Raw genomic sequence first — 122978 nt, 5'->3', positions numbered from 1 at the left:
CAGGATCATTTCTTCTTCTCCTTTGTAAAAAATGAAAGTAAAACATGCTGAGAATAATTTCGTAATCACAAAACTGCCCTTTCAATTGGCCCCTGCATCCACCCCCTGACCTCACCCCCCACGAGCGAGGTGGGCCGTACCCTGGGCATAGCGCCAAGTTCTTGGCTCGGCCCTTGAGTATCTCCAGAGGAAATCAGGCTGAAGAGAGGGAAGCCAGCAGAGGGAGGCAGCATTCCCGGTGCCCAGCTTGGTCTAAGAGGCATTGAAATTCCTGGGCCGAAGTTCTGAGACAAAGATCATAATGAGACAGGAAGGTGGCATAGGAAGGAGCCTATTTGCATGACAATAATTGAACCAAGAATAGAAAGCTAGAGGGATGCAAGGGTGAGGCTGGCAGCTGAGCCGGGCGAAACCTCACAAATCAGACTACCCAGCTCCGCTCTGCAGGGGGGGTGGGGACTGAGCCCTGTGCCAGGTTTTGCGGGGAGTGAGGAGAAGGACACGGCCCCGGGGGATTGTGGGAATGCTGGCTAGGCTGCACTTTGCCCTACCCCTCCGCCTTCAGCTGGGAGCCCGCCTTTGCTCGCCTTCTCCTTTGTGGTGGGCTCTGTGGCTCCAGGACTGACTCAGTGGGCATCATGGCTGCTCAGAAAGACCTCTGTGATGCCATTGTGATTGGGGCAGGCATCCAGGGCTGCTTCACTGCATACCACCTGGCCAAACACGGGAAGAGGGTCCTCCTGCTGGAGCAGGTACTGTGTCCCCTCTGTACTCCTGACCCAAGGGACTGTTCCTCTCTCCTCCCCTAGAGAGGGGTTTCCAGAGGCAGCAGGCTATGGGGCAAGGCCAAAGGACCTAATCATCACAAATTCTGTGCAATTTGGAGCTTAGCTGCCTGGTGTGTTTTATGACAATGCAAAGAAAGTTCCACCCTCCCTAAGACCCACGTTGGGTTTCTGGGCACATTTCCTCTATTTACTGCGTCCCAGTTTCTGCTCTTGACCAAGAAGTGTCCCAGGCCCTCTTTGCTTCCTTCCTGCCATGCAGTCTTGTCTGGGCCAAAAAGGTTGATCTGGCCCAGAAAAATAATCAGTTCTGCTTTGGGTAACTTTAAGTAAAGAAAATTTTGCCTAGAGGCAAAGGCTGATTTGTCAGCCTAAAAGGTAGGATTCTTCCCTGCCTGTTCTGGCCTCTCAGCTGGAAACCCAGCAGAGGCTTCTGTTTTTTCTGCCACTTCTGGATAATAGCAGCTTCCTTTTTTGATACACGGGAAATAAGACTTAGGTCTTATTTTTCCTTATAAAAAAGATGACTCCATACAGTGCAGTCTACAGTGACCACTGCACTTGTGGGTGGGCCTGTATATCTACAGGGTCCTTCCCAGGGCAGGTCCGCCCAGCCTACCTTCTAGAAGTTTCTACCCTCTCATTCTGCCTACAGCTATCCAGGCTGGTTTTGGTCTATTCCTCTTGGTAATGAGCTGGATTGGTTAGAAAACTTTTTCATTTCTCTATCAGTTCCTCAAAGCCTGAGGGATTCCTGTCCAACCTTGCGGGAAATTCTCCATCTTTTGCTAAATCCCAAGGTGGTTTCCTTGTCCCAAGTGTTCTGAAGTCACAGAGAAATAGTCAGCATCAGCTTCCTTGTCCATAAAATGAAGGGCTAAAGTAGAAGGATCTCAAAGATTCTTTCTAATTCTGCTTCTCTCTGAGTCTAAGGATGACAGGAGACTAATAAAGGGATTTTGGGATGTGAAGGATGTTGGCAAAAAGACCCTGAGTTAATGCTACTGAAGAACTTCTGTCCTGATAGCCAAGTCAGTAACTCGGCCATAAAGGGAGAATATGTGGAAATATTTGAAGAATAAGTGCTTCTGGTTGACAGCCAGGATGAGCTGGGTAGGGGTGGGGGCAGTGCAAGGGGTGACGGCCTCAGTTGGCTCTCTTGTTCTCCACTTCCAGTTCTTCCTGCCACACTCCCGAGGAAGCTCCCATGGGCAGAGTCGGATAATCCGAAAGGCGTACCTTGAAGACTTTTACACCCAGATGATGGATGAATGCTACCAGATATGGGCCCAGCTGGAGCATGAGGCTGGAACCCAATTACACAGGTGAGGGGGGCATCCCTTGAATCATGGGGCCCAGCACCTGGTGGTGCTTTTAGTATATGAGGGGGCAGTGCCGTGAACACTTGAAATGCAGTGGAGGGACACAGGGTGTAGAGAAGTGCCAGACACATGGACGTATTCTGCTCACTGTCATTATGATCACCCCACAGATCCAGCTGGCTCCTGCCAGGCTCTGAGTTCCAGGACTGGGTTAAGACCATGTGTCCAAAGCTGGCAGAAGGTGTACTGGGAAAACCGCTGGAAAGACACTGTGGGCAGATACCCAAAGCTGGAGTTTGTATCTATGTCTCCTGGAGGCATCTGAGACTCTTCCAGGGTGGGGATTGAAATAGAAGAGAAGGCTGCTGTCTTGATTCTTTATATTCATATTAGTGTCATAAAATTCACGCTGGGTCCTCACTCCCAGAGCGACCCCTATAAATCCATTTCATTCTCTTTGAATTCCTCCTCCTGTAGGAACAAGATGGGGGTGCTCCTCAGGCACCACTGCTTGCCAAGGAGTGAGCCTGCAGTCCTTTTGCCCGTAGGACTCTCTCTAACCCTTAAGACTCCTCCCTCACTGACCTTTGAAACACCCTCGGGGAAGAAGGCAGACAACTCTTGACGCAAAGAAGACTTTAACCGTGCGCCCTCTCCCCTCCCACCTTCTCTGTGGCTCTTAACTGAACTTCCTACAAAATTATGCCTCTACCCTACAGGGTGGCAGTTATTTTAATGGCCAGGAACCAAGAGGTTACTGTTCTGTTGCAAAAACACCATTAACTTAAGAACAAAGTGAAATCCATTATGCAAATACAGCTAGGGCAGCTAATTACAGATTTATTCCAGAGGCAGCTAATGCACCCAGCACCCAAATAAAGGAGCACGTCTTGCTGAGGGGTAGCCTGGCAAAGGGACCCCTCCCTGTCAGCCATCTGTGAATACTGCTGACTATCTTGTGCTAAAAGAATTGCCGAGGCCTTGGAGGGCACACTTCTTTCCAGCAGACGAGGAGGCAACTAAAAGATGTTAGGAGGGTGTCTGGAATCTTCCAGAGGGAAGACGATTATAGAGTCAGACAGGCTTGAATTTGACTTTGTATTCTACCTCTTCCCAGCTGTGTGATCTTGGGAAAGTTTCCGTCCCTCTCTGTGCCTCATTTTTTCTCATAGGGCTTTGTGAGGATTAAATGAGACTCTTATGAAATACTTGGCACAGTGCCTAGCATCTTTCAATAAATGGCAGTTCCTTTCACCTATTCTGGGTCAGCTATATCCTCTCTCCATTGAGCCCTGGAGGAAGAAGGGCAGGAGGAGACAGATGAGATGCAGCAACTGTGGACATCAAGGGGAATGGCTGCTGGAGGGAGGGAAAGGGACCCTTGGGTAGGAGATTCTCATAACCTCTTTGGCAGGAGGACAGGAGTTTGGAAGGACTTTGGAACCTGGCAGACCTGGGTCCACACATCAGCTGTGGCACATTTAGCTGTGTGGTTTGGAGCCAGATCTTTAACCTTTGTGAGGCTCAGTTTTCTCGTCGGTAAAGTAAGGGTAATAATATCTATGCCATTGGGCTGTTGTGAGGATAAGTATGTCAAGGGCTTAGAATAGTACCTGATATGGGGTTGGCCCCGTGGCCGAGTAAGTTCGAGCGCTCTGCTTCGGCGGCCCAGGGTTTCGCCGGTTCGGATCCTGGGAGCCTACATGGCACCACTCGTCCAGCCATGCTGAGGTGGCATCCCACATGCCACAACTAAAAGGACCCACAACTAAAAATACACAACTATGTACCAGGCGGCTTTGGGGAGAAAAAGGAAAAATAAAATCTTAAAAAAAAAAAAAGAATAGTATCTGACAAATCAGCATCATCATCACCATCATCACCACATATTTAGCCCTTGTAATAAGAAACTAAGGCTGTTCTAAAAGTACTTGATGCAGATTAACTCATTCGATTCTCCCCACAACCTTATGAGAGGGTCGCTGAGTAGTCGGGGTCTTAACCTGTTAGTGCAAATCACGGAATTACTATACTCTTAGTTTAGGACAGGGCTGGGCAACCATTTTCTGTAAACGGCCACATAGTAACTATTTTCGGCTTTGCAGGCCACACAGTCTCTGTCGCAAGTATTCAGCTCTGCCTATTACTCAATTCTGCCGTTGTGGCCCCAAAGCAGCCACGGATAACATGTAAACAAATGAGCATGGCTGTGTTCCAATAAAACTGTATTTATGGACACTGACATTTCATACAATTTTCATGCCATGAAGTATTATTCTTCTTTTGCTTTTTATCAACCATTTAAACACCTAAAAGCCATCTTGGCTTCTGCGACAGACAATAACAGGTGGCAGACTTGACTTGGCCTCTGGGTTGTCATCCGCCGGCCCCAACTTGGAAAATACCACAGCCTGGTTACCTCGTCCATTCCCGTGTCTCCAGACAAGTTCCTGCCTAAGCCATCCCAGGTCAAAAGACTGCTAACGTACATTTAAAGACGGGGACACGTCAGCACCCCTCTTAGCAGACCATCCTGCTGCCTCATCGCCCCAAGTGTGAACAATGAAGAGTGACGCGAATGTGCTTTGAAAAGCCTTTAAAGTTTGTCAGAGTGCTAGGTGTTATTATTATTGTTAACAAGGCCTTTCTTATGGCTAACCTAATTAACGCAAGCACACTAATTTATTGGGTTCTTTTACTTAGGACACAGTACAGATACTTCCCATTCCAATTCCTTTAGCTTTTGTTCTTAATTCTGATTTTCTAAACGATTCATCATCTTTGTGATTCTTATTCTCCTAGGTGCTTCTGGAAGAACTAGCACAATATCATAACCTAACTGATAGATATGAATGTATTTACTTAATGTTTTTTGATGATGATTAGAAAAAAACACCTTCGGGAGTTGGTAGTTAAGGTGGTTGCCCAATGCTTTTTGTTCTGTTCCACTGCTTCCTGTGACCGTGGCATACTAAACATGGGTGGGCTCAGGATATTTGCATATATTCTGGGAACAGACAATGATACATGTCCAGTCACAAGGTCTGAATCTTTTGTGATATGTGCAGCCAGGATGCTGATACCAACAGAAATCCCAGCTCTGTGGCCCATCTCTTTCCTGCCCTGCCTTCTCCCTTTGAGTCCTACTATCTAGCTCCTGACCCGGGCTGCCCCTGCTTAGCTGACAATATCAGACAAGATCACAGCCGTAGGCAGTACAGCTGCTGGCAGAACCTGGTGGCCCCCTCCGCAGCTGCTGCTTCCTGAGTCTGCGAAGTGTCTGGCTTGTCAGCCACATCCCCTCCCTGGAGCAGTCTTTGTTAACCAATTCCACCTCGACCCACTGAGCGGAAGATGAAATGCCAAGAGCTCCTCTGAAACCAACAAAGACAGCAGCCATTACCATGTCCTGATTCCAGTCCCTTCTCCAAGGTGACTCTGAGAGCTGGCTTGCCTGGCACTTTTAACCCAGAGAAGGGAGAGCTGGAGCCTGGGATGGGAGATGGTAGATGCAGGGAGAGGTGTCTGCCCCTCCCAGTTCCTCCCCACTGCCACTTGCCTCCTGTCCTGCTGTAGTAACTGCCGGAAATCCCTGATCGCCAACTCCCTATGTCAAGTCCAGGCTTTAGTCGGGCCAGAGAGGAGTCAACAAGGCCCTTGGGAGGAATCTTCCACTGCTTCTTCCTAGTGCTGGATGCAGCTAGGGTTGACGGGAAGGCACAGTTCATACCAAATGCTTTGCACTTGGCTGCCTGAGTCCTGGGAATCGGGAGCTGCATGCTTTCCAGGGTTCCCCGACAACCCAGCCTCGCTTCAAGGTGCCTTCTTTCTAGGCCAGCCATGACCAGTCATTTCCTGGATATTTTTTTTCCTGTGATGCCCTTGTCCCTTCTCACTCTTCCCCTCCCCAAACTCTGTATCCTAGGTCTGAGCAAAGAGGAGAGGGAGGCCCAGAGCAGAGGGGTGAGAAATTGATGCAGAATGAGCAATCTGTTTATTGGGATCTAGGAAAAGCCATTAAGAAAATAAGCACTTAAATGATTTTCAATCTGCCCATGGAAGTCATCTATCTTCATTCTGGGGGGAAAAGGCCTGTTCTCCTGTCCCGGTTTTGATTGACTGATTTCCAATTCTCTAGGCATTTCCCACAGGAGCCTCTCACCTATCTCCCATAATGACAGGCCTTTGCATTTCCAGGCAGTGTTTTACATTTATTTCCGATTTGCTCATAATGGTCAAAAATCTCTCTCCAATCCAAGGCATTTCTCCGGCAGTGCACAGTTTCCCTCAGGCCAAATAGCTCAGCTGTGATCCACGGAAAATGAGAATTTCCCAAACACATCTTCGGACTAGGGGAGGGTCCAGTATCACAAATTCAGATGGAAAATTTCCCACTGTTAGATCAATATCTGGGCGAAAAAATAAATGCCACAGGGCCAGAGAGCTGGAGCAGAATGATTACAATCGGCACAATTACATTCACCGGCAGAATCAGCTCGCTGATTACTCCTAGGGATGGGGAGCCCCTGCTTCATCCACCACAGGACGGCTTGGGAATTAGAACGTCGCTCAGCATTTCATAATTCGACAGATTTGCCCATTGTCTTGGCATGAGTTCATTTTCCCCATAGAGTACATTTCTGTAAGAGGAGTTCTTATTTCAAGGAAAGAAGGAAGGAAGGAAGGGAGGAAGGAGGAAGGGAAAGTAACGAAATCTCAGAGTATTTGAGAGACACAGGCAGGGGTGAGAACACGCTGCTCTGGAATTTCCGGGCCAGGGATCTGACATCATGACTGCAGAGGTGAGGGTTAAGCCAGGTCTTTCCCAGAATTCTACCCAACCACAACCCCATTGGGTTTGGGCTCAAGAACATACACTTGGATGACTTCGTAATTATCCTGTTGACCAATAAATTTACTAGGGGAGTTTTCATTACCTAAGAACCAATGTGAAGTCTTTTTGGGGGCCACAGGAAAAAGACTGTCTGCTGGCCATGGGAATTTCTACAGCATCTTTCCTCTGCTGAGCTTTGAAGAGGCAGAGGCGTTCATTGCTTTCTCACCAGTGGTGAATGCTGGGTAGGCGGGGGCCGTGGCAAATGGATTGGGCACGCTGCGCGGCTCTGTGTACTGACACCGGCCCCAGGGCCTGCTGCGTCCCTACCCCCTCCCAATCTTCTCTTTAATCCCCCCAACCAGATAATGTGGGATTTGGAAGCATGTAATATCCATGAGACTCCATTATAGGCTATTACGAGCTTTATATGCAGTACCTGGGGGATATACCAGGCTGATGCTGGTCACTGCACCTGCTGAAACCGAGGGGGACACAGGAGTGGTCCCAAGGGCCGAAGTGACCCTTCCATTATTTAGATCAGTTCCCACAAAAAGGGGGCTCTAGTCTATTGTGACAGAGAGATAGAAAGCATTAAAGAGAAACAGCTTTCACTCCCTTAGGGACTAAGAAACATGGAGGGAAGTGTAGAGAGAAACGAAATCATAGAATCATTGAATTAATTACTCGAGTCCTAAGAGATCATCAACTTGTGTTCTTCCATGAGAGCGCTATTGGCATTTGGGTGAGATCTCCCCAAGCATTGCAGATTTGGCATCCCTGGCCACTAAATGTGAGTGGCAATCCCCAGGCACTGTGACAACTAAAAAAATGGCCCATGCCATTGCCACATGCCCCTGGGTCAGGGGTGGTGCCAGTGTGGTGTGGAACCACCAACAGTCCAACAAGTATGTGATAACAGAGGAGAATCTGCGGCCTGGAGCAGTGAGCAATCGGAGCAAGGCCACAGAGGCGAGGCCGGGAATGGACCTTGAGCCACATCTCCCACTTTGGGACCCTTTCCACAAAATGGGCAGCCCCTGAGAAGGAACCGAGACACAGGCAGACACACAGGAAGGCACCAAACGTTATATGACAAGAAAAGGGACAGGGAAAGGTAACAGCAGACAGTGGGCTAGGGGAAAGAGAGGATAAAGAACAGAGATGAAAATAGTGAATGGGGTCAGGGGACAGGAGGAAGGGGAAGAAATCTTATCAAACTCACAGAACACCTACCACTTTCTGGGTTGGAGATCAAAGAGGACTTAGGATCTCTGCCCTCAAGGGCAGGATGGATCCTGAGGATGGAAGATGGAGGGACAACCAAACCAATAGTGAGAGCCAAGGGCAGACTTGGGAGCGGGCTGGAAAGCAGCGCAGTAACGCTGAGACTCTTAGGACAGAATTGAGGTGACTTCACCTGCATTTTGAACGTGAGGCTGGGACTCTCCTCGATGCCTGCCCTGGGACCCTTATTGAAGAATGAGGAGCATGGCCCAGGGCCCTCATGCATACCCTCATCCAGGTGTCCTTTTTTTTTTTAGGCAGACTGGACTACTGCTGCTGGGAATGAAGGAGAATCCAGAATTAAAGATGTTCCAGGCTACTTTGTCTAGGCAGGGGGTGGAACACCAGTGTCTTCCCTCTGAGGAACTGAAGCAACGTTTCCCCAATATTCGGATGGCCAGGGGAGAAGTAGGGCTCTTGGACAAGTCGGGAGGAGTGCTCTATGCAGACAAGGCCCTCAGAGCCCTCCAGGTGATACTGTGCAGCCCTAGGGGCAATACAGCTTCTGCTCTGGGCATCCTGGGTCCCAATCAGCCATCCCCTGACCCCGCCGTTGGGTGAGAGCCCTTGCCCTGCCGGCTTTAGTCTTGACCTTTGGGGCAGAGCAGTTTTATACACCCTGCTGGGCCTTGTCCATATGGGAGAGGAGGTCTAGCTTCTGTGCTCTCTTTTCTGCCCTGAGGGAAGGACTCTGCCTGCCAGGGTGAATACCATACATAACCAATTCACCCTTCCCTTCTCCTGCCCTTTCAGGATGCAATTCGACAGCTAGGTGGCATAGTGTGTGATGGAGAGAAGGTGATGGAGATAAAACCAGGGCTCCCAGTCACCGTGAGAACCACCTCCAAGAGGTACCAAGCCAAGAGCTTGATCATCACAGCAGGTCCTTGGACCAATCAGCTCCTCCGACCCCTGGGACTTGAGCTGCCTCTCCAGGTAAGGGGAGCTGGAAGCCTGAGAGCTGGCACTGATGAGAAGAAACCTTGGAGCCAGATGGACTCGAGTTTGAATCCTGGATCTGCCACTTGTTAGTGGACAAACTTGGGCAAATTTGTTCATCTCACTGAGCCTCAGTTTTATCACCTGTAAAATGAGGGAGAGGGCTGTTGGAAAATTAAATTAAATGATGTATATAAAGACCTTAGGAGACAGCCTGGCCTATAGTAAGCACTAGTAAATATGAGATATTATCTGGAGATAGAGAAGTACAGATGGGTGCAGTTATGGAAGAAGACTAAGAATAGGGGACAAGACAGAGATTCAGAGATTTTTGTGCATCATAACAAAGTGTAACTTGTAAAGGACATGAGGATTAGGTGAAACAGGATGGATGAGTTAAGCGGGGCATCCAGGCTTGTATTAAAGGGCTACAAGACCTCAGGAGAAACTGCTCTGTTGTCTGTAGAGCTCCATGGCTTTCTCTTTATTTCCTGTTTCCTCTCCCTGCCTCAAGACCCTGCGGATCAGTGTGTGCTACTGGCGAGAGAAGGTTCCCGGAAGCTATAGTGTGTCCCAGGGCTTTCCATGCTTCCTGGGCCTTGGCCTCAACCTGGCCCCCCACCACATCTATGGGCTGCCCTCCGGAGAGTACCCAGGGCTGGTGAAGGTGAGTGGAAAGGCTGAGAGGAGGCTAACAGGGGCCCACACAGATTTGGGGCAGCTGCTCTAACTTTGCTCTCAACAGACTCCCTCAGATCCCGGTAGGGCAGCAGCAGGAGTCTGCTTCACTATTGGCTATCTGCAACGCAAGACCGCCCCCCCCCCCCCCCCCCCCCCCGCCGCTGTCCTGAGGCCCCACAAAGGGAGCCCCTCCTTAGCAAACACATGGGTGGCAGGGGAACGGACAGCTAGGCAATAAGCGGCACCTGTCAGGACTGGGGAAGGCTGGGATGATGGATGGGGGCGTTCTGTGCACAAGCCTGCTCCCTGGGCTGGGTGGGTGTGCGGGAAGGCCAGCCCTCGCAGCTCATACTACTCTGATTGGGAGCCAGGTCTGCTATCACTACGGCAACAAGGCAGATCCAGAGGAGCGGGACTGCCCCACGGCATTCTCGGACATCCAAGACGTCCAAATCCTGAGTCACTTTGTCAGAGCTTACTTACCTGACCTGGAGCCCGAGCCTACCATTATGGAGCGCTGCATGTACACGGTAAGGGTGTGGGCAGCCGGGCCAGGCCCTCCCACAGCCCTGGAGGACAGGGCAGGGGACAGACAGGCCTCGCGCTGCTCAAGCCTGACTCTATTTGACCCCTGACGTAGGATGTGACTTGAAATAAATGAGCTCATTTCTGTGGGTCGGTTCACCTCTACCACAGAGGGCCTATTGGAGGTTATTCATATTCCTTCTCATTAGGAAACCAGGCTTATGCCTGGCAGTCCTTCACTATGTTTCCCAGAAGAGCTCTAAAAGATTTTTTGGCAAGATGTTCTAGTTGAGCAGGCCTTAGGGACAAAGAGAAGAGACAGATGTCACCAGGGCCTGAGGCAACTTGGCTAAAGTTAGTTTACACGCATTAACTGAGTACCTACTGTGTTCATAGCTCTGTAGGAGAAGGGAGGCAGATGGACAAATAAGAAAGACTGGCATACCCAGAGCGGGCACGGGCTTGCAGAAAGCATTCCTGTGCCTCATTCCCATTCTTTCTGGAAAGAAATCCAGCCTTCTGAGCCTGCAGTTCTTCCTCCTCCCTCTATCCTCGGAGGACACAGGTGTGATTGTTTCTTTCTAGAACACCCCTGATGAGCACTTCATTCTTGATCGACATCCAAAGCATGACAACATTGTCATCGGTGCTGGATTCTCTGGTGAGCCTGAGAAGGGGCAGATGGGGTGCTTACCTTAGTGCCGGGCAAGATGGTGTTTTCCACATCCTTGGCTGGCTAGATAGGATGAAAGCCTAGACCTTGAGTGTATAAGGGGGCTGAGCAGGGCAATCAGAGAAGAAAGGGTCCTCATGGTGGAAGGCAACTTCTGGCTTTGGGATGCGACCAAGAGGAGAGAAAGCTTTAGCTGAGGACTGTGTAGTGGACTTCCAGAGAGCCTACCCCTGTCTCTGAGGATGCTTGACAACCCTGTCTCCTTTCCCTAGGGCATGGATTCAAGCTGGCCCCTGTCGTGGGGAAGATCCTGTATGAATTAAGCATGAAATTAACGCCATCCTATGACTTGACACCTTTTCGAATTAGCCGCTTCCCAGGCCTGGGCAAAGCCCACCTTTGACCCCTGGCCGGCAGCCTCCCTTCTGTGCACAGGAGCTGGGAGTAAAGCCACCTGCTGGGAAAGGCCTCTCAGATGAAGGAAGTGGCTGGTAGATGTCATCCTTTTCTCCTGCCTCTCTTGAGTCCCTTGTAAACACCAGATGACTGTATCTACCTTCTTCCCCTGGCCAGCTCCCCAACCCCACTATGTTTTTTCTTCTGGAAGGTCAATCAGATATTCTCTAATCACAGAGTGATAAGGACCTTTGAGACAGATGTCTCAATAAGGAGAGGGCACAGGGACTAGCTCAGGAGACCACAGCAGTTGTTAAAAATCTCTTTGCTAGGACATTTGATAAACTTGGGATGAGTTTGACTCAAGCTGCCCAGGGGAGGATAAACAAGATGATTTGTGGATCACTACCACCCTTAAAGTTCCTTTTCCTGAAACTAGAGCCACCCTTCACCACAAACTCCCACAAAATCTGGCTCATCTTGGGGGCACAATAAATGGTTGTTGAAAAAAAATGTGTTGAACAAACAGATAAATAAAGAAATAATTGCATTGCATTAAAGTCCATGGTGGGCTTTATTTTCCATGTGACCTTATTTCTCACAGACTTTAATTGTCTCAACCAGCACCACAGAATCCATTACCCCAGGAGTCCTTGGGATCTTTATCCCCTCAGTGCACTGCACCCTCTTCCTCTGGATTCTTTGTCTGCTTCTCATCCTCTCTCTGGCTCTGAAAAGATGCTCGGCTCCCCAGTCTCTCATTAAGGTGTATTGTCAGGTCCTTATGAAGATGGAGCTGTTATACCAGAAAGAAAGAGAGAGACACACTCGCTTAGAAACCCTGTTCAATGTTTGAATGTTAAATGTGCCATTTTATTATCATTAGGATTGCTCCCACTTAATGAAATGGCATTAGTGCCGAGTCGGCTGGCCTCCTCGCACTAATTGCTTTGGAAGGGAACAGGCTCATAACCACCCCAGGGTGGGTGGAGGGGCGAGGGTGTAAACAGGGATGCAGGCGAGGCTGAATGTGCTCACACGGAACCCGGGCAGGAGGATCTCCAGACCAGGCCAGCTTGACCCGAGGAACCTGAGTTAAAGGGCTCTGGGGAGAGAAAAACTGGGAGTGGGTGGGGTGGAAATGTTAGGAGGAGTCACTGAGGGGAGAAGAGTGGGAAACGGGAGTAAGAGTAAAAACGTTCCCAAAGGAAATACAACACAGAGGAAATTACTCTTCAACTGCCTTACAGGCCTAGGCACGTGGATTAGACCGATTTCTCCAGGGAATTATAAAAGCCCCATCCCACACTTTACACCAGATCTGCTTTTTATGCGCTCTCAGATGGTTTCCTGAACCTCAGCCTCTATAAAGTGGGAATCACGTCTGTAAAATGGGAATAGTGCAACACGGATGAACTTTGAAGACACGATGCTGAGTGAAATAAGCCAGACACAGAAGGACACATTGTACGGTTCCACTTACAAGAGGTACTTCAAGCAGTCAAATTCATAGAGACAGGAAGTAGAATGGTTGTCTCCAGGGGCTGGGGGGCGGGGGGGGATGAGGAGTTAGTGTTTAATGGACACAGAGATTCAGTTTGAGAAGATGTAAAATGTTCTGGAGATGGACGGTGGCTAAGGTTCACAACATCATGTCTTACACAACACGAACACAAACGTGGTTTAAGCGAGTGTACTTAATGCCATTGAACTGTACACTTAAAAATGGCCAAAGTTGGGCCGGTCCCGCGGCCGAGTGCTTAAGTTCGCGCTCTCCGCTTCGATGGCCCCGTGTTTTGCCGGTTTGGATCCTGGGCGCGGACATGGCACTGCTCATCAAGCCATGCTGAGGCGGCATCCCACGTGCCACAACTAGAAGGACCTACAACTAAAAATACACAGCTATGTACCAGGGGGCTTTGGGGAGAAAAAGGAAAAATAAGATCTTTAAAAAAATATGGCCAAAGTGGTACATTTTATGTTATGTACATTCTACCACAATAAAAAAGTGGAATACCACCAACCAATGCTACAGGAATGTGTGAGGATCAGATAAGATCATTCACCCATTTGTTCAACAGACAAATCTTTATTGAACTCTGTATGTGCAGGCACTGTGGATGCATCCGTGGACAAAGCAGATGAAAATCTCGGCTCAGGGGCTGGCCCCGTGGCCGAGTGGTTAAGTTCGCGCGCTCCACTGCAGGCGGCCCAGTGTTTCGTTGGTTCGAATCCTGGTCGCGGACATGGCACTGCTCATCAAACCACGCTGAGGCAGCGTCCCACATGCCACAACTAGAAGGACCCACAACGAAGAATATACAACTATGTACTGGGGGGCTTTGGGGAGAAAAAGGAAAAAAAATAAAAATCTTTAAAAAAAAAAAAAAGAAAAGAAAATCTCAGCTCTTGTGGTGTTTGCAGTCCAGTGAGGAGAAGACGCATAAACAATATGTAGAAGTAAACTGTATTATACGTTAGAAGGTGGCAAGTGCATTGGGGACAAAACAGAGCAGGGTGAGGAAGGTAGAGAACGATGGGGGAGGGGCCTCCTTTTTGACAGAGGTCGTGGAGCAGGACTCGCTGAGGAGGGGCATTTGGGCAGACTAGGAGGAGAGGGAGTGCGCCAAGCAGATATCTGGATGCAGGTAAGAGAATGTGGTGAATTGCAAAACTAGGTATTGTGTTATCACTGAGCTGGAGAGAAAAAGCAGGTACTGAGAGGCATCAGTGTAAGATCCTGCCAGCCCCGAAGCTGGCGAAGTTGGGGAGAAAGGGTGTTGGGAACCTCTCTGTCTCCTTCCACAGCTGTCCGCAGTTCCCTCTGCCTCTGCTTTTCTCAGTGTCACTCTCCTCCCCCAGCCAGCTGCAGCTCCCCTTCCAAAATATCCAGTCTTATTCAGCTTGCTGGTGACAGCTAAGGAGGAGACCAATGTCTAGAGAAGGCCGAGAAAGGACAAGTGGGGGATGCTGACTGAGCCCTGCCTGAGCTGGATGAGGCCCCTTACAAATGAGTCTGTGTGTCCTAGAAACAGGGTGCAAGGAAGGACAGGGGCAGGGGCATGTGGAGGAGGATGAGTGTGTGTGGGAGGGATGAGGTCAGGGAAGAGTGGAGAAAAACAGGAATGGAGAAGAGGAAACCGGCAATCTGCAGGCCAAGAAGGCAGACAATGACCTCCAGGGATGCTGCAGTGCCCCAAAGCCAAAGGAAACAGTCCGGATGCCCAAATGGGAGGAACTGAGCATTTCTTATTAGGGGTGGGGTGCGGGCATAGAGGGGAAGAGGAGACGTAGGGAATACAGAGTCTACGGGCATAGAGGAGAGGACAGCCATTGTCAAAGGGGTCGGAGGACAACTTGAGGGTGTTAGTAACATTGATGGATTTGCCAAAACAGACCTGCTGGCATTATCTCCCTGCTTCCCTTCTGCTTGAGCGTGGCCAGGCATCGCCTTTCAGGCAGACCCTACATATCTTCAAGATGGGAGAAAATCAAAATAAATGTGGCAGGCAATAAGAGACCTCTGGAAGGGCAGCTGGGGTCTGCACAGGCTGCAGGGGAGAGATAAGGGCAGCGAAGAGAAAGAGGCCGGCATGGTTGCCAACAAGACTAAGGAAGACAGAGGCAGGCTAAAAATAGATTGGGGGGGAGGGAGGCGAGCTAGTCTAGAAAAGAAGGGAAAGCGGAGGCAATCGATGCCATTGCGACTCTGACCCAGTTCTTCATCTCTCAGCTTCACCAAATTGAAAATTTAGGGGGTGATGAGAAAAAGGGTGCACAGAGAGGAGAGTCAGGGGAAAGGAAAGCAATTTGAGTCCTAAGACCTAGGCAACTGTGGGGTGCAAATCAGTAATCATGATGTGGAGAAGAGGAGGTACAGAGGGCAGTCAACACAAGCTAAACCCTCAGCAGAGTTTGGTCTCCTAGAACACATTTTTTTTTTTTTGGAGGAAGATTAGCCCTGAGCTAGCATCTGCTGCCAATCTTCCTCTTTTTTTTTTTTTTTTGCTGAGGAAGACTGGCCCTGAGCTAACATCCGTGCCCATCTTTCTCTACTTTATATGTGGGACGCCTGCCACATCATGGCTTGCCAAGTGGTGCCATGTCCACACCTGGGATCTGAACTGTTGAACCCCGGGCCGCTGGAGTGGAACGTGTGCACTCAACCACTGCGCCACTGGGCCGGCCCCTCCTAGAACACATTTAAGAGAGGAGTGTGAATCTAACTTGGAAGGAGGTTCAGTTGTCTAGAAAGGTAAAAGGAGGCAACAAGGACAGGTTAGTCTGGAGACAGCAGGCTGGAGAGTGACTTGACGCCTACGTTTTACTTCTCAGAGTAGCGACTAAAGAGAATTTGGTTGTTGGATGTTCCATTTCAATGGTAGGCTTCCAGTGCAGCAAGAGAGATTTAGGTTAGACCTCAGGAACTCCATCCCACTAAGTAGATTTGTGAGGTATTAAAACATGGATATAAGCACTCTCATGGTATTCTTTCCTTGAAAATTTTTAAAAATGAGAAGCCCATCTAGATGGGCTTGCCTGAAGGCCAGGGCCTCCCCACAAAACCTCTGGAAGACTCTGGCGAGCTGGGATTTTTATTACCCTGGAGTATCTGGGCGAGCACCGAAGGCTGTGAATGGACGCACTGCCGGGAGGGGGAGGCACGAAGCAGGCTGGATCTGTCAGAGGCTGGGAGAAGCAGCAGGGACAAGGGGCAGGATTCTAACACGCAGGACCCAGTGGCATTTACATAACTTTGAATAATGAATAAGCCGGGCTCTTGAGCTCCTAGTCAGCTTGCTCATCTGCATCTTTATTAAGCTTTATAAATGATTCAGCTCCCTACCCCTTCTCCCCAGCCCCTGCCCAGCCTGCCCCAAGCATCAGGGTAGTTGATTGCTCATTATTTTAGACAAGATTTGTTTCACCAACATTCAGTGAGGCGTGGAGTGGGGGACACAGGAGGGAGGAACAAATCCAAAAGGCAGGCGGAGTGGAGGGGCCAGGGAGCGAACAGAAGCAGAAGCCATGGGCAGGCAGGGGCGAACAGCTGTGAACTCTTAAACGCTCCTGGGGCCAACGTCTCCAAGAGAAGAAGGTTTTGTAGATTCCCCGAAATGTGCTGGGTTCAAGTCCCACTCAGTCTCAGGTTTCCTTTACACCTGCTGCCAGGCCCCCAGCAGGCCCCTCGCACGGCTCGGCGTGGCACTGAGCCACTTGAGCAGCCAAACGAGTACAGCCCCCAGGGAAGTTCTCACTTTTTCCTGAGGCAGGAATTTTGCTATTTTCACGAAAAAAAATCTGCCACGCTTGCAAGGCAAGAACAGGCACCTCGTGTATTAGGGGAGAAAGAGATAGGAACAAGCACACGTGGTACGTGAATTTGTAGGGAAAAAGAATGCTGTGTCTACAGAGACGTGGAGCCCACCTTAAAAAGGAGCCTGGAGAAGGTGGGCAGCCCTCCACCCATCCAGGTAGGCACGTTGGTGCCAACTGCTGTGGGAGCTGCCTGGTCCACTGGCTAGAGGCACACAGAGGTATTTAGCCGCCGGCTGAGGAGGAGTTGGCAGGAAACTGACAGAGGGAAACGGAGAGCATTTCTCAACCCTGGCTGCACATTAAAACCACCCAGGGAGCTTTAAAAAATATGATCCTTGGGCCCCACCCAAGGCCGGTTAAAAGGGAATCCCTGAGAGAGAAGGCCCTGAGCACGGTATTTCTTAGAAAGCGCCTCAATGTTGTCTGGATCCTGATTTGAACAAACTAACTTTACATAAATATAATTTATTATATCTTATATTTATATATTAATTTAATTAGAAATTACTTTCTATTCTATGTATTATTATATTCATATAATTTATTGTTAATATATCAACTAAAATCAGGGAAATTTAAACATTGACTGGCTAGTTGGTGTTAAGGAGTTATTGATAATTTTTTTAGGTGTGCTAAGAGTATTGTGATTACATTTTTTTAGAGTCTTCTTCTGTTTTGAGGGACAGACACTAAAGTATTTCTTAATAAGGTGATGTCATATCTGGGGTCTGCTTCAGAATAATCCAGTGAAGGGAATGGGGAGGTAGGCAGAGGTGTAGATGAAGCAAGATTTGCTGTCTTGACAATTGCTGAAGCTGCTTGATAGATAAAGAAGTTCATTATACTGTTCTTTTAACTTTTTGTATACAAAACAAAACAAAAACAGCTCCTTGAGTGTTTCAAATACACAGCAGGGTGAGAGCCACAGAGCCAGGCACTCAGCAGGACAGGGGACACCCTGGCATCTCTGTGAGCACAGCCTGCTTCATGGAGAACAGGTTTGTGTGACCCTAAATGATGGGTGAGGGCTCTGTCCTCCCAGCCCCTGGGCCTCAGGCAGAGCCACAGGGGCCACTGGCGGGAAACCATATATGGCAGTTAGAGATGCAACTGGGGAGTCCAAAGGCTCTGCAGGCTTCTTCTGTGGCTAGTATAGCCGCTGAGGCCTCAGAGCCCCCACCCTCTGTGCCCCAGACCAGGCGGGGGGACCAAGGGGAGCTGCCTGGGAGGCACCCAGAGCAAAGAGTCAGCGTCCTCTTCTCTCAGTTCCTGCCCTCTCCTGACTGACTCCACGGGAGCCGGACCCCCATCTCAGCCGGCACCGCCCGACTGCCATCACCACTGCTTCCCTGCGCTGCCACTGCCGGACGGGACCGTCTGCCTCTGCCAGGGAACATTAGCCCAGCTGACTTCATCAAGGAGGGGAGGGAAGCTGAACACCAGTCCGCAGAAGTACGGGCACCCAGGCACCCACTCCCAGCTGCTACGGGCAGAGCTGTCTGAGCGGAGGAGAGATTCGCTGGTAGCTTGATCCCATCTGCATATCACTCCTTTAATGAACAAATGCAAATGAATCCCAAATTCTCAGTTTTCTACTACCTCCGATGGGTGAGATCTCCTCACACTTGTCCCTGACATGGACCAACCATTCCCACGTTCTCCACACGCTCTTGAGAAATTGCTTCCCGCCCTGCCGAGGTGAACGGTTCCCTACCGCGCCACCCCGCGCCCCCTCAGCAACGCAGAACTCAGCCCCGCCCCCCTGCCCAGGCCCCCGCCCCCACCCCAACCCCTCGGCACCACCAGCTCGGGCATCATGCTCGGTTTGGGGCTCTATCTGTCTTCTCCGCTCCATTACCTTCCCCTGATGGCCTCTAGGGGCTGGGGAGAGGAGAGAGTTGGAGGGGGTCTATTTAAGAGATTTTTGGAATCTGTGCCTGCTCATCACCCGCTGCCATGAGTTATTTCAGCGCCGATGTTTGTCTCGAGCTGATTATTCCAGCCCGAGAACAGGTGGAGCAGCCTGCGGTGGCTTATTCGTCAGCCAAGGCCATCTGTTCCCAACAAGCTGAGATTTGTAGCTGATTTCTACTGGGGAGCAAGGAGTGGGGGCGGGGAGGGAGATGAAAATCACCCCACGCCCCAGGGGACTTCTCCCAGACCTTCTGCAAGGCCTGAACCGCCAGGCGCCCCCTTCTAATACCAATCCCTTCTCATTTTCCCCGAGAACTCCCTGGCCACTTGACTCTCTGAAACAGCGAAAATACTTTGTCCTTAAGGGGCTAAACCTTCTTAGAGGGAGTCAGGTGTGAGAAGCACAAATCCATCAGCCAGGCACAAAGTCTGGCCACTGAGCCATGTCCACCCTGACAGATCTTGAAAAGAAAAAAGTATAGTGTGACAAAAATATCCCAAATGACCTTCTTGACTCTTGGCTTCGGCTTCTCCTCACCCCGCTGCATCTCCAGTCTCTTCTACAACACCAGTCTCTCCTCACCTGAACCTGTCACCTGCAGGGCTCCAGGCTGCAGGGGAGAGGCTCTTCTCTCCCTCCTCCCCGCTCAATAGCCTGTTCAAGTTCCACCCTCCAATCTGTTCCCCTTCAGCTTCCACTCTCAGCCATGCCAAGAGATGCCTGCGGCTTTAAGAACGGCTTTCCCTGAGCAAGGGATCAAAGCAGTTTCTAGGCAGCTTGGCCACATGGTTTACCCTCCAAGGCTACTATTTCTAAATATGAAATGCTGGGAAAGAAGCTGCTCTTATAGTCACACTAATATGACAATTGGGGGACTTCTTTGATGTTTGGCACAGACACACATCTGTACTGACTTAAAAAAAAAGTAGGAAAACTTTATATTATAAGCACAGATACTTCATCGGTAACGCCACATCCCTAAATAAAACTATTTCTAATTTTCAGGGTCCCTTCTCATATTAACTCATCTGTATTTTCACGTGTACGTTTGTCATGTGCACATGTTCCCATTCTCAGAGCTGTCAGGCTGCCTCACTTTCTAGTTGGTTCTCTAGGCTTATTTTGCCAGTTCATGGGAGCAGAAGATTCTTTTCTATTATTAAATCTAGCCCAGCGGCTCAGTATGTGGTCCCCTGGAAAGAACAGCCCCCACAGATGAGCTCCAGGACCCTCAGAGGCAGGCCATGCGACCTGTGCTTTTAGTGCAGACTTTCTGGCGTAGTGCTGCGCACGAGGGTCACTCTCCTTTGCTCTCCAGAGGACGATATTCCCATGGGGGCCAGAAGCAGCCCTCAAGCAAGGGTGCCAACCTGAATCCGATGCCAGTCGCAGCATTCATTATGAGCCATGAGGCCTGTTTCAACACATACCATTTTATATTTGCCTGGTTATCAGGCGTTGACCTGTCTTTCAGAGACCTAACATTTCTGAAGCTATTGGCTTCATCTTCCCTGAACCAGGATGGGTTTTTTTTTTAACTCCTTTTTTTTTATTCTCCACTTTCAAATTCCCTAGCGTCGTCTTCCCCAAATCCATTTGCTTCTTTTCCTAATCTAGTCAGATCATAGATGTGGCACAAAACATATAAAAATTTATTAAAATGTGGAAACTCTTTGACTCTTAAGCCACCTCAAATATAATTTGCCTAGACGGTGTCAAAACTTAATATCCTTTTTGAGGTTTTTTTTCTTGGTAAAACTGTCATAGCTGACTTTTGATATCTAAAGCAAATTCTATCTGAGCATTTAAGTATTCCACTGGGAGATTTATGTCACTGACTTCACTTGCAAAGCACACATCCTTTTTGGAATCTCCCTTATGTATATGACCCGTCACTGGGGTTTATACTACGGAAAACTCAATTTCTTTGTAAAATTCCTTCTAAACGAATTTGTTTAGAAGAAACAAATCTAAAATTCCTTATAAACAAATCAAATCCTTGTTAACTCCAAAATGGCTACTGCTCTGGAAATCACTCCTCTCAGATCAAATCTCAGAGAATGGTCTGGATTTTTTCTGTTGTACGGTAATGAAATTAGATTGAGGCGAATATAGCTTAAAATATGCATTCCGGGCCATATGGAACTGTTATTCATATTGTTGGCACAGCGCGCGTGAAGCACAAATGTGATAATATACGGGGGATGCTCTGAAAATTGTAAGGAGCAACACACATGTGAGGTTGACATTTACCCATCAAATTGCCAAGAATTGTTTCCTTCCTAAGGCCAGGCCTTGCTGAATACCAGGTACACAGCCATTTGAGATGAGGATCATGAGAGGGATTCTTGGCTTTCTCGCCTGTCCAACTTCTGCCTCTGACAAGGCCAGAATAGCTTGGGGACGTCTGGTCAGTTGCTGGAACCAAGCTGAGGACCCTGCTAGGACAGACGTCAGCTCTCTGTGCCTCAGTTTCCTCAGGGGGACGACATTTCAAAGAGTTGTGATAATGGTTAAATGAGATTATGTGGATAAAGTTCACAAGCACTGGAGACACAGGAAGTGTCAACAAATGGCAACTATTATTGGTTTCATCCTCCTCATCCCATGGGTCACTAGTGACAGGCCAGGAAGGGCCCCATCAGCCCCAGTCGCTACTCAGCCTCAGCTCCTGCCGAGGACTTCCAAGAGCCCTTAAAAGGGCCGGAAACAGTAAAGCAGAGACCGGTGCTCAGCCTCTGGACTCCTCAAAGGGTAACGCCGGCGGGTCCGCTGCTTAAGAACCTCTTAAGGGGCGTGGCTTTCGGGAAGAACCTCCAGGCGGGGGCGGAGCCAAAGGCCCGGCGCTCCAGAGGCCGAGGTCATGCAAATGAGATATGAATATTCTAATATGCTCCATTCTCCCAGTGAACCCGAGGGCGCTTGCCTGAACTGGCAGAGCGGGCGAGGGAAAAGGGGAGGACGTGAAGAGGACTCAGAGGCGCAGCCCGGCTGCTGGACCGAACCGACCCCAGAGAGACCTCGCGCTGGGAGAAGACGGCCCTCCCCTAGCACCGGGATCCAGCCGCCCGCTAGCGCCGCCCGTGGGTCCTTCTGGCTCCCCACCGAGGGAGATGAAGCCGGGGCGGGGCGGGGCGGGGGGGGGTGGGGAAGGTTCTGTTGGTAGCAGTGAGGGGCTCCTGCGAACTCAGGAGCCAAAAGGTTCTTGCCAGCAATTGCAGCTTGTTTTACAGATGGGGAAACTGAGGCCCAAGATGGTAAGCCCCTTCTCCAAGGTCTCAGTGCCTGCGGCAGAAGCGCTCAGTTTAGCAGGTTTTGTTCGTCTCTTTTTGTTTTCACTGGGCACGTGGACAACACTCCGTAGGTGAAAAAGCTGCAGCCCCATACGCGCAGAACTTGGTACATTACCGAGCATGGGACTGCCCACCAGGCCAGAGGATTTAGAAAAGAGTACTTTCTGGGGAAAGATGAAAGGCGTTGGGGTGGCAGCCAGTAGCAGGCAAGACGAATTATCATAGACCGGCCTGGAATGTGTTGCTATGTAAAAGGTGATGAAGTGTTCCACCTTCCCCGAGAACCAGCTCAGAGGAAATGAAAGGGGAACAGAGAGGATCCGGGCTAGATTTAAGGCAGCATTTTCTCCCAGGGATGATAATGGGGCCCTTCATTCAGTGACCAAGGAAGGCTGTGGACTCGCCCCCCTCCCTCCCACTGCTGAGGCCTTTGGGAATCAATCTCCCTGCGGTCACACAAGGGCCAGCCTGGAGGACAGGAATGAAGGATTGACTTTGAAAAGTCCCCTCCATTCAGGTAGGAGATCCTTTCCCTGAATGGGCCTCCTGGGCTCTCTGCTGAGGATGAGGACAGCAGACGTGCTGGCTCTGGGGCCCTGGGGGGAGAAGCTGCAGTCATGGCATCGCTTGCAACACGCTCCCTGCCAAATTGATTCAAATTGGCTTGGATATGAACATATGATTAAAGGAGCGGCGCAATTCATTTATCAGGAGAGATTAAAGAGCGGCATCTGCGCAGCCTAGCTGGGGGACAATTAAGGAGCAAATAGCTAAGTGTCTGTGCCACCAGGCATGGGGGCGGGGCCTGGGGGGAAGGACAACTGGCATAATCTGCCAAGAGGACACAGGACAAAAGGAGGTAGTTCAGGAGTCACTGCATGCCACTGTGGTCTCTGGGCACAGACTTGGTACCTTGGGGAGCCTCAAAGGGCTTTGGTCCCCGCCCAAGCCTCTTATCCAGGAGTCAGAGCCATCCCCAGGGTCTGAGATTAGAGAGGAGGACCTAGTGAGGCGGCTTTGAGCCTGGCACAGGGACAGACTTGCTGCCTGGTTTGCGGGAATCACTTACATGTTAGGGACCAGAGCTACCCCTGTTTACAGGTGAGGGCAGGAGCTCACAGACCTCTGAAGGCACACCCAAAATAGAGATGGGTTTTGATGGCCCTGCAGGCCCCTGGACTCCCCTGGGGAGTTGGTGCTGAGGGAATTGCCTCCGTCTCCCAGCCCGGAGCCCAGCACCGTGGCGGAGGGGCTTTGCTGCAGCTTGGAGAAGCGCTGATCATGTGAGGTGCTGTCTGGCTTCCCCAGGCGGCCTGTGGACTTCCCTACCCCCACCTGTTGTTCTCGGACTCAGGGCCTTTGGTCAAGGTTTGCTTTCTTCCCAGCACACCTGTCTGCAATATCTACCTGTGGAAGTGCTATCCTTTCAAGCCCCAGCTCCAAATACCAGCTCCTTTTAGAAGCCTTCCCAGTCGTCCCCCACCCCCTTGCAGTGAGTGTCTCCCTTCATAATATTCCCAAAGTAACTTCTTCATCCTTCTGTATGTCTCATGTAATTATTTCCACCTGGGTCTGCCCTGGCCCTAATCCACGAGCCGCTGGAGCACAAACACTATGATTACTCCTCCCCACTCACCCCCAGCTTGCACATATTGGTAGGTGTGGTACATATGTTGTGTGTCTGACTCCTCCGCTAGAATATCCACTTTATGATGCACGGGAGCTCATCCATCCCCAGCACTTAGACCAAGCCTAGACCACAGCAGGCAGTTATGAAATATGACTGTTGAGCGAATGGATAAATGAATAATAGAAGTTCTCTGACTCGAACAAAGCCCTCTGCCCCAGGCCAGGCCAGTGGAGACTGATGTTGGACTTTCCAGTTAACCAGACGCCTGTGTCACATGGGTGAACAGAGTTGGGGTCTTGTCTATGGGTAGCAGGGACTATGTCATTACTAGTTCTGGGAGAAACAGAAAATGCACCAAGCTATTTGAAAGCAGGAGTGAAAGATGAGTGACAGAACTGAACACGAGGAGCCAGCGGTTTAAAAAAATAAATAACTTCACTTTTACTACCTTCTCTATTCAACCTTGGGGGGCAGTGGAGAGGGGCGGTCTCTTTCATTCAAGATGGACCCACTTTACACTCTCTCCCACTCATTTTGGGGGTGTCTTTTCTCCTTCCTTCCCTTTCTGGGTGGTGACATCACCAGAGCCTTGGCATTAGGGCTGTCTGATACCCTTTCCCATCTACTTACCCAAACCAGGGGAGTCTGATTGGCCAGCTGTAAACACTATGCAAGCAGGGATTGGAACTGGTCACATTACAGAAGGTAGAGGAGGAGGAGGGACTCATTTGTTTCTTGCCCTTCTGCATGAGCTGCTTCTTAGCTGTCCGTGAGGGCACCAAGTGTGGACTGGGTCACGAGGCAGAGACTGAGCAGGGAAGCCTGCACTCCCAGCCTATTCAAGTGGCCCTTTGGCCACTGGGCTTGGGGGCCAGAGAGAGTTCTGCCAAGTTTTGATCAAAAAGTCATCTGTGGAATGACTACAATTAAACTTAAAAAAAAAAAAAAAATCGAGAGGCCAGCCCTGTGGCGTAGTGGTTAACTTCAGTGCGCTCTGCTTTGGTGGCCCAGGTTCCCAGGTTCAGATCCTGGCTGCAGACCTACACCACTTTTCAGCCATGCTGTGGCAGTGTTCCACATATAAAGTGAAGGAAGACGGGCACAGTTGTTAGCTCAGGGCTAATCTTCCTCAAGCAAAAAAAGGGGAAGATTGGCAACAGATGTTAGCCCAGGACTAATCTTCCTCAGGAAAAAACAAAATAAAAATAAAATAAAAACAGCTTGCATCCATCCCTTAAAAAAAAAGTTAGAGAAGATAGGATCTCTGTAATTGGTGAGATTTAAGAATCAGAGGGACCTCAACATTCCCAAGTGGAGGTCAGGGTGGGAGGTGGCCTGGACGGCTCTGCCAACCTAAATTACAATCCACAGGCTCTTAACATAAAAGGGGGGGGGGGGGTTATGTCTTCTTTGACCAATCCTCATCCCATTTCCTCTGCCTGCCCCAAATGACCTACCAAGGCTCTCTGAGTGGCACTGGTCTGACGTGAGAGCAGGCTGGAGACCAGCGCGATTCCCCTACGTCCCCACTAGAATCCTGACTCTCCTCCCTCGTGACCACCCTGGACTTTACCTGAGCCTGAAGGAAGAGGCAGGAAAATTGGCAGAGCCAGGAGGAAAAGGACATTTATTTCCATACATCAGGTAAACAGGGAAGAGAGAGCACAGCCCAATGAGTACAAACCAATTGCAGGAGAGCGGGGGGGACAGCAGATGGGAGCGGCACCAGGCACTGCCCTTGGGCCCCCAAGTCTGGTGGTGTTGGCAGGATAACCTTTAGGGTGGGAGCTGGGACCGGCAGGCCGCATGTTGTCACATCTGGGATAAGTGTGTGGGAGCAGGGTGATTGGAAGAAAAATGACTCAGGCTCAGAACATAGGGTGAGGACTCATGTCTAATACCCATTAGCACTGACCAAAACTTCCATCTTCAGTTCTTCTGATCACAAGCCCTCAACCCAAGGCCTTCCCTCTCAAGTTGAGCTTAAGGTCCAGGCACCCCGGACAGAGTGGGAGGGAGGCAGTGCTTGGATAAGCCCCGAAGTGGTGTAGGTGGAATGGGTTTACTCTTAAGTAGGTCATTGCACTTAACACACTGATGAGACGAAGAGGGCTGGGGGCTGGAAGTTCCGGATGGTACCCATGCACCTCTGTCTCTGTAGGCTTGTTTAGCCCAAACCCAGAAGCACCTGAGAGCCCCTCCCCACGCAGACCCAGCTCTGCTCATCAGTTTCTCCAGCTGCACAGAGAAAGGACTGCTCTCTGAAGAGTGGAGATGAGATTCCCCTACTCACTCCCCGGGGTCCCAGCTGCCACTGCAGCTCCCTCCCACTCCTCAGGGATGCAGCTGTGATGGAGAGGTTGGGTATTTAAATTAAAAAGTAAAAAGACAGCAGGCACTGAGAAGAGAAAGCCCTCGCCCCAAGCCAGGGGGAAGGAATTGCTGTTCCTGCCCCTAACTCCTCCCCATGGACCCAGCAACCCAGAAAGTCCCAGTAGGCAATCTGTCCACCGTCCCTGAGCAGGGGGCTGAGATGGAGGTCAACTTGCTGGCTCCATGCAGTGCCAAGCCACCTGCCACTGCCCACGGTGGCCCAAGGTAGAAGCCAAGAGTGTGGCGTTTTGGAGGCAGAAGGAGCAAAAAGTTCTCTTTTCAGAAGCTCCTCTTCCCCCCACCTCTTCCATGTGGAGACGTCAGCCACCCGCAGCCTGGGAAGCCCCCTGACCAAAGAGGGTTCGGTGTTTCCCATGCAGATCCGCAGTCAGGTGGGGAGACCTGTGCCCCGCCATTTCCTGCGCCATGGCAGCAGTAGGCCGTGGCGTGGGATGGTGTGGACCACTCCCCTGGGCTATGGGTTGGTTTCCATTGGCTTAGCCTCTGTGTCGCTGTCATTCAGATAGTTGTGGGAGTATCGGGGCCTGGCAGTGCTGTCCGGAGGGTCGTGCTCATCGTCTGACCGGTCAGGGGCAGGGGACTTCCAGTAGCTGGTGGGGCTGCAGGGAGAGAGGAATGAGGTCAGAGAGGACTGACACTCCTACCCTTTGGCACCAAAGCCTTCGGGCCTAGGGAGGCCCACAAGCCCTGTCATAGCGTTCCCCCAGAGCCACAAATGGAGAAGTAAAACCTTCCCTGGCTTTCCCAGAAGACACTCAGGTCAGTAAGAGAAAGGAGCACATTGTTTTGACTCTGAAAGCTTTGAAAACTCTGAGGAAAGTGATGCCGTGGAGCAGTGGGTCTGAGACTTGTGTGCGCGTAAGAATCAGCGGCAGATTCCTGAGAACTTGAGAACTTCCCTTGAGAAAAGTTCCCTTGAGAACTTTGGATTTGATAGCTTTTGGGTGGAACCCAGGAATTCTGCATTTTCAACTCCCTTCCCAGAAGGTTCTGATGCAGGTGGTCCATGGACACACTGACTTAGAGACTGTAGGCTTTGGTGATTATACGACTAGAACTTATCTAAGGTACAGTTATTTCTAACAAGATTCCTGCTAAGAAGAAGGGCCTTTCCTCATGGAATACCCCCAGATCTTAACCCCTTCTCCTAATCAGGTTTTCCTAAGGTCTGTGAGAATTTCTGCCCTTGACCATGGCATCCTCGCTCACCACAAGGAATGGAGACTCAGGAAATAGGACTGGCAAGACCTCTGCTTCAGGGTGGCAGAGCTGTCCCTTTCTTGGAACCGTAACCCAACCTGCAGAGTTTTCATCAGTCACCGGCAGTCCCCAGCTACCCCCGCACCAAGATGTGAGGAAGCATTACCCCTGGATGGAGCAGGCTCATGGCATCGAGCAAGGATGGGACCTCATCCAGCTCCAGTCAACTTCTCTTCTCTTTCTTTCCCAAAGCCTTGGAGCCGCCCTCCCCTGCCCCTCCTGCCTCCGCTGCCTCTGCCAGTTCAAGTGCACTATAATTTTGACACTCTTGGAGAAAATGCAGCCCAGGGTGGCTCCACCCTACCAGTGCCCTGCACTCAGTGGGTCCCTGCCCAGCACATCCAGGGACACAGCCCTACTTCCAGATCCTAGAGAGCTCCCCCTGGGATAAACAGGAATTCTGTGACCCCACTGCCTACAATTCTGATTTCAGAATCTGAGGAGGGCCCTTGTTTCCTAGCTCTTCCAAAGTTCTGAAGTTCTTCTATCCCCAAACCCAAAGAGGAGGAAACAGGACTCTGCAAGAAAGAACCACATCCTTAGCTTTTCCAACTGTGGTGACAACAGGATTTGGTCATTGGGTACTTCCTGTGTGTGCGCGACTGTCCCAGGCACTCGGGATATGCTGTCTCATTCTTCACAACCCCATGACATGTCAGAGGAAGCTGGTTCAAAGAGGTGGAGCATCTTGCCCAAGGCTGCACAGCCAGTATGTAAATTTGAACCCGGAACTCTTAGACCTCAAAGCCTTTTGATGACTCCCCCTTGCCCCTCAGTTGGGTGAACTGAGGAGAAAACAAGCCCAAACCTGAATTCTCCCCGCTGGCCTGGGTGAGAGCCCAGGGGGTGCGTAAAGACAGGGCTTTCTCTCTCTCCCTGGGGAGAAGGAGCCTGATAGAATACATGTTCAATTATGCAAAATGGCTCAGGAATGGGGCAGTCTGGTTAACAGTTATCGTATTTCTCATGAATGAATTACCATTTTTAAAGGAATCAGAATAGCACAAAACACATTTAATACAAACTAGACTGAACATAAATGAGTCTTACTTTGATGGGCCGAAGGCACTTAAGGACTCTGGGGTGTCTCAGGGACAAAATTATAAAGCTCAATGATGACTGTGCAACACAGAAAAAATTGGGGTTATTTTAGCTTTTGGGTTGTTTGAATTCTAAATTAGTGGGAGCCTGGTTTTATCTTCATTTTTTAGACAGACTTTCTGGGCATCCAGTGCTAAGGTCTGCTGTCGGCACAGGACGGACCGGCTTTGTGGAAAGACAGTGGGGTTATCTTGTGGGCAGAGTGGGCCGGCCAGATGCCAGGGCTGGGACCCACATGCAAATGGGGCATGGCTGGAGAGCCCTGGGGTGCTCCTCTCCTCAGAGTGGGGCCACAGCCCCCACTCCCACATTCCTGTGTCTGCCAGGCAGGCAGCCGGATAACTGACAGCCAGGTTTCAACGCTGTCCGATCCGGATGCTGGGCCCCGTGGCGCAGGCAGCTGGGGAGGGGAAACTCCACGCCTCTCCCCTGCTCTGTGGAGCCACAAGACCCCCTTGCTGCTTCCTTGGGTGCTCTTCGGCCAGTCTCCTTCAGGGTTCTACTACTGCTGCTGCCAGAGAGCCAACAGCAGGCAGCCAGTGCCCTCCCTGGGGCAAGAGTCAAGGCTGGCAATTGGAGCATTTTAACCAAATTGTTTAAAAAGCTTTCCTCCCCACAAGCCAGTGTCTCCTGCTCAACGCTGTCACAAACAATTTGGTACATAAGCTAATTCCCGCTGGGCGAGCCCAGGGTGGCAGCCCCCACCCCTTGCCTTCACTATGGAGCTATGGATACGTTCGTGTTCTGAATTCTCCCTGGTCCCCACCACCAGATGGGAAGCTAAGCCACCACTCCGCCCCCGCCCCCACTCTTAGCAGTTTATCCACCCAAAGCCAGTTCATGCTGAGTCCACCCAGGTCCTCCCTCCCCTGTCCTCCTCTGGCTGGCTCTGTGTTGTTTGGCTAGCTTCTGGCTTGGTGCCCACTCTACCCGCAGTGAATCAATCCTCCTTGGAGGTGGTGGCGTGTAGGGTTTCAGGACTACTCCTGTTTTCCTGTGGACAAGAGGAACTGTGCTGGTGGCTGGGGGAAGAAACAGGCTTTACGTTTTTGTTCTTGCTGGTTGTCGGGTCAAGGGTGACAACGGTCTGAGGGCACTGGGGTCTGAAATCCACCAGCCGCTGGTCAGCGTGGGTTGGTTGGCTGGGCCCATGTCTCCCTCTTCAGCTAGAAGTGCAGTGCTCAGAAGGGCCTGGCCCTCTCTGCTTTCCAAACCTCCCCCCACAGTCTATCAACTGACATCCTGCCCTGGGGGAGCAGGACACTCAGTGGGGCTGCTGAGGGGAAGGCTGAGGTGGTAGACACAATATTATGACTCCCTGCTTTTCTCACTGTGGAGCTGACAACAGCTCCCTAGTTCAATTGAGATGCTTCCTGCTCTGCCCAGAGCACCCGGCAAGCATCTGCCACATGGGGGAAGCGACAGAGCAGCGGTGAGCCCAAGAGCTAGAGCAGCTCAGGCCTGAGGAATCTGAGTTGGCCATGAGCCTGGTCTGGGTTCAAGTTCCTCCTCCCTCATCCCATCCCGTCTAATCCCATCCCATCCCCCATCTCCAAACAGCTGCAGGTAACATTCACTTCCTCTTGCTTCCTTCCTTAAAACGTAACTGGTCCTTTTTGGTACAACCCAGCCAGGCAGTGTACTTGTCCAGCTGCTCCACTGCACAAGAAGCCCACAAGCACGCGAATGGTGTGTGTTAGTTCATGCATCTGGGAAACATGGCCCGTACCCCAGGAGGCTGCACTCTGGGGTCAGACCTCCTGGGAAGCAGCAAGCTTGCCCTGGGAGGGTACCACGCAGAAAACAGCTTCACATAACCAGGGTGATCCAAATGTCACCACCCACCAGGGAAACTGCAACAATGTGATTCCAATGAGTCAGTCTTCGCCTTTCTTCTGAGGGGGTTGTGGGCAGAAGGGCCTAACTGCTAGATCACCCTCCCTGCAGTGAGAAGACTGGGGGAGACAGGAGAGCCAGGAGGGAGCTGTCACTCAGCAGCTGCTAATTTCTATTCATTAAAACTTTACAAGACAGCAGAGACAAGGTGACGCCCATGTGTGGGCTTCAGGTGGGCGGGCTGGGGCGGGAGTCAGGCATCTCCAGGTCTGTTGCAGGGTGCGGTGCTGTGGGGGCTGCAGCCCTGTGAGACTTGCATTCCTAGCCTTGAGATCCATGCCAGGGAGGAAGGTGGCATTGCAGGGCCTGGGGCAGTTGAGCAAAAGGCCCCATAATAACTGATGGCCACTGACACACCAGCTCACACCTTGGGGATCAGCCTATGAGGGCTATGGACAAAAACTCCCGCATGGGTGCTACTGGGCACACACAGTGAGCATTTTGCCCACGTGCTCTGCCTTGGGCTGTGGAGGACTGGTTAAGGACAAGTTGCAGAGTCCATTCAGACCTCGGCGCTATCACTTCCCAGCTGTATGACCTTGGCAAGTGACTTAACCTCCCTGAGCCTCAGTGTTCTCTTCTATAAAATGGGACTAATCAGATGTTGTTATGGGGTTAGTGTGTGGATTAAGTAAATAAAGCGTGGCAAATATCCAGAAGGGTCCCTGGCCAGGGTAAGGACTGGGTAAGTGGGAGCTGTGATTGACATCATCATCAAGTTCAGCTGACTGGGCTCAGAGCTCCGAATGACTGACTAGCTTAGCTGGCCCCTGCTCTCCGAGGTAGCCAGGAGGCTCTCTGAGGCCAGGCCTGCCAAGAGGAACACAGGAGGGGCCTAGGTGGTGGCGAGTGGGGCGGGAGCACGTTAGTTCACAGAGTGGCACACGCCATGCTGCACTCCAAACCAGGAGCCACCTACTACGCTAGTCGCTCTCGGGCCGGTACAGGTACCGCATCATCAGGCTGTCCACCGCCTTCTTGCGCTTCTTCTCCTCCTTCCGTGACTGCTGGCGCGCCTGCCCGGCCTCCTCATTTTCTCCAGCCGGGCCCTTCTTCACGCTCGAGCGGCTGTGGCTTGAGACAGTGGAGCCACTGGATGTTGATGAGGAGGAATCAGACTCTGTCTCCGTTCTCTTTCTTCTCGATTTGGACTTCTTCTTGCTCTTTCGAGAGCGCCCCTTCTTCCTCTGCTTATACTCCGAGGAATCTTCTGAGCTGGAAGTGGAGCTGGAGCTGGACCTGCTCCTTCTCCTGCTCCGGCTCTTCCGGCTGCTGCGGGACCGAGAGACATCGGCAGCAGAGGCTGAGCGGCGGATGCTGGTGGCTCGCTCTGGGAGGTCCAGTCGGGCACTCCGGACACTCTGGGTGCTCTTCCGGTCATCCTCCTCGGAGTCAGGCTCCAGCCTGCTCCGTTGGAACGGGACAGGTTTGTAGCTCAAGACCTCATTGATGGCAGCCTCCAGGTCTGGGTCCAGGTAGGAGTGACGGCTGACGGGGCGGACGCTGGAGCCGAGAGGTTCATCCGTGGCAGAGGCTGAGACACGTGGCTGGGGTGGCACCGACAGACTTCGGGCCAGTGATGGGTGGCTGAACTGCGAGTGGGCCTCACTCAAGGCCACACTGGCTCCATCATCCCATTCATCCAGACAGCTTCGGCCCAGGGACAGGCGGGAATCAGGGCTCTCCCGGCCGAGGCCTGAGGCCCGGCTCAAGGAAGGGCTGAGGGTCTTTGACAGGCTGTCGAGCCGGGAAGTGCTGCGACGGGAACTGGGTGAGCCTGACAGTGAGAAGCTCATGGAGGAGCGGGCTCCGTCCTCCCCAGAGCCGCGCCGTGTGGCCGAGGAGGCCCGGCTGACTGGTGCAGAGACGGCCGAGGCCCGGTCAAAGTCAGAGCCCCAGCGCTTCTCCAGCCCCCGGCTGGCAAGGCTCCTGACCTCAGAGAAAATGGATCCACACTCCTCAGGCTCCTCAGACTTCCTGCCCTGGCTTGGCTCCTCCCTGGTGCCTGTGCGGGCCTTCCGTGGGGGCCTCTCGGGGGAGGCTGCCCTCTCGCTCAGGGTGGTGAAGAGCGAATCCTCGTCGCCAGTGCCCCCGATGGAGTCCTTCAGCGTGAGCCGCTTCCGATAGCTCAGGGAGCTCAGCACCGAGGCCGGCCTCTCCTCCGTCCCCTTGCCCTCCTTCCCGAGGGTGTTGAGGGCCGTTCTGAGGGAGGAGTGAGGCCGGGGAGGAAAGAACCAGTAATGGATTAGGGGGAGCAAAGAGAGAATGAGAGAGAGAGAAAGAGAGAGAGGCACAAGCGTTAAACCTAGAGAATAAAGACACGGGGAGGGAGGAGAGAGGAGGAGAAATCGACAGCAGCCCTGGAAAGTGGCCGTGAGAGCATCAGAGGAAATGAAGCAAAATAATTTGCCTCAGTGAAAATAGCTTCATGGAGAATGTCATGTAAATTAGACTATTGTTCTATTTCATCACTTTTCCCCCTCTAAAACGTTTAGTTCAATTTATTTCATTGTCAACTACCTGGAGCCTCCTGCCACGCAGTGGTGGACGGCAGTGGGGCGGGGAAGGCGGCATTATCTGCAATAACAAAATGTTGTTGGGCCGAATAAATTAAGCCAATTAGAGGGGCCCTGGCTGGGAGCTGGTGGTGATGGGCTGGGCGCGGGCAGGGGCCTCAGGGGAGCTGGAGAAGGAGGGCGATTCCTTTTTCTACCCAGCCCACCTGCTGTCTCTTGGAGGGGTGAGGAAGGGTGGGGGTTAGGATGGCTCTGAGTGGGGGAGGAACAGAGTGTGTGTGTGGGGGGGTTGGGGAGCAGCAGGGAAGTGGCCACCAGAGGGGAGGGAGCCCAGGACGGCTCTCCCTCCCTGCTGCCACACTGGCCAGTAGGTGAGGGATGGGGACAGTGGAATCTGGATTCCAAGGGTAGCTGTCTGTGTGATCAGAAGACTGTGACTCAGCTGGAAAACAGGGGAGCAAGTTCCTCCAGTGGATGGGCATTAGCAGAAAGCTTGAGGGGGCAGTGAAAAGACTGGAGAAAGGAGAGAATGGGCAGAGAAAGACAGAATGTAGCTGTGACAGGGAGTCAGGGAAAGTGGTGCCTTTTTTGCTGCTATTCCTGTTAAGACCTCAGAGGTCCAGAGCTGGCCCAGGATGACCCTCTCTGGTGTTGTGGGATCCAGAGTCCCCCTGTGCCCCAAGCAAGTCTTGATTCCAAGGACGCAAACTATCAGGTAGTTCAATCAACATTTGTTGAATGATAAGTGGGGATGAAGTTAAACCTACACCAAACCAAAGCTTGGAGCCTGGTAGGAAAATATCACCTAGGAATGCAGACCCTGACTGAGAAGAAACCGAGCCTCCTGTGCTCATTCCACACACCAGTGGCGCGCTTGGGCCCCTCACTCACACACACACTCACACACATGCGCATGCCAGGCAAGAGATGCAGGTGGCGTGAGGCCTGCTCTCTTTGGATGGAGGCGCTGCTCAGCCATCCCTGGGGCACGAGGTAGCTCCTCCTCCCAGCTCAAGGCCACATGCTCACCTGGAACTCTTCAAGCTGCCATCATCGGAAGCTGCCTTGGAAGGCCCCTTGTTTTTCGACAACCATGACTTGACCCCGTCGACCCGGTCCTCCAGCTCTGAGTCCACATCTGACTCCCCCTCGCTGTGGGATGAGGAGCAGAAGGGTAGGCAAGGTGGAGGAAGAGGTGACCACTCGCTTCCCAGTAGGGGGCACTCAAGTGGCAGCAGGTTTCTCTTGGGTAGGGGGGGTGGGATGTGGGGTGGCATGCGCATCAGTGAGTCAGGGAAGAGAACAGAGAGGTTAGATAGCACACCATTCACAAGGACCCTATCCCGACTCAGCAGGCCACATTCTGTGACAGCCACCAAGAAGACCCTGAGGAGCACAGAGGCACCTCCCATCTCACTTTCTGTGACAGGCTGCTGTTCAGCCAGCCAATCCAATGACAATCACAAGGAGACCATCCATTCATCAGTTATAGCTAAATGGCTCTTGGTTAACAAGAAGAGTCCTGGGACCTTCAGCTACAACTTAGGCCTCCTCTGCTGGTTCCTGTCTCCCCACTCCCAAAAACATGGCTACAGCTGCTGCCATTTTCCATGCCTTCATGGCAAGAGCTGGGCAGCTGGCCATGGGGCAGAGAAGGGTTTCACTGTGACTTCAAGTCAGCTTGAACCAGGAGTCACCTTAGCTGGTGGCACCACCAACCTGGGCACCATAGCCATATTCCAGACCCATCCTGTGACTTCCCTGGCCCTTAAGAAACTGAGAAAGGACAAAGAGGGGGCAGCAGCATTTCCCAAGGGGCTGGCAACAGCTTCAGGATCAGATTGCACCCTGGAGACCCAGCTGGGCCCAGAGAGTCCCAAAAAAGGCTGTCTTTCCCCAGGTCTCCTCTTCCCTCCCTCAGGCAGCCTCCAGCTCTTGCTCTCCAGGGCTTCTTCTGGCCAAGCTGGCTGAGCTCTATCCACTGGCAGGAAAGCCCAAAGGAGTCAGATTCTGAGGCTGGAGTTGTGGTGACCCCCTCAAAAAGCAGTGAAGGCTTGGAGGCAGCTTCTGAGTGAATGCTTCTAGAATTCTGTAAAATGTCTGCTCACCACATTCCCCTGCTACAGATATGCTAGGATTTCTCCTTGATATAAATTTCCTTTCATCTGTGTCAACAGGAGCAGCCGCATTCCTGAATTATGTTCTTGAATAAACAGCCACACAGGCATGTAGGCGCGTGCACACACACACACATGGAAGAAACCACCTGTCCTGGGGACTGAGAGAGCAGGACTTGTGGGGAGGGGAATAAAGAGGCGTATTTTATGTGCTTCCGTCAAATACAGAATTATAACAAAGACGAGGCTGGTTGATGCCCTGGGTAAATAGGAGTTTAGCAGAGAGCCCCGAAACCGCTAATGCAAGCCCTGTGCCCATCCAAGCCTGGCAGATTTACTATGGTGCACGGGCCCCATGGAACGCCAATACCACCTGATTTATACACCCGTGCAAAAAACCTCCTTCTCTAGCTTCAGAGCCTGTAATTTATCACCGCCGTTCATAACCATATTGATTGCCTTTAGAAAGGAGGTGCCGTATGCATCGCAAAATCTATGTCTACAGGTTAAAAGCGTTTCTGTATAAATCTCCCTTAATACTGCGCTGTTTACTGCTTTCATTAAGGTTATGGCAATAACAACTGTATCTCTAAGTAAATCGAAACATTATTTTTCTGCCCGCCTTAGCACGCTCGCTCGATAACTTGGAGCTGGGGCCCAGAGCTGCTGAGGAAGGAGCCATACCACCTCTCTGCCATCAGCGGGAACCCAGCTAGGACTGCACGCCCCCGTGCGCCTGCGTGCATGCACACGTGTGTGTGTGTGTATGTGTGTGCACATATCCGTGTGTGTGCGCGTCTGCCTGGCAATGGTTTAGAATATGATCTTAAATGCGCATTTTATCAGCCCTCGAAGCTCCTACAGTGCGAGGATGGCAGGGCTGGAACACACAGGGGACAGACAGTTGTGGGCTCAGAATACGAATTCTCCTCCTTACATTCAGAGCAGCCAGTGGGTTGAGAAGCTGGCCTGCCTGCCCTCGCCTTCCCTTTAGTTTCAAGCACATAGACAACGTTTGGGTTCTTTTCCCTAAATAATCGGGCCCGTAAACAAACTCCAGGGGCAGGCAGGCTCAGGGGGCAGTTGAAATTTTAAATGGTTGGAATTAAACCTCGCGTCAAATACAATTTATGTCCAGGCTCATGTGCTATTAGTTAACTGGGAGCCGAGTCGCGGGGGAACAAACAAACGGAGACAGAACGGCGGGGGATATTAATTGTGTGTGACAACCGGGCTCCAGCGGCCCTCTATCACTGTTACACACTATTACATTTATCATTAGCTCTCGCAGAGTCCTCTGTGCCTCTGCCAGCCCATCCTGGCCAGCGGGGAGGCCTGCCAGGCAAGAGAGAGTGGGGGTGGAAACCAAAGCCATGCTAAAAAACAACCCCCGAAAATCTGCCCTGTTGGACTTGACGGAGAATCACCCTGATCCGCCTGGAGGCCCGCACATTTGCACCCACTGTCCAGCTCCCACCCGGAAAGAAGGAAATGGAGAGGGGGTGGATTTCCTGGGCTCCCCGCCACCTGACAGACAGCACCAGCACGAGCTCGGGGCCTCCCCCCGCCCAAGGGGCCCGCAGGGAGTAAAGCAAACACATCTGGCTGTGTTCCCTTCCCTACCACGGCAGAGCAGCCCTGATTAGCTGCCTGAATGCTTTCTCCAAACAAGGAACCGTTAGATGCCCCTCACCTTCTACCCTTGTCTGCCAAAAGAACCGGCAGACCTTTCAGAACGAAACATACCGGCTTCGTTAAGGCAGCTCAGGCTCCAGGGGAGCCCAAGGATGTGGCCCGACCCAGCCCAGCCAGACTTTTCTCCAGAGAAATAGGCAGGGAGGTGCTACACTTGGTTTCTGAAGGAGGAGAGGGCTGGAGCTCAGCAGGCTGTGGATGCCAGCGAAGGAGGCTGAGCCCTCCCTTCTGATGGAGCCCCCGCTCCTGCCCTCCAAGGGCGTGAGGGCCAGCCTGAGCCTTCCTGGGGGAGCACACCTTGTTGCCTGCCCTATACTCTGACGCAGGGCCCAGCCTGTCGCCCCGCCTCCTCAGGACAGAGTCAGCGGTGTTAGCGTGAGGGACTAGCTGGGCGGAGGTGCGGGAGGCTGTGCGCCCACGTGCGGCATGCAGCGGGCCGGGGCCCGTGTTAGGGTGGTTAGACACCACGCGAGGAGAGGCAGAGAGCGCGTGCGCTCCAGTCCTCACGGTTTATTCTTTCTTTTCTGATACTTTGTCACCATGTCCTGCAAACTGGAAACAGAAGGAAAATGGTGGGCAAGGGGGCGAGAAGAAGAAGACAGAAAAATCAATGGGCAAACCAAGGTGGACCCCTCAGCTGAGGACCCCTCCTTCCTCAGGAAGACCTGGCTCTGGCTGGCTGAGACCTGGCAGCAGGATGAGTGAAGGTGCTGTCCTCAGAGGGCGGTCCAGACCACTCCAGGCACCTTTCCCCTGCTCCCACAAGGAGCAGGCTGCCTGCAGGAGGGGGCCCCAGCCCTCACGTGGGAAGGGGGCAGGTCTGGGGGTCTGTCCAGGGCAGCCTTGGGAGCTTCTCTAGGGCCTGACCCCACCCCCGACTGCTGGTCTGCCGCCTCGTGACTTCCTCCTCAGCCTACAGCTACAAATCTCTCTCTCTCTCCGAAACCATTCCCTGGGCGGGTTTTATAAGAGAAAATCTCTGGCATGGTAACAAGGCACCATGGCCCTTAAATCTCTGCTCTCCCCAGAGTGGGGTAGGCGCCATCGGAAATGCAGCTAAACGGGGGAATAATTCATCTCGAACAGGCAGAACTGGAGAGCCAGGTCCCGGGAGGCCTGGGGAAGGAGGACAGGGAGGACGAGGGGAGGGAGTCTCATGCAGGCATCACCTGTCCTGCACTAACCCGCTGCAGGACAGAGTCCAGGCCAGGGTCTGGCCATGAGGGGAGGGTGGGCTGGTGGCTCAGTGACAGGGAGACAGAGGTCACAGCTGTTCTATCTGGTGGTCTGGTCCAGAGGTGGTCAAGAGGGCCTCTGTGTGGGCCAAAGGTGCCATAGAGACCCCCCTCACCTGTTGATGAGGTCCTCGTTCTCATCGCTCTCCATCTCATCCTCAATGGCGGCCTGCAAGTCCCCGATGCGCTTGAATGCCAATTTCAGATCGGCCTGCAGGCTCTGGTTAGCAGCCTCCAGACTCTCCAGATCCATCTCCTAGGAGGGAGAGTGGGCAGTCCAGGTCACAGGAGGGCTAGTCTTTCATCCAGCTGCCCCAGAAAAAGTCTGCTTCGAGTCTCTTCCAGGCAGGCAGGAGCTCTATGGGTGCTGCTGCAAGCCTGCAGTACTTTTTTTGGGGGGCGGGTGGGGAAGATTAGCCCTGAGCTAATATCTGCCACCAATCCTCCTCTTTTTACTGAGGAAGACTGGCCCTGAGCTAACATCCATGCTCATCTTCCTCTACTTTAAATGTGGGACGCCTGCCACAGCGTGTCTTGACAAGCAGTGTATAGGTCAGCACCTAGGATCTGAACCAGGAAACCCCAAGCCACCAAAGCAGAATGTGTGAACCTAACCACTGTACCACCGGGCTGGCCCATGTAGCGCTGTTTTTGCTCTGGTGTTGCTGGGCTGTTGGGGCTGGCCTCACTGATGGAGACTCTGGTACCACACTTGGCCCCCTGGCCTGTCCTCAGAGCTTCCTGGACTGTCCTCCAGACAGGTCTTCTTCCCTCTAATTCTCTAAACCACAGTTTCTTTGCAGGCCACCCCCTACCAGCCCAGGGGGGTGGGGTACACTTAGCAGCTACTCAGAGAGCTGCTAGCTTGGGGCCCCGAGGGTTGGGGACATTACCAGTTCATGCTTCTTGCGGCTCGCCTCGGCCTCCTTCCTGGCAAGCTCGCCCATCTCCTCCTTGGTGTCCCGGAGCTGCCGCTGCAGCCTCTTGTTCTGCTCCTTCTCCCGATTCTCAGCTGCTATGCGCTGATCCCGCTCCTCAGTCAGCTTCTCCATGTTCTCCTTGAGCCGGCTGGCCAGGCTCTGGACAGGGAGGTGGGAAGAGAGACCCCTCAGCCAGGTGGAAGGAGGGCTGTCCCTGAGCTTGGACTTAGGAGGCCTGGGGTCCAGCTCCGGTCCTCCACTCACCAGCTAGAGGGGCAAGCAACCAAAGCCTTCTGAGGCGGCCTCCTTTGCCTTTCTGTAAAATAGGGGGAAGAACACCTATTCCCCCAGGGGTCCTTTGAGGACTGAGTAAGGTAATGCGTGTGAAGGCCCTCTGGAAGATGAGAGGGCCTACTATCATCATCACTACCAAGGCTGGAGGAGTGCTCAGGCCAGAGCCTGGGCCTGTCCAGATTGATACCCTGTGTGGGGCCTCCACGGGCAGCAGGGCTTCCCTCCGAGACCCTGACCTGGAAGCTCCAGAAGCCAGATCCTGTGCTCAGAGGTCAATGGCTTTATTGAGAGTTCCCAGAAAAGGAGAAGACTAAACAGTCATCAGATTCCAAGCACAAAGCCATCCCTCTAAGCCCGACGAGTGTCTCCTCCCCCAGGAACTTGAACACATTTCTCCCTGCTGGGCCACAGGATGCTGAGCAAGAAATGATCTGGGGACTGCGGCAGGTTGTGAGGGAAGGACCCTGCTTCTGGGTCTAACCCTGGTTCTACCACTGACTCGCCGTACGGTCTCCATCTCTTGCCCCCAGCCTCTGTGTCTCTAGAATAGCAGTGCTAGGTGGCATGATCTCTAAGGCCCATTTGTGTCGAGCGTTCTGTGCCCCTAAACCACAATATTGCCTTACTGAGCAGAAGGGAAAATGAGAGAGAGAGCTGAGGAAAGGGACTGGGGCCCATGAGAAAAGGAGACAAGTCCAATAGGTCTGCCCTAAGTCTACCAGACGAATGGCCTCTTTTGCCCCTTGGTAGCTTTGTGACGTTACGCAACCTACTTAACCCTTCCTGTACGTAAAATGGGGGCCAAAATATTACCAAGGCAGAACATAAACTATTGTTAAGTCTCCTCTAACTCTCTCCAGCTCCCCTGAGGTCTGTGACCCTGTCTTGGGCGGTTCAGCCATATCTTCTTCCTAGGTCAAAGTATTAATACCACCCAGATGCCCACTGCCAGCCCCATGGTCGTGTTTCCATCCCTACCCTAGCGTCTGCGCCACCGACTGAGGGGTTGATGGGGAGGTGGCAGGAATGCTCCTCAGCACCCACACCATGAACACACTTCTCACGGAGAACTGCCGGCGCTTAGACAAACGTCTACAAGTTCGAGGAGGAGGAGAAGTTAAAAATAGGGCGAGAGGGGTGTAACCCAGAGAGCTCATTCTGCCTGCTTCTGTCTTCCTACCTGCTCTGCCGGAGAGGGAGGAGCTGGAGCGTGCTGGCTCCGGGAGATTGGAACAGAGAGGAGTGAATTTAGAGAACAGAGATTACAGTAGGGAGGAAGGCAGGGTAAAAAGATAGAGAAGAAAAGAGGTGGACAGAAAAAGGAGAAGGGGTGAGGGGGAAAGAATGAAAAGTAGAAGGTGTGGAGGAATGGGATGGGGAGAGGAAAAGCACAAAGGGAGAAGAAGCAATGGGCAAAACAGAAAAACGAAGAGAGAAAGAGAAAAAGCAGAGATGGGAAGGGTGGGAAGTGAGGAAGAAGGGAATAAAAAGAGAAGGGAGACAGAGAGCGCCTGGTGAGATGAGAGAACAGACTTCAGCCCTCACAGAAGTGGTGCCATCCGCTGCATATTTATGACCCTGCCAGAGAGCGAGTGAGGGGACCGGCGGGGGGAGCTCATGGTGGAGGAAAATATGAAGACGAAAAGCTAAGCTGCTCTGGTCCCTTGGCAGAAAGCAAGCACGGAAACAGAATGTAAAGCAGGCAGACTCTGCGGTGCCCAGAGAGCAGACAGAGCGGGGTGGGGGGAGGAGGCACTCGCCCGTCAGCTGGCCTGGCAGCTTGGCAGAGGCCTCTGAGGAGTGTCCATGGGCCTGCCCAGCCCTGCTGAGCATGCGCGGCTCCAGCTGCTGGGGTAGCTCTGTCCTGCTCCCTGTGGACTGAAAGTGCACACCCACCTCCAGCCGCTTCACTTGGGTCCTTTCAAACTCCAGGCGTGTCTCCAGCTCCCGGATCTTAGCTTCCTGCCTGCTCACCAGGGACTTGTCCACCATGGACTGCTCCAGGAACTCCACTTGGCTTTGGAGGGTTTGTAGCTGAGGAGTAGGGGACAGGAAGAGAAGAAAGAAGTGAGCGCAGAAAGGGAGGGGTGGCAAGATCACCATGGTGACCAGAAGGCTGAGGGAGGGAGGGATGCACACGGAGGTGGAAGGATGGGGCCCTGAGCCAGAGGCATTCCCACCTGGCCCAGTGCTGGCACAGATTTTGCCCTTTGTAGAGAAAGGAGAAAGCTAAGGACCAGAGAGGGAATAGGAATATGAAATGAGGCAGCTGAAGCCAGAACGTCTGCTATGGTGGTATGGCTCCAAGCCTAGCCCTTTGCACTCCTTGATGCTGCTCTGTGGATTACTGAAGGTAGAGAAGTATTCACTGTCCCGTGAGCTTGGGGGTTCATCCCGACACACAATGACCCTGGCATCCTCTCTCTACTAAGGGAGACCCTGTCCCTACCTTCTCCTGCAGCTCTTGCTTCTCCTTGTTGGCTTCTTCTAGCTGAGCTTGGAGATCATTCATCTGAGCCAGGTCCCGGGAAGCCTGGGAAAGGAGAGAGTGCTGAAGCGGGATCCCCCATAAGAACCAACTCCAGCCCCCGCTACCCCACACTGAGTGCCAGGGCACACAGGCACTGCAACCTCCCAGAAGAAGAGGCTGTGCCAGGGACTCACGAGGAGGACTAGGACAGTGTCTGTGGTGTGGGGTATGGGGGGCACCTCTGGGCAGGGTACCTGAGCCACGGCCGCCTTGTGCTTCTTCATCAGCTCATTCATATCCTCCTGATCCTCCTCCAGCCGGTTCTGGATCTCATTCTTCTCACGCTGAAGGCGGCTCAGCTGCTCCTCCAGCTGGATGGAGGCAAAGGTGGACCAGAGGGCATCAGGCCTGGAGTCCTCGATGGCCCCAGGTGGCAAGTCCGAACCTCCCCGACGCCACTTCCAATCAGAGAGGGTCATGAGGCCGGGCCCACCCGCTGGAGCAGGATCCAGGACCAGCGATGCTCAGACACCTGCCTATCCTGCTCTGGGCCAGGAAGCTGAAGGAAAGGGCTGTCTTTGTAGCACAGGCAGACCCTGGGCTCAATGACAGCTGTTTTCTGGCAGCTCTTGGGAGGCTAATGAGAAGGCAGAAAGGTGTGCCCAGGACAAACGGCCCATCGTCCTGGCACTAGCAGTTTAGGCCCCAACCTGCATGCATTCTGCCCCCTTCAGGCCCCAGGGAAGGACCCCTGAAATCTGATGTTCTCCTAGCTTGGACTCTCGTTTCCGCTGGGATGGCCTGCTCCCTGGCCATCCAGCCTCCAGAGCCAGTCCACTCCTGGGGGGAGGGGAAGAGACAGTCAACAGCAGCTTCAGGAAATGAATGAATCTATTAGCCTGTAATTCCAAACCAAAATGACTGCGTTGGCTCCTTCTCTGCCCCATCCATCTTGTTACCGGGCTGTGGGGAGCTGGGGAAGCCTCAGCCAAGAAATTTATTAACTCGGATTTAAATAAAATGGTAATTTTATAACAGCCTTTTTTAACACAATTAAGGAATTTGAATTACTCACCTGAAAACTGCTGAGGAGCACAAATGTCACGGGGATAAATCAGGCCTGGGAGATTGGCATCTCTTGGCGGCCGGGTGACTAGCTGGGGACCGTGGAGCCCAGAGCCAAGCCCAGCCTCCTCCCTTGCCCCATTCCCTGCCCATGGAGGTACTGGTGGCCGCATCTCAGTAATGAATTCTCAGCCGATGGATGGGCCATGGGGGAGATGAGGAATTAAAAGGGAGGCATTAAATAAGAGCTCTAATTAGCTGCCGCTTGGGCTTGTCAGTGGGCTGACCAGGGGAAGGGGAGGGAAAGAGAGCCACCCCATCCTCTTATCGGTGCTTCCGCTAATCTCTAGGTGCCTGTTTACATCCCTCAGCCACATTAGCTGCCTTTATTTATGGTGTTGGGGCCTGCGGCCAAGCTCCCTCAAGCAGGTGGTTAAATAGGGAGACGGGTCCTTGCTGGCTCCTCTTCCACCTCGCCCCCCGCCCTGGCCTCTGCTGACTGAGGAGAGACAGAGGAGGGGAGGTCTGCTCTCCCTGCAGAAAGCTCTGGCGTGAAGGGACCGGGCTGGGGAAGGGTCCCTGTTTGTGGTGAAGGGAGCCATGTCACAGCTCTGTTCTCCTTCAGCCCCCAGCCTTGTCCTGCATACCCCGGATCCTCACCGCTGTCTTGACTTTGGCAATGTCATCAATCTGCAGGTGCAGATCTTCGATCTCCACTTCCATTGCTTTCCGTGCTTTGACAGCTGCTGCACACGTGAACTCTGACTCCTCCAGCTAGACACAGAGCCACCCCCGCCCCAGGGAGAGATGTCAGCCATTCCCTGGGGGCAGGAGGGCTGTGCAGGGTGTTCACAGGGGAAAGGGAGCTCAGGAGCCCTCCCCCTCCTCCTCTGTTCACTGCAGACCCCAGGGCTGGGGCATGTTGTGGGACATGCACAGGCATCTGCTCCTGTGACAGGGATGGTGAGTGCTGGGCCCCATCCACACCATCCTGGGGCTTGGTGGTCATGCTGTACAGTGTGAACAGACCCTGGGAAGCCTGGTTGCTACAAGTGGCTTCTCCTCACTTCCCTGTCACACTCCTTCCCAAGGACTGAAGAACCACTGAGAGGGGCAAGAGGGAGAGAATAAACCTGAAAACCAAGCTCGGTTGCCCCTGCAGCTGATGACTTCCTGCAGATACCTGGTTTTTCAGCTGGGCGATCTCCCTCTTGCTAGGCGCGTTGTTCTTCAGGTGGTCCAGCATGATCTGGGCATCCGCCAGCAGGGCCTTGGTACGCTTCAGGTCTTTCCGGAGCCGCTTCTCTGACTCAAAGTCCCGCTGGTTCACCTGCGTGGACACTAGAAGTTGGGGCTCTAGCATCCACCACAGGGCTTCCTCCTGTCTTCCTCAAGCCCACTCCTATTCCCGCCCTCATTCTGAGTCCCCCTAATGAGTAACGACAGTGGAAGTGTCAGGATCGTGCCAGCCAATGAGAGAAGCCTGGGTGTGCAATGTATGGTCATCACCTCCTTCCACAAGTGATGACAGTGGGCTCTACGGAGCCCAGCACCCCCCTCCCTGTTCCCAGTCTACTCTCCCTAAGGTTCCCATCCCTGAGGCCAGCTGGGGCAGGCAGCTGGCCAGGCCGCAGCCAGCAGTCTCCACTCACCTGGTCACTGAGTGTGGTGAGCTTGCTCTCCAGCTCCCGCTTCTCTCGCAGCACCTTCTGCTTGTCCTCATACTCTTCCTCAAGCTGCACTTCCATTTGTTTTAACTGGAGTGCCGTGGGGACAGAGGCCCATTGGTCCCTTCAGTGTCTGGTGCCAGTCAGACCCCTTCCCTTCTGGATCCCCACCCCGGGAAAACAGTGAAGCAGGGCTGAGCATGGATGACCCCAGAGGGGTCAGACCCTGAATTCAAAGCTCCTAGGGTTTCAAAGCAGCCTGGGAGGGAGAGGAGGGACAGCAGGCCACAGACAATGGCCCTGAGCCATAGTGAGAGCCCTCGTTCCAGAGTGGGCAGGCCCCGCTGGGCCAGGCTAGCTGACTGCACAGAGGGGCACAGGGTGGGCTGCCACTTGGCACAGAAAGCAGAGAGCATTAGTTCCTCAAGGGTCTGAGCTTCTCTACGGACCCTGAGAGCACACATCCCAGCCAATGCCAGGATCCTGAGCGGAGATTTCCCGGTCCAGAAGGGCAGTGGAAGATAGTGTGGCGAAGGTAGAGAAACACACCCCTTACTTTAAATCAGTGATGGGGGGACCACGGTTTACACTGGACCGGTACGTGCCCATTGCCTTACCTTCTTCTGACACGACTGCCGGGCCTCCTCTACCTCCTCATCCCGACTCTCCATCTCCTTGGAATGGGTCTGCCTCATCCGCTCCATCTCCATCTCAAGTCGCAACTTGGCCTGGAGGTGGGTGGGAGTAGGGACTGGGTTCCTTCCCCAGCAGCACCCTGACCCCTGCCCACACCATCCTGATGGGCAGCTCTCTCCAGGCTCCGGAGCAGGAGAATCTCTGCCAGCAGTTCCCTTTGCTCCCACCTTCCTCCTGTGGCAGCTGGCTTCTGCAGAGAAGCTGAACTCCCTTACTAGATGTCTGGCATGAGCCCAGAGAAGGCTGCTGGGGGTGGGGACAGTCCTGTGGTTTTTCCATTTGGCCTCCAGCCTCTAGCTCCCTGAACTGACACAGTGGCTCAGTGGCAGGCTGGGTAGGCTCACGGCCTTCCGGCTGCCATGTATCCAGAGCTCCTCACCACTAGAGCTCAATCAAGATTTGCTCTTGTGGAAAGCACCACAAAAGCTTAATTATCTTCACACTGCGGCTGGTGCAGATCAGGTGCTCACTCAACATTTTGTGAGTAAGAGAACAAATGAACAAATGAATGACTGAATGTGGGATCTTGCCCTCCTCTGGCCCACACCCCGGGTTAGTTGTGGTCATGGTGGTTCCTCCCTCAGCCAAACTCTCCAGCACCTGCTCCAGCATCTGGATGGTCCCCGCCTGCTCATCCAGCTCCTCTTCCTGATCCTTGACTTTGGCCTCCAGGTCCCGGAGCTGTTTCTTAACCTTGGCCAGAGAGGCCTCATCCTTGGACTCTTGGGAAGAAATGTCCTGGAGCTCAGCCTCCAGTGAGACGACCTTCTGAGTGAATCCTGCAATGTCCATGTCTTTTTCCTGGAGAAAAAGAGAGGATGAGGCTGGCCCTGGGCTGGCTCTAGCCTGTGAGGGGGACAGGGCATGGCTGGTGGGCAGCCCCACGTACCTCTAGTTGCTGCTTCAGGCTGAAAGCCTCGGCAAGGAGCATGTCCTTCTCTCGCTGCAGCTTCTCCCGCTGCAGCTTCTCGCGCTGGGCCTCCTCATGGGCTTGCGAGAGCTCACTGTCGAACCTGTGAGGGAGCACGGTCATGGTAACTCCATCAGATAAGGGAAGAGTCCGGGTCTCCAGTGCCCAGAGGCTGCCAGGAGGCAGCGCCACAGATACGGACAGGACACAAGCAGACGGGGGATTCACACAGCCTGAACTTGGGGCCAGTCGTGAGGTGACATTCAGGGGTTATAGGTCAGGCCATTAAGGCCCTGCTGGGCAACCCGGTCTGGGATGGGAGGCATTCCTTTGAGCGGATCCAAAGGCCTAAGAGGGACCCACAGACTGCTTCTGGGAAGAGTAAACAGATTCTCCTCAGGTGTTAAGTCTTGACCCTTCCCTTTTCAACAAATAAGAGAATGAGGGACCAGGGTGAGGGCAGGTGGGTATCAGAATGGGTAGAAATGGATGTCCTGTCTCGTCTAACTCACTTTCCACAGTTCCATTCAGCAACTCTAGATGGAGCAGCTGGCTCCTGCCCCCACCTCTGGGCACCAGCCTTTGGCCAGGTCCACCTGCCACAGCAGTACCATGTCACACCAGGACACTCCACACCGGGCTGGAAGCCAGCAGTCCCACTGCACCCAGCTGGCAGCATGCTTCAATGGGCTAATGGTCCACGGTTGCAGGCCTCTTTCTTCACTCCTCCACTTCCCAGCCTTCCATTTCCCACCCAGGGACTCCAAATAAGGAGCAAATTGCTGAACTTCCTCTTAACACCTTCCTTGAATAGCTAATCAGGTTCCTGTCAAAAACTGCACAGCTCCCATCCGTTCCAACTCCATATCGAAAAAAAGTAAGAAAACTCCGGGCAGCTGAAACCTAATAAGTTGCCCAGCAGGGAGTGCAGCAAGACGGTAACTAGGCCGAGATGGCACTGTCATCGGGGTGCTCAGAAGGGAGGTCCCGCCAAGGGTGCCTGCCTCCAGGTGAAAGGGAGGGTGGGGGTAAAGATGAGAACTAGGGAAGTGGAGAACGGAGGTGCTGGGAGGGAGGAACATAAGATCTTCCTACTTCCCCTCACTCTGCACAAAGCAGTAGCCCAGCAGGCCCTAGTGAGCCCCCAAGGCCAAGGGTAACCCAGGGGCACTGGAAAGACTCAGCTCTGCCACTGGCGACCCGAGGGCTGTGGGTGTGGGGCTGCCCCTTCACAAAGGCGACTGGTGCCTCTGCTGAGAACCCCTTCCCTGCACAGGGACCCAGCGCTGTTCCCACTCCCTGGGGCACCCTGCTGTTCCCAGGGTGTGTGGGATCCTTGGCGTCGCTAATAAAGGCATCCCATTCCCATCCCCAGCCAGGGAAATTAATTTAGATTGGATTTTCTCCTGTGAGGGGGCCCCCTCCTCTGTGTCATTACCATAATGAGATGGAAGTGGCACGGTAGTTTAACGACATTAGTCAGGAGAGTGTGTTTGTGTAGCTGAGGCAAGGGAGAGATGAGGAGCTGGGTGGAGGCCGGGGTGGGGCCACATGGAATGGCTTGTCCTTACTGGGCCCCGGCAGGGTGACAGGTACACACTGCAGGGAGCACATCCGAGAGCAGAAGCCTTAGCAGGCCTTCAGTGGGGATGTGGACTGAGTGCTCCTCAGAGGTCAGGAGTGAGAGCCATTCTCATACTAGGAGTGATCATGCAGGCAAGGTCCCGGGCCAAATTCAGGTGCTCCCCACCTTCCTCCCTGGACAGGGAGGCAAGGAGTCCCCAACTGGGGCTGTTCTAGGAGGTCTTCTGTACCCAGGACAGGGGACCCACCCACCTCCTCTGCTTCTTCTCCAGCTCGTGGTTGCGGACCTGTTGGCCCTCCAGGTGCAGCTTGGTGTCCTGCAGCTCAGCCGTTAGCCGCTGGCACTTCTTCTTGAGCTGCTGCAGAGCCCGCTGGCTCTCGTCACTATCCGCCTGCAGGTCCCCGAGCTAGGGGCCAAGATGGGGTGCAGGGTCAGCAGCCATGGAGAGGCCCGGAAGTATTGATGGAGAAGGTGAGAGGAAGGAGGTAGGTGAGTGACGGGGAGACCCAGGGATGAGGGATGAAGTCAGGGACATCCAGGGAACCTAAGACACTCTAATAGTAGTCTGCCCTGGGTTGTCCCCTGCACCGAGAGGCTAACACACCAATCCTTCCCTATTGCTCCCAAGCCTGCCTGGCTCAGGCCATTCAGAGGGCCAACACATGGCACTGAGCCCCTCCCAGGCACAGGCCTCCACTCCTTCAGCCAGACTCACCCGCCTCTCCAGTTGCCTCTTGTTCTGCTGCTCCACCTCCAACTTGTCCTCAAACTCCTGCTGGAGCCGCTTCTTGGTGAAGTCCACCTCTCGCACAGCTCGCTCATACTTCAGGCGCCACTCGCCACCTGTAGGGTTGGGGGCAGACAAGGGAGGACTGAGCTGCTAAGAGTCCCTGGGAAGGGGCAGAAGGGAAGAAGGATGAGACAGGGAGGGGCAGCAAGTGGAGTCAGCCAGAAGGACTCAGACAGGTCTCTGGAATGATGGCTTCCTCCCACGGCAGAAGGAGCCACTAGCTGGGAAAAGATGAGAGGGGGTGACGTGTCTATGTGCACTGTCCTCTCCCCAGGGGCTGCCAGACCATGGCCCTCAGATGTTGTCATCATCATGATGGTTAAAGCCCTCTGTGATAATCCCTGCATTTATTGGCACCTCTACTTTCTCATCTATTTATTTGACTTTAGCCTTAAAATAGCCCTACAGAGGGAAGATAGGCCTGGACAAGGAGGGTGGTTACCCAGGGGTGAGAATCATGGTTTGCCACTCAGGCCACTGCTGAGCTCCTCTGGCCTCAGACCTACCTGTGTCATCATCATCCACTTCCCCGTTGATCTCAGCTGCCCGGATGAGACGGGCCTCCATCACCTCCATTTCCATCACTTCCATTTGCTTCTTTAGTGCATCGTACTGGGTCTGCAGAAGAGGGGGTTATGAGATGTGCCGTTCCACCCCCTCAGCCAGTACTACCCACCCCTGAACCACACAGTCTATGGTCACATGCTTACCCAGGGCAGATGGGGGTGCTGGGCCAGTGGCAAAGATGCCACCTGTCCTTTGGGGGAGCAGACAGTCACTAGAGTGTGGCAGCCACTAGCATGGCTGTCTTCACCTCGGCCTTGCCCTCACCTGCAGCTCCTTCATCTCCTTCTCGGCTCGGAGCCTCTCCGCAGTCTCGGCGTCCAACAGCTGGGAGGCGGACTCTCCTGTGTTACGTTCATCCGTCAGCTCCGATGTCAGCTCTGAGATCTGGAGTTGGGGGAGGGAGTTGCCACCAGTTGAAGTGCCTGCCTCACTCAGCAGGAACACCAGGGTGGGGGGAGGGGAGCACCTGGCCCGGCCACCCTTGGAGATGGGCCAGTCTGTGTGGTGCTGGGGGTCACTCACCCGGGTCTCCAGCCGGTCACTGTTGAGCCGCAGCTCATTCCGCTCCTTTTCCACCTTCTCAAGCTTGCTCCGCAGCTGCTGGATCTCCTCCTGGGTGCAGTAAGGAGGGCAGTGAGCCAGAGGCACTGCGAGAGGTTGGGGCCTGGGATCCGCACCCTCGGGGTGAAGGAAGCCGGTGATGCTCGGGCCAGGACACAAGAGAACAGGAAGCCACTGCCTCCCAGGGGCTCCTCTCCCTACAGCCTTCCCCATATGCAGAGGATGCCTGAGATTTTATCCTAAGAGGCTACCCAGGGGCTCAGCCAGCACCAGAGGGATGCCTTCTGTTTGATGGGAATAGTTCAAGGACACCAGCTCCCCGGACTAAAAGAAGGAGCACTTGGGAGCTCAAGACAAGCTGGCAAGATTCTTGCCCATGTGGATGTACCACAGTCCTTTCCCTCCCAGCAAATTGGCCCTCCCCCGGCAGTTACGTACGTCTCTGTTCCGGATCTGCTCCTCGGACAGCTGTACCTCGATGAGAGGCCGCACGGTGGTAAAGAGCTTCCACCAGGGCCAGTCCTTCACCCCTTTGTTCTTCTTGATGTTCTTCTGCACACAGCGAATGGCCAGGTCTTGAATCTAAGTTGGGTTGGAGGTGGCGCACAGCAAGGTTCTCAGTCCCAGTTCCAGCCAGGATCCTCCCCACCACGAGCACGGCCACGGCACTGCTCCTCTGGTCACTTGACCCCCGAGTCAAACACTCCCTCTGCCACCCCTAGCCCCCAGCCTCCCTCCATCCCTCAGAGAGCCTGGCCCTGGGAGCACTGCACTGGGCACTAACCCACTCCACCGTCATTAGGAATAATTTCGTCTGCTTTATTTGCTGCCTGATTATTTCCAGCACCCTGGCCTAGATGTGCTATAAAACCTAATCTTGCTGAAACACAAGAGGCGGCGGCGCTGGCTGTTTTATGGACTTGCTAATAAGAAAAGGAGTCGCTGACACAGCTCCTTAATCTTCATGGAACAGCCTATGATCCAGAGCCCACCTTTGCCTGGGCCCTGCTTCCACCCACCCTTCCACCCAAGCCCGTGGACCAGGCCACATGGCCCACTGATGGACACACTGGCACACTCACTGGCACCAGGGAGCTGCCCATTCCATACCCTGGCCCAGGGTATGGTGCCCCTGGGAGGTTCCCGCCTCTTCTCCCCCAGATAAGGATAACCCATAGCCCCAAGACCAGCCTCCCGCCCCTGCACATTCCCTTGAGTCTCCCATCCCACTCCAGGAACTCGTCTTGGCCCCTCTAGGCTGGGCAGTGGGACAGAGATGTCCCTGGAGCAGCACCTTTCTCTTCTTGAAGTGCTGGCGGGCCAGAAAGCCCCTGCAGGCCGCCTGGAACAGGGTCAGGTTCCTGCTGGTTTGGTCATCCCGCTGCTCCTCCAGTCGTGCCAACGTGCCCGCCCGGAAGAACACCTGTGGAGAAGCAGGCCAGGTGAAGGCAGGAGCCTGGGCTGGGAACAGCCCAGCAGCAGAAAGGGAGCTGGAGCTGGCTAGAAGCAAGGGAAACAAACAGCTGGCCCAGGAGACCAGCAGGCCCAGGAGTGTGGTCCCAGGCTTGAGAAAAGCCTGAAAGTCCAAGTGCCCAGGAGAAGAGAGAAAAAGCAAGAGACCCTGGGAAGGCTGAGGGAGGAGGGCCAGGCTGGGGGCTGGGAGGCTTTGGAAGGGGTGGAGTAAGGTGGGAAATCTAACTTCAAAGAGAGATGAAAGGAGAGGGAAGCCAGAGGGAAGGGACCTGGGCAAGAAGGAAGTAAATGAAGCAGCCACCACCAAACGGTGGGGAGGACACCCCTCAGCAACACCGGTGGGGGCCTCTTCTCCCAGGACTGCCAGCAACACTGTCCACGCCCCTGTGCCCACAGCCCACCACAGGGCCCCACCACAGCCTCCAGCTGCCTGGGATCTGGTGAAGCGGATGGTGGTGTACGTGTGTAAGAAGAAAAAGGTCCAGGAAGCAGTGTGAGGGCGGGGGATGGGGGGCCCTTCTCTGTGCCCTCCCCGCTCAGTTTCATTCCAGACGGGCTGCTCTCTCATATGGCTACACCCCACCCCCACACCCAGGTTTCATCTTCTCATGAAGCCAGTGGGGTGGGCGGGGGTTGGCCCAGTCAAGGGACCTGTCTTACAGGTTCCGGGGCTGGAGGGCAGACGTGAGAGGAACCAGCCGGGCGCCCGCACACCCAGCCTTTCCTCTCACTCTTCAGTGCCCTGAGCTGGGGCTGGGTAAGATTCTCACTAAGACAGGAAGAAGAGGGTGGGGGAAATGGTCAGGTGAAAAAAGGCTCTAGTATCCTTAAGGAGGACAAAGGGACACCTAGGTATATGCCCGTCCCCAACTTGCCCAGAACACAGACGATTCCCTCTTGTGGGGCAAAGAGAACATGTGAATTCCATGGAAACACTCAGAACCAACAGGTTCAGTATCCCCAGGCCTCCCTTCAGGGAAGAAGTGGGGAGAGGGCCTACACTTTCTGCTGAGAAAGCTTTGCCTCTGGAGACTCCACAGAAACCTAGTCCCCTGAGGCTGGCCTGGGAGAAAGCCAGCTCAGTGTTCCGAGGCACTTCCCCAAATCCCACATGCGGGGCTGAGTGCCTGAGATCTCCTGCGGGTCTCGAGCCCTACCTGAGCCTGGATTTCCCACAGGTGGGAGCCCGAGATCCCACCAGGGGTAGGGACTATCTCAGTCCCCCCAGAAGTAGCCACACATGCTAATGGTTAGCACGCACGGCTATCTGATGAGGGCAGGAGAAGTGAGGTGCCGGCATGGGGATGGAGAATGGTCCAGACACACAATGAGAAGAGAAAGGATGGTCTAGAGACTAGGGCAGCGAGCCTCAAACCTCTCTTGAACAGCTGCACATTTGTGGGGTGGAGTCGTTTAGACTATTAGGTGAAAGCTCAGGGCCATTGCCCCGCAACATACACACCCATACACATATTACAAACAATGTCAAGGGGGTCTCAGACCCCCAGACTCCTTGCCTGAACCCTCAGGGTCCTGTGAGCTCAGACTGAGACGCCCCTCTCTTCTGAAGCAATGTGACAAACACACAGGGAATCTTTGCTCACCAGCCAGCACTAACTACAGCCTAGAAGCCCTGCCATTTCTCTCCCAAACCAGATGTGAGCAAGCATCCGACTTTGCTCCTAATTCTGCTCTGAGCATGAGTGGGCCTGGGGCTCACCTGCCTCAGCCAGGCACCTGGGATGATGCAGAGGGTCTGAGATGGCAGCTGGGAAGAGGACCAGCCTGTACAGGCTCTACTGCCCAAGACATGCCTTGGAGGAGGTGCCACCCCCAGTGCCAGCCAGCAGCAGCTCAGCCTGCTGGAGGGGCAGGAGCCCACCCAGGGAGAGACCACGAGGCTGAAGGGAAATCTTTGACTGCAGGCTTCCCAAGGAGGAAGCTCAGCTGGCAGCCTGTGAGCTTAGAGACAGCTGGGGAGGGGGAGAGGAAGGTGAGCCAGACACGGCAGAGACCAACACCAGAAAAATGACATGGAGAGAGAGTGGGGCCACAGAAGACACAGAGAACAAGGAAAGAAACAGAAAATAACAGAACCAGAAACCAAGGAATAGAGACCAGCAGGGACTGCCGGGGCCAAAAAGAAAAGGGAAAAGCAGAGACAGCAGAGACAAAGATACAGCAAGGGGATGGACGAGAAAGGGATTCCCAGCGAGGGAGGCACAGGAGAAATAAGGACATGACTCAGAACATAGAACAGAGAGAACAGACCCGACAAGCAACACTGAAACCTTTTTTTGTGAGCATCCCCTTCCACCTCACACTCCCCAACGAGGCCCTGGGACCCAGAGTTCCTTCCCTGTCTGCCAAAAGCCAGACAGGTCCAGAACCCCCTCTCTGGCTCCCAACTGCCCTCCCTCCCACCGCAGCCCTTGGAGCACATACGTGGACGGCGCTTGTCAAGCCTCCCAGTGTCGGGAGAGAGGGGCGTGCAGGGCTCCCCGCCCCGTGGGAGGGATGCTCAGCTGACCCTTCGGTGTGCAGTGACGCAGCAGACTGGCACCCGGGGCCGGGCGTGCCTGCCTTTCATGCACCACGTTCCATTCAGATGAGGAATGCGGCCTGTGGGCAGGTGGTGGCGGCACAGCCTCACCATGTCCTGCTTGCTCTTCTGGGACCCTGACAGTCCTAGATGACTCCCCATAGGGGACTCTGCCCTCTGGAGCACTCTGCCTACTGCCTTCCTGCTTCATCCAGCTCACCTCTCTTCTGTCTGCCTCAGTCCCCACCCCAGGACTCAGACCAAGGTCAGGGCCACCTTCCAACCCACTCCCTCCTGACATCACGGAGGTGTTCATGGCACTGAACAAGCCAGTTATTCAGAGGGAGGCAAAGTCAAGTTTGCTGCAGCTGGAATATCTAACCTCCTGGCCTCTCTAACTCTGAACAGGGCAGCTTGAGAGGAAGGGCAGCCCCAGAGTGGCTGGGGGGTGAGGAGACCATGGGAAAGACTCAGAAGGGGCTCCAGGAGACTCCTGAAGTCAGACTGAGCACGGAGAGCAGGAGCAGAGGGCCGGCCCTCTGGACTAGGGCTGCAGAGAGTGAGGTTGACTGCTCCGGCAGGGACAACTCACCCGGCTCAGGCCCATGCAGCAGCTGCTCTTCTCCAGGTCCAGGGACTCCAGCAGCTCCTCTACCGCCTGGAGAGAGAGGCCTCTGTCAGGGAGCCCGCCCAGGGTCTCCCCATCTCCATGCAGGGCTTCCTCCAGCCCTCAGTCCATCCCTGTCCTCCATTCAGACAGTCCATTATTTATCCAACAAGCACCTCTGGGGGGTTTCCGTAGTGTCAGGCACTGTGTTAAGAGTCTGGAGATATAAAGGTGATTACGAGAGGAAGAAGCTGTCTTGTTGGGGAGCGAGACAGGTGAATTAGTGAAGTATATAGAGGAAGAGGCATCTAAGTCAGACAAGGAAGCCGTGGAAGGCATCCTGGAGGAGGTTTTGCTCGTGCTGAGTCCTTACATACAAGTAAGAATTAGCCAGACAGAGGAGGGGAGAGGACATTTCAGGCAGAGGGACCAGCCTGGGCAAAGGCATGGAAGCGCAAGACAAGAGAATGCCCCGAGGAAGCTCCATGCAGTTCAGATAACTGGAGCTCCAGGAGTCGGGGCAGTTGAGGTGTAATTAGAGAGGTGGGCAGTAGTCAAAGTAGGTGGAGCCTGTGTGCTTCGAGAGCTCCTGGAGGGTTCTCTCAGGGAAGGGCAGGGTCAGATTTGTATTTCACAGAGACCCCACTGGCACAGGGGCAGAGGATGGGTGGGGACCCCCTCAGGCAGCCACTGCAGTAATCATGACCCAAAGGGAAGACAGGAGGGGGAAATGCCGGAGATGTCAAGGAGACAGAGCCTTGCAGGTGTCGGGGAGCGGCAGATGAGAGGGAGGAAGCTAGGGACACACTGAGGTTTCTGATTTCTGTAACTAAATAGATAATGGTGCCATTCTCCAAGGTAGGGATGACAAGGGAAAGAGTAGGTTTAGGAGGAGATATAATCAGCTGAACATGCTGACTTTGAGGTCCCATAAGGCATCCAGGTAGAGAAGTCCAGAAAGCAGCTAGATAGAAATGCATGTCTGGAGCTCAGGAGAGAGGCCTGGGATAGAGGTATTGATTTGGGAGTCGTCGATATATATGCGGTAATTGAAGTGATAGCTGTGAATGAGGTTGCCCAGGAAGAGGGTGTAGAATAGCAAACACCCACAGCCAAGGAGAGAGTCTTAAAGAAGAGAGAGACCTTTACTTCAGGGGCAAGCGGAAGGAGGGAAGCTCAGAGGGACTGAGAAAGAAAGAACAGAGAGGAGGGGAAAACCAGGAGTGGCAGCAAAGAAGCTGAACGGAGAATATTTCAAAAAGAACAGAGCTGTCAACAGAGTCTCATGTTGCCAAAAAGCATGGAAAGGTGCCCATTAGCTCTGGCAACATGGAGGGCACGGGGACGGGAACCGGGCAGCTATGGGTGGAGGGATGAGCGGTGGTGGGGTGGGGGCGGCAGGAGGAAAGTGAGTATTGATGGTACGGGGCAGGCGAGAGACAGAGGATAGTCTGGCATGAGAGAGGGTTGACGGAAGGCTCCTTTGTTTTCCGAGAGCAACATCTGCCGAATGTTTCTCCACTGGCAGAAAAGAGTCATCAGAGAAGGAGAGGCCGAAGGAACAGGAGAGAGAAGAGTTACCACTGGTGGAGCAAGTCTCCAGGGAGACCAAAGGGAATGGGTTCCAGAGAACAGAAGGAAGGGACGGGACAAGGGGAAGAAGGTGGGGCTTCAATTTTATTAGCATTTTGAGGCAAGGTCAACTGCTGGGAAGATGACCTGGGAAGGTGCAATGGCGGAAGATCTGAGGAGAAACATGGAGAATGGAACAGCAGGGAAGGAGCTTGGAATAGGGGTAAGGAGAAGGCACATGGAAAGCTTGCTGGGCCACCCCAAGGGCTCCGTTGGGGCTGGAGACCATGAACCTGTGGGAATTCAAGTCTACATGGTTGTATAATTTTCTCCCACAGCCCTCGGGAGCCCCAAACTGAGGAATGCAGACACTCAAAGGCTGGTCCTTCAGGGAAGGGGTTGAGCAGGGCAGGTGCTATGGGAGGCTCAGGAGAGCTGAGGACAATGAAGGCCAAGTGACTGGAGGGTTGGACCACGGTGTCGAGGCTGAGTGGAAAAGGAAATGAAGTCAGAAGGGAATGGACAGAATAGAGAAAATGAAGTGGGGTCCAAAAATGAGAAGAGTCGATGGAGTCAAAGAGCAGGTGTCCTGAGAGGAAGAGAGGAGTGAGATGCACAGGTGAGAGGCTGTGGTCAGAAAAGGCCATGCTGGAATTTAAGATTTCAGTGGCGGAGCATTTCCAGGGATGACAAGGTGCTGGGTATAGCCCTGAGTGGAAGGCTCAAATGGAGGTCAAGGGTCAGAGAGAAGTGGGTGTGGGGCAGGTCATCTACATCCACATCAAGGTTTCCCAGGACACTGGTGGGTCTTGGATAGAGAAGATGGAGAGAAACTCTTTGAGGCCTCCATGAAAGTGGGTCTGTGACTCAGGAGGCAAGGGGCGGGGGCTTTCCGCCCCACTCTGCAGAGTATTCTCCCTTTTAGGGATGCCTTCAGAGTCAGGCTGGGTGCCCGAGGCCAGAGCACAGTGAAGGAAGGCTCCTCTGCTCAAGGAGCCGCCTTTGGGGATCAAGGTGACAGCCTGGAACGACAGGGAGACATCCCCTTTTGCAGCCATAAATTCACCAACTGGGCTGCCCAGGGCCCAGGGGCCTTAGGCTCACCTGGCACTGGGGAGGCCTTGCCATATCAGTCTTCCTCCTAGGAGGGATGCGTGGCCACCCCTGGACAGCTTCCTGCTGCAGGAACTCCCCAATGTGGAGGTCTAGGCTGAGGGGCCCAGGTGCTACCAGTGGAGCGCCTACAACACTAGTTCCAATCTGCCACCTGGGAGGTTCCTGGATGATTGCTGGCACCAGAGAGCAGACACCCCCACCTCAGACCTCCAAAGATGGTGGCTCTTCACTTCTACAGTCCATGCCTGGGACTGCCTTCTCCCCACCGCCACAGCTTGGCTGCCACATGCCCCTGTCCTAGCCCTGGCAGGCCCAAACCAGGAGCCTGAGAAAGGGCTAGCCTGGCTCACTCTAGGGGAGGAAGGGGTCTGAGCAGAGGGAAGGGGGTCTGGTGGGGCTTTGGGGCCCAGACCTACCCGCCTTTCATCTACCACGATGTAGTTGCGCCCGTGTTTCTTGGTCAGGTGTGGGGCCAGGACATCGAAGCGGCGGCGGAACTCGGAAAACACCATGTGGTCAGGGTAACCTAGAGAAAACAGCCAGGAGCCAGGCCTGTCAGCGACTTGCCTGTGCCCAGCACGCCCCAGTAGCCACCAGTGCCAGGCAGCCCACAGGGAGAGTCACGCGAGGGGAAGGCACTGCTGGGGGAGGAGAGCCTGCGACTGAGGCAGGCCCAGGAAAGAAGAGCAGAGAGGAAGGAGGCAGGGGCAGAGACAGAAGGCCGAGAGGACAATTAGGGCTGCCCCACAGCGGGATTGCAAGGTTTAAAAAGGAAACAGGTTCTTTTAGAAGGAAGTAAGTCTCTTGTCATTGAGGCATACAAACAGGGGATGGCTGACCAGCTGGAAGGAACGCTGGGGAGATAAAAGCCTGGATGACCTGTAAGATGCTTCTAGACCTCCACGTCTACAACTGTTATAACCCAGAGAGAAGTGTCTTGAGGACTTAATAAGAAAAAAAAAAAGGGGATCAGACAGTATGGAGAGGAAAAGTACATGAGCTTGGCACTGGAATCCTGGCTCTGGCTCTTAGTACCATGTGACCTTGGACCAGTCACTCAACCTCTCTGAGCCTCAGTGTCCTCATCTTTAAATGGGGGTCCTACCACTTATCTCACGTGGTAGTCATGGGGCTTAAATGAGAAAATATGTAGAAAGCACGGCTTGGCTCACTTGGTGGGTGTTCAATACAGCGCTGCCTTCCTTTCCTCAGTCCACTGAAGCAGGGATCAGAAAGGGCTCCCTTCCTGCCCCCGGCCTGACCATGAGCCAAGGCCAGGTGACCAAAAGACTTGTAGATTCTCTCTCCCTAAAGAATGTTACCTCTAACAGAGACTCCCTCCCATCTGGGCTTGAGGTCGGAGCAAGGGTGACTGTCTGGCTTGGAGCAAGGTCAGGATGGTGGAGTGGGAGGTTACCCCGAGTCACCCCGAGGACACCAGAGCCCACAGGAGAGGACCAAGAGACCCACCCCTAAAGAATCACAGAACTGCAAACCAAAAAGGGGTCTTAGACCAGATATAACTTATCTTCCAGATGTGGAAACTGAGGCCTGAGAGGTGGAGTGACTGGCTTGCTCAAGGTCACAAAGGCTGTGGCTGGAGACATCACTGGACTCCAAACCCGGGCTACCGACAGCCGGTTGCGGCTCGCCCCAATACACCGGCCTAGCTAGCTCTGGGAAACCCTCCAATGGGGAGATGAGGCTGATGCATGTGCCTGATAATTGAAACAGGAGGCGGGGGCCGCTGAGGGGCCAAGACAAAGTGAGCTATTGATTGTATCTGAATTGCAATTAAATTGATGGGCCGGGATAGCAGGTCCGGACGCCTGTCATCTTAATTAATCATCAGCTCTATCGATAGTGGCTGGGGACTGGGTAGGGGGAGGGGGCACGCTGTTGCTGGCCTCATCGATCTGCTTGTTTGAGTAAAGCACATTGATTTTGGTTCAGAGCGGTAACAATCTGGTTTTGAAATAATAAACACCAACTCCATATCAAGACGTGGGGCAGATCAATGATTTATTTAGAGCAGGGCAGGGAGCCCGTTTCCTGGCTTTGGCTGCTAAGGAAAAGTGGCGGTGCCCATGGGGATGCCTCAAGGGGACCTGGCTGTGGCGGGATGGGACCCTGCCTGCTCTTCTAGCTAAGGAAAAAGGGGCAGAAACCTGGTAACTCATAACTTCTCAGGCAAACAAAACTGTACTGGAGAGGTGTGAACTCAGAAGCTGGTCTGCCTGGGTCAAATCCTGCTCTGCTGCTCATGAGCTGTGTGACTTTGGATAAGCTACTTAACCTTCCTGAGCCTCAGTCTCCTCATCTGGGGATGATAATGTCATGTCATGAGGTGGTGGTGAGGATTAAGTGAGTTAACGTGTGAGACGAGTTTAGAATAATACCTGGGTACCGTAGATGCTCTATGGATGTTAACTACCATAACTATCACCCTCTCCACCCCCTCCTCCAGATGGGCCCATAAAAAGGGTCTGTCTGACCTTTCTGGGGAATTTTAAGTACTTCAGAAAGATTTAGCACCTCATTTCTCACTGGGGGGCTGGCCCAGCCACCTGCCCGCTCTTGGAGGTAGTTATCGCCGCCAGGCAGACAGCTCCATCAGGGCACTGGGTCTGCTGCTGTGAGCAAAGCTGACCCACTGGAACCAGAGAAGGGGGAAGGAGGGAGCTGTGGGACCGGGCACGTGGGGCAGGAGGGGAGGGAGATGAAGAGGACTGGAATATGGCAGGGAGAGGAGGAAGAGGGGAGTCAGCAGAGTGGAAAGAAAAAGAGAAAAGAAGAGACTGGGCTGGAGAGACGAGAAGAGAGGCCCCACAGAGGAGGCACCAGGGCAGAAAAGACATCTAGGGCCAGTCCAGAGACAGGAGGGGAGCAGCACCCCTCCAGCCCCACGGGCCCCATTTGGGGGGTGAGGAGGTTAGCGGCAGCTCCATAAAAGAGAGGTGGGGGTCGAGAGGGAAAGAGGCCCCACCTTGGCGGTACATGCGCATGGCATCAAGCAGGCGGGAGCCTCGGAGTTGGGCGCGGAGCAGGGGCACGTCCAGCTGCAGGAGCCCAGCCTCGCAGTGGTCTCCGGAGGGCAGGTCCAGCTCACTGCTGCTGCTGACTCGGCGGGAAGAGGCGGAACGGGGCTCCCCGGCCCAGCCCTCTGCCACAGGCAAGAAGCAGTGCACGAAATGCAGCTTCGACTTCTTGATGGTGTCAATGAGGGCGTCCTGCCAAAGGGGAAAGGACGGCCCTCAGTGGGCTCTGATGGCCCAGCCCATGCCCAGAAGAGCAGGGACTCGTGCCAGCATCTCCACTTTGCATAAGATGGCAAGTATCCCAGCACTGGCCAGGACATGCTAAGTGTGGACAACTCTGCCTTTACTAGGCCTGAGCAGCCACTCAGGCAGCAGCACTGAAAAGAGGACCCCACCAGCAGTGATCAAGTCAGAGTGGGATGCTGAGTGGGCCCCGGGTGACCTGAGAGTGCCCAGGACGCCCAGGCTACCTGCCAGGAATGAGGAAGGGTCCCGGAGTCTGGGTGGGCACACTCACCACCTGCAGCTTAATTTGGATGCACAGTGACTTCTTCTTGACAGCCGCCATGCCTGTGGTGAAGGTCTTCCGCATGCTGGTGGCCCGGCGCAGGGCCAGCTGCGAGCCTCCCTCCAGGCCCGCAATGGAGCCTGAGAGCACCGTGGCGCTGCCTGCCCGGCCCAGAAACAGGTTGCTGATGATTTTTCTGCCGAAGGTGGGAGGGCAAAGGAGGGAAAGAAGTCACATTCACGGAGCAGTAGAAGCCGTTCCTTCTCCCAGCGCCTGTAACACCAAACAACCCCCACACCGCCGTGGCAAGGGGCCTGGGTTATCTGGGCTGGGGCTGCATGTTCCACGCCCTACAGAGGAACTGCAGAGAAATCTTCAAACAGTAAGAGGAGACAACCAGGGCGGCAGAAGCCGAGGAGTAGGCAGGGATTGGACAGAGCAGAACGGGGCGACCTGCTTTTCTCCATCACTGGGCAGTGGGCACAGAAGTGGGAAAGGAGTTTCCAACGTGGCAGGAAAGATCAGAGCCCAATATCTTCTAACACTATATAATCTACTCCCTACCTCTCCTGCTGATTATCGGCTTCCCCTACTGGAATGTAAACTCCACAGGAGCAGAGCAGGGTTTTTGTTTCCTACACTGCTACCTGCCGAGCACCTAGAAGAGTCTCTGTCACAGAGGAGGTAAAGAAATGAAGGAATGAACGAACAACAGGGCTCATATGACTCAGCGGAGTCTAAGGCCACTCCCGCCTTCTAAGAAGAATGGGGGGGTGTTATTCAAATTTAAAACTATATGTCTCTCCAACAATATCGATCCCACCTCTACTCCAGGAGGCCACCCCCTTGCCCCCAAGGCCAACGGCCCTCAGCTGTTGCCTCTCAGGAAGTAGAGGCCATCTACCCTGCTGGTGAGGGGGCTTCTGAGAGCAGGGAGCCCAGAAAAAGCCCTGGGGACAGGACAAGGACAGAGTGAGTGGTGTTCTTACTTCTGGGAGTCCTGCAGGAGCCGGGGGGCGTTCTGGGTGGCCGGGTTCTGCTTGGTGTAGCTCAGCCAGCCAGCCACATTGTATTCCACCCAGTTGGTGCCATGGCTGTGGCCCAGGAGGAAATGGTGTGGTTTACTGCTGCGCAGGAGGGGGCTTTGGCCTGAGGATGGGAGAAGCAAGGTTCAGATCATCAGGCCACAGCCCGCAAAAAGCCAAGGGACTCAGTGAGCCCCCCGGGCAGTGACACCTCGGCTCATATAGGTGAGTCCTCTGGAGAGGAAGCAGAGGAGCTGCCCTCCAGGGGTGCCACCTACCTTTTTTGTCACCTTCCTGGGGGCCATAGTAGGAGAAAAGGCGCTCCAGGAGGGCATCTTCTGTGGCCCCTGGCACCAGTGCCTCCTCTTCTAATAGCCACAGCAGGCCCCTTGCCTCGTCCGTGCGGGCCAGCGAGCGGACCTATGGAGAAGCAAAGAAGTCCCACCATGCCATGGGAGCTGTGGGAAAGGAGCCAGGGCCCCAGCCACAATCACACACTATAAACATGCTACACACACACACACACACACACACACACACACACACACACTGCCACCGTGGCTCCCGCCACTCACTACTGATGCCTGTGGAGCAGGTGAGCAGCAAGGAGAAGGAAGGGGCCAGAAAAAGATCAGAGAGAAAAGCCCACAGCAAAATACGATTCCTAGAACTTGTGTCCAAAGTCACCAAAGACTGAGGTTTCCTATTAACCTGAGCCCCACATCCAGAGGCTCTCCTCCATCCGCAGCCTCTCGGAGGTCATAGGGGGCTTGGGTGAACCCCATGCTGCCCTCACTCCCTGGGCATCACTGCCCGGGCAGATGAAACGAGATAACGTCAGTAAGGCCCTGAGCATAGCGCATGGCCCAAAGGAAGCTCTCAGTAAATGACAGCTGTGGGGTTAACCCTGAGAGGAGAGAACCTAGAGAAGGCTCAGAGGACTGCAGGTGGGATCACTGCAGGGTCATAAACTCAAGTGCCAAAAGCCACAGACAGGTGACCCTATCTATGGACGTGACAGCCAAAATGGGCGGAGCTGAGGTAATGGGGAGCAGGTCCCCATCTAAAGGGAACAGACACCACTCAACTCAGCCAACTGCTGTCCTGGAAGAATGCTGGCCTAGTGTGATAAAACCTCCAGTTTTTCAAGAGAAGGCAGAAATACTAAATTCTGATTTCTCATACCCCATGCAGGCCAAACAAACTAGGCCTGTGGCCACATCGGTCTGAAGGTGACTTTCACTGGAATTTCCAAGTCTTCCTTGGGCAAGAAGGACTGAAGTTTCCCCAGGCCCCGTTCTGGCTTAGCCTTAAGGGATTGGGGGACAAGAGAAGTGAGAAGTGCCATGTTCCCTCTCTTTGACCCCAGCTGCCTGCATCTATGCCACACAGCTACCCAAGGGAATCAGGGTGACTACCAGGAGGAAGCAGAATGCGGCCAAGGACTGATGGGTAACTACGTCCCAGAGTGGCTGGAGCCGCGTGGCAGGAATAAGCAACGAAGCCATCGAGTGGAGAGTGGCAGGCTGGGCACTAAGGGGCCCCCATCCCCAGAGGTGCAGCTGTCCACTGCCAAGGCCCATCAGATAGGGAAGAGCGAAGAAGGGAAAGGATGGCAAGCCCCCTCCAAACACACTGTCTGATGCGTTGCTGCTCCTAAGCCACGTGGACTGACTGCCCTGTACCTCCTGGGAATGGCAAAGGCTCTTGAGGGAGGCCACTGTGGGAGCCCAGGTGTCAGGAAAAGAAAAGCCAGCTTCCCTGGGGAGACATGGAACTGGGCACTTTAGACATTTGTCCCAGGGGGACATTCACTCTCCTAGATCCCTACCCGCTTGTGCCAGGCCTTCCTGCAGGGCAGAGGGACAGGGAAGCAGGACTCAAAGCAGAGGAGGGAGATCAGCAGCCCAGCAAAAATGCCAATTCTCCAACAGAGCACCTATGCAACTCCCTAACTGAAGACAGTGGACAATGTCAAGTGCTCATCAGGCCACCCAGTCCCCTAGGCAGCAAGGTGCCCAAGATGCTAGTCCAAAGGGTGACGAAGCCCATGCCCAAGGCTGAAGGGCGAGGGCTAATATCCACAGAGTCCCTCAGTGGGCGTTTTATAGCTGAGCACTGTCTCCCCGTTTGGGTGGAAGGCTGCCTCCTCGCTTAGCTCTGCTAGGCTGCATCAGTCCTCTTTTTGGGGACAACGGGAGGGAATGACTATGTCCTCTGGGTCTAGCCAGGCCCTCATCACCTAGGAGGAGACACCAGGGCTCCTGGCAGACACATTTCAGGCTCAGCCAGTCACAGGACAGGGCCTGAGCCTCAGCTGTTAAGAGAAGAGGTACGCCCTCCCGCCTGGCTCAGACACCCAGGGGCCGGGGCTCCCCACCGCCCCAGGGCAGAAGAAGGTGCCACCTTCCTGGCCAGATCGGCTGAGGGGCAGGTCCAAAGTTCTAAAGCTTGGTGTCTGGGCCTGACTGCTGGGCCCCCTCAGCCCACAGTGGCACCCTGGAGGCAGCGCACAGAAGGGCTCTACCGAGGAAGAGGAGCGGGAGAGGAGAGAAAAGGCCAGTCCAGGCCCTCGCTGGAATTCCTACCAGGGACTGATGGGAGGCTTGGTCCACAGCGGCCACTGAATCGTCCATGGCTGGCTCCAAGTCATCAAACGCCAACTCGATGTTCTCCTAGGAAGGAAGGCAGAGCGGTTGTGAACATGGAGCCAGGCGTGGGTCACACCCCCATGAGCAGACCAGGAGGGAACGCTGGGGTCAACAAGCCTGATCTCCTGTCCTGTGCAGAAGCTTCCCCCAAGAAGCCTGACTGACAAAAGCTCTCCACCTCGCAAGGCGCCACATCATGTCTTTGGACAGCTAAAATCCCTCTAGCTTCTTTTTATACTGAGCTAAGGGCACACGCTCCTGTTATTCGCATCAGTTGATTAGGCTATGCAGAGTAAGCCTACTTTCGACTCCACACAATCATCCTTGACTTGAAGACAATGGACATCTTCCTCCTGAATCTTCTCTCATCCAAGATAAATATCCTCCCCAGTTCGTTCAACTCACCTCCACATGAGGTAGGATTTCCAGATCTCATCCCTTCTGGGACACCCTTTTATTGAGGGGCCCTAAATAATCAATCGCCACCTTAACAGATCAGGAGACAGGGAAGGCCAGGCCTCCATGGGTCAGCAGGAACTGCATGGTGGCAAGTCACAGGGCCTAGGTGGGTGCCTTGAAGGAAGGCAAGGAGGGGCTCCCAGGCACCCTGAATGCCTCTGCAGCTTCGCAGAGTGCAAACTCTGCTCAAAGAATGTAGCCTGAGGCAGGAAAAGACTCCTACGCTAGAGAGCACACGGGGACAGAAATGACCAGAGAGTAAAAGCTGGGAAGAGAGCAGCCAGGGGGAAGGTGGCGCCTTCCCTCATCCCAGATGCCCTCCCTGAGGGTGCCAGGGCCAGAAGGTGAGGCGGGGGGGGTGGGGGTGGCAGGCAGAGGCAAGGTCAAGTGCTACCTCCTTGTATCTTTCCAACTCCTGCACAAAGGTGCGCTCATGGAAGAGCCTCTGCAGCCGGTCCTGGGCGTAGTTGTGGCACAGCTCCTCAAAGGAGGCTCCGCGGGCTGACCCACCCTGCTCAGGGTTCTGGAAGCCTGGAGTGTCCACAATCATCATAGAGCAGAGCGAGTGCTGGCTGGACTTGAGAGCCCTTCACAGGGAAAGCCTGGGTGAGAGGTGGCCAGGGCCGTACCACTGAACAGCCCCCACTGGTCTGCCCCTGGTGTCCAGGCAGCCCCACCCTGCCCCACGCCAAATCTCCATCCCCACGTGGGTGCCCAGGACCCTGGTGGGAGATGTGCCTCTTCTCGCCTGCAAGGGCAGTGAGCCCTCTGCTGGTGGAGGATGGCTCTGCCTCAGCAATCACACAAGCACAGAGGCACCAACTCTACCTTCAACAGGACAGGAAGCAGGCAAGCTGCTGGGTCCTGCCTGGCGCTCACCTGTTCACCAGGGAGACAAGAAGGGTGAAGAGCTCGCTGTAGAGGCCAGACGCCATGCCCTCTAAGCACTCCAGCGCACTCAGTTTGGGGCCTGTGGGGCAAGAGGATCAGCTCTATCTCCGGCTCCCTGGGAATCCCCACCTGGGTGAGCTCCATACCCACCCAGGGCCAAGTCAGCATGGGGCCCTGGGGCTGGCCTCTCCCCATGAGGGAAGCATCTATTCACCCCAGCAGTCTCCCCACGCCAGAGACAGCAATGAGCCCGGGAGGAGGCCTCAGAATCACATCCACCAGCTAAGGGGCTCAGGGTACCTGTGCCATCTCCCAGGCTGCTCTCCTCAGGGCCCTGGCGGAAGGAGGTAGAGCGCTGTAGGGTGCCCCCCTTGTGCTGGTGCTTGAAGATGGCCGAGGAGAGCTCCTCCAGGCTGCAGCCCAACAGGTATGCAGCCTTCTGGGCCCACTCATGGCGTGCAAACTGCTTGCGCCCAGCTATGGGGTAGAAAAAAGGGATCTGGCATCTTGGGTCTTCCTTCTCAGGCCATTTGATGACCACTGTGTGCTTTGGCTCCCTCGCTCCTATAGGACTGGGGAGTGGGCATCTTCCAGAGGAAAAACCAGCCCTGATGACACCAGAAGGGCTTCAGGCAGAATGAGGACAGTCAGCAGCTGCCAGGGCTTCCTGTGTCCGTTGGGGGTGGAGAGAATGAGTAGGTCCTAAAAGAGGAGGTAACTCCACACTGCTGCCACCAGAGGGCACCCAGTCAGCTGTGAACATCCCTGTTAGGGGGCGTGTCCTTCCCCAAGGGTGCCAACTTGGTGAAGGACAGTGTGAGGATGAGCCAGCCCACCCACGATGAGCACAAGAACTGCCTCTGCCTGTGGGGGACATCATGAGAGAGTCCTAGTGCCTCTCCCTTCCATGAATGCCTCAGGACCCTCCCTCTAACCCCCAGGCGTCTGCCAAGGGAGATCACAAACACCCACCCATGCCAACAGTGGGGAGGCGAAAAAGCCGCAGGAGAAAGGGAACAACCCACGCAGACAGACGTCTCAGCCAACATGTGTCTAATCGTGGCAATTAGGGAAAGCTAACAAGAAACCAGGTTTACCTTCGGCAGCTTCTGTAAAGCAAAGGACCAGCATGCAGCATGCAAAGAAAAACAGCATGTTAGCAAACAGTCATCAACTGAGCCTGCCAGGCCCACGGGAAGGGGCTGCGGGGGGTGGGGGTTTGTGAGGATGAGCAGGCGAGAAAACACAACCACATTCAGACTTAGAAACACAAACACACACACACTTACAATCTCAAAGGACTATGTTTATGGATGTAATCACACTGACACACACACACATAGACCTACAAAGATATTCTACCACACCCCGTGCCTCCCCCGGAAAATACTAGAAGCTCTGAGGAGGTAACAGACCCTGTTCAGCAAGGTCCATGTGCCGACATGCCCAGAGCTCTCCACCTGCAGTCAGCGCTGAGTAGGGTTACAGGAAACCTGGGCTTGTGAATCCCTCAGAGTGAAAGAACTTCCTCAAGACACGGCCACACGTGCACCCACCTTCCCACCCCCACAATCTGGAGGCAACTTCTTTAACTCAGAGCCTGCTTCCTCTCTGGCAGGGATGCCACCTGCTGGGATCATAAGGAGCCTAACACTCAGACACCTGTTCCTCCATGCACCCACCCACCAGTGCTGTCTCAATCCTGCTAAACAGCCTGGGGCCCCTCACACCCCAGGGGGAGATGAAGCCCAAGCCCAAGGTGCTGCTCAGAGGCAGCATCCCTTTCCTTAAACTGGAGGAGAAAGTGGTGAAGAGGTGATCAGAGCACCCGCCCACCAACGTAATCTCAGAGGAAGGCAGCAGAGCTCTTCCAAGCCAGACCAAGCTCTAGCCATTCACAAGCCCCCAAGCAGAGGCCCTGAAGCTGCAGCTCATTTGTTACCATGGTGCCTGCTGCCCCCTAGTGGCCTCCACCCTGACATGCAAGAGGGAGAGACACCTGCTACCAACCCAGTGGGGAGAAGGGAAGACTCAGGGAAAACTGGCCTTGGGAAATCCCAGGAAGCAAGCCCACCCTACCCCACCTAAGCCCCATAGAGGGCATCCTGAAAGGTCCCAGGAGCTGGACGCAAAAGTGGTAGAAGCAGCTATTGCTGGGACTCCGAGAAGCTCCACAGCCAGAGGCGCCCTCTCCACCCTGAACTCTGGGGCTTCTCCCAGGCCAGTCCCCTCTGCTATGACCCAACAAGCCCAGCCCCCAGAGAGAGCCAGAGCAAGCACCAAGATGGGGCCAGGTGGCCCCTACACCCTAGGGAGGGGCCAAGGTCAGTTACCCGCTTGCTCCTCGGGGGCCTCTGTCAGGAAGGGAACAAGAAGGAGAGTTATTCCGGGGAACTGCTCCAAGTTAGTGCCTTTCTCTTGCCCCTCAACCTCTGGACCCCCAGCCCCCCGGTCTTCACAGTGCTCCTGGTCACTGCCATCTAAGTCCACGCCTCATCCATCATTGGCAGAGATGCTTCTCCAGGTATTTGGAGCCTTCTGCTCTGATGTGGGGGACTGGGAAGAGGCATAAGCAAAAGAGGGGTGTCTGAATCTGTGCTGGGCCAGAACAAACTGGGGTGGGCAGGGCCCCTACAAGCTCTCCTGGGCGACAGGCCAGGCTGTTGGGACCCACTGCAGGTTACCTTTGGTGGCGCCTGCAGCCCCCAGGTGGTAGATGGCAGCCAGGATGAGCCAGCAGGCTTTCTGTTCATCGGGGGAGATGCCCAGCACCTTCATGGCCGTCTGCAGCTTACTGAACTGCTGAGCCGCCTTCTGCTTCTCCTCGGGCTGCAGGGACAGGCGGGCATGCTGGCACTGGAGCTCAGAGGGGCTGTCCCTTCTGGCATACCCCCACGCTGCTGGACCCTCAGAGAGGGCAAGGCTAGCATAGAGCCGCCAAAATGGAGCCAAGCTCCTGCTCCTTCCATGGAGCACCCCAGGCCATTAGAGGCTTCTCCTACCCCCAAGACCCAGGGCTGCCAACCCAGTCCCCAGTGTCCCCTCACCTTGGCCAGTGGTACAATCCCAAACACATTGTTCTCTGCCAAGTGGTTCAAGTGGAGCTCTGTCCTAGGGGTACAAAGGACGCATCAGTATGGTGCTTGATCCCCATCAAGGCCACCCCCAACTAGGGCAGAGACACACAGACTCAGCTTCCAGCCTCTGAGTTCTGTCTGTCCATCATGCCCTACTGTCAGGCCAGTTGCTGCTGCCTTTCCCAATTGGCCTGGATGCCTGGGCAGAGCACCAGCCTCCCTAGGATGGGTCACCAGAGAAGCCATGGTAAGAGTGTCCAGCCATACCCTTGGCAGGGAGCAAGGAACCCTCCTGAAGGGTGATCCAGCCAGGAGAGAGACTGTGCCCTCAGTTACAAGAGCCCAAGAGGATAATGCCCTGGGGCTGTGTGCTCAGCCTTATCATTTATCCCTTTTTCAGCTAATACAGACAGCAAGTCTGAGGGTCTAAGGGAAAGAGCCTGGCAGGGGAGCCAACATGTGGGCTGGGAGGGCCAGTGTGAAAGGCACCGAAAAAGGCTCGGGCTTTTGGCCCCAGTGTGGACTCCATCACCGGCTCAGCCTCAGACTAGCCATGTGACTGTGGGGAAGTCCCTGATCACCCTGCATCTGTGTTTTCCTCTCTAGACCTGGCTTCATGGATGCAGAGATCCTAGTAGGCCCTGGGAACACTGAAGGGTCAATTGTGCCCCTCACAAATATCCAGGCCCCTGTGCCCAGGGCCAGGTAGTTCCTCCCAGGCAGGGCCTATGGCTCACTTATCTCGCCATCCCCAGGGCCTAGCTCAGAGCCTAACATGTAGCAGGCATGCAATAAATAATCGGTATGGGATGCAATCAAGTGGCAAGATCCAGGAGCCATCGGTAGGCTGGAGCACAGAGCACCCTCCCTGTTCCCTCTGTCCCATCTCACCTGAGGGTGCCATCCCCACAGGCCAGCAGGTAGTAGAAGATGTTGAATGTGGCCTCACTGGCTGGGCGTCGAGCCACGCGCAGCTTCTCCAGAAGCATCGTCTGTGGCACAGCATGGAGGGTATGGGCAAGGAGGGCAGTGCCAGGTCAAGCTTCTCCCACTCCACACCAGAAAGAACCATGCCCATGGGAACAAGCAGTTATATCTTAACCTCAAGATGCTCACCCAGAGGCCAGATCACCTGAGGGTCAAACTTGGGGCAGAGCCAGGGGGAAGAAGACAGGCCCAGCTCGTGGAGGGGACCTGCTGATCCCCTAGGCATGGTCTTCTTGGGGAGCTGGACACTTTGTGATGAGATACTTCATTCAGCATGGAAGGGAGTCAGCTTTGGCTGGGCCTCACTTTACTGATGAGCCAGACCTCCTTGAGTGAAATCAGCCTGAGAGAAGCCGCTAAGTGCAGGGCCAGGGCCCCAGCAGTAGGGTGTGGCCATCCCAGAATGGGCAGGAAACCGAGCCAGGCCCCACCTAGGACAGGAGCCATTGGGGGCAGAATGACAAAGGCTCAGGGCAGATCTGTTCAACCCTGCTGTGCCAGGGTCCATTTTGTTGGGGCAGAATCCCAGGAAAATGAGGCACAGGAAAGAGCCTGATTCCCAGGGCATGAAATTAGGGGGTCAATCTCCTACACCCTGAGTGTCCACTCACCTGAATGGAGGCCGAGGCCACCTGGCCAGCTTGGTCAAAGTCCAGGGAGAGGATCTGGGAGAAGCGGGTGGCATTGCCGTTCATGATGGTAGGGCTATTCCCAAAGGCTTCCAGGAGAGTGTACAGAGCCTGCCACTTCTCCACTGCAGAAGATAGGCCCAGGGGTCATCAGGAAAGCCAGGGGCAGCTCACCCCAGCCATGGGCTCCAGAGGCCCAGGCAGAATGGGAGGCCCAGCCACAGCTGTTTCCCCACTGCATGAAGGCTCGGAGTTACTCAGACCAGAACTGACCAGGGACAGAGGGGTTTTGAGGACATGAAGAGGCCAGGGAGAAAAATAGTTGGCACCCAGGAGGGACCTCCACCCTCAGCCCCCTCTCCCCAGTCTATTCTAAGTTTTCCCAGTTGTCACTGCCTCACCAGAAAACACCTTGTTCCCGCTAGTGCCTGCAATGGTGGCCAGGTATTGCACCAGATGCTGGCAGCTGGTGGTCTTGCCACTGCCACTACTGCCCAGGAGGATGATGGACTGGTCCTGACGGCTCATCAGCATTGCCCTGTATGCGTTCTGGGCCACGGCGTAGATGTGGGGTGCCATGTCCTCCCGCCGACACCCCTTGAACATGTGCATCACCTTGGGCAGGAGAGGGATGGAGGGAAGGGGTAGGCTCAGGCCAGTTGCTGCGGCCTTTCCTAATTGTCCTGGAGGCCTGGTCGGAGCACCAGCCTCCCTAGGATGGGTCACCCGAGATGCCCTGGTGAGAGTGTCCAGGCATACCCCTAGCAGGGAGCAGGGAACACTTGGACACCCCTCACTCTCAAGGTCCACATCTTTTTAGGCCTTTCACTGCAGGGGAGCTGTTGGATTCTGAGGCTAAGGCCATGCATGAAAATGCAGATACTAGTCAAGTCTTGGCTTCTGTTAAAGGTTGGGGGAGGGCCTTTTGTCCCTACCCCTTGAAATGACTCCTCTTCCCAACGTGAACTGTGAGAGTGGACAGGAGCCCAGTGGGATGCCAAGGGGAAGGGGCAGAGCAAAGGAAGGGGGAGTAGTAGTGGGTGGGTGGGTCTACGAGGCAGCAGGATAGCTTAGGGGGCACTGTACCTTCTCTGAGTACACAGCAGGGGCCCCACGGGGGCTGAGGACGAGGAGGCTGGGGCCAGCGTACGTGTGCAGCAGACTAGCACCATAGCGCTGGCGCAGTGTGTGCAGGACGCTGGACTCGTTGAGGTACACCAGTGAGGCCAGATCTTCCAAACGATCGCACGAGGGAGCATTGGCCTGTGTGACAGGACAGGCAGGCAGGCACTGAAGAAGCAGAACCTGTCTGCACTGCCAGGGGACAGGCCTGCCCTGCTGAGCCCACCTCCTGTGCCCGCCACCAGCCTCCTGCAAACCTTCTCTACGTCATCCTCGTCCACATCCAAGATGGCTCCATCATGGTCTAGCTTCACACGCACCTTCCCCTCCGGCAAGCTGAGCTCCTCAGATTTGAGCTGACTGGCTGCAGAAGGGGGACAGACAGTCAGACACGGGCCTGGAAAGCCTTTTAAGACCCTCTTTGGGCCTTTCATGGTCCTGCCTCCTCCCCACTATATCACCAACCTCTCCTATCTCAGCACCCAGCCCTCATCAGACCCAGAAGGCACGCTCATCCCTGAAATCCGAGAGGCCCAGGCACCTGCACCCTGGGCTGCCCCAGACTCACCCAGGGAGAAACCATCCTTATGGACCAGCCACACCTTCTCTGTCTCATACCAGGCCTCCTCAGCTGCAATCTGCTCTTCTGTCTTCACCTATCAGAGGGAGGGGAAGAATAAATAGTCAGACTCTGTTCTAGAAAACAGAGACAAGGACAGCAGGAGACAGGAGAAATGTGAGGGGAAGGGTTTCCAGATGAGCCACTGGGCGAGGGGGACAGCTGGATGACAGACACAGAACAGGGGACATCAGAGGTGTCAGAAGATGAAGGTTGGGAAGCCAGGAGGCAGTAGTGGTCCTGAGGAGCACTAAGGACAAGGACACAGCTAGGGACCATTCCTGTCTTGAGGGTCTGGAAGGACAGAGACACATGGAGCACGTACCCAGGAGAGAGCAGACCCCAGGCAAGCAAATCACCAGGATCTACCATCAGCCGCTCTCGTTCCCAATCTCCTGCGAAGGCTGTAGGATCAGCATCCGGAACCCACACCCCTCACCCTGGGCCACAGCTACTGTGACCTTTCATGCCCTGCTTCTCCCTTCATCCAACTGATAGGCCCTCCTTCACAGAGCCGGGAAAGGGCATCTCCTCAGACCTGAGGAGAGAAGTGTCTACTGAGGACTTTGTAATGCAAAATGATAAGCACGTCCTGAGTCCTAGCCTTGGCCTGTCCCTCCCCTCCAGAGGATGCTCTACTGGATGGGAGACGGTGTTCAGATGTATATGCCAGAAGGTGGCAGGTGCACAGACCTATGTGGACATGCTGAGGCCATACAGGGGCATGAAGCAGCATGGCCAGAGATATGGAGGGGGCGAGGAGGGGCAGCACAGCTCTGTCAACACAGGAAGAGACTTGCATGTCACAGGGATGGGCACCAGAATGGGTATAAAGGGGCTGAGAATCCCCAGAGGCCCCAGGTGGTCGCCAGTCAGAAAGAAGCATTTTGCAAGCATTGACAGGGTGTCGGGCTGCCAAACCTGGCACCCCCCAGGAAGACTTGAGCTGGGCAGAAATGGTACCAAGGGGACAGGCCCGGCTCCCATGGCCCATCAGGCTCCTTTTGTTGTGGGTAGGTGAAAGGGTAGCAGGGTCATCCAGTGGTCCCTGGTTGGGGGAAGGTCACACACACACACCTGTGGCATTGAGCAGCCCTCAGGCTAGCCCCAGCCTACACTCTGTAAGGGTCCCCAGCTGGGAGGTACAATGAGTCTCCTAGAGTCCCCCACCCTCATGAGACCTGAAGCCGAGGTGGAGACCCTGGGTGAGGGATTGGAAAGGATAAGAAAATAAAATAAGAAGACTTGTCTTTGTCACATTTCTTGGCGCTGAAAGAAAAAGAGATCTGGGTCCTGCCCCCAGGTTGGACTCTGGCTTCAGATCTCTCTCTCCCTCGCTGACTGCCCTTCCCAGCTTTAGGGTAAGAAGGCTGGGCTGCAGCAGCGGTCCTCAGACTCTGGGAGTCATGACCAGTGAAACGACCCTTCAAAGACGAGGATCACTATGCAGCTGTCAACATTTTAAATTGTTAAGCGAAGACATTTAAAAAAAAAGGCTAGTTCTTCATATTTGAAGAAGTGCAGCTTTATAAAAATAATTACAATGTTTTATTTTCTTCCAAATAACATGAGACAGGTGAAGCCTTTGTCATGAATGGACACGTTCTATGGTCCGGTGTTTTGGTGAATAAGGTGACATCAAAGGTCATGGCCTATAACTAATTCCCACAATGGCCAGCAGGTGGAGACAGAGAACGCCACATCTTCAGGCCTGGGATGGGGGAGGGAGGTGGTGGGGATTCAGCTTTTTCAGCTTTTTCTTCCCAGGTTGAGCAGAACTGAAACACCTAGAAACCAAAATTCTGGCCAGGCCCTTGGATTCCAGTGGCTCAGGACCATGTGCCAACGAGGCCAAACTCGAGTGGTGACAGTCTAGCTCCAAAGGCCTCACATAGAACTGCCCCATCACAAACTCCTGGCACTGCCTCCCCGGAGTATCCCCCCAGAAACCGGGTGGGAGCCAGAAGGGGAAAGAGGCCTTACACTCCAGCACGAGGCCCGAGCACAGACGCCAGCCCAGGTACAGGGCAGGGGTGGCGGGTAGTCACCGGAGGAAGTGGAGGGCTCCTGAGGGGCGCAGGAGCACCCTACCTGGCTCTGGGCAGGAGAGGCGGCCTCAGGGTCCAGCTACCAGCAGCAAGCAAAGAAGAGAGAGAGAAGAGGGGTGAAGACAAGCAGACCATTGGCATGTCCCCTTCAGCAAGCACCCTGGCCAAGTGGGCGGCATCCTCTTGCTGCCCAAGGTACAGGGTGGAGGTGGGAGGAGCTTAGCAACAGGACCGGGGAGCTGGCCTGGGCAGGTGAAGTGTGTCCAGTCCAGGAGAGGCCAGACCAGGAAGGAGAAGCCCAGCTTGGTGAAGACTTGTTACCGTGAGATTTCTCAGAGAGGATGCTCTGGTAAGTCATTTCCTGTGGCCTGGGCAGGAGTGTGCCACTCTGCCTCTGGCCACAGTCTCTCCTGGGCTGCCCATCAAGTCCCCTCTGAATTAGGCTCCTCTTCTGTGTGCCAGGCCACCTTACCACACCCAGAACCTGGGCCCACTGGGAGCCTCTGGCCTTATCTTCAGGGTACTTCCCAGCCTAGCTCTCCTGTAGCCACCAGATCCCAGCACAGGGCTGCCCCTGGTCTCCAACATACACCCAAGGATGCCGTTTCCTGTGCCAAGGGCTGCCCTTCAGAGCTGTCATTCCTGCACCTCTCAGAGAACAAGACCACCAGTAGCCCCAAGTCTAGGACCCCTTCTTCAAACCCTTCCTGCACCCCTGCACCACTCCCACCACCCCCAGGCAGGCACACCACCCCATGGCAAGTGAAGACATCACTCCATCCAGGTCCACCTGCCAATGCCCAAGAACCAAGGGACCATGGGCAGACCCTGCAGTCAGCGTTGACCTCTCTGTCTCTGTCTTGTTACTTAAAGGCCTTTCTGGAGAGGAAGGGAGTCAGCCAGGCCTTGGACTTTGCCTGTTAGAAATGGGCAAGCAGTTAACAGGCCCCACCTGGGTGTGGAGAGTGGGGCTCTCAAAAAAGGGGAGTGTCAGCTCCCTGCCTCGCCACCCATCAGACCCCGGCACCAAGACACATCCTCCGGGGAAGAGAACGGGGCCAGAGAAGGGGGCTGGATCCCTAGCCAGGAGGGGCCCCTCCCACAGGCACAGGGCTCTGGGATCCCTCACTGTGCTCAGACCCTCCGCAGTGCCCTTCTCTCATTTCTTCAAGCGGGAAGCTCCTCTGGCCCCCAGGCCTTCCATAGCCAGGGGCTCCCACACACAGACACACACAGTCTGGCCGCCAGCCTCAAGGAAGAGGTGTGCCAGGAGTGGGGAACTGCACATGAGAGGTGGCATTACAGAAGCTGTGAAGATCCTCTCAAGCCGCTGGTGGGCCTCCTCTGCGGGGGTCAGCCGGGCCTCGGGGGCAGCTCCTGCCTAAGGGTTAAACCACCATTAGTCCCGGCCCGGGATCAGTGGGAGCACAGCATGCCAAGCTTCAGGCCCAGGAAGCCATTGGGACTCAGTGGGTCAGTAGTAAAGGTCAGGGAGGCAAGCAAGGCAGCCCTTTGTGTTTTTAAACCATCAGATGAACAAAAAAGAACAGGTGCCTGGAAGTTCTAGGGTTCTTTCTTCCACCGTCCTAACCATTTCAGCGCCAGGATGGCCCTGTCCTCCCACACCTCCTCTGGTTCCTGCCCTAGGCCCAGGTGATAGGTGGCTGAACCCCAGATTAGGGCACATCTCAGCTCTCACCTCCACCCCAGTGAGAGATGGAGGGACAGGGAGCTAGAGGGAGGGCAGCTGGCCCAGGAAAAAGCACATGACACTCTGGCTCCTTAGAGGTTCTTTTCAGGGACTGACGGTTTGCCTCATGCCCTGCCTGTCTGGCCAAAATGCCCCTGCCAACTCCTGTGCGCCAGGAGGTAACTTCCCTGATTCAGAGTGGGCCAAGAGGGGTGGGGAAAGCTGTGGCCTGATCCTCTCTAAGTTATGCAAAGCCTGGGAAGAAGGGAATGGGGAGCAGGGTGGGTTCTGGGATCTTAGGAACCCCAGGAGGTCACAGTCAGGGGGGCCTCTAGGACCTGGGGGACAGGCTAGGCCTTTAGGATGTGCCCTGACCCTCCCCTTCCGGCCAGGAGCATGCAAGAGCACAGAGAAACAGTAGTGAAACTTGACGCGCCCCCCATACGCACGCCATGAGGCCTCAGAAAGGTCCACAAAATGGGAGAGCTTGAACAAAACTGTCCCCAACCCAAGGACCAGCCAAGCAGGCATCACATTCCAAGAGAAGGGGCTGGGCTGATCATCCTTGGCCCTCTCCTGTGCCTCTCAGCCTCCTGTCCCACCCAAAGGGCACTTTGTAAACAGATGGGGCCCCAGATCCAATGGGGGCCCCCTGTGCCCATTTGCCACTCAGGCACAGGGCTCCTCGGGGAGAGTCCTGCTGCCAGAAGGGACTGCTGGCCAGGCCCAAAGAAGGCAGTGATGGCAATGATGATATTAATACCTATTGCTATTAGCATCACTAACGACGCTGCCATGGATGGAGCACCCACCTCACCAGGGACTGGGCTTGGAGCGTTCGTTACCTGAATCACTCCTAGTCTGCACAGCAACCCTTCAAAGCAGCTACTATCCCTTATTTGGAATTCCAAAATCCAAAAAGCTCCCCAAAACAAAAGATTCTTCCTAAGTATTTTGGTGGCAAAACCTAACTGTTTATTTTCTATTCCCCTGCAACCTGAACATTCAGAGATTTTGCTCGGCAAATATTAATGTGTTTGGTTACAGGTTGCTGCTCATTATGTACTCTCTATGATATTCTAAAATACAAAAATTACTAATTTTCAAAATTCTTCTGGCCCCAAGGCCTCAGAGAAGGGACTGTAGACCTGCATTATGCCCGCTTGACAGATGAAGGCTCAGAGATGGGACCCTGCTGAAACCACAGTGGGTGAGTGGCTGGAGATGTGAACACAGGCCACTGACTTTAGGAATTCTGTCTTTCTCCCCTAGCACTGATCTGCTAAGACTCTGATCCTCGACTCGGGATCTGGCGCCTCAAGGTGACACCATGTAGCTGGAGACCAGGCCCCAGCTCCCACGTAAGGGTGTCAAAGAACAGCAGCATGCTGGTGAGCAGGTCCCAACCCAGAGCCCAGGCCACCACGGGCTCTGGCATTCGCTTCAGGAAAGCCATGCAGCCCTGCCATCGGCACGTGTCCCGGGCCCCGCTTCTCAGTCATGCGGGGCTTGTTGAGGAGCCTTGGGGAAGCTGGCTGCAAGGGTGATGAGGGGTGTGGGAGGTTAGTGACACACTTGGGTACCTCCTGTTGCACGTCAGGGGCTGGTGACTTGGGCTGCTGCAATCCAGTGAGGTTCAACTTCGGGCCAGTGGAGCCTGGGTCTGCCAGCTTTTCCGGTGGGGCTGGGGAACACTGCTTCTCTGGGGTTTCAGGCTTGGCTGGGGAGCCTGGCTTCTCTTGGGAGCCTGGCTCCTGGCTGGAGGGTTTCTCCCCCTTCCCAGGAGACTGCTTGCCACGGGGCTTGTGGTCCTTGCCCCTGCCCCGAGACATCAGGCTCCGCAGGCCCATGGAGAGCTCATCCTTGGCTGCCTCCTTCTTCGCTTCAGGCTTAGGGGGAGCAGGGGGAGCCGGCGGGGGTGGTGGCTTGAGAGGGGCTGCCTTTTCACCCTTCTTGCCTCGAGCTGGGTGCTCAGGGGATTTGATCCCTCTTCTCAGAGGCTCCCTGGGGCTCCCAGGCTCCTCACCAGGCAGCACCTTGCTCACCACCTTCCTCACTGCATTCGCCACCCTCTTCCGGGACAAGCCCTGGGCCTCCTCACCCGGGCCTTCTGCTGACACAGCCCCCAGGCCGTTCATAGCGGGCGTCGGCGCAGGGCTCTTGGTTCTCTGGGAAGTCTCTGAGGGTACAGGGCTGGTGGGAGGCTGAGGACTCCTAGATTTGCCACTGCCGTCCTTTGAGCTGCCCTCTAGCTACAGTCACACAGATACAGGTAGACATTAGCAACAATGCCTGTGAACCTGCCCACCCCATGCAGAGGAAGAGGTGTGACCTCTCTCCTAGCCCTGGAACAGACTTTCCATTGATCCACCAAACAACACATAGTTCCCAGAGGCTTTCCATCTTCCAGATAGGACAACTGCATCTAAGAGTTTGACTTCTCTCTCCCACAAAGCACAAGCAGGTACTGCTGTCACCTGTCGTCCACCCCTGTGCTTAGCACGGAGCTGGGAGATGCCAGTAATGAGTGCCTGGAGGCCCAGAGTTACTGGCTTTCAGTCAGGGCAGCAACCAAGGCCCAATCCAGCACCCACTCCCTCACAGCCCAAACCCAGCAGAGATGGAGCATGGATAGGTCAAACTACCACTTCCCACCATCAATCCTAGTTCACTTTGGGGCTTCCTGCCTTTGCGGTCCCTGGTCCTTCTATCCCCCAGTTTCCTGGGCAGTCAGACCCAGGGTCTGCCGATCCTGATGAAAACAATAGTCAGGGAGCAATTCCTGGCCCCAAGACACGCCAAGCCTCCTCCTCCCTGCTCCTCTTGTCTGTGGCTGCTGTCTCCCCTGCACCCACATTCTCAAGGGCTGCAGAAACCCAGTGCTAGCCCAGGAAGCTGCCACCTCAGACTGTTTTCTGCCAGTCTCTCTGCAGTTTCCTCCTGCAAACCTTCTAGTTCCCAGAGTGTACGTGTGGAGTCACAGGAGGAAGAGGAGGCAGCTGCAGCCCACAAAGGGTTAAGCACACAAGTGACCACAGTTCCACTCTGCCCTAGAGCTGGGGCCCTGGCTCAGCCGGCCTCTCAGCCTCTGGGCACCCATGAGCCGCCTGGTGTACACTGGCACATTCCCCCTGGTGCACCCACCCTTCCCCCAGCACTCGCAGGAACTGTCTGTGGTCCCAAGGGACCACCACTGGGAAGGCCAGGCCGGCCAATGGTAGGGCAGAGTTTCCTGCAAAGCCAGCCATACTGCCTGGAGGGAGCAAGGTCAACTTGGGAGCTCCTTGCTGGTCAGGCAATGCCCTCCCACTAAGCTGTGCTTGGGCCTCATTCCCCAAAACAATGACCTAGCTTCTAGGGTGCACCTGGACACTGGGCTCTGTGAGGGGCTGGCTGCCATCTCTGCTTGGATGCAGGAAGACGCTCACAGAGTGGGCAGACCTTTGGCTGCCATGCAGAGAGGCTGCCCCATGTCCTGAGCAGAGCTGAGCCAAGTGGCCTGAGCCCAGGCCTCAGTGGCAGGGTGGCCCTGCTGCAGGGGAGGGGAGGGGAGGGCTTGAAGATGCTCTTCCTCAAACTCTTGGGCCAAGAGTGCTCAGTTGTGTGCCAGGGTACTGCGGAACTGGCTGGTGGCCCTAGCTGCTGGCGCCTACATCTCTTCCCTCCCTCTTCTGGCTTTCCTCTCATCCCCTTTAACTGAAGATGATGATGACAACAACAGTGATGATGATGCTAGTAACTGCTAACCCCTATACGGTGCTTGTTATGTGTCAGGCAGTCTTCTAAGCATGTTACGTGTAATCTGCCATGCTCCAAGGCCCCTCCCTCACATGTCTCAAACATATCCCTTTGAGATCACAGGCTGGCCTTGCAGGACTGTTTACAGGTTAGGTGGAAGCCACAATGCCTGGCTAATCAAATCTCCATCCAAGGAAGTTGGGGAGCCGGGACACGTAGCACCTCAGGTAATGAAGTATGGATCTGTTTTGTGATCCAGCGCCACCCCAGTGCCCTGGGCATTCCCGTCCCCTGTGCCAAGAGCTGCCTTCTCCTAACAACACATCTCTAGACCTGGCTATTCTGGAACTCTCTCCCTTCTCTTGCCTTAAAAGAGTCCAGCTTTATTCAAGGTCTCTATCCCAAGGCAGAATGCCTGGGGGGTGGGGGCATCCAGAGGCACTGGGCAGCTGGAGCCTGCCTCCAGGTCACTGCACCAAGCAGCTGACAGGGTCTTGGGAAGAGACAGCAGCAGCTGTGGCGAAATCCCTCCCTGGCCTTGTCTTGTGCGCCCCCGAGCAGGGAGGAGTCCCAACAGCTGAGCTCTCATTTGGTGCTCCCCAACCTAAGAGTTCGCCTACCTAAGGCTCGCCAGCCCCAAAGTGTTCAGGAAACCAGAACTAAAGGTAGGAACCAAAGGGGGTGGGGAGTTAGGGGGAGATCCCCAAAGCTCCTTGGCATTCCCATCTCCTTCATGCACCCCAGGCAAGCCTCACTCAGGCTGCGCCTCCTGCCCCTTACTGGCGTTCCCTCTAGCCACCCCAAACACGAAGGGCACCCTGCAGGCCTGCCCGTTCCACGGAACTGCCTCCCAGACTAGACCAGGGCTGGCAGACACACCCCACACAGGCATCTTGGAGAAGCACTTACAGCCCCTTCCTCCTTGCCAGGAGGGCCAGGCTTTGGCAGAGTTCTGTCCTCCTCTTTAACCTGAGGGAGCAGACAGAGAAGTCACTGGCAGGTCAGGGCTGGGAGACCTGGCACTAAAAGCACAGAAGGAAAACATCCAAGCGGCCTCTCCCTCCCTCAGAGGCAGAGCTCCTGAGTGTCAGGAGCACGGGGTGACGGACCTGGGCAACAGATATACTCTCCTGGGGTCAGAACTGTCCAGTGACAGCTTCAAGAATGAAGAGTCTCGGGGGGGGTGAAAGGCAAGTGCCCATGCCCTCAGTGACCAGCTATGCCGCCCACTTGGGCTGTCAAAGAGGTCTACCCACCAGAGTGACATCGTGGCCTTGGTTACAGGGTGGATAGAAAGATCCAGCTAATTCAACTCAGGCTTCACTACAGGAGTCACTCCCAGCTCAGACAGGAAGTGGTCTGAACAAGAGCCCTCTGACCCAGTGGCTGAGAAAAGGGAGCAACCCCAGGGTGGGGGACCCATAGGGCCAGCAGAACTGAGTGTAGGGTAAATGGGTGGCCCTATCAGGCTGGCTCCGGGTGGCTTCTAGGTTCCGGACAATTTCCCTCAGCACAGAGATTGCTGAGCTCTGACTGGAGGCAGGAAGTAGGGCAGAGGCAGGGATTCGGGAGGCCAGATATCTTCCCAACCTCAGACCCACAAAACTGCCAACCACGCGGCTGAGGGAGGGAACCCCAAGCTTGGGGAGGGGTGTAGAGGAAGGAAAGAAGCCCCAGCTCTGGCTGCTCTGGCCAGGCGTTTGTGCTCGGCCCAGGAGCTAGCTGGCCTGAGCCAGAGGGGAGAAGCAGAGTCAGGGGCAAATGGCAGATACCATAACATAGCTGGAAAAAGGACAACGTGGATGCTCTGAGGGTTCTTTAGGTTCAGAGACTGGCTCAGAACAGACCCAGAGAGGCCAGGCCTCAAGTCGGGGAGTCTTCTCCTCTCCCCCTCACTAGAATCTCTCGCTCCAAAAGCTCAGACAGTCCTAGTGGATTCCATTTCTCTTCTTTCCCCAGCCACTTAGGACTATAGGAAAAAGACAGGTCTGTCACCAGCCCTCCCAATCCTCAGCCTGCCTTTCTCTCCCCACACAACGTGGGTAGGAGCACAGGACGGAGTCCTTGATTCCTAATGGAAAAGATCCTTAGAACCTTGTCCAGAATTATTTTAATTATCCACCTGGGGGACTCTCCATTTGTAACCAGGGTCCATGGCTAATTTGGAGCTCTAATTAGCAGTGCCTGGGGCCCTGACCAGCATGATGGCCACTGCAGTTTCAAAGCTGTATCTTGCCCATGGAGCTATTTTCAATGGGCTCAAGCTTCAAAGTTAGTTCACACTGCCGCGGACAGAGGGAAAATGGCAATTATTCATCAAAGTGGACTCTGTTACTTTAGAAATTGGGATTGGAGAAGAGAAAGGGAAGGGCCAGGCTGGTGGAGAGAGAATGAAGAGTGGCAGAGTCTAGGTCTGTGCCTGCTGCCCCCACCAATGCCCATCACTCCCCGCTCCCCTCACCCCACCCCCATGCCCCCAGGGATCACACCGTGCATTAGCTCCAGGGCACACAGGTTAGAAGGATGGCAAGTGTTCACAAACCACACAGAAACACTCATTACTGCACGCAGTGCTGTAAGCTCGGGCTCAGGGATGGCCCAGATTCCAAGTTCACTCCGCGTCCTTCACCAGCTCCAAATCTGTCCTCCCTCCAGTGGCTTGAGCTTGGGACCCCAAGCGTCTCACCCAGGTGGTGAGGCATTGGGGGAAACACTGGCTGCCCCCTGAAATGTCTGGGACACTAGGCCCAGCTCTGAGCTCAGCTCTGGATTTAGCCTGAGGCTGACTCACTGCCACCTCCCCTGCCCAAAGGGCTCTGTCTGCTGTAGGTCACTGCCCAGCAGGGGACCGTGCACAGCACAAAGGCATGCCCAGGTCTGCGGCCTGAATCACCCTCTGGACTCAGGCAGACAACTGGCCTGGCTCCTCACTCTTGGCTCCTTTTCCTCCTACCCACACAGCCCCCAGACTCAGGGAGACCCAGTGCCCAGGCCTCAGAGCCAAAGCCATTCCCAGCAGCCCCTCCATAGCAGTGCCCGTTCCCAGGGTTGAGTCAGAGCAGCAGCAGGGTGGGAAGAGTGTGGAGGGGTTAACTTGGAGGGGCACCAGTGGGACAAAAGGCAGCTCAGCTTACCAGAGGTGGAGCTAGGGGTGGGGTTGGAGGAGCATGACTCAGCGCAGGAGCCCATCCGGACACAAGGGTGAGTTCGCCCGTCATTCTCCCAGCCCCCAAATACACACACATGCCCCAATCCATCTCCAGCTTCCAAAGCTTCCTCTCTCACAAGCCAGCCTCCTGCCTGTACACACCATGCCAAGCACATAGGAAAAGCATAAAGATTTTGAAATCCAACTTTCCTTTTGCTCCCAGAAGGCGAACCTTGATGAAAAGGCCATGGTGCCGAAAGTAACCTGCACCCTGGGTCAGAGGAGAAACGAGGGGCAGGGTCTCTCAGGGACTCGGAGTCTTCCTAAAGGCCAGGACCTGCTGGGATAAACACTGTGGAAAACAGGGGAAAGGAGGAATGGAGTGGAGGGAGAAGGATTACAAAGCTCAAAAGGTCAGAGAAAGAGGGAGGAATAAAATCATAGAGGAAAGCGAAGGCAAGGTGGGCTACAGAACGTAGAACTTCCTGCCCCTGGAAGCTGTGTGCCCTCGAATAAGTCACTCGACCTCTCTGGGCATCTCTGTAGAAATAGGGGATGGGCTAGTCTAGATAATAGATAGTCCTTTCTGGGTCTGGCACCCTAGGAGTCTGAGGGGGGAGAGGCACTCAAGCCCTTAACTCAGCGAACAAGAGTTGCAGGCCTGTGACCTGGCGGGGACTAAGGAAGCTGCTCCAAGACTCCGGCAACTTTGCTTCTCCCTGCAACACACCATTACCTGCTGGGGCAAGAGGCCGGAGAGCTAGAAAGCTGCCCTGTGCAAGGGTTGGAAACTAGAGCTGGTCCTCTTGAAAATCGACGGGAGAATCTGCCTCAGCCCAGGGAGAGGCTTCATCCAAAAACTCAGTTTGATTCAGCAAAGTTTAAGAACTGGCTCATTTTTATTACCGCGTACAATGAATTAACAGGAAAAATTAGAGAATTTTTTTATTTTCAATGAGTTATTTTTAATTTGCTCTGTTGACTTTCTATTTTATTATCCAGTCCATATGCTAGAGATTTTAAGTTTGTGTAATTAACTCATTTGTTCTTTGAGCTCCTGCTCCACTTTTCCTGTGTCCAGGGAGGAGCTCATCTGCCCCAGGCTGTAAGGACACCAGGCCATTCCCATCCCTGCCTGCTCCTCTGTAACAGTCGTTCCTTATGAGCATCACTCTGAACACAAACGTGGGGCTCTCCCCAGAGGCTTTGGTGCAGAACTGCCTGGGTATTTCTCCTCTCTTCCTCATCATTGGATTTTAACTAAAATTTTCTTAGGATCAGGAATAACCTATCTTTATCCAATACAAAACAAGTAAGGAACTCAGCCCCAAAGATGGTGGCAGTGTCTCCGCTACAGTCACTCTCAGAGCTGGGAACCAATGGCTCTGTGGAGCCAGGGTGCTTGGGAGCTAAGGCCTCTCTTCCCTGACCTGTCCCCTCTCTAGAGAGTTCAGCCATGTCCAACAACATTAATTAGTGAATATGGAACACCCACAATGAGATGGGCCCTATAAAAGTATTTAACATATATTTTTGAATATAAATCTTACAGCAGCCTCATGACATGAGAATTATTATTATTCCCATTTTACTGATAAGGAAAAAAGACTCAGAAAGAGATTAAGTCACAAAGTTGCTAGGTGGTGGAGTTGGGATTTGAACCCAAGTCGCTCTGGCTGCAAGGCTGTGCTGCTCCCTCCGAGGCCCACCTTTTCTGCTGTGTTAGGCAGGGTCAGAGGGGCTGAATCATCCTTAGTAGCCTACTCTGGTTAATCTTGTGTGTCAGGTTGAGGTGTCCTCAGTTAATCCTCACAACCACCCATGTTCTAGATAAGGAAATGGAGAGGGTGAGTACCCTGCTGAAGTCCCCACAGCCAGAAAGTGGCAGCATGAAATTCACAACCAAGATGGATCTTGGTGAGCTGTTGGTGTGTCTATAACGTTCACCAACTGTGATTTCCTCACAGGCAGGACTATTGTACAGACTGTGGGCACTTGGTAAATGTTTGCTGCCTGACGGGGCTGCGACGGGGGTTCTTTGTGCAAACCTCTTATTCCCATCTGGTCTCTTCCCCCAGCCATAAACTGTGGAGACTAACACTAGCCCATCCTAATTCCCAGGGGTGTGAGAAAAACAAGGGAGGCATAATCTCTAAATTTAGCAACAATAAATAGATAGTAAACTCAATGCCACGGGGCTAAGGGGAGGGCAGGACATTCTGAAATTGCTTAGTAGCTTTGTTTTTTTTTAAGATTGGCCCTGAGCTAACATCTGTTGCCAATCTTCCTCTTTTTTTTTTTCTTCCTCAGAGCCCCAGTACATAGTTGTAAGTCATTCTAGTTCCTCTATGTGGGACGCTGCCACAGCATGGCCTGACGAACGGTGTATAGGTCTACACCCAGGATCCAAACCAGCAATCCTCGGGCTGCCGAAGATGGGCAAGCAAACTTAAGCACTGGGCCATAGGGCCGGCCCAGCTTAGTAGCTCTTTGTGGAATAACAATAGCCATAAAATGCATCATCCTCTGGCCTGGCCATTTCATCTTCAGGAATGTATAAGCAATGAGCTGACTTAAAGAAAAGAAGAGAAAGGAAAAAACCCACAAACCTATAAAAAGACTTTTAAGATGCTCTATATAATGGCCCCAAATTGGAAATAATCCAAATGCCTAGAGTTAGGGGGGATTAGGTAAATTGGGGTTCTTCGTACAATGCAGCTATGCTGCCATTCAAACTAACAAATAACTGGACAATGTAACCATTGTCCATGGAAACTTCCACCTAAAATGACATCAATCAAGAAATACTAGAAGCTAATGGTATGTAAACAGTGATCACAATAATCTTATAAATTATGGGGAATTAGACACAATAGAGACACTTGGTATTTATTTTGTTATGTATTTGTATCTTACTGCTTATTTCCAGTGTAAAGATGGCTAGTCAATAAAAAAGAAAAAGCAGAGAAGATAATAGGTAAAAGCATTTGTTCTCAAAGACGAGAAATCCAAGCAATGTGCTGAGGGACCCATTTATGCTCAGTCCCGGGGGCTGAGCCAGGCTGGGTTTTTACCCTCTGCAACATCAGTAAGGACCATCCACCCTTAACGTACCATGCTCTGTGCCCTCACGGGGGTGGGTGGGGGAAGAATTGGGGGCACAAATGCCACCAGGAGAATCATGGAATGCCCACCAGGCACCCTTCAGGCATGGAATGCCCAGCCTGGACAAATGCATCAAGGCACAAGTGTCCACAGCAGACGTCCACACACTGTGAGCCCCCAAGGGCAGCAGGTACCCTGAGAGAGAGTGCCTAGAAGAAGAGAAGCTCCCACCAGTGGCCAAGGGAACTTGGCACCTGTCCCCTCTGCCAATGCTCATGCACACTCTGGGCTTCTCAATCCAAGAAAAAAGAAGCATGGCATTCTCCTCTCTCTCCTTTCCCATTCTGAGGCACGGAGGGTAGCTCCCAGGTGACCCTCTCCCTGTCAGTCCCAACCAAGCACCAACTAATCTAATGATAGGGGAGGATGAAGGTGTAGGGAAGAAATAACAGTGATAATAGTAATAACAGTTAACCTTTACGGAGCAGATACTAAGTGCCAGGCACAGTGTGGAACCCTTTACAGGTATTACCTCATGTAATCCTCACAACAGCCCTCTGAAGTAGATACTAATATGATTCCTACTATACAAATAAGCAAAAGGAGGCTCAGAAATGACCTGCCCAAGGCCTCATAGCAGCAAGTAGCAAATTAGGACTCACATCCATGTCTGTCCTCCAGCAAGAACCTCCAAGGTTCATGTTAACGGATGGAAGCAAGCCCTGCCCCCACCTCCTTTGGTTCACCTTCACTGTTGTCCTTCCATGACATCACTGGCCAGAATAACAGCTTGGGTAGAAAGCAGAGGTTCCCATGGCTAACCTGCCCCTCCACCCATAACCCGAATAAGCTTTATACAGAGATGCTCGAGAAACTGGAGCTCTGCAGGCAGCGGCCTAAAGGTCCTGCTGTCAGCCCGAGGAAAAGGGGGAAAAGAGCTTGGCAGGGACCCCCTGGCCCCTTTGGTCCAGCCTCCAGAGAGAGCTGTCCCCTACCCAGGGCGGAACAGAAAGCAGCCAAAGCACCCTCAGTCGCTACTGGCTAGCCCGGAGGAAGCAGGTGCACTGGAATGGCTTCCTGCTGCCACTGCAGTTGCAGAAGGGCCTGGGTTCCTCCTCCAACGGCCGGACCTGCTGGAGGCCTTGCTTCCCTAGGGACGCTCCCTGCAGGCCACTGTGCCATCTGCCTGGCCATCATCGTACAGAGTCTTGACTCTGTGACCTGGTGCTGGTGGCCCGGGGCCCAGGGTGGGGTGGGGCGGGGTGGGAAGTCAGCTAGACCAGGAAGTACCCACTTCTTGGCAGGGGGTGAGGGGGGACACAGAAGTCTTGCAGGCCCCACCCTCCTAATGCACCTCCGCCCCAGGCCAGCCCACACACTCTGCCAACTGCTGACACAACCGAAAACCTTACCCTTGGTGGCTGGGAGGGGTGGCGTGGGGGGAACAGAATGGACTGGGAGGCAGCTATGTCTCTCCTCACTTGCTTTTTTAAGGAACTTACTCCTTGGAGTAATCTCTCCTAAAAGGGAGACCTACAGACAGTCAGGGCATCCCAGAGATGCCATCTGTGCCCCTTCCGAGTGTCAGATCCACAGAAAGGGAGGAGGCCGTGCTGGGTCCCCTCTTGGAGAGAGTGAAAGGGGGAATCCCTGACAACTCCAAGGACCACCCCTCCTGAGCCCCTCTCTTGTCTACCAAGAGGAAGGGGGCGGAGGACTATACTGGCGACATGAAGCAGGGGACAATCCTTCCAAAGGCCTGGGAGGTGCTGGGGTTCTGGGCTCCGGAAGAAAATAACGTTCCAAGGAATGAAGGCCTCAAGCACTAATGGTTTGTGGGGGAGGCATGTCACAGCCTGTGGGGAGGCTGACACAGTCCCAGGACAGTGAGGTTTAGAAGACAGTCGCCCCCTCCAAAGCTCTCAAAGTCATGAGTCAGGCCCAGGAGGCCCTGCCCCTCGCCTCCGTGGGGCTGTGTGGCTGCCGGCGCTGGTAATTCCCTCCCCACCAAGAGGCTCAGAGACAAGCCCCAAGGCAGTCCTTCTCCAGCCCTCCCTACCTTCTTCAGTCACATCTGAGGAAACAAGAAAAAGGCCCCTCCTTTCCTAAATGAGGAAGCAGCATGAGGAGCCCGGGACATTTCCGGGGTGGGGGTCAGAGGGACACTCACCCGCATGGCCTGGCCTGGAGCAGCCCAGAGCAAGGAGTCTCCTCTCCGATGCTGCTCCGTTAGCAGCTCAAAATAGCACTGGCTGCAGCCCCGCCCCTGTGCCCCTCCCTCTCCCCAGGCCCCTCCCGTCGGGAGCTGCCAACCCTGGCCGAAGCCAGTCGGAGAGTGAGTGGCCTGGAGGACTGCGGGTACCAGGTATGCCGGGAGGGAGAGGGTGATACACTTGCGTGGAAGGGAAGGAGGAGGCTCTTAGAGCAAGGACATGGGTGGGGGGCAGGCAGTGCTGGAGGGTTAGGGGCAAGGGACAGGGAGGGTGGGACTTTCCTACTGACACACACCCGGGCACCCGGACAGCTGAGCTGATACGGCCCCTAAAAATAGCAGAGGAATTTGAGACCTGCAGCCCCCGGCCCCACAGGCCAGGATCGAGACAAGCACATGCGCATTCATGTACACACACACTCCCCAGCCCGCACGAACACTGAATCACAGCACAGCGCTCCTGAGAACACACAAATCATAGGCTCACCCCAGCCATCTAATTACTGCGGCAGAGGCCAAGTAACGTCACATCCAATATGACACACAGGGCCCACACTGTGCCCAAACAGCAGCCACACAGTCATTCTGTGAAGTCCAGCAAGAGCAGAGACCCAGACAATCAGTCTGAGGCCCACTGTTGCTGCCTCGTCATAACAAATACACTGGGGATAGGTATGGAATCAATTGCACTCTCTGCGTATACATGCCTCTGCCCCCACACAGCCAGTGACGGTGCAGGCACAGAGGGCGGGGTAGGTGGCAGGTGGTGAGTGGGCCTTGACTCTGCACACAGAGGAAATCGTGGGTGTCTGGCCAATGAGCAAGGCCTGCCGGTTCATAAAGAGAACCTCTGGCCCGACTCTTCAGTTAGCCCCACAGGATGCCCAGACCAGGGCTGGGGTACCCCCGAGAGGCTGAAACGGGAGCTGGGAGCAGGTAGGAAGGAGCCAAAAGACAGGTCTTTTGAAGCTGTCTCAGAAGCTGTCAGCTGTGCGGTAAAAAGGAAACAGGCGTTGCCTCCCTCTTCCTCTCCAGGGAAAAAAAAAGGGCGAGGGTGGGGGAGGTACGAGGAAGCCCTGGAGCAGAGGTGTCTCCTAACCAGTGCCCAACCAGGGTGGCTAGAGACCCCAGGCCTCTCACCCGGCCCGTCCTGTGAGCCCAGTGCGTCCAGTAAAGCGTATTGCTCTCTCTATGAAAGGGTTGGCAGGCACTGCCTGAGAGGACCAAAGCCCAGCTCTGCCTCCTACCTACCACTCACTGTACAAGCAAGGTTACACACACTGGCCATTAGGACACAGGGTTCATCCTCTGCTTTCTAGGGAGTAGGAAGTCTTCCTGGAGAGATCGTCTGGCCTTTCTGGAGTGCGTGCTGTGTCACAGACCTTCTCATCCCCATTGCTTTCTTGACACAATGGTGCCAACTTTGGCTGCACACTGAAATCTCCTGTGGGACTTTAAAAATACTGAAGCTTAGATCCCACCCCTTCCCCCTAGTTTCTGATTTAATTGGTCTTGGAGGGAGGCCTGGGCACTGGGATTTTTAAAAGCTCCCCCAGGTGATCCTTACAGGCTGCCAAGGCTGAGAGCAGCTCAACTGGAAGACCAGCATGAGGCCTAGTGCAGGGGTGCCCATCTGATGAATGAATGAATGAGTGAATGAATGACTTAGCTGTGTGACTCAAAGGTCCCTCATCTGTAAAATGAGGATTATGCTGCACTGACTCTTTCATATGGTTAGTAAGAGATGGGTGCAATCTCAGTTAGTGAAAGGGCTTTGGTTCTCAAAGTGTGGTCCCCAGACCAGCAGCAGCGGCATTACCTAGGAACTTGTTAGAAATGTAATTTCTAGGGCTCCACCGTGACCTACTGAATCAGAAACTCTGGAATATGGGGCCCAGCATTTGTGTTTTAACCGGTCCTCTGTGTGACTCTGAGAACCACTGCTTTAAAGGAATTACTTGTGGTGTGCCGTGGTTAAGTTAGTGAGAGCTCCAGAGCCAGCTGCCTGGGTCGGTCTCGGTCCTTCCATGCAGTAAACTATGCAACTTAACCCTGCACTTCGATGTCTTCCTCTGTAAAATGGGGAAAATAATCATGCCTGCCACAGAGGGTTACTGTAGGGGTTAAATGAATTAGTACTTGCAAAGCTCTAAGAACTTTTAGTGTCCAGTATGTAAGTTTTCAGTAAGTTTTAGCTATTATTATCCATCTGTGATTGCTGGGGGGAAAAAGAGGCATTATAAGCAAAATTTCCAAGTAACTGAAGCCTACTGCCTTTAAGGGACAAAATATTTTCTATTTTCAGTAATTTTCTAAATTCTATTACCATTTACAAACATCAAAATAACATTTTATTGGGGCCGGCCTGGTGGCACAGGAGTTAAGTTCGCACGTTCCACTTCTTGGCAGCCGGGGGTTTGCCAGTTCGGATCCCAGGTGCGGACATGGCACCGCTTGGCAAAAGCCATGCTGTGGTAGGCGTCCCATGTATAAAATAGAGGAAGATGGGCATGGATGTTAGCTCAGGGCCAGTCTTCCTCGGCAAAAAGAGGAAGATTGGCTGTAGTTAGCTCAGGGCTAATCTTCTTCTTCAAAAAAAAAACATTTTATAGACTCTAACTTTCTTAAGTAAAACACTCTAAACTCATCTCAAGCTGAGCTTCCCCTCTCAAACCCAATCGTTTCACTACATCCTGTACTGAAGGGCACACTGTCCCCACCATGATGACTCCTGACTTCACAGGCTAGTGCCTGCCCCACCAGTGCCCCCAGCCACTCTCAAAGGGCACCAGCCATCCCAGGCACTGCAGTCAACCTGCAGCCTTGCTCTACGCCCATGTTAGGAAGGCCAGACACCCTCTGTGTCTGTATATCTACATTTTAGTTCTTTTCTCCTCTACCCCTGTTGAGCCGTCAGCTGTCACTCTTCCTGTCAGTGTACCTGTCTCCAGCAGTCTCACTTCCTTCTAATATGCTGTTTCTGCCAAAGGCTAGTAAACCAGATAACCAAGCCTGATAGAACAGAGTCCAGAGTACAACAGAGGGATATCAGCAAAACTGCAGGCTCTCCTGTGAGTGAAGGGCCTGCGTTTTCACATGTTTACCTAGCATCCTCTATTCTGGCTGCTTGAGGGCCTTCTAGGCCTACCTGCCATTCAGCAGTGCTCTGGAAGATGACTTCTGGGTGACTGAGGTGGCACTGTAGCTGCACAGTCTTGTTCTGAATTACTAGTAACCACGTGCCCAGCCGCTCCTCTTTCCTATTGGGATGACTAGATCCTGTCACTTCCGTCTCTGAGATGACTGGCATTACTGACGGAGATCTCTCAAGGCAGTTTCACCTCCTTTAGTGAGAAGGGCAGACCTCTTCATTCAGAGGAGACACCTGAGGCCCTGGCATCCCACTCAGCTTCACACACAACCACAACCAGTCCCTATGCTGCTCAAAGGTCGGTGCTGTCTCAGGGCCAGGTCCGTGTCTTCAATCAGCCTGACCTGTGGTGCTGGGGGCCATGGTCACTCCCACAGCCAGCCAGACCACCTCGAGGCCCCTCGGCCTGCCTCCAAGGACAGCCATAACCTGGCCCCTCCTCACACTTCCCCTTCACTTTTCTGTCTCCCTCTCCCCCTCCCCAGCCCACCAGGCTCTCACTCTCTCAGGCAGATCTTCTCACGGTCCCCTGACCTCATCACCACCAGAGCCTTTATGTATGAAGGCCTCTCCACCAGCCACTGGACTTTGCTCCCCATCTCTCAAGGTCCATCTCAAGTCCCACTTCCATTATGAAACCTTCCCCCAAACCCAAGGCCCGCATGATAACCTAGTGCAAAGAGCATGGCCTCGCAGTCAGACACAGCTGGATCTGCATGCCAGCTCAACCTCTTTCTTGCTCTCTGGTTTAAGGGAAACTCAACTTCTTAGGGTTTTTACTTTTCCGCCTTACAATAGTACACCTACCTTATGGGGCTGTCGTGAGAATTTAAAAAGATAGTAGGTACACTGTATCTGCACCCATGTACCAGGCGTGGTACATTGTAGGCAGTGATTAAATTATTATTAAAAACCACAGTACTCACTGTCTATACCTGAATATCACCACACACACGTGGTGGTTCTTGATTATACTCAGTGTGGTGCTGTTAGATACGGAGGACTCACATATTACACAGCATGTAAGGCAAAAACAGAATATGGTCAAATTTACTCTTAAAATTTCCTTAAATTGCTCATAAACTATAGTACACATGATTTTGTATATACTAATCTATATAATATACCTGCATGAAAGCATAATGTATACGGTCATGGACAACATAATAAAAATACACAAAATACAACGTTTACAATTTTAGACGACAGCAATATAGTTTCTTACACAACCATATAATTGAATTTATTGAAGTTTAATGTACTATATGCCACAACTACACAGCATAAACTAACGTTTTGGTGGTAAACTATTTGTGTTGTATGTTGAAGCCTTCTCTCCCCGGAGAACCAGGACATTTCCTACTTCTCTTGGATCCCACCCCACTCTCCAGCACTAGGCACACAGTAGGTGTTCAACAAATATCCATTGGACTTAACTAACTGACCTGCGATAAACGGGGTGGAACAGAATGGGGAACAAAGGGATATCCAGAAAGAGTAACAAGTAACTACTCTGCTCTCTGACGCTAGTGGCATGGGGCAGGTGAAAGGTCCCTGGCTCTGTTTCTGGCAACTGGCCAGGCACAGCAGCTAAGCAGAGCTGGGGGCAGGCTAGACGGTGGCTCTGAGGAGGAAAGGAAGTCATTCACTTCTTCAACTAGCAGCGACCAAGGTGAATACTGTGAGAAGCACAATGCCTGCTTCTTTTTTGGTCTCCTCCCCACTAGATTGTGAGCTTCTTGAGGCTAGTTTAGAGGGAGATATTTTGGAAAGCATTGAGACTGAGGTTCTAATTAACATCTTAACAAAAGAATACTCCTCTGACCTCATTTGTCTCTCTAGTTCCCCTTTAAATCAAAACTTTTTTTAAAAAAGGGGCTACAGGGGCCGGCCCAGTGGGCAGCAGTTAAATGCCCACGTTAGGCTTCAGCGGCCTGGGGTTCGCCGGTTTGGACCCTGGGTGCCCACATGGCACTGCTTGGCAAGCCATGTTGTGGTAGGCGTCCCACATATAAAGGAGAGGAAGATGGGCACAGATGTTAGCTCAGGGCCAGTCTTCCTCAGCAAAAAGAGGAGGATTGGTGGCAGATGTTAGTTCAGGGCTAATCTTCCTCCAAAAATAAAAAATAAAAAAGGGGCTATAAACACTGTCTCCATATACGGATAGTAATTGTACAGTGCTTGTCTAATTACTAATTTGCGATGTATAAAATGTCACTAACAGAACTCTTTAGGTAGGGAAGTTGCGGGAGTCTTGTTTTGAGTACTCAGCTCTTGGGCCTGGGGAGGGCCTGGAGCACCTATGCTTCCTGGGGTAGAAAGGCTCCCTATACCACGGTTACAGACGCATTCTCTAGAATGGCTACTGCAAAGGTTCCTCAGCACCACTGCCTTCCCTCCCTTGGGAAAGATTATCCTTTATTCCTTATTTTTCGGTGTGTAACAAATGTCTTCTCTGTTATGAGGTAACAGTGTTAGTAGACGGTGACTGGCATCCTTTAAGGCACGGAATTCTTTTTGAAATTTTACTGGGCATCGATGACCCGTGTACCCAAAGTGGAAGTGGACAGACCCTCTTGAAGAAGCCTAGGGACGGCCGCAGGGAGGGAAAGGAGGGCTGAAAAGAAACCTGCCGGGACCAAAGGTGCACACCCGCGGCTGGGCTCAGAGGCTGCCGCCCTAGGGGTGGGTCCCGGGCGAACGCAGAGGACTCCGCCCCAGGCCCACGCTGCTGCCGGCTTCCCCGTTCCGCACGGCGCGGGGGCGGGGCCGAGGGCGGGGCCAGGCGCGGCACATGCGCTCAGAGCCCCGGGATGCACCCACCCTGCAGCGCCGCTAGAGCCCGGCAGAGGGCGGCCGCCTCCTTCTTACCAGCCCGCCGGCGCCGCGGCCGCGGGATTTCACCTCCTCCGGGCCGGCCTCCTGGCCCCGCCCCCAAGAGGCGTCCCCCGGGAGCTCAAGGCTGAGGGGGCTGCGGCGGCAAGATGGCCTCTGCCTTACTCTGGAGGGATACGCCAAGAAGAGGCAAGGATAAGCTCAGCGCCAACTTTGCTTTCATCACCGCTCCATCCCCAAAGCCCAAAACAGCCCCTTCATATAATAGGCACTCAATAAATGCTTACTGATGGAATCAAATGGATGGATGGCTACATGAATAAACAGAAGACTCCAGGGTGGCCGTGAGCCTGTGTACTGGGGAGAGGTCTGGGACAAGCAATTCAGGAGGGTCAGTGGGTGTGGGGTGGCCAGCCCTAGATCACTGCCCCAGAGGTGGTCACTGAGGCTTAGGGCTCAGCACTCCCCTAGGCCCTGCCCTGAAACACTCAGAGGTTTGCTCAGAGCCTGGTGACACCACACTGTCTCATGGGCACAGAGCCCAAGCAGGGACGTCTGGGCTTGTCCCCTCAGAGTCAGGTCCTGGCAGCCTGCAGGGACCACCTGACTGGCGGCTCCAGTAGACTTCTGCTCCCTGAGGACTCTGGCTGCTGGGGATTTCCTCATGGCCCCTGGGGATTTCCAGACTGCCTCTGCTTCCCAAGCTCCCACCAGGCCCAAAGCCAAGGGCCAGCCTTGAGGATGGTCCCCCAAATCCTCCACAGCCCTGCCCCAAATCCCACCAAGACTTGGGTCACTTCTGAGTCTACTACATGCACCACACACGATATTCCCATCCCCACCCGCTCTGGCAGACATGAGAGAATAAGCATAATGAAGTATTGTTCTCTTTTTCACACAAAGGACAACTCTTCTCTATGTCCACAGAAGAAAAAAATGAAACCCAGTTTAAGGGTCAGCCACACTGATTTAAGTAAAATATCAGTACGGTCTTCTGGGGTGTGAGAGTTGGAGGCCTGTGAGGCTTATTCTCAAAGTCAGAGAGGTTCCTTTAGATAAGCCCCAGGTTCCTCCAAACACTGGACATTCAATAAAGGTTTGAGGATCTGTGTGTTCACCTCTGGAGGCCCTATTTGGGCCTGCTTCTAGAAGCCTTTTAAGTAAAAATAAAGCACAAACCCAATCTCCATAGAAGCAGGAAGGAAGAAGCAAAAGCTTCTCCAACCAATCCACCACCTCCGCATTAACAGCCCTGGCCAAATCCACGGGGCATGTGAGCACCTGTGTGTTACAAAGCTGGGCAGAAAACACGCTTGGCGAGGTGGGGAAGCACTGCCCCAGCTGTGGTGGCACATGGCCAGGGACCTGTTGGCCGCAGGGCATCGGGATTCCAGAGTTGATGAAGTATAGAAATTGCCAGAGAGGACAAGCCTTCCTTCCTAGGAGGAAGGAAAAACGCCACCATCCTCAGCCCAACCAGGGCGACTGCCAAGAGGAGATGAGCCTCTAAGAGCACCTCACCATTTCTTCTGAGAGCTGTTTAGAGCTGCACTGTTCAATATGGCAGCCACCAGCTATGTGTGCCTATTTAAATTGAAGGTAAATCAAAATAATGGGAATACTTCTGATTAAACTAAACTAAAATGAAATTGACAATTCAGTTCCTCAGGTATACTAGCTACATTTCAAGTGCTCAAAAGCCACCTGTGGCTGATGGCTACCAAGTTGGAAAACACAGAATATAGAACATTTCCGTCTTTGCAGAATGTCATATTGGACAGGTCGGGTCTAGAGGATCTCCCTTTTAGCTTGTCTTGGTCATCCTTGCCAAAGACTCCTTCAAGTATTGCCCCTGACCACCTGCTGTTCTCTCCCACTCATACCCTGGGGTTTGCTTGGAATCCTGTCCCCATGGGCCTTGCCTTCACCCTTAGGCCTCAGAAGAAATAGGGGAAGGGACCATAGCCACAATTTAACACCCAGCCTGGGAGCAGAAACCAGATGCAGAGGGGCTGAAAAGGCAAGGCTGAATGGAAGCCAGCCCCCACCCCAAGGCATCCCAGGCCCGGGAGAAAGCCCCTCAGTGCCACACAATCGTTCCTTGTTTCTGCAGTGTCTGGATCATGCATGGGTAAGACATCTGGAATGTAGTGGCCTGAGGGCTTCCCCACATCACCCGCTGCTGGGCTCATCTGATGTTAGTGCTCCCAGAGAGAGAAGTCCCAGCAGAGGCCTGGCTTTCAAGGGCAAATAAGGCCAATGAAGCCTCATCTTGAGCAGCGTGCCCAGAATTCTGCCATGGGGCAGTGAGGACCACAACTGGACACCTCCTTACTTAGCCAGCTGGATGAACCAAATGAGGACGAGGGGGAGGAGGACATGGTGGAGAAGGGATTCCAGGGCATGCTCGCCATGACAGAGAGGCTCAAACAAGCTCCCCGGCCCTGGATCCATGGGGAACAACGGGAGAGGGCGTGGATCTGACTGCTATCACATTCCATCGCAGGCACTGAATTTGAAAGGTTTTGCTACAGTAGTTAGAAAATCCAAGTGGGAGCATCTGGGCAAGCTCGTAGGTGTGGAGGAGAGAGAACAGACCCAGGTACTGGCAGGTCAGGGCTGCCTCTCTGTTCTGTGCCTCAGTTCCGCCCTCAATTCCTGCTGGGCCCTAATCCAGATAGGCTGTCAGAGGCAAGACAGGTATGAAGAAACGAAATAAGTTGTAGAGAAACCACAAAAAAGTAGAGCTTGTTCAACTGGAAAACAAATAGGTAGAAAGAAGCCTGGTATTTCAAAGCTATTGGCATCAGCCAAGAATTTGACTGGAGGAAGTCACACGAAAAGTTGCACAATTTTAAAAACTGGCATCAAACTACACACTAGATTGGAAGCCCTGGGCAAAGCAATCCCACTCTGAGGTTACTGTGTCACCCTGAGGAAGTTTGGCGACCAATCTGGGCCTTATTTCCCTATCTTCACCTGGAAGGCTCTTTGGGCAAAAGCACCATCCTGGGGACAAGAGTAAAGCCCCCCACCGGCCACCCCACCCGCCATGAGCAGAGCTGAGTCATCAGCAGGCCTGTGGGCAGATGGCCCATCAAGCTCCCAGGCACCAAGTGCTTCCCAACACATCAGAGACAGATGAATGGTGATGATGACAACGCTATTCTAAGTGATTTAAATGTATTGATTCATTTAACCCTCTAAACAACCTTACAAGGAAAGTACTATTATTATTCTTATTTTACAGATGAGGAAAGTGAGGTACAAAGAAATTAAATAATTTGTCCAAGGCCACCCAGCTAGTAAGCAGCAGAGCCAGATTCGAACCCAGGAGTCTGGCTCGAGTCCATGCTGTACCCAATATGTACCAATGTATTAACAACACAACACACAATCATATGCGACTCCCGATTGGTGGGCCCTTCTGCCTGTGCTGTCATCCTCCTTTTTTTCCTCCCCAAAATGAGCTGAAAGCAGTCCCTACAGCCAAAACCAGCACTTCCATCCAACTTCATATTTGCCAAGCATCTGTTTCTACAGCAACAATAAGAGCTGCAGTTTTGGGATTTTGAAGAGAATGGGCAGGAAGGGAGGGTAGGGGACCCTTTATAGCAGAGGTCTCTCTTTCAGAGGCACAGAAGAGAGACCTTAAAACCAGTGGCCTAAAGAAGACACAGGAGCTGAGTGGGGAACCCAGGGCCATGATACAAACTGGAAAACTGCCTTCTCCTGGCCCAGAGACCCAGCCCTCTGGGTTGAGGCCAGCCTTCCTGTGGACAGAGAAGGTGAGGGCTGGTTAGAAGGACTGGAAGCTGATGGCAGAGTACGGGAGAAAATGACAACCCAAACTAAACTCTGCAGTGTGTGTGTTTGTATGTGTGTGTGTATCTGTGTCCCAAGCCATTTCCAAGCTGGGTGTCCTGTCGCAGAGCCCAGTCCTGCTCCCCAGGTCAGGGCCAAGTAATGATGGGTGGAGGAAGGGAACAATAAAGAAGCCCTGGGAGAGGAATGCAGACTGGCACCCATGTGCCTGCTCGGGATGGTTCACCTCCCACGAGGGAGGGTGAGGGCATTTTGGGTGGGATGGTCAGGCTGGGACCCCTCGACTGCTCCAAGCCTAGGCCTCATTCCTACCTGCTGCCCCCAACCTCACTTAAACAAGAAACTCCTGTCATTGTTCCGAACTCCTGAGGCCAGAAGCAGGACCACTGCAGACTGCCAGTGCCGTGGGGGCTCTGCGAGGCAAAGCCAAGTGCTAAGGGGAATAGGGATGTTTGCTGGTCACTTGATTCCAGGAAGACAGCCCACAGCAGTCCCCCAGGCTTCTCAGGCGGCGGGCCTAGTTTCCATCTTGCTTCTATTGATCTTGATGCATGGCCAAGTGACTGGGGACTTGACCTCACCCTGTGCTTGTGTCCTTTAGAACTTGGGCTGCCTGCAGAGAAGGATGCAAGGCTGTGCCAGGCCCAGCCCAGGCTGTGTCCCCAGGGCCTGAAGTGCCAGGCACACAGACTGCCACAGCCTGGACAGTTCCAGGGAGGGCGAGGTAGAAAATGCCAGCCCTCCCAGAATGAACCTTTCACTGCTCTGAAGCCAGTGCTTCTGCAATCAGCTCCACAACCAAACCAGTCCACAGATGAAGGAGGTGGGGTGAGCAGGGGCAGGGTGCAGGACCCCAGCAGGAAGAACTAACACGAGGAGATAGCATCAGACCCTTCTCCTCGCCATGTCCCTAGAAGGCTCTGCTAGAATTTCCAGACACTTTCCCCTTGATGTGATGGGGCTGGGTATGAAACTGGTGTTCCAGAGAGTCACGACCGTCTCTTGCTGCCTGACAGTGCTGTCGCTGCTTGGCCTCTAGCCCATGCCACTGTGGGCTGAGATCTATCTTTTAGCAGATGTCTTCTGTTCTAGAGAAAGCACAGGCTCCCTGATCACAGGGATGGCATCTTCGGCCTTTCTCCTCCACAGAACCAAGCCCACAGTGTGACACGGAGCAGGTGCTCACCAAGGCTTCTTGACATCCTGCCCTGATTGTGCTAAGGCTCCAGGCCATCAGCACCTAGCCTTCCCTACAGCCCAGAGCCTTGCCCCGACCCCCACTCCACTCGACACCCCACCCTCTTCTGCCCCAAAGCCAGGGGCAGCCTTACAGTCCCACTGCCAGAGAAGCGAGCCCAGGAAGTGCCCTGTGAGAAATCTCCCTCGCTGGGGGTACCCTGCATGCCACAGGGCCTGGCAGTGAGAGAGGCTGGGCAGGGAGGGAGGAAGTGAGTCAGCTCCTTGCAGAAAAGAGAACAGGAGGGAGGAGCCAGCAGAACTGAGATCAGGGGGCAAAGGGCATAGGGGCCGGAAAGGTCACTAAGAGAGGGAGCCACGCCCTGGAGGCATTGTGGAGCCCACAGAGTGGAGGACAAATATGGTGACAAACTCAGCAGTGCCACCTCCTGCCAAGGCTGAGTGGCCCCATAGGCGGGAGAACCTGGATCTGGCGGGCTCAGCCCCACCTGAGGGTGGAATCCGAGGCGGCTCCCCTTGCTGACTCACACCCCGGCTGGAGGAAGGGAGGCCTTGAGGCACATGGCCAGCCACGTCCTCTCCTCACTGAGACAGCCTCTGGTCCCCAAGGCCTCCCACTGCCTCTCCTGAGCCCCACAGCTCCAGAAGCCCAGGTTTCCCCTGGCCTGCTCCAGTGGGGAGACAGATGTTTGCATCTCCCAGAGAGGATGGAAACTGAGCCCAGACCCCAAGAGCAGAGCTATTGGGGCTGTCCTACCATCAGCCCCTGCCCTCCCTGGTAGCCCCTGCCCGTGTGGGAGCTGTCCCCAGGCTCCAGCTGGAATCTGTTGCTGTGACTGGGAAAAATCCTCGCTGTGAAAATTCCCAGCCTGCCGACATTCCAGCATGCAGGCGGCCCAGGGAAAGCAGCAGAGGGGAAGAGGAAGCCTTGAGCCCTGCCGGCCTCCAGTCCACACCCTCCGAGACCTGTCAGTAAGACAGGCACATCCCTCCAGGGTCCCCTGCGCTGGACACTGTGTGACCCCGTGTGACCCCAAATCTGCTTCTCAACCAAGCCTGGTGCCCTCCTGGAGGCTCCAGTGCCAGGCAGAAGGCAGGCTGTCCCTGGGACCCTCCTCCTAGAGCCCCTTCCCCAGGCTCCTGCTCCTGGATGCCTAGAGCTCATCTCCCCCGCACTCCTGAGAGAGCTGCGCAGTGCCCAGGCACGCAAGAAGCAGAGTCAAGGGTAGTGGCAGGACATGGTAATGTACTGCAGACAAAGTCACCAAGGCCAGTCAAGGTGGGGGCGAGTGGTACTAGGAACCCAAACTGAGCAAACAGAGAGAATGGGAAACCAGTTCCTGACCAGAGAACCATCCTCTTTCCTTCACCAAATAGCCACTGCTCTCATGAAGTGCTCCAGCCCTGGAAAAAGGGGAGGATAACTAGTTTAACGACAATCTTGATGAATGTTATGAAGGAGAAAGACGGGGTGTAGTCAGGGTGCAGAGCTGACTTGGTCTGAGCGGATCAGGAAAGGCTTCCCTGAGGAAATGATATTCAAACTGGGGCCAATGCATATGAGTGCATGAGGGTGGGCAGGGAAGAGCATTATAGGGAAAAGGAACAGCAGGGACTCAATGGTAGAAGCCAATGAGAACTCGCATTGCACACCCACTGCCTGCTACGCGCTCTGCCAGGCTGTGCTCCTCACCTTTTTCCCTCAGCGCACAGGAGGAACAACAGTGTTCAGCCCCCCTGCAGCAGAGGAGGGCGTGTTCTTGGTCAGAGGTGACAGTCCAGGGATCCTGCCACCCTGCGTGCTGCGGGAACCAGAACTAGCACGCCAACAAGGGCCTAAAAGGTGAGGGGGCAACGTCCCCGCCCTCCAGGATCCAACAGGGCAAATGCGCAAGGGGCAAAAGTGCGCCCCTCCACCACCACTGGGGAACACACCCAAGCGCTGCCAAAGCAGGTGCCCTTCTCTCCCTAAGGCTTCTCAACACCCTTCCCAGAACCCCTCCCTGCTCCCGCCAGGTCAGACCCCGCCTGCTGCCCCCTGAGCTCACTGCCTCTGGCTAATCCTCAGGAGAGCCAGAGAGCAATGGTCACGCCCTTCTGTGGCTCACGGTCCACAGAGCAAGAGTGGCCAGTCACGCCCGGCTTCCCCTTCTGGAGAAGAGCCTTCTAGTGACAGGAGTCAGAAGGGCCCCCGCCCGGGCAGTGGGTGGAGAATACCCGGAGACTGCCCTCTCTACCCTACAGAGCTCACTGGTGAAGAGCGAGGAGCTGACGCCCAAGATCCAACCCCAACGAGTCACTTAGCAGCTGTGAGATTTTAGGCAACTTGCTTAACCTTAACCTCTCTGCAATCCAGCTTCCACATCTGTGAAATAGAGATTATTATGATAACTACTTTAAAGAGTTGTTGGGGAAAGTTAATGAGTTACTGCATGTAAAACATCCAGAACAGTGCCTCATGCGTAGTGACCACCAGTCACGATCCTCATCCTTGCTATTATCTTTCATGCCCTTCTCTCCAGGGACTTCTGTTCAGCTGAATCCTTCCCGGATCAATTGAGCACTACTTAGGGAGCGTGTCAGTGCCACACATGGTACTGGGCGCCACACAGAATAGGGGGCAAACACCCTCCGTTCTTCCTCACCCTGGAGTCTGTGCAAAGCGGCAGCCTGAGCTGTGCTAGGGCAGAACGCTATGCCCTGATGCTGAAGAACATATGGCAAGAGATTAAGGGAGCCAGCCAGAGTGATGACCCAGGTCTGAGGAAATAGTTTCCCAACCAAACTAGAGCCAACGAGTGAAAAAATCAGCTTTGATGACACTGTCTCCTATATTTAACAGAACAGAAGCTGCTGCCAAACACCAATCAGGACTCAAGGGTTGGCTGGGGCCCCCCAAAACTGCACAGCAGGAGGTGGGGAGCCATGAAGACTCCATTCCTTCCTAGTGTCTGTCTGGCACAGTGGGCACCCACAGTGCTGCTGGAAGCCTGGGGCACAGCCATACCCACTGCCCAGCACTGACAATGGAGGCGCCAGGCAGCCTGCCCAGGCAGCAAGGGAGCCCCCTCCCCAACCAAGTCACGGGTCCCACCCCCACAGATGCTGCTCTCCACCCCAGGCTACAGCGAGGAGAATCCAGCAGCTTAGTGTAGTGGGGTGGCGGGAGCCCTGCTGGCAGGCGGAACGCGTGCTTGTGGTTTCTGGGAAACGCTGTAGAGATTTGCAGCATTTTTAAAATACTTGTGTTCCCACCCGCCACACACCCCCCTTCACCCCACTCCTCACCCACCCCTAGTCTGGGTGTTTGCATATCTGGTATTTTCCAGAACCATTTCAATGTAAATAAGAGAGATTAGAAGGAAGCAGAGGGCAGAGTAGCCGAGGGTATCAGGATGGGCCAGAGGGGTTTTGGCTAGGCCAGAAGGGGTCAGGGCAGGCTACCTCAATCAAGGCCCTGCCCCTGCCCCAGGCCTCCAAGCTGCGCCTGCAAAAACAACCGATGACCATGACATGTACCCACATCCAGTTCAATGTGGTCTGGGCTCTGTGCCCACCACCCACGGGCTGGGTGGCCAGGGCACTCTGGGGCTGCAGTTCGTCTAGCATCTCATTGGGAAGAAGGCAGAATGGTGCCTCTGAGGACAGAGAAGGGAGATGGAGCAGAATAGAAAGACCTAGTCCACCGCTCTGTCCTGCTGGGCCCACGCATCCCAGTAATCCAGGATAGATAACTCTCCAAAATGCTCCCAAAGACCCTTCACCCACCAGTTCTCATGCCGTTGACACCTACCCACTGGCCCATCATTACCAAAAGAACTCAGTGTGGGATCTACTCTGAGCCCCCAAGCCAGGGCTCTCACATAGAGACTCTCTGAAGCCAGAAGTGCCTGAAGCTTTGGCACAAAACGAAGTAAAAATGTCCTGTTTAAAAAACAAAAAACAAAAACCCCTTCAAGCATCATTTGGAGTAACATTGGGAACAGAAGCATTCTAGAACACTGAGCCCAGGCAGCACCCAGCTGTTCCACCACTACCAGAAGGCCCTGGGAAAGCCCATTGCTCAGACGCTGGCCTGGCAGACCTAGAAGCAGTATAATTTTGAGTCTCTCCTTGGAATCCCTCAGGCCCTACTCCTGACAGCACCCAGGGGTCCTGGGGACAAGGTTAACAAGGCTCCTACAATTCCCACCCAGGGGTCTAGAGCTTACACTACGGCACAGGGGCCCCCGCCCTTCTCCCAGATGCAGGCAACCCTGACTGACCAGTCTCCTGCAAGGTCTCTGATGACCACGCCTGTAGGCCTGAGAAGCTGGGCTCTAAGAAGCTGGAAATAGCTGAGGAGCACCCGGCGTCCCACCTCTTCCTTCGGCTGGCTGTCTTTAAGGACAGAGCCACAGGGAAAGAGTTTGGACAAAAGGATCAGGAGTCTCCATGGGACAGAAAACCTTACCAGGAGCAAGGATGGGAGAGCACTAGGATGGATTAATTAAAGAGGCTGCAAAATTTCCTTCCGGGGATGGCTTTAGAGACCAGGCAGACGGAAGGGTCTCATCTTCCTGAGCATTTACTACCTGCCAAAGTCTCACAGAAGTGATCTCACCTAATACATAAATACATTTATCTTACCTAAAGACTCAACAAAGTAGAGTATATAGAATAAAAAACAAGTCTCCCTTTAGCTCCAATCTTATTCTCCTCCTCAGAGAAAACTGGAGTTAGTTGGATGTGCATCCTTCTCTGATTTAGTCTTCTCAGATTCTGGGAGGACAGAATAAGCTCCTAGAGATCAAGGGTCACTTCCTCTAAGAGGCCTTTCCTAATTGCCACCCCTCTCCCTAGGTGGAACTGGCCACTTCCTCGTGCCCGCTCTGCTGTACACCTGTACAGACTTCTGTGAGAGCAGTTACGGTGTTTGGTTGCATTTCTTTACTTAGGTCTATGCTTCCTGAAGGGAAGATTACAGTCAGCCCTCCACAACTGCGGACTCAACCAACTGCGGACTGAAAGCCTATGATGGTTGCGTCTCTACTGAACATGTACAGACTTTTTTTCTTGACATTATTCCCTAAAAAATACAGTATGACAACTATTTACATTGTATTAGGTATTATAATCTGGAGATGATTTAAAGGGTGCAGGAAGATGTGTGTAGGTTATATGCAAATACTGCGCCATTTTATATAAGGGACGTGAGCTTCCGTGGATTTGGGTATCTGCAGGAGCCCCGGAACGAATCCCTCCGAGGATACTGAGGGACAACCGTATATTTCATTTACTTAATCCCCCAGTGCCCAGTACAGTGCCTGGTCCTTAAGAAGACTTCATTAAATGTTCAAGGAAATGAATAACTAAGGCTCAGAAAAGTTTGGTAACTTTAGTAAAACTCAAAAACAGGTCTTTCTGGCTCCAAAATGTATGCTTTTTCCATTCTAACATGCCCTGTCTCAGGTTCTCCTGAGTCTGGAGGTGGTTTAGATGGACATGATGACCTCTCAAGGAACCTTACAGCCCTATAGCCTCTGAGTACAAACTCCAAGTTCCAACAGCACAGGAAACCGTATCACAGATCTCAGGCAAATGCCTGACAACTCCAGAGGCCAGCAAACTAGACTTGACTGGAAGGAAGTGGTAGACTTTCCTTCAAACCCCCATCTCTCGCCTCCCACCACATCCTCCATGCTCAGGGAAGCAGTGATTTCGGGGCAGGGCTCCTGTGCAGGCCAGCTCCTCTAGCTCTTGGCAGCAGGGGGACAACCACACCGGCCAAGGTTTAGCCAGGTGGGCTTTTCTGAGCTCAGCAGAAACATCCTATATTCCCAGACAACCTACTTGGCCCCCATGCTGGGCCTGCTGAGGATACAAACAGAAGGGACCAGCTCTCCTCTCTCTCAGGCCCTAGTCCCCACCCAGCCTCTGCCCCTTCTCAGTGGGCACTGACTTTCCCACACAGACTCATGGAACTAGAGAAAGGAATTTTGATCCAACTGGGTTTTGAGATTCTCATCCTTACCAACACCTCCCTTAATCTCACCAGATTCAGGGGACTCTTCGCCATTAGAAAGTTTAAGAGTAATTGATCCCAAAGCAGATACCTCTAAAACACTCTCCCTAAGGAACCAAGAAAAAACTTAGTATCTTCCCCCAAAACTGGCAGTCACACTTGACCCCTCCTCTCCTCCATCCCCCATACCAGTTGGTCACCGACGATACCGAGCCTCCCTCAGTTGCTCATGTCTGACACCTCTCTCCATCTCCACTGCTTCTACCCAAGTTCTGGCCTCCATCCATTCTACCACGACAGCTCCCTCACTATTCTCCCCACAGCTATCCTTGCTACACCTGAAAGCATTCTCCATAAGCAGCCAGAGAGATTTTCTAAAATCTGTTCCTATCACTCCTGATTAAACTGTTTCATTGCCCTTAGGTTGAAGTTCACATTCCCTAGCGTGGCACACAAGGGTAGGTGACCTGGCCCCTGCTTACCTCTTCTGCTGCTTCTCTCAATATTCATTCCCACACACTGTCCCGCAGCCTATTCTCCAAATGTGTCCTTCTCTCTCCAATCTCAAGGCCTTGACAATTACAGCCTTCTCCTTCCTCTCGCCTCCTCTGTACTCATCTTCTACCCAGTGTCAGCTTTTCCTGACTCACTCCCAGGCCTGTACTTGAAGTCCCTCTTCTTTGCCCCATAGGATCCTGTCCGGGCCCCTGTCATTGAGCTTCTCAAATGGCACTGTCATTGTCTGCTACTTGACCATCTCTCCCATTAGACTATGAGTTCCTTGGGACTGGGATTATGTGCTGCTCACTGCTGGATCCCAGGACCTAGCACACAGTAAGTGTTCAACAAATGTTTATTTAATAGATAGGTGAGCGGAAGGATAGCCAGCCCTGGTTGTCTAGTGGTTAAGATTTGGCACTCTCACCACTGTAGCCTAGGTTCGTTTCCTGGTCAGGAAACCACATCACCCATCTGTCGGTTGTCATACTGTTGCGGCTGCATGTTGCTGTGATGCCGAAAGCTATGCCACCAGTATTTCAAATACCAGTAGGGTCACCCATGGTGGACAGGTTTCAGCGGAGCTTCCAGACTGAGACAAACTAGGAAGAAGGACCTGGCCACCCACTTCCAAAAACTGGCCATGAAAACTCTATGAATAGTAGTGGAGCATTGTCTGATAGAGCCCTGGAAGGTGAGAGGATGGTGCAAAAAAGACAGAGCAGGGTTCTGCGTTGCTCTACACAGGGTCACTAGGAGTCAGAACTGACTTGACGACACTAACCACAACAATGAGTGGAAGGACAGATGGCAGAAGAAGAGCTGCTTCTCAGGCCCGCTGAGTGATTTCTGTCAGGCCCCAAGTCTATCCTACCACTGTGGCTCACCCCTATTCCCAGGAACCTTGTCTAGCAGCTACAGGGACACAGGAAGAAGGTGTGAGCCAAGCATTCTGGACGCACACTATGTGAGAGGGAAACCCGAGGGGCTGTCTCTCCCTGGGGCCCTCTGAACAGGCCATGGAGAGGAGCCACGGGGCCTGGCCCCCATCGGTGTGCAGAAAGAGAACAGATGGCCAGCCGGCTCCCTCAGGGCTCCCTGGGGACAGGCAACGTGTGGACACAGTTGATGGATGGCCTGGCGGGCAGGGTGGCTGCCAGGAGCTGTCCCTGTGGGGCTGGAGTTGTCAGGGTACCCCTCCCAGGATCCTGGAGGAGGCGGGAAGACTCTTTTCTTGGCATGGAATTGGGATTAGAACTGCTGCCAAGAAAAGGAGCAGGAGTAGGAGTGGGAGGAAGAGGAGGAGATAGAGGATGAGAGCCGCAGAAGAGGCTGCAGCACTCCCACACCGGCTCCGGGGTCTGTCCCGGGAAGCTGGGATGCGGGGCTCCCTCTGCTCCTCTCTGCTGTGGTATGAGTCTCCACACCCACCAGGTAGGAAAAGATACGGGTTCTCTCAATCCTATGCTTCTCATTGTCCTGTCAGATGGCCCTAGGAGACTCATGAGGATGGGGCTTTCCACTGTGTCCCCTGCTGGATCCCCCAGGCATTAGCCTGGGGAAGAAGTCCTCTGGGCACCACCTGGGCTTGTCCCAGGGGGGCTAGAGCAAGTCAGCATTTCAGAGATACCAGCTGTAACCTGGAAGCCACCAGGGCCTCCAAAGTTAAACCTTCTACTTCCCCAGGGATGGGGTAGCAGCAGCTAGTTGGGAAGGGAGAGTGGCTGGGAAATATGAGAAGCCAGGAAGATCCCTGTGCTATAAAGAGAAACTAAGCAGCATCTGGGATGCCAGGCTCAGGGCCCCATAAAGGCCTGCGCTGTTCAGCAGGGAGCTAGCAACAATCCCCCCAGGGATTCATTCTTTAAGAAGAAGAAAATTCCATCTGTTAAAAGCAATGTTAGCCTGGGAGAAAGTTGCCACACATAGCAACATGGTATAGTCTTTGGTTCTGAGACAAAGACCATTCCCTCTAAGAGTTTAGTTTCGCCTGGTGGCTAACACATAGTAGGTGTTCGATGTGCGTTTCTGGAATAAATGAGTCCAGGTCCTTCCCTGAACTCCACGGCAGGCTCCCTCCCACTCACTACTCCTTCCTGACTGGCAAAGCTGCCTGACCCACCAGCCCCGGGGTAAAGAAAGATCTGGAACCCAACTCCAGTGCTTCCTGCCAGACTCTGACCCTGCTGCTCCCAGGCCCTCCAGGCCTGTTATGCCGCGAAGCAGAGCAGCCCTCTGAGCATCCACTTCCCCTCCCCAGGAGAAAGCTAGGACTGGGGCTCTGCCTGCTTCCTTAGCATTTCCTCCCACTTCTGACTTTGACACATCTGGCCGGTCACTTAGTGCTGAAAGGTCCTGGAGAGGCTGTGCACTGGTTAGGTTGCAGGGACCAGATCTGGACAGTCCTAAAACCCACAGTTGGGAGAGAGGGATGGCCAGAAGCCAACTTGTCCTTCATGCACTGTCGCCAGGCAGAACGTTCCAAACTGATATGCAGCCACCCTATCAAAAGACCCCTGGGGTTAGAGATGTCCATCCACCTAGAGACCAGCTCACGCTCTGATCCAAATCTCTTCTGCCCCTGTGTCACCCCCTCCACTGCTGTTTTGTGTGCACAGGCTAACAGTTGGGGTCTCAGGGGTAGTCAGGTCACACAATCCCTGCAGACTTTTCTGGGGCCAGGCTTTTTCTTCTTGCAAGAGAGGTCATAGAGACTCTTGGAGCCCAGGGGATCTTTATAACCCAGATCCAGTCACTCCCCGGCTTCAAACCCTACAATGATCCCATTTCACTGGGATAATATCTAAACTCCTACCATAATTTACAAGGTCCTCCATGGTCTGGCCCCTGCTTATCTCTGCAACCTTACCTGGTATTCAACTCCTCACTCACTCAGGGGCCAGAGGAGGCCTGAGGTCATCGCCCCGGAAGCTACCAAAGCATTTTCATCTCCAATATCTAAATCACATGGAAATCCTGTACTTTAGTCCAGATACCAGTCTAGGAGTAGACTAATAGTCCAGACTGTTTCTCATATCTGGAAGTGGCACATGTTCACCTGCATGCCCCAATTTAGGGCTCAGGAAACATGGTGCCCAGACCTCTAACCCACCCTTGTATCATGAAGCTTGTATCACAGAGTCTCACTCCTTGCTGAGGTCACTCCTCCTCGAGGCCAGGTAAGTTGTCCCCGGAGCCCAAGGAGCGGCACGGCTCCATCACTCACACACTTGCTGGCTCTGACTGCAGCTCTTACGTACCCCCATCATGTACCCAAGTACAACCACAAGAGATGCCAGCATTCCCAATCCCTGCCCCCCACTGCCTCCCGGGAAACACTCACATTGGCTGGCTCCCTGCGGGTTCCCTCGCCACTCCGCAGCCAGCTCCGGCTCAGCTCGCTGAGCTCTGGGATGGGTTGCACCTTGAGCCGCACACTGTCCCCAGACTGCCGGATCATCTCCACAATCTCATCCCTGGACTTGCTCTCCACGTTGTGCCCATTAATCTCCATCAGACGGTCACCTGGCACCAGCCCCAGGGCCACATCCTTGGTGCCCGCACCGGGCTCAGCAAAGTGAACCACCCTGCGATAGACCTGGCCCTCTGGGCCCCGATCCAGCATGGTCGTGCGCCGCAGGGAGAAGCCAAAGTCTCCAGTGGGCCGTCGTTGCAGCTCCAGCTCCCTGAGGGCAGGGAGTGGTGGGGGCACCACAGGGGGCAAACGCAGGTCAGCCTGGAACCTTTTAGTCACCAGCTCAGGGACTTGGGACCGGGGCCCTGGTCGAGGGATGCCTGGGCCAGGATGCTGCATCAGCTGTCCCTCTAGAGTCCTCGCCTCCACCTGCGGAGAAGGGGCAGCAGAGTGCTCTGAGGGGGTGGAGGTTTCTGAGGCACTCTCATCCCGGCTCCGCTGGGAGAAGGAGAAGCGCTTGACAATCATCTGTGAGTTCTGCTTGGCCAGAGAGCCGAACTTGGCTGCCCGCTGCAGCACAGAGCCACGGAAGCTGCCTTCCTCACCCTTGAGGTCATCACTGGAGCTGGCTGTGCTTAGGTGGCCCGAGTCCAGGATGACACTGCCCCTGTTGCTGTCGGAGTCGATGTCAGTCAGGTGCAGGTCGGAGCCGCTGGCCACCTTGATGGGGATGGGGTTGGAGATTTCCAGGCGCGTCTTAGATTCACGCTTGGAGGAGCGGTTCAGGTTGAAGAATCCACGTCGCAGGCTCATCTCCTCCAGGCTCCGCAGTTCTGCCGCTGACATCCGCTCCTTCTTCTCCTTTTTCTCCTTCTTCTCCTTCCGCCCGCCATCTTTGTCCTTGTCTTTCTTCATTAGGTTAAACATGGTGGGGGTGCTGTTTTTAGGGGTGATGCCCCCAGAGAATTATGGGTGCTTGGTACAGGGCCTTTCTGCCCCACCTTGCTGCTGCAAACAGAAAGAGATAGAGCAAGGTTATTTAAGCAGAGTGTCTACCTGTGTCTCCCGTCCAGACATGGCCAACCAACGAGCACAGCTGCCCCTCACTGAGTGCGGGCTCTGTGCCAGCGTTCTGCTTCACACAATACCGTCTCAGTGAAGTTAATCCTCATAACACTGCTATGGGTAGGTCTATTATCACTCCCATTTGACAAATAAGGAGACTTGAGGTTGTCAAAGTCCCGACTCCAAAGTCTGTCATTTCCTGCAATCCTTAATAGATCACGGCTTAGGTGTGCACAGAGGTGGCATTTGGGAGATTGGACCTCCTGGCAAGAGGATGCCATCAAGCTAACTTGGGACCCAGCTTATGATTCAAACACAAAGGAAAAAGGAAAGGACTCTGCACCATCGCCTCCCCACAGCCAATGTCCATTAAGGCAACAGGCATCACATGCTCCCGGGCTCCTTCCTAAGCCTGTTATCCGTAGAGCAGCAGCCTGAGCCACTGCCTGACAGAAGACCTCAAAGAACCAACATTTATGTAATGACTACCACTCGCCAGGCATAATGCTGGGCACCTGACCTACACGGTCTCATTTGAACCTCACAGCACCTCTGCAAGGTAGGTATCATTATCTCTACTTTACAAAGGAGAAAACAGGGCTCAGAAAATTAAGTATATGCTAGTGGTCACACAGCTAATAAGTGGCAATGCCAGGATTTGATGGCAAATACTGTCTTCTCTCTAGGGCCTCGGCGCCCAAAGTGAAGCAGGGAGGGAGGGGGAAGTTTCAGACTGAAGAGAGGACAGACAGCTGAAGGTGGGGGTGGGGTCTGCTGGATAAACAGGATCCTGAAAAACTCACATCCTTTTCCCCAGACCAACACCTAAATATAGCCTCAGGAAGAAAGCTGTGGCAGCCTGAGAGAAAACCCCAGCTCCACGGCAGGGGCGCCTGTGGCGCCAACCTACTCCCACCCCTATGCACACCCAGCGAGGACAGGACTGAGAAAAATCCGGCAGAGGTGGAGCTGAGAGAGCCTTTCTTGTTCTAACCAGCAGGGAACGCGAAGTAGAAGTAGGCCATACCACCTAATTAGAAATTAAATGTAACTTTTTCGCTCTCCAAGAAGGCCTCCCCCTTGGATTTCTAAACACAGGACCTACAAGCTTACTCCTTCCAGCAATAACCTCTTACAAGGCCCTGGAGAGGCCTTTCCCCTCTGTGCACCCCACCCCCACAACCAGACAGGGCCCTCCAGGGTCCCCATTCTACTGAGAGGGACGCCTAACCGGGGAGAGGGACCCCAAACCAGACACAATGATACCCTAGGAAGGGCATCAAGGCCAGGAACTCCCGAGGGCCCCGGTGCACTGGCCAATTGCTTCCCTCCTGCCCAGCACCCTGACCCGTTTGGTTCCTGAGAGATAATATCCTTTCTAGAGCAGTGCTGTCCACAAGAAATATAATTCAAGCTATATATGCAATTTTAAATTTTCTATTAGCCACGTTAAAAAATGTAAAAAGAAATAAATGAAATTAACTTTAACAATATGCTTTATTTAATGTAAATATGACCCAAATATTGTCATCTTAACATGTAATCTATATAAAAAAATACTGAGATATTTTGCATTCTGTTTTCCCTATCAAGTCTTCAAAATCCAGTGCGTACCTTATACTTAGAGCACATCTCAACTCAGACTAACCACATTTCTAGTATTCAACAGTCCCATGTGGCTAGCGGCTATCATATTGGGCAGTGCAATTCTAGAGAAATCTTCAGTCGTAAAGCATCTCCAAAGAGGTGGGAAATTGGACTCAGCCACTAGCTCCCTGTGGACGTAGCAGGCACCCCTTTCCCCTTCCAACCACAGTTTCTACCTGATAAAACAAAGTTCCCTCTGAATTTTTTGGTTCTACTACTCCATAGTACCTGGGAGGAGGAAGACAGGAAATCTAGGGGGCCCAGGAAGAACAAAGCCAGGGTAGCCGTGGCCAGCTGAGTCTGGACTGATTTGGGGTCAGGCATTCCCTCTTCAGAGCTCTACTTTGACATGAGGAGTCTCTCTCCTCCTGAACGTGGGTGGGGGTGTAGCACGGACCTACCACACACCAGGATGTGGGACCTTTGGCTGGTTACTGCCCACCTTACCCTTCACCCCTTATTACCTGCACTGTCTTAAAAGGCTGGTTTAGAAGATGGCTCCAGGAGCAACTGTGGGGAAAATGAAGACAGAAACCCACCTCTGGGACTTGAGAAGACAAACAAGTATCTTGGCTTCAGTCCAACCACAGAGAACCCAACTTTTTTGGTCTCCAAATCTCACTGTGCAATCCTTACCGAGTCCTGGCTCTTTGCTGGGGGCTAGATATCTGAACAGTATCAGTGGAAAACAGGCCCAAGAATTCTGGAATCTCTGGCCTTGAGAGGTCCCTGAGAAGTAATTTCATGTAAGTACCTGTCTTGGCAAAAGCGTGCCCCTCGCTGTCATTGCGACAGGCAGGAACAACAGTCCCAGAGGCCGCACAGGGGAGAGCGCTGGCCGGAAATATCAGGAGATCTGGTATCTAGGCCTGGAGCTGCCAACAAATCACTGGGGGACCTTGAGCCTATCACTTTGCTCAAGGTTGGACTAGATGATCTAGGTCTCTTCTAGCTCTAAAATTCCAAATAGCTAAGTCTCTTGTGGACACAGGTTAGCTATTAACTTTCTGCCAAAGTTACCCCTCTCATTCCAACCCTGCGGCCTTTGCAGACTGAGTCCATTTCAGCCCTTCTCTCATCACCCCTGTCTTGCCCCTGTTACCTGCACAGCTTACAAGGTACCCCTTCCTCACTGTCATCTCGACAACTGCCAGGCCTGGCTGTGGCCTGGGTTCTCTCCTGTGCCACATGTCTGGAGCCCCCTGCAGCCTCCCCCTCCAGGGTCAGACCCACAATGCAGCTGTAGCTGCTGCTGCTCTTATGCTCCTCAGAGCCCAATTCGCCAGAGACCCGGGCTCTGTCACCTTCTTGCAGATCTTGGACTTTCTAGCATCTCCTGTCCTCAGGTCCAACATCTCCAGCAGCAATGACATCACTCTCTCCCCACTCTCCATTCCAGGGTGCAGTTTCTACCCGCCTCCCCTTCGTCTCTTACTCTTTCCGGTGAAGGTAACCTTACAGTGTTTCTCACCTTTTCTCTGCCTTTCTCACCTTTTCTCTGCCTTTCTCCCCTCACCCTAGTCCAAGAGGCCTTTCCTAACTTTAAGAGGAGGAAAGATATGTATGTAAATTAGGGTGTTCCCTAAATCATTTTGACACTACTATCCCTCAAATCAAAGCAAAGTACAAGTGACGCAGTCAACTCAGCTGCTTTATCACTTTAAGACAGAAAGCATTTTGAGGGCAAAGAGAATTCAACTCAAATATGCATCTATCAGTTCATCAACAGGAGAAACAGCTTACATATTTATATAATGGAATACTATTCAGCAATAATAAGGAAGCAACTACTTATACACACAACAGGGAATAATCTCAAAATATTATGGCAGGGACAGTAAAAGAAACCTTTGACAAAAGAGTACATACTGGTATGGTACTATAGATGTGAAGTTCTAGTCTAGGCAAAAGTAACCTATGGTGAAAGGAAAGTCACAACAGCGGCTACCTCTGAGGTAGGGAAGGGGATAGGGGTGGGGATGGCCTGAGAAAGGGCATGAGGGAACTTTCTGGGCTGTTGTTCACGTCACGTATCTTAATAGGGGTTTGGGTTGACAGGTGTATATATTTGTCAACAGTCATCAAATAGTGCACGTAGGATTTATGCATTTCATTGTGTGAAATAGTCACTCAAAAGAAAAAAAGAACTGTAAACAGATATTGAACTCTAGTTAATGATACATACACTAAAGTATTGGGGGCAAAGTATACCAATGTTTGCAATTTGCTTTGAGTGCATCAAAAATGTAAGATGGCTTGATGGCTGAATCAAGGGATAAATATGTGATAAAGCAAGGATAATAAAGCATTAAGTGTAGAATCTAGGAGGTGGAGGTGTTCACTGACTTTGACTTTTCTAAACATCTGCAGAGCTTTGTGATAAAATGTTGGGAAAAAATATGCATCTACCAAGCACCTACTAAACGCAAGGGATATAAAGATACATAAAACTAATGCAAGAGTTAGGCTTCAGATGTCAGGTAAGAAACCTGGAAACAAATCCGAGTTAACAGCTATGCAATCTTGGGCGAGGCACTTAGGGCCTCTGTGCCTCCGTGTTCCCATTTGTAAAACGGAGATGATAATAGTTCTTCCCGCGTAAGGCATGGGAATTAAATGAGATATGTATATAAGCCCTTCGAATAACGCCCAGCCCAGAGTAAGCCCTCAAGAATGATACCCAGTAGTGGCAGGACCACTCTCGCCATGAAAATGGGATGGTAGACAGGATAACAAAGTAGTACACAAATGACTATCGGCACAAGTGTGACTCAACTAAGTCTAGACATCAAATCTTAACGCTGGGCAGGACCTTTGTATACGGAAAGGAAAGCCCGAAAGAGTGAAGGCAAACCGGTGAGCACACAGCCAACCTGAATCACACCTGCTCAAGTCCAGAGGCCCCACATAGCTACTGCCAAGGATATGGACAGGCAATTCACAGATGCAGAAATATGAATGGCCAACAACCACAAACAGGTAGTCAGCCTCTGGAAAATTCACAGACGTGAAATAAAACAGGTATACTATTGTTCACTTAGCAGTTCAGTAAAAACTACCAAGATTAATAACACCAATCAGTTAGAGGATGGGAAGCAGGGCGTCTCACACGTGTTGGTGGGAGTACAAATTGGTCTAAGGAGGGCAAGTTGGCGATATCCATGAAAATATTTAAATGTACATATTCTCTGGGCAATTCCACTTATAGGGCCTCTACACACATAGTCACACAATAAACATGGCTAATCTTTGCAGCATTGTTTGTAATAGCAAAATTCTGTCAATATAAATGCCCATCACTAGGGGAATAGCTAAGTTATAGAACTGGACCATTATTAAAAGGAATGAGGTAGTTTTGTGTATACTGACCTGGAAAGATTCTATACTGTATTAAGTGAAAAAGCAAGTTGCCAAATAGTATATAATTTTGCTAAAGTTTTAAGAACTATATGTGTGCATATATATCCATGCACATTATGTATAATATTTGAGTATGCAGAGAAAAATGCACGGTCTGGAAAGAGACAGGGATTTCAGAAGGGTCAAAGCAGACTTCTGTTTTATCTATACTGTTTTAATTTTTTACAATGAGAATATTTAGCTGGTAGGGGTGTGTGTGTATTCAAGCCTAGGGGCTTTAGATAGGGGGATTATGCGTTTTTATTATATTTTATATTTATTGTGTGTATTATATATTTATATTTTATTGTGTGTGTATGTTTTATTATATTTTTCTTCTACTCTTCTGCATGTACTTTATTTCCTACATAAAAATATTTTTAATATTTATATAAAATTATACTATGTAACATATATTAAACTATAAATATATATAACAAGCTTTAGAAAAATAGTCTGGAAAGATCCATTACTAAATTTTCTCTGTGGAGTAGGAGCAAAGAGGGGTAATACTTTGGCTTTCTACCTAGTACACTTCCTGTGAATTAAACCTTTTTTCAACACAGGTTACTTTTGTGATTTTCAAGATTTAAAAAAATAAAAGAAAAATAAAAAGGACAGGCTTGACAAAGCAGTAAGCTACCCATTTAGCGTTGGAGCTGTAAACGCGGTTTGCAATGGGAAGTTCAAAGCTCGCCGTCTCATGCCTTGAAAAAGTTTCAGTGACTTCGGGGACGTGGTTAAAATAGATCTCACTGGTGTCTTGTGGCTTTAAGTGGGGACAGATTTAAGTGGGTCACCCTGCAGCTGGCAACGTAGAAACCCCAGGAAATGGAAACTATAACGTTAGAATCCCAAGACCAGGGCGTCCAGACTTGGCTGCTGTGGGTGGATACTTAGAAAGGTCAGCACCCCCCGGACCACACTCATAAATAAATACAAAGGAAATACTTTCCCAAGAGAGCCGGCCTCTCTCGCTCGGCCTCTGACCTCCCTGAGCGGCCGTTTCCTGCAGCCCCGAGGCCCTGCTCCCGGCGCTGGCCGCCACCGAGGACCGCGAGGGCGCCCGGCGGGACCCGCCCAGCACCTGGCCCGGCCCGAGCGGGCTGGGGGACGCCTGTCGCCGCCGAGCCCCTCCCCGGCCGGTTCCGCCGCGCCCCGCAGCGCCCCGTGACTCCCGCCAGGTCACAGGGAGCTGATCCGGCCCCAGGTGTGCCGCTCCTCCGCCTGCACGCTTCTCACATGACCTCGCCGCCCGCCCGCCGGCTCCCGCTCCCCTCTCCGCCCGCCCCAGGCGGCCGGCGGCACCTCCCGCCGCGATCCTGTCTCCCCAGGGGACGCAGCGATCCCGCAGGCCCGGGAGGAACCGGAGAGGGAGAGGTGCCAGCAGCCCCGCCAGGTCCCCCGCTGCTCTTCCAGGTGCACCTCCTCGGCCCATGCGGGGCCTGCCGGGGCCCGCTGGGCGCTGAGCTCCGCTAACCCGACCCACTGCCACCACCCCCACCTTCTGTGTGACCTTGAGCAAGTCTCGTCCCTTGTCTAGACCTTAGCTATTTCAACTATAAAATCTCCAAGGGCCTGAGAGTTCAGACGTGGCCCCAATCCCTAGCCTTTTCTGGAAAGGTGTTTTGCTCAACCACAAACTGCAGGTTCTGATCCTGCTCTGCCTCTGATTTGCTGTGTGACCTTGAGCCCATCACCCAACATCTCTGAATATCAGAGAATAAGAAAAATAGTCCCTTGTAAGTGACAATATAGTACCTGGCAGAGAGAAGGGGCCCCGGGCCCTGTAAAATCATCAGTCCACAATTTAAACCACTGCCTGACTGTAAGCGCTTTGAAATGTCAAGGGAATGTAGATAATTTACAAGCCACACAATTCCTACCTCAAGAGAAAGGGAAGTCAGGTGTGGGGAGGACTGGAGGCTCTTCAGGTCTGCTCCGCACTCCTCCCAATTCAGCTGCTACCACTGCACCACCCTCCCTCTAATTCAGGCTACATCCGCAAATGGTGATGGCGGGTGAGGTATGGTGAGCAGATCTTAAAGCACTCTGGGGCCTGACCCAAAGCAGGACTTAAAAGCTCCATCAAGCCCCCAGCCCAAGTCTTGGGGGAACTCGTTACTCATAGCACAGGGTAGGCTGGGCCCTCCCAGCCCCTCAAACTTCTAAACCACACCAGGTCAGAGCCCCCTGGCTTTACCCACCACACCCAGGAGAGGCCTGGGGCCCAGGGCCACCAACAGGACCCTGTTCCCATGGATGGTCTGGGTCCAGTTTGTGGCGTCCACTCAAGGTGAGGGAGGTCTTGCTGAGGACAGACCTTTGGTTTGAGGGAACAAGCACAGCCCTGCTGCCCTGGAGACCTGTGACACACCAATTCCCGATCAAAGCTTCCTGAGTTCCAGCAACAACCTGCTCCACCCGAGTAGGGTGGATTCTCCCTTTCAGACAAGCCCTGGTTCTGCCCCACCCAGTCCACCTTCAAGGGGACCTCGAGTTTTCAGGCCCAACTTCTGAAGACACATGCACCCCTCAATGAGCAGCCTCAAGCTGGGCCAGTGAAAGGGGCTCCGGGCGACAGGCTGGCTGCCCAGACTGCCAGGGACTGAGGTCAAGGGACCAGGCAGGAGCCAGGAAGGGCACATCCCCATGAGGGCTCCTGAGGAGAGGCTGGGGCACTGGAGGAAGCCCTCAGGCACACACCCTGGCACCCGAGCCAGGCCGGAGAGAGTAAACAAACTACATACTCAGAGCCACCAGGCACCAGGTCATCAACTGTTCGAAGTTCAAAGCTCCCAAAGGAAGTGACCACCAGTATTCTGCCCCTCCCACACCCACTCTCCACCCTCACCTGCGACCCGTCTCATTCCCCTAACCCCACATCACAATAGGTTCCCCATCATCTTCCTGGAATTGAGGCCCCAACTCCAAGTTCCCTGACCCCAAATGGCCAAGCACACCTCCACCCGAGGCTATATATAACCAGTCATGTCCAGCAACCAGGAGAATGTTTCCTGGAAAGCCCTCACCACAAAAGGACAGAGGGGAAGCTGAGGAGGTGGCAGGCCATTGACAAAGAGCCAGCGAGGTCTGTCAGGAAGCCAGAGACCTCGGGAAAGCAACTTTCAATATCCCCAAATAGAAAAGAGCCCCTGAACCAAAAGAGTGGGGAACATTAGGCAAGGCCCGGCCCACTGTCATGACAACAGGATACCAGCCTGCCCGAGAAAAGGGCTCCAGCCTGGGCAAACACATGGAAAGGCAGCTTGAACCTCTAGACTCAATGTCTTGCTAAGGTGATCTTGCTCTTAATCGCCTGGACGACCTTCCCTCCCTTCCAGCACGGCCCCATGCTTATCCACTCCACACAGTTCACTCTCCATGGGGGGACTGACATGCCAGGCACTCCACAAGACAAAACAAACCCACCCAAACCAGCCCAAATCACTGGCAAGGAGAAGAGGGGAGGGAATCCAATTCCATAATTTGGGGGGACCATCTGAGGGCAGGAAAGCCCAGGAGGACGGTCCCAGGCCTCCCTACACAAACACAGACCACAAAGACACTGCCAAACATGCCCTGTTGTCCAAGTGACCAGGCAAGAGGAGGACTGCTTAAAAAACAAACTGGCTGCCTCCCCCCACCCCCAACAGCTCATTCTGGCGCGCAGCCTTTCCAACTAATCAGCAGGACACATGTGCCTTGCAACAGGGTGACACCCCATCCCCCACCAGCAGCCCCCCCTACAACAAAGCCCCAATGTCTGGTGTGTCCCCGCAGGCCTTATCTCAGCCAGGAACATGACCCTCACCAGGCTGGGTACCAAGCAGCACCCCCTACACGGGGGTGGTGGGGCAGCTAACCTTACCACCTTCCCTTCCCATTGGCGAAACAACTGGCATGACAGGTTAGCAGGGCGGGGCGTCAGGACAGTCTCTCCCAGAGGCCTGAGGCTGGCTGTCCGACCTTCCCACACACACCCCACCCCTTTGCAGGGAAAGGTGAGGTGAGCAGCCAGTCACAGGGGACAGCTTGCGCTCCCTAATCCCCCAAAGCCTACCATTCACCAACCCCCCATCTTCTGACCCAAGGGGAGGGGGCCTGGGGAAGCGGGGGCTCCATTGTTTTGCCAGCTGTCTAGCAGCTGCTCCTTTGAGAGGAGCCCGCTGTCGGCCTGGCAGGGAAAGGGTGAAGGCCGCTGGGAGGGATAAAGGGCTCGGTGGAGGTGCTCGCCTTCCCCGCTGCCTTCCTCAGAGCCTTGGTCGGTCGGTCTGTCTGGGGGGCCTGGGCCTGGCCCCGAGAACCCCCCATCCCCGAGGCTGCAGCCTCCAGCCCGCAGATCGTGGCCACCTGGGCTCCCCCAAGCCCCCGGTCCCCCCAGACTGAAGGCCACCCTGCCCGGCCTCCCCGCGCCCCCTGAGCTGGCAAAAGGAGCCGGACTCCCCCTGCCCGACCCTCCCGATCGGCCCCCACTGCCGGGCTCCGCGCTCCGCGGCGCGGCCGGGGACCGGAGCCGGGAGTCCGGGCCGCTGCTTCCAGGGGACAGGGGAGGAGGAGGAGCCGGCCGCCCCGTCGCCCGCCCGCCTTCCCGGCCCGAGACCTCCCCGCCGCCCCCCCGGGCCGGGCCCGCCACCGAGCGGCCGCCCCCGCCGCCCCGCACTCACCGGCCGCCGGAGCCCGCCCGGCAGGCAGCAGGAGCGGAGACGCGGCGTCCAGCGGCCCCGGCCGGGTCCGGGCTGGAGCGCAGCGCGGCGCAGCGCAGCGCCGCCCCCCGCGGCCGCGCGGGCCGAGCCGAAAGGGAGCTCCCTGCTGGCGGCTCCGGGGATAGACGCACGGCCTGCCTGGCAGCCTGGACGCGCCTCCAGAGCCGCCCATGCGGGCACCGGGCGCTGCCCCGGGAGACCTCTGTCCGTGGCCGAGAGGCCCTGCCTGGAAGTCCTCTCTGCACTGGGCGCTCGAGGCCGCTGGACATGCCCAGGGCAGGCACGAGGGTCATGCTGAATGTATAGAACAGGTTCCGTGCAAGACTGGCACTGGACTCTGCCGGCTGAGTCCAAGAGGGTGCTGCCCAGGGCCGTGCTGTCCAGAGGAGGCAGTTGAGTCTTGCTGGCCACACTTTCCCAGGGTAGCTTTGCAGTAGCAGACATAGGGCGCTGCTGGATGGAGCCAGATGGCTCAGTCCAGGGCAGGCACTGCCTGCCATGTCCAAGGTGGCACAGGCAAAATGTACTCCCCAAGGTGGACACAGGCTTCTGGTGGCTTGGTCTGAGAGAGTCCGGCCTCAGGTGGAGCTGCCTGGGGGGGTGTACCAGGGCCCAGGGGACCCAGCCACAAGTGGCACTCACTCCCTACAGGAGTCCAACAACGCAAAGACTAACTCCTTTCAGAAGCCCTTTGGAATGAGTTCTGCTCCTGGGTCCATCAGGTCCTGTAAATATCAAGTGAGCTTCTCTACCCTGCAAGAAGGGATTCTAGACTGCCTGGGAGAAGCCAGAGGCATTTAGAGACCAGGCCTCCAAGATGGGTGCTATGTCTAGAGCTTAGTCAGAGAGAGGTGAGCACTTCTACAGGCAGTGTCCACACTGGAGTGGGGTACACCAGGAACAAGGAAGAAGCTGAGGGGGGTGGTGCAGGAAAAAGGGTGTAGCAGATGCGGGCAGCTGCCTCCATAGACAACCCAACCAGGCACTTCTCCAGGCGCGGGTGGCCCAACCTGACTGACAGGGAGGATTAGAGCGAGGGGGCTCTGGAGAAGAGTTGAGTAAGAGCTGGGAGATCTTGAGGAACAGACCACACCCAGGATGCACATTTTGGATAAAGGAATAGCATGCAACCCAAACTCAATTCAATAAACTTTTACTAAGAATCCACTAAGTGCCACGTGCAGCAACAGGCACTCTGGGGGACACACAGAAATCAGACATGGAGCTGTCTCCAGGGAACTTACATGGGGAAGACGGGACAGGTGGAAGTGAGCTGTGACTGAAGTAGGATTGACCACACTGTCATCCCTTGGATGATGAGCCAGCACAAGATGGCTGACTTAATTCGCGGGAGGAGTGAAAAGAAGCTGCTCTGAGGACATGACATTTGAGAGGAAACTTGGAGGCTGGGTAGGACCATGACTATCACTACTGGCTCCTGAGCACCTGCTATGTGCTAGGCCCTATCTCTATGTCTCGCAACAAACCTCTGAGGGGGGCATTATTATTACAGATAGAGATTGAATGCATGGACTCTGGAGCCAGGTTGCCTGAGTGCAAAGCCCAGCTCTGTCCAGTACCAGCTGTGTTACCCTGGGTGATTTATGAAATTTCTCTGTGCCTCAGTTTCTTTATCTGAAAGATGGGGATAATAACAGCACCTGTCTCAAAGTTTGTTTTGAAAATGAAATGAGTTTAGTCCTTTCAACAAACGGTGCTGGAACAACTGGGCATCCACAGGCAACAAAATGAACTTACACCTTATGCCCATCAAAAAAATTAAAATGGATTATAGACCTAAATGTAAAACATAAAACTATAAAACCGGTAGAAGTAAACATAGGAGGAAAAGTAGCTGACCTTGAGTATGGCCATGATTTTTTACACACACCTCCAAAGGCATGATTCATGAAAGAAAGAACTGATAAGCAGGATTTCATTAAAATTAAAAACTTCTGCTCTGGAAAAGACAACGTCAAGAGAATGAGAAGACAAGCCACAGACTGGCAGAAAATATTTTCAAAAGATACATCTGATAAAGGACTGTTATCCAAAATATGCAAAGAACTCCTAAAACTCAACAGTAAGATAGTAAACAATCTGATTTGAGAATGGGCCAAATACCTGACAGACACTTCACCAAAGAAGATATTCAGATGGCAAATAAGCATTTATATAAACAAAGATACTGCATTATATGTCATAGCGAAATGCGAACTAAAACAATAATGAGACACCACTACAGGCCTATCAGATGGCCAAAATCCAGAACACGGACATCACCAAATGCTGGCAGGGATTTGGAGCAACAGGAACTCTCGTTCATTGCTAGTAGGAATGCAAAATGGTACAGCCATTTTGGAAGACAGTTTGGCAGTTTCTTACAAAACTAAACATACTCTTACCACATGGTTCAGCAACTGCACTCATTGTTATTTACCCAAATGAACTGAAAACATATCCTCGTGAAAACCTGCACATGGATGTTTATAACAACTTTATTCATCATTGCCAAAACTTATAAACAAGCAAGATGTCCTTCAGTAGCTGAATGGATAAACCATGGTACATCCAGACGATAGAACATTATTCAGCCCTAAAAAGAAGTGAGCTATCAAGCTATGAAAAGATACAGAGGAAACTTAGATGCATATTACTAAGTGAAAGAAGCCAATCTGAAAAGGCTATTTGATTCCAACTCTATGACATTCTGGAAGAGGCAAAACTATGGAGACAATAAAAGGATTAGTGGTTGTGAGGGGTGAATAGGCAGGTCACAGAGGAGCTTTAGGGCAATGAAACTACTCTATATGCTACTACAATGATGGACACATGTCATTATACCTTTGTCCAAACCCACAGAATGTACAACACCAAGAGTGAACCCTAATGTAAACTGTGGACTTTGGGTGTTGATGATGTGTCTGTATAGGTTCACCGATTGTAACAAATGTACCACTGTGACGCTGGATGTTGGCAGTGGGGAGGCTGTGCGTGTGTGGGGCAGAGGGTAAATGGGAACTCTCTACCTTTCAGCTCGATTTTGCTATGAACCTAAACTTGCTTTAAAAAATAAAGTTTATTAATTTTTTAAAAATTAAATGAGTTAATATATAAAAAGAACAGTGCCTGGCACGCAGTAAGCATTCTATAATTGTTAGCTTTATTGTCATATCATTCCCACCTCACAGCTATGGAAAATAAAGCACAGACAAGTTTGTGACTTGTACACAGCCTGCGAGCGGCAGAGTCAAGATTCAAACTGAGGTCCCCAAGGCTCCAAAGCCCGTGTTCTTTTCCCTACACCACGGCAGTGAATGAATAGGCATATTAACATCTGCTTTATTTATGTGTGTCCACATCAAGGGTGCTCTGAGGTAGCACGCAGTGTTCCTAAGAGCTCCTCTAGCCTGAACCAGGAACTGGTTTCAGAGACCAGGCAAGACTGACACAGCAGGACAGCACTCACGATGACTCGCGCTTCTGGTCACTTGGTTTTAGTCTTTAACTTCCCAAAGGTCAGAGTGATCCCTGCTCTGGGTTTCAGCAAAAGTAAAGCACCTTTCTCCTCCTCATAGGAAAATGTCAGCGCAGTGGCCATGTAAAATAACCCAGATGACCATGGAGAGGCCAGTTTTTTC

At 53.6% G+C, this 122978-nt stretch overlaps 2 protein-coding genes and 1 long non-coding RNA gene across 30 annotated transcripts in view; 1 reads left to right on the top strand and 2 right to left on the bottom strand.

Moving 5' to 3' along the window:
• Positions 1–5803, bottom strand: part of LOC106824528 (uncharacterized) — a 6579-nt gene extending 776 nt beyond the window's left edge. The window contains exons 1-4 of one of the 2 annotated variants that reach the window (XR_011493686.1): positions 5667–5803; positions 3721–3904; positions 141–284; positions 1–20 (exon numbers count right to left, since the gene is read on the bottom strand). The exon at positions 1–20 is cut by the window's left edge and continues 128 nt beyond it. This is a non-coding gene — a long non-coding RNA (uncharacterized lncRNA). Of the gene's footprint in view, positions 21–140; positions 444–3720; positions 3905–5666 lie in introns of those variants that run through there. The other variant, XR_001396421.3, reaches the window with a different exon arrangement.
• PIPOX (pipecolic acid and sarcosine oxidase) lies at positions 299–12018 on the top strand. Its single transcript, XM_014831014.3, has 8 exons — positions 299–752; positions 1962–2110; positions 8486–8699; positions 8982–9164; positions 9682–9834; positions 10220–10378; positions 10959–11034; positions 11319–12018. Exons 1-8 carry the CDS (start codon positions 639–641, stop codon positions 11447–11449), a joined length of 1179 nt encoding a protein of 392 aa, XP_014686500.1. The 5' UTR covers positions 299–638; the 3' UTR covers positions 11450–12018.
• Positions 12019–25209: 13191 nt separating this feature from the next.
• MYO18A (myosin XVIIIA) lies at positions 25210–119432 on the bottom strand. 27 transcript variants are annotated; one of them, XM_070482670.1, is made up of 47 exons: positions 108449–108467; positions 82491–82615; positions 80040–80101; positions 76976–77644; positions 75006–75083; positions 73638–73781; positions 71604–71691; positions 71293–71399; positions 71000–71176; positions 70315–70528; positions 69896–70038; positions 69189–69289; positions 68268–68331; positions 67905–68049; positions 67554–67574; positions 65521–65697; positions 65209–65299; positions 64724–64916; positions 63808–63894; positions 61498–61639; positions 61184–61343; positions 60204–60390; positions 59635–59878; positions 57065–57174; positions 53946–54011; positions 50633–50761; positions 49777–49920; positions 49300–49389; positions 49042–49161; positions 48717–48828; positions 48136–48263; positions 47672–47826; positions 45815–45938; positions 45526–45726; positions 44847–44957; positions 44215–44319; positions 43746–43892; positions 43223–43336; positions 41752–41868; positions 41477–41560; positions 40924–41061; positions 38707–38892; positions 37930–38069; positions 37086–37130; positions 33796–33918; positions 31170–32452; positions 25210–26592 (listed from the first exon to the last, which is right to left on the bottom strand). In XM_070482670.1, the coding sequence occupies exons 2-46, from the start codon at positions 82525–82527 to the stop codon at positions 31174–31176; spliced, it is 7299 nt and encodes a 2432-aa protein (XP_070338771.1). In that variant the 5' UTR covers positions 82528–82615; positions 108449–108467; the 3' UTR covers positions 25210–26592; positions 31170–31173. The 27 variants fall into 27 exon arrangements, 25 of the variants coding, with proteins under 25 accessions (XP_070338771.1, XP_070338770.1, XP_070338769.1 ...); XM_070482669.1 differs by lacking the exon at positions 108449–108467 and adding an exon at positions 87554–87680; XM_070482668.1 differs by lacking the exon at positions 108449–108467 and adding an exon at positions 87554–87632 and having other exon boundaries at positions 82491–82630.
• Positions 119433–122978: the final 3546 nt, after the last annotated feature.

This window comes from Equus asinus, chromosome 13, assembly GCF_041296235.1.
Source record: "Equus asinus isolate D_3611 breed Donkey chromosome 13, EquAss-T2T_v2, whole genome shotgun sequence".
NCBI classification, from domain to species: domain Eukaryota; kingdom Metazoa; phylum Chordata; class Mammalia; order Perissodactyla; family Equidae; genus Equus; species Equus asinus.
Note: the sequence above shows the minus strand (reverse complement) of the source record. Positions and strands in the feature narration are given on the sequence as shown.

What these genes read in the sequence shown, in the direction of transcription:
- PIPOX (XM_014831014.3), top strand. Translation starts at nt 639, where the DNA reads ATGGCTGCTCAGAAAGACCTCTGTGATGCCATTGTGATTGGGGCAGGC. An exon ending in GGGTCCTCCTGCTGGAGCAG is followed by an intron (nt 753 to 1,961) that starts GTACTGTGTCCC and finishes CTCCACTTCCAG; the next exon opens with TTCTTCCTGCCACACTCCCG. An exon ending in GCTGGAACCCAATTACACAG is followed by an intron (nt 2,111 to 8,485) that starts GTGAGGGGGGCA and finishes TTTTTTTTTTAG; the next exon opens with GCAGACTGGACTACTGCTGC.
- MYO18A (XM_070482663.1), bottom strand. Translation starts at nt 109,447, where the DNA reads ATGTTTAACCTAATGAAGAAAGACAAGGACAAAGATGGCGGGCGGAAG. An exon ending in TGGCCTCGGCCTCCATTCAG is followed by an intron (nt 69,290 to 69,895) that starts GTGAGTGGACAC and finishes GCTGTGCCACAG; the next exon opens with ACGATGCTTCTGGAGAAGCT. An exon ending in GGATTGTACCACTGGCCAAG is followed by an intron (nt 68,050 to 68,267) that starts GTGAGGGGACAC and finishes CTGTCCCTGCAG; the next exon opens with CCCGAGGAGAAGCAGAAGGC.